Source organism: Pleurodeles waltl, chromosome 5 (assembly GCF_031143425.1).
Source record: "Pleurodeles waltl isolate 20211129_DDA chromosome 5, aPleWal1.hap1.20221129, whole genome shotgun sequence".
NCBI classification, from domain to species: Eukaryota; Metazoa; Chordata; class Amphibia; order Caudata; family Salamandridae; genus Pleurodeles; species Pleurodeles waltl.
In genome coordinates, this window is record NC_090444.1 from 842,108,313 (window position 1) to 842,252,491 (window position 144,179).

Here is a 144,179-nt window from a genome sequence, read left to right on the forward strand (position 1 = left end):
CTGATCAACCCAACATAGTTCGATTTATTACAGAGTTTAATGATGCCTCGCTGATTCTGCAAAAATGCATGAACAAACATTGGAGTTCACTGTCCCAAGACGAATCATTGAAGGATATTTTGCCAAAAAGAATACCAGTAGCATTTCGTAAGGGCAGGAACTTAAAAAGCATATTAAGTCCAAGCTTTACTGTTAATCCTCCTGAGACGACATGGCTCTCCACAAAAATGGTGGGGTTTTTTAGATGCGGTAGCTGCGGAGTATGCCGCTGGGCCTGCCATAATGTAAAAGAGTTCTCCGATGGGAGAACACAATTCAAGATTTGTTCCATGATTAATTGTAACACTACGTTTGTCGTATATATCATACGATGCAAATGCCTGAAGATATATGTAGGTAGTACAATTCGTGCACTGAAGATTAGGATTGGTGAACATGTGAGAGCACTTAACAACGTTGACATGAAATATCCATTAGTGATCCACATAATGAACTGTAACTCACAGACCAACCATAAGAGCTTTGAATTTTTTGGGCTGGAACACATCCCCAAAAATTTCAGGGGAGGTAATAGGGAACTAGCCCTACGTCAAAGTGAGGCACTTTGGATTATGAGACTGAGGGCCGTGGAATCTGGTCTCAACTCGGACAGGGAGTTGGAATTCTTCCTGGTCTAATTTAAGATAACTTGTCCATGTATTTAAGTTATTGCAGGTCAACTTAATTATTTATTACTATTGTTTCCTTTGTTCAAATAGGATGTGATAATTGGTGTATATTATTTTTCCTTTTTGTCAATGGCTTTGCAGCATTTGAGATATTAATCAAAATCCTTCAACTAAGTCGGTGGGGTTTCTTTTATATTACATACTAACACAGTATGCCATATTGTCACGATCGAGCACTGACCCATATAAGTGAGACCACCTCTGTATGAGTCAGTTGGTTCTTTTTATGAACATATTTAAGGTGCCTTATGCGTGGAGACATGGGAATTTGGAAGGTGCCACACAAAGAAACGGGTTTGGGAGGAATAAACTCCATGGTTTTTTCAGTTTATAGCCAGACATGTTTTTTCTGAGATGGGTTTATTGTGCATCTCTTCGTTTTTCATGATGGTCTTTCTAGTTGTTATCCCATTTCAAGATACTACATTTCCAGAATGAGTAATTTATTTTTAAGTATGCAATGTTATTCCAGTTAAGCATTGTTCATTTGGTTTTTTTGATGTTCTGATCTACGTCTGATTATAGGTTGTTTGAGCCAGCGAACACCGGTGCTCTTCATGTACTTATCACAAAGTTACTCCGAAGTTATATACTAGAGGTAGTCTGTTTTTTAGTTTTGTGCTGGTGCTTGCGTTAGTCCGTTTTCTACTCTCATATCATCGGGTGCATTTCGACTTCCGGGTCCCAGACGCCGGGCTCGGGAGTCGCACACTCGCGTTTTCGGCTGCACTGACCGCGTTGGGAGTGGCGCACTCGCTTCTCCCAATACAAGAAAGAGGTGTGTGGAACAGACCGTGCTTGTTTTCAGATACGGCGAGTATTGGTTATTTCGGTTTTGGTTCAAATAGATTTATTCCTTGGGCAGACTCGGCGCTGGTTCCGTAATATAATTGATAGGGATCTCCATGACAACGGGAAACAGGAAGGTTGTCCTAATGCTTTTGATATTTCAGTTTTACATGCGTTTAAACTAGATAATGATTCTAAGAGATATTTGGAGGTCTCTTATTTATTAATTATTAATGGTCTACGAGGTGTGTAGACCACTATAAGGAGAATATTTTGGACTTATATTTATTCTGTTTGTTTTCTTACTAGATCTGAGGCCAAAAATTGGTTATTGCACTAGACTAATATTGCTACCAATACCGAGAAGTGAAACTGTTCACTGGAGCATACAAACCATGTGACAATAGGTAATTTTATATATAGAGTCTCATAAACTTACTGACATTTTGAACATTTCCTGAACAAGGAGATATAAATGAAATTATCTTCTATATTTTTTATTTATTTTTTGTTTTCCAAAGTTCACTATTTACTTACCGATTGACATCGATTGGACATTGATTATTGACGGTTGGAATTGGTTAAATTAGGAGGTATGACTTCTACATTTTTTTGTTGCATGTCAATGAACACTGTGGTGTTTTTACAGTTGAATATTGGAGCTTTCGGCTAGTGCATGTTTGGGCATGTAGTCTGTTCTTGAGCTTTATATTCTCACTTAATGTACTTAATGGTAGTCTTTAATTATTCGCGTTTCTTTGGTTCTCATTCCACCCTTCGTTATTTGGGACATTTGTGCAAGTTATGAGACACTATTGGGGTTATTACTTTAGCTATTTGTTTAAACCACAATTTGAATTTCTACCATTACCTTGTCCTTTTGTAGGCAAATTTGAAGACTTAGTTGTGGTATTTTGGTTATTAACTCAATAATTTATTTACAATTTTAGCCCTGAAGAAGTCATTTGGGATTGGATTGAAGTTTTTCCCAAGACGAAACACGTGTTGGCTTGAATTGTAGTACTATGGATGTGTCATTAATCACAGCTTGATTTGCATCGCTACTGAGAAATGCATATACCTATGAGAATAAGTATTCAAATTGCTGAATAAGAATGGACTCTTCCAAATAGAATGGACTCTTTCAAATATGTATTAAACATTGATGTTGAACTTTGCTCTTTGTTGATGATTTGCATATAAGCTCATAATAAGTTTCTGTTGGGTGTGCCGCACCTTGTATCACTATACAGTGGAACATAGACCTGGGAGTACCCACTCCAATGCAGATGGACTTTCCAGATATTTCCACTTAGACAATGAAGACTCATCTGAGCAAGGTTTGCCTTATTGTCCCTCGTTTGGGGGGGTTGTGTAGGAAAGTACCATCTTGTCTGCCATGTTACCCCCATTTTTACTGTATGTGTGTTTGTTTTTGCCTGTGTCATTGGGATCCTGCTAGCCAGGACCACAGTGCTCATAAAGTATGCCCTGTTTGTAGGAAAGTACAATCTTGCCTGGCATGTTACCCCCATATTTCACTGTATATATGTTGTTTTAGTCTATGTGTCACTAGGACTCTGCCAGGCAGGGCCCCAGTGCTCATAAGTATGTGCCCTGTATGTGCTCCCTGTGTGATGCCTAACTGTCTCACTGAGGCTCTGCTAACCAGAACCTCAGTGGTTATGCTCTCTCTGCTTTCCAAATTTGTCACTAACAGGCTAGTGACTAAATTTACCAATTCACATTAGCATACTGGTACACCCATATAATTCCCTTGTATATGGTACAGAGGTACCCAGGGTATTGGGGTTCCAGGAGATCCCTATGGGCTGCAGCATTTCTTTTGCCACCCATAGGGAGCTCTGACAATTCTTACACAGGCCTGCAACTGCAGCCTGCGTGAAATAACATCCACGTTCTTTCACAGCCATTTACCACTGCACATAACTAACTTATAAGTCACCTATATGTCTAACCTCCACCTGGTGAAGGTTGGGTGCAAAGTTACTTAGTGTGTGGGCACCCAAGCACTAGCCAAGGTGCCCCCACATTGTTCAGGGCAATTTCCCCAGACTTTGTGAGTGCGGGGACACCATTACACGTGTGCACTACACATAGGTCACTACCTATGTATAGCGTCACAATGGTAACTCCGAACATGGCCATGTAACATGTCTAAGATCATGGAATTGTCACCGGGACAATTCCATGATCCCCCAGGTCTCTAGCACAGAACCCGGGTACTGCCAAACTGACTTTCCGGGGTCTCCACTGCAGCTGCTCCTGCCAGCCCCTCAGACAGGTTTCTGCCCTCCTGGGGTCCAGGCAGCCATGGCCCAGGAAGGCAGAACAAAGGATTTCCTCTGAGAGAGGGTGTTACACCCTCTCCCTTTGGAAATAGGTGTGAAGGGCTGGGGAGGAGTAGCCTCCCCCAGCCTCTGGAAATGCTTTGATGGGTACAGATGGTGCCTATCTCTGCATAAGCCGGTCTACACCGGTTCAGGGATCCCCCAGCCCTGCTCTGGCGCGAAACTGGACAAAGGAAAGGGGAGTGACCACTCCTCTGACCAGTACCTCCCAGGGGAGGTGCCCAGAGCTCCTCCAGTGTGTCCCAGACCTCTGCCATCTTGGAAACAGAGGTGTTGGGGGCACACTGGACTGCTCTGAGTGGCCAGTGCCAGCAGGTGACGTCAGAGGCTCCTTCTGATAGGCTCTTACCTCTCTTGGTAGCCAATCCTCCGAACCTGGTAGCCAAACCTCCTTTTCTGGCTATTTAGGGTCTCTGCTTTGGGGAATTCTTCAGATAACGAATGCAAGAGCTCACCAGAGTTCCTCTGCATCTCCCTCTTCACCTTCTACCAGGGTTCGTCCGCTGACTGCTCAGGACGCCTGCAAAACCGCAACAAAGGAGCAAGACGACTACCAGCAACATTGTAGCACCTAATCCTGCCGGATTTCTTGACTGTTTCCTGGTGGTGCATGCTCTGGGGGTAGCCTGCCTCCTCCCTGCACCAGGAGCTCTGAAGAAATCTCCTGTGGGTCGAAGGAATCTTCCCCCTGCTAACACAGGCACCAAAAGAATACAACACTGGTCCTCTGGGTCCCCTCTCATCCCAACGAGCATGATCCCTGGAACACAGCAACTCTGTCCAAGTGACTCCCACAGTCCAGTGACTCTTCAGTCCAAGTTTGGGGGAGGTAAGTCCTTACCTCCCCACGCTAGACTGCATTGCTGGGCACCGCGTGATTTGCAGCTGCTCCGGCTCCTGTGCACTCTTCCAGGATTTCCTTCGTTCACAGCCAAGCCTGGATCCCCGACACTCCTTCCTGCAGTGCACAACCTTCTGAGTTGTCCTCTGGCATCGGGGGACTCCCTTTTGTGACTTCGGGTGGACTCTGGCTCACTTCTCTTCCAAGTGCCAGTTCAGTTACTTCTGCGGGTGCAGCCTGCTTCTGTGAGGGCTCCCTGACTTGCTGGGTGCCCCCTCTGTCTCCTCCTCCAAGTGGCAACATCCTGGTCCCTCCTGGGCCACAGCGGCACCCAAAAACCTCCACCATGACCCTTGCAGCTGGCAAGGTTTGTTTGTGGTCTTTCTGTGTGGTAACACCTCAGCAAGCTTCATCGTGACGTGGGACATCCATCCTCCAAAAGAGAAGTTCCTTGTCATCTTCTTTCTTGCAGAACTCCAAGCTTCTTCCAACAGGTGGCAGCTTCCTTGCACCCTCAGCTGGCATTTCCTGGGCTCCTGCCCACTCTCGACACTGTTGCGACTATTGGACTTGGTCCCATTGTCTTACTGGTACTCAGGTCTGGAAATCCACTGTTGTTGCATTGCTGGTGTTTGTTCTTCCTGCAGAATCCCCCTATCACGACTTCTGTGCTCTCTGGGGGTAGTAGGTGCAGTTACACCTACCTTTCAGGGTCTTGGGGTGGGCTATTTTTCTAACCCTCACTGTTTTCTTACAGTCCCAGTGACCCTCTACAAGCTCACATAGGTTTGGGGTCCATTCGTGGTTCGCATTCCACTTTTGGAGTATATGGTTTGTGTTGCCCCTATACCTATGTGCACCTACTGCAATCTATTGTAATTCTCCACTGTTTGCATTACTTTTCTTGCTATTACTTACATAAGTTTGGTTTGTGTACAAATATCTTGTGTATATAAGTTATCCTCATACTGAGGGTACTCACTGAGATACTTTTGGCATATTGCCATAAAATAAAGTACCTTTATTTTTAGTACTTCTGTGTATTGTGTTTTCTTATGATATTCTGCGTATGACACCAGTGGTATAGTAGGAGCTTTACATGTCTCCTAGTTCAGCCTAAGCTGCTTTGCCATAGCTACCTTCTATCAGCCCAAGCTGCTAGAAACACCTCTTCTACACTAATAAGGTATAACTGGACCTGGCACAAGGTGTAAGTACCTCTGGTACCCACCACAAGCCAGGCCAGCCTCCTACAGGTATCTTGGACACCCTTAGTGTTTTCTTACACTCCCAGCGGCCCTCTACACACTACACTAGGCCTGGGCTCCATTCGTGGTTCGCATTCCACTTTTGGGGTATATGGTTTGTGTTGCCCCTAGGCCTATTTTTCCCTTTTGCATTCTATTGTGTTCCACAGTGTTTGCACTACTTTTCTAACTGTTTACTTACCTGATTTGGTTTGTGTGTGTATATTTTGTGTATATTACTTACCTCCTAAGGGAGTATATCCTCTGAGATACTTTTGGCATATTGTCACTAAAATAAAGTACCTTTATTTTTAGTAACTCTGAGTATTGTGTTTTCCTATGATATATTGCTAATAGATATAAGTGGTATAGTAGGAGCTTTGCATGTCTCCTAGTTCAGCCTAAGCTGCTCTGCTACAGCCTAAGCTGCTAGAACACCTCTAATCTACTAATAAGGGATAACTGGACATGGCACAAGGTGTAAGTACCACAAGGTACCCACTATAAGCCAGGCCAGCCTCCTACAATGTGCCACTGCAGAATTAATATTTTTTGTAAGGAATGGAGCCCATCGAAAGACTTCTGTTAAAAAACATATCAGCTGAAAAGCTATCTGGACTAAGGTCTTTATTTTTAGAAGACAAATTTAAGACCTGTCTGACGTTCTCCACCATGACCTGCAGACACAAAACTGCAGATGTACAGAGGAGCACATGGGTAGATGACCAAAAACTGGGAAGATTATATATTGCCTCAAAAAGACTAATACATTTGTCCATGTTGATGTGAGCACACAGGATGTTTTACTCATTGGGCGTAAAAGGGGTCCATTGACAATTTCCCAGAAAGGGGCTAGGTTATTTGTTAAACTAGCATGCCATAATTGTTCCCAGGCCTCCTTCTGTAACAATCTTTTCCTCTCTTTCACTGCATGTTTGTATGCAGCTCTACAAGTTACCACCTTGTTTTGAACCCTGGGTCATTCTTGCAGAGCACAGATCAGGTCTCTGTGAGCTCTATAGCATAAATGATCAAACCTGTGATGAGGGATAGCTTGAGAGGGCTTTGAAGCAATACTCAAAAACGTCTTACAATTCTCACACAATGACTTAGAGGATTTAGGAATAGGCTGTGGTATTGAGACATACTCCAAAATTAACAAAACAGAGCTGTGCCAGAGAAATATTACAATTCTTGATGACCTATGAAGTGAAGTGTAGAGATATAATTTTGGAAATAGCAGAATTGATTTTTCCACACAGGATACACCCCAATTCCAAAACAAAAGAGGTGGCATCAGGTGGTAAATCCAGTACCCCCGAAAAAGGGAGGTTACTAGATAGCGACTGCAACCCACCATCAGTCACATGGTCAACCTGACTGAAATACGAAGAAAAAGAGGGTCCAATGATGCATTTAGATTTAGACCCCTTCTCACAGTTAGTAACAGAAGTTCTAACGGAGACAAATGAGGACTTGTACAACAGTGAAGATGGTTTCTTAGCCCCAGAGTTTCCTAAGGCAATAGTTTCTGGTACCATTTGAAGGCCCCCTGGCATTCAGAGGCAGGAGGGCAGGCAAGCTGGTACTCAGCACCATGCTGACTACTATTAAATCTTGTCTGATTAGTAATATTGTTTAACGAAACCTATAATTCAAGGTACAAACATTTGATGATGATGACAGCCACTGCAAACAATCTCCAGTGAACTTGATATTAAACATTCACATTTATTAAGAAACCCATCCAACCTAGAATTTAAATGATTAGATAATCATTGGAAAATAGGTTCTGCTTCCCCTCCTGATCCACCTTAGTGAAAAGTAGCCAGTGTCTAGCAGCTTAGGCTGTCTAGAGGTAGCTGTAGCAGAGCAACCAAGGCTGAACTAGGAGACCTGCAAATCTTTTGCAATACCGCTATAGTCACACAGTACCTATACACAAGAAATATAATACTCAGTGTTATCAAAATTAAAGGTACTTTATTTTAGTGACACAAGGCCAAAAATATCTTAGAGGCTATACTCCCTTTGGAGGTAAGTATTATACACAATATATACACTAGAAACCCAAATCAGGTAAGTAAACAGTCATAAAACAGTGCAAACAGTGAAAAACACAATAGATTGCAATGGGCCTAGGGACAACACAAACCATATACTAAAATAGTGGAATGCGAATGTCGGTTTCCACCCTGGGCAAGTATAGTGTGTAGAGGGACACTGGGAGTCTAAGAAAACACCAAAGGTAAGTAAAGTCCCCATCCCAGAGCCCAGGAAAACAGGAGTAAAGTGCAGCAAGTTTCCTCAGAAAACACTAGAAGTCGTGGTAAAGGATTATGCAAAAAACAAGCAAGACTGCAAGACACCAATGATGGATTCCTGGACCTGAAGACCTATGGAGAGGGGAGACCAAGTCCAGAAGTTGATGAAGAGTCCAGAAAGAACAGGACCCCCTGCTAACCTGGATGAAGATGCAAAAGTGGATTCTCCGGTTGGAAGAAAAAGTAAGAAATGCACCAAAGAACACAGCTGCGGGTTCCTGGTTGGTGCAGGAGATGTCTCACGTCGAGTAGAAGAATGCAGGCTGGTTTTTGTCATTGGATTCCGCCAACAAGCCTTGGCTTATGCAAGAAACGCGTTTAGCTAGAATAGGCGATGCCCTGGCCCAAGAAGAATGTGGGGGTCTCAACTAAGGATGAGGAGAGAGAGGGGGCTCCCAGCACTTCAGATAGCCCTCAGAAGACTGGGCAGCACCCACAGGAGTCCCAGAACACAGGGACAAAGGAGTTGCAAATTACGGTCGTTGCAGCACTACACGAAGGGTCCCACGCTGCTGGAGAACAACTGAGGGAGCTGAGCGCCACACAATAGAGTGCTGGGGACCGGGGCCATGCTGTGCACAAAGGATTCTTGGAAAAAGTGCACAGAAGCCCAAGAAACTGCAAAACACGCCTTGCACAGGGGTACTGTCTGGCACAGGGAGGCAAGCTCTTACCAACACCAAATTTGGACATCTGGACCTTTGGACAATCAGGGTCAGTTTGATCCACCACCTGTGTTCCAGGGATTAGGCTCACCAAGAGATGAGAGGGGACCCAGAGTACCGGTCGTCGCTGCGGAGAGGTGCCTGCTGAAGCAGGGAAGTGACTCCATCACTCCACTGGAGATTCCTTTGGTTGTTCTGGTGCAGAATGAAGACCGGCAGTCCTCAGAGCGTGCACAACCTGGAAACTGTTGCAGTTGCTGGCAGGAATTGAAGTTACAGAGTTGCAGTAGCCTTCTTGGATACTTTGTTGCAGTTACAGTGTTCCTGGAGCAGTCTGCGGTTGACCTGACGGTCAGAAGCTGAAGCAGAGGATGCAGAGGAGTCCTGGTGGAGTCTTGCAAAGCGCATCTGAGGAAACACCCAGAGGAGAGATCCTAAATAGCCCTGAGAGGGGGATTGGCTACCTAACCAGGTATGGACCTATCAGGAGTGGTCTGGGACGTCACCTGCTAGCATTGGCCACTCAGATGCTCCCAGATAGTCCCCACGCCTTGGAATCCAAGATGGCTAACGCCAGGGACACTCTGGAGGAGCTCTGGGCACCACCCCTGGGGTGGTGATGGAAAGGGGAGTGGTCACTCCTCTTTCCTTTGTCCAGTTTGCGCCAGAGCAGGCGACAAGGGGTCCCTGAACTGGTGTAGACAGGCTTATGTGGGGGTATCTTTGCTACTGCAAGGGTGACCTCACACTTAGTAACTTTGCACCTAACCTTCAGCAAGTGAAGGTTAGACATATATGTAGGAAAGTACCATCTTGCCTGGCATGTTACCCCCATATTTCACTGTATATATGTTGTTTTAGTTGTATGTGTCAATGGGACCCTGCCAGTCAGGGCCCCAGTGCTCATAAGTGTGCCATGTATGTGTTACCAGTGTTATGACTAACTGTCTCGCTGAGGCTCTGCTATTCAGAACCTCAGTGGTTATGCTCTCTCATTTATTTCCAAATTGTCACTAACAGGCTAGTGACCAATTTCACCAATTTACATTGGCATACTGGAACACCCTTATAATTCCCTAGTATATGGTACTGAGGTACCCAGGGTATTGGGGTTCCAGGAGATCCCTATGGGCTGCAGCATTTCTTGTGCCACCCATAGGGAGATCTGACAATTCTTACACAGGCCTGCCAGTGCAGCCTGAGTGAAATAATGTCCACGTTATTTCACAGCCATTTACCACTGCACTTAAGTAACTTATAAGTCACCTATATGTCTAACCTTTACCTGGTAAAGTTTAGGTGCTAAGTTACTTAGTGTGTGGGCACCCTGGCACTAGCCAAGGTGCTCCCACATTGTTCAGGGCAAATTCCCCGGACTTTGTGAGTGTGGGGACACCATTACACGCGTGCACTATGCATATGTCACGACATATGTATAGCGTCACAATGGTAACTCCGAACATGGCCATGTGACGTGTCTAGGATCATGGAATTGTCACCCCAATGCCATTCTGGCATTGGGGAGACAATTCCATGATCCCCTGGGTCTCTAGCTCAGACCCGGGTACTGACAAACTACCTTTCCCGGGGTTTCACTGCAGCTGCTGCTGCTGCCAACCCCTCAGACAGGTTTCTGCCCTCCTGGGGTCCAGCCAGGCCTGGCCCAGGAAGGCAGAACAAAGGACTTCCTCAGAGAGAGGGTGTTACACCCTCTCCCTTTGGAAAAAGGTGTCAGGGCTGGGGAGGAGTAGCCTCCCCCAGCCTCTGGAAATGCTTTGATGGGCACAGATGGTGCCCATCTCTGCATAAGCCAGTCTGCACCGGTTCAGGGATCCCTCAGCCCTGCTCTGGCGCGAAACTGGACAAAGGAAAGGGGAGTGACCACTCCCCTGACCTGCACCTCCCCTGGGAGGTGCCCAGAGCTCCTCCAGTGTGCTCCAGACCTCTGCCATCTTGGAAACAGAGGTACTGCTGGCACACTGGACTGCTCTGAGTGGCCAGTGCCAGCAGGTGACGTCAGAGACTCTTTCTGATAGGCTCCTTCAGGTGTTGCTAGCCTATCCTCTCTCCTAGGTAGCCAAACCTCCTTTTCTGGCTATTTAGGGTCTCTGCTTTGGGGAATTCCTTAGATAACGAATGCAAGAGCTCATCAGAATTCCTCTGCATCTCTCTCTTCACCTTCTGCCAAGGAATCGACTGCTGACCGCGCTGGAAGCCTGCAAAACTGCAACAAAGTAGCAAAGACGACTACTGTGACCTTGTAACGCTGATCCTGCCGCCTTCTCGACTGTTTTCCTGGTGGTGCATGCTGTGGGGGTAGTCTGCCTCCTCTCTGCACTAGAAGCTCCAAAGAAATCTCCCGTGGGTCGACGGAATCTTCCCCCTGCAACCGCAGGCACCAAAGAACTGCATCATCGGTCCTCTGGGTCTCCTCTCAGCACAACGAGCGAGGTCCCTTGAACTCAGCAACTCCGTCCAAGTGACTCCCACAGTCCAGTGACTCTTCAGTCCAAGTTTGGTGGAGGTAAGTCCTTGCCTCCCCACGCTAGACTGCATTGCTGGGAACCGCATGTTTTGCAGCTACTCCGGCTCCTGTGCACTCTTCCAGGATTTCCTTTGTGCACAGCCAAGCCTGGGTCCCTGGCACTCTAACCTGCATTGCACGACCTCCTGAGTTGTCCTCCGGCTTCGTGGGACCCTCTTGTGCTACTTTGGGTGAGCTCTGGTTCACTCCACTTTGTAGTGCCTGTTCCGGCACTTCTACGGGTGCTGCTTGCTTCTGAGTGTTAGCTCTTTGTCTTGCTGGACACCCCCTCTGTCTCCTCACGCAATTGGCGACATCCTGGTCCCTCCTGGGCCACAGCAGCATCCAACAACCTTAACCGCAACCCTTGCAGGTAGCAAGGCTTGTTTGCAGTCTTTCTGCACGAAAACACTTCTGCACGACTCTTCACGACGTGGGACATCCATCCTCCAATGGGGAAGTTTCTGGCTCTTGTCGTTCTTGCAGAATCCATAGCTTCTACCATCCAGTGGCAGCTTCTTTGCACCCACAGCTGGCATTTTCTGGGCATCTGCCCACTCCCGACTTGATTGTCACTTTTGGACTTGGTCCCCTTGTTCCACAGGTACTCTCATCTGGAAATCCATCGTTGTTGCATTGCTGGTGTTGGTCTTTCCTGCAGAATTCCCCTATCACGACTTCTGTGCTCTTTGGGGAACTTAGGTGCACTTTGCACCCACTTTTCAGGGTCTTGGGGTGGGCTATTTTTCTAACCCTCACTGTTTTCTTACAGTCCCAGCGACCCTCTACAAGGTCACATAGGTTTGGGGTCCATTCGTGGTTCGCATTCCACTTCTAGAGTATATGGTTTGTGTTGCCCCTATCCCTATGTGCCCCCATTGCATTCTATTGTGACTATACATTGTTTGCACTGTTTTCTATTGCTATTACTGCATATTTTGGTATTGTGTACATATATCTTGTGTATATTTGCTATCCTCATACTGAGGGTACTCACTGAGATACTTTGGCATATTGTCATAAAAATAAAGTACCTTTATTTTTAGTATATCTGTGTATTGTGTTCTCTTATGATATTGTGCAAGTGACACTAGTGGTACTGTAGGAGCTTCACTCGTCTCCTTGTTCAGCCTAAGCTGCTCTGCTAAGCTACCTTTTCTATCAGCCTAAGCTGCTAGACACCCCTCTACACTAATAAGGGATACCTGGGCCTGGTGCAAGGTGTAAGTACCCCTTGGTACTCACTACAAGCCAGTCCAGCCTCCTACAATATAGGTGACTTATAAGTTACTTAAGTGCAGTGAAAATGGCTGTGAAATAGTGTTTGCACTATTTCACGCAGGCTGCAGTGACAGTCCTGTGAAAGGGTTTGTCTGAGCTCCTTATGGGTGGCAAAAGAAATGCTGCAGCCCATAAGGATCTCCTGGAACCCCAATGCCCTGGGTACCTAGGTACCATATACTAGGGACTTATAAGGGGGGTCCAGGGTGCCAATTGGATTTGATAAATTAAGTCACTAGCCTATAGTCACAAATTTTAAAGCAGAGAGAGCATAAGCACTGATGTTCTGATTAGCAGAGCATCAGTGACACAGTCATGCAGTATACAGACACACACATTAGGCCATAAACTATGAGCACTGGGGACCTGACCAGCAAGATCCCAGTGAGACAGGCAAACACATACTGACATACAGGTAAAGATGGGGGTAACATGCCAAGGAAGATGGTACTTTCTGAAAATCATGCCTTTGAGAGTTTTATTGAACCTCTCAACCAATCCATTAGATTGTTGATGATAAGGGGTGGTGAACTTGTAGGTAACACCACACTCCTTCCACATTGCTTTGAGGTATGCAGACATGAAGTTACTACCCCTGTCTGACACCACGTTCTTAGGGAAACCCACCCCGTAAAAGAATCCCAGGAGGGCCTTTGCCACTGCAGGTGCTGTAGTGGTCATTAAGAGGATAGTTTCTGGATACCTTGTGGCATGGTCCACCACCACAAGAATGAATCTATTGCCAGAAGCTGTTGGAGGGTCAAGGGGGCCAACAATATCAACCCCTACCCTTTCAAAGGGCACCCAAACCACTGGCAGTGGGATTAATGGGGCCTTTGGGGTGCCACCAGTCTTGCCACTGGCTTGGCAGGTGACACAGGAGCAACAAAACTCCTTTGTGTCTTCTGACATATGTGGCCACTGAAAATGTGGAACAAGTCTGTCGGTTGTTTTACTCGGGCCTATATGTCCATCCAAGGGAATGTCATGAGCAAGAGCTAGGAGAAATTCCCTGTAGTGAAGGGGGATAGCCAGTGTAGGAAAGTACCATCTTGCCGGGCATGTTACCCCCATATTTCACTGTATATATGTTGTTTTAGTCTATGTGTCACTGGGACCCTGCCAGGCAGGGCCCCAGTGCTCATAAGTATGTGCCCTGTGTGTGTTCCCTGTGTGATGCCTAACTGTCTCACTGAGGCTCTGCTAACCAGAACCTCAGTGGTTATGCTCTCTCTTTAAAAATTGTCACTAACAGGCTAGTGACCAATTTTACCAATTTACATTGGCTTACTGGAACACCCTTATAATTCCCTAGTATATGGTACTGAGGTACCCAGGGTATTGGGGTTCCAGGAGATCCCTATGGGCTGCAGCATTTCTTTTGCCACCCATAGGGAGCTCTGACAATTCTTACACAGGCCTGCCACTGCAGCCTGAGTGAAATAACGTCCACGTTATTTCACAGCCATTTACCACTGCACTTAAGTAACTTATAAGTCACCTATATGTCTAACCTTTACCTGGTAAAGGTTAGGTGCAAAGTTACTTAGTGTGAGGGCACCCTGGCACTAGCCAAGGTGCCCCCACATTGATCAGGGCCAATTCCCCGGACTTTGTGAGTGCGGGGACACCATTACACGCGTGCACTACATATAGGTCACTACCTATATATAGCTTCACAATGGTAACTCCGAATATGGCCATGTAACATGTCTATGATCATGGAATTGCCCCCTCTATACCATCCTGGCATAGTTGGCACAATCCCATGATCCCAGTGGTCTGTAGCACAGACCCTGGTACTGCCAAACTGCCCTTCCTGGGGTTTCACTGCAGCTGCTGCTGCTGCCAACCCCTCAGACAGGCAGCTGCCCTCCTGGGGTCCAGCCAGGCCTGGCCCAGGATGGCAGAACAAAGGACTTCCTCTGAGAGAGGGTGTTACACCCTCTCCCTTTGGAAAATGGTGTGAAGGCAGGGGAGGAGTAGCCTCCCCCAGCCTCTGGAAATGCTTTCTTGGGCACAGATGTGCCCAATTCTGCATAAGCCAGTCTACACCGGTTCAGGGGACCCCTTAGCCCTGCTCTGGCGCGAAACTGGACAAAGGAAAGGGGAGTGATCACTCCCCTGACCTGCACCTCCCCTGGGAGGTGTCCAGAGCTCCTCCAGTGTGTCCCAGACCTCTGCCATCTTGGAAACAGAGGTGCTGCTGGCACACTGGACTGCTCTGAGTGGCCAGGGCCAGCAGGTGACGTCAGAGATTCCTTCTGATAGGCTCCTTCAGGTGTTGCTAGCCTATCCTCTCTCCTAGGTAGCCAAACCCTCTTTTCTGGGTATTTAGGGTCTCTGTCTCTGGGGAAACTTTGGATAACGAATGCAAGAGCTCAGCCGAGTTCCTCTGCATCTCTCTCTTCACCTTCTGCCAAAGAATCGACTGCTGACCGCGCTGGAAGCCTGCAAACCTGCAACATAGTAGCAAAGACGACTACTGCAACTCTGTAACGCTGATCTTGCCGCCTTCTCGACTGTTTTCCTGGTGGTGCATGCTGTGGGGGTAGTCTGCCTCCTCTCTGCACTAGAAGCTCCGAAGAAATCTCCCGTGGGTCAACGGAATCTTCCCCCTGCAACCGCAGGCACCAAAAAGCTGCATTACCGGTCCCTTGGGTCCCCTCTCAGCACGACGAGCGAGGTCCCTCGAATCCAGCAACTCTGTCCAAGTGACTCCCACAGTCCAGTGACTCTTCAGTCCAAGTTTGGTGGAGGTAAGTCCTTGCCTCACCTCGCTAGACTGCATTGCTGGGAACCGTGACTTTTGCAGCTACTCCGGCCTCCGTGCACTTCCAGCGGAAATCCTTTGTGCACAGTCCAGCCTGGGTCCACGGCACTCTAACCTGTATTGCACGACCTCCTAAGTTGTTCTCCAGCGACGTGGGACTTCTTTGTGTGACTTCGGGTGAGCACCGTTTCACGCATCCTCGTAGTGCCTGTTTCTGGCACGTCTCCGGGTGCTACCTGCTGCTAAGAGGGCTCCTTGTCTTGCTCGATGTCCCCTCTACCTCCTGGTCCAATTTGCGACCTCCTGGTCCCTCGTGGGCCACAGCAGCATCCAAAAACGCTAACCGCAAGATTTGCAGCTAGCAAGGCTTGTTGGCGTTTTTTCGGCGGGAAAACACTTCTGTACGACTCTACAAGGCGAGAGGGATCCGTCCTCCAAAGGGGAAGTCTCTAGCCCTTTGCGTTCCTGCAGAAACCGCAGCTTCTTCTGTCCAGTAGAAGCTTTTTTGCACCCGCAGCTGGCATTTCCTGGGCATCTGCCCATCTCCGACTTGCTTGTGACTTTTGGACTTGGTCCCCTTGTTCCACAGGTACCCTCGACTGGAAATCCAGCGTTGTTGCATTGTTGGTTTGTGTCTTTCCTGCATTATTCCTCTAACACGACTTCTTTATCCTTAGGGGAACTTTAGTGCACTTTGCACTCACTTTTCAGGGTCTTGGGGAGGGTTATTTTTCTAACTCTCACTATTTTCTAATAGTCCCAGCGACCCTCTACAAGGTCACATAGGTTTGGGGTCCATTCGTGGTTCGCATTCCACTTTTGGAGTATATGGTTTGTGTTGCCCCTATCCCTATGTTTCCCCATTGCATCCTATTGTAACTATACATTGTTTGCACTGTTTTCTAAGACTATACTGCATATTTTTGCTATTGTGTATATATATCTTGTGTATATTTCCTATCCTCTCACTGAGGGTACACTCTAAAATACTTTGGCATATTGTCATAAAAATAAAGTACCTTTATTTTTAGTATAACTTTGTATTGTGTTTTCTTATGATATTGTGCATAAGACACTAAGTGGTACTGTAGTAGCTTCACACGTCTCCTAGTTCAGCCTAAGCTGCTCTGCTAAGCTACCATTATCTATCAGCCTAAGTTGCTAGACACCCTATACAGTAATAAGGGATAACTGGGCCTGGTGCAAGGTGCAAGTACCCCTTGGTACTCACTACAAGCCAGTCCAGCCTCTTACATTGGTTGTGCAGTGGTGGGATAAGTGCTTTGAGACTACTTACCACTCTTGTCATTGTACTTTTCATAAGAGAAAAATATACAAAACAAGGTCAGTGTATATACACATAGCCAAAAGGTTTTGCATTTCCTCTTTTCACTCTTTTCTAAGTGCTGAAAAGTACTTCTAACTTTCAAAAAAGTTCTAAAAAGTTTTAAAAGTTTTTTTCTCTGTCTTTCTAAAAGCTCTGACAAACTTTTTTCTCTTTTTCTATCACTTTAACTCTCTCTAAAAATGTCTGGCACAGGCCAAAATGTTGATCTGTCCAAACTTGCATATGATCACCTTAGCTGGAAAGGAGCAAGGAGTCTCTGCATAGAGAGAGGTTTGAGTGTAGGGAAGAATCCTTCCTTGGAATTGTTACTTAACATGCCTAGAGAACAAGATAAGGCAAGAAGTGCCCCATCTGTTGAAAAAGTAGCTAATGGTTCCCAATCTGATCCAGGGACTCCCCCAGGAAAAGATTCAGGAAAGAAACTTCCTAGCCTGCCCATTACTAGACAGTCTAGCATAGTTGGTAATGATGAAGAGCCACACCATACAAATAGTGTTGTCTCACATCATAGCAAAAGCATTTATTCACACCACAGTGGTACTGATGTTTCTGTTAGCCAAGCTGTTAGGGTGCCCTCTGTAAGGGACAGGTCTCCTTCTGTCCATTCTCACCATACTTCTGTTTCAAGGCATGTCCCTCCCACCCACCCTGATGACAGATTGTTAGAAAGGGAGCTCAATAGATTGAGAGTGGAACAAACCAGACTGAAGCTCAAGAAGCAACAGCTGGATTTGGATAGACAGACTTTAGAAGTAGAGAAGGAGAGACAGAAACTGGGTTTAGAAACCCATGGTGGCAGCAGCAGTATTCCCCATAGTCATCCTGCAAAAGAGCATGATTCCAGGAATCTGCATCAGATAGTTCCCCCTTATAAGGAGGGGGATGACATTAACAAGTGGTTTGCTGCACTTGAGAGGGCCTGTGTTGTACAGGATGTCCCTCAAAGGCAGTGGGCTGCTATCCTATGGCTATCATTTAGTGGAAAAGGTAGGGATAGGCTCCTTACTGTGAAAGAAAGTGATGCCAATAATTTTACAGTTCTTAAGAATGCACTCCTGGATGGTTATGGCTTAACCACTGAACAATACAGGATAAAGTTCAGAGAGACCAAAAAGGAGTCTTCACAAGACTGGGTTGATTTCATTGACCATTCAGTGAAGGCCTTGGAGGGGTGGTTACATGGCAGTAAAGTTACTGATTATGACAGCCTGTATAACTTAATCCTGAGAGAGCATATTCTTAATAATTGTGTGTCTGATTTGTTGCACCAGTACTTGGTGGACTCTGATCTGACCTCTCCCCAAGAATTGGGAAAGAAGGCAGACAAATGGGTCAGAACAAGGGTGAACAGAAAAGTTCATACAGGGGGTGACAAAGAGAACACTAAGAAGAAAGATGGTGAAACATCTCAAGATAAGCATGGGGATAAGGGTAAAACCAAAGATCCCACTTCAAATCTTAAACACTCTTCAGGGGGTGGGGATAAAACAAATTCTTCCTCTTCTTCTCAACCTACACAATTTAAAAAGCCTTGGTGCTTTGTGTGTAAAAATAGAGGCCATAGGCCAGGGGATAAGTCCTGTCCAGGTAAACCCCCTGAGCCTACCACCACTAATACATCAAGCTCTAGTGCCCCTAGCAGTAGTGGTACTAGTGGTGGGACTGCTGGCAACAGTCAAGTTAAGGGTGTAGTTGGGTTCACTTTTGGGTCCATAGTAGAAACTGGGGTAGTCAGTCCCAAGACAGTTTCTGTCACACCTAGTGGCATTGGCCTTGCCACACTGGCTGCTTGTCCCCTTACAATGGATAAGTACAGGCAGACAGTTTCAATAAATGGTGTTGAGGCCTTGGCCTACAGAGACACAGGTGCCAGTATCACTTTGGTGACTGAAAACCTAGTGCATCCAGAACAACACATCATTGGACAACAGTATAAGATTATTGATGTCCATAACTCCACTAAGTTTCTTCCCTTAGCTATAATTCAGTTTAGTTGGGGTGGAGTTACTGGCCCTAAGCAGGTGGTGGTATCACCTAGCTTACCTGTAGACTGTCTCTTAGGTAATGACCTAGAGGCCTCAGGTTGGGCTGATGTAGAGTTTTATGCCCATGCAGCCATGCTGGGCATCCCAGAGGAATTGTTCCCTCTCATTTCTAATGAAATGAAAAAGCAAAGGAGAGAAGGCCTGAAAACTCAGGATCCCTCTCCAACAACAGGTAAAAGGGGTATCACAGTATCCCCTAACCACCCTACCATTCAGGATACCATTCCTGTGGTGGGAGAAACCTCTCCTGCGGTGGCACCTGTTCCAAGGGAATCATCAGTTGGCAAAACTGTACTCCCTGAGGTAGAAGTACCTCTCTGTGGGATAACTAACATTGGTGAGAAAAAGAGCACCATTTTAGTTAACATGGAGCATCCCTCCAACCCTCACAGAGAAACGTTAGTGCAGAAACTCTGCACTGCCTCACAACACTTAGGACAGCATCCCTGCCCTAGTGTGGAGCTCATAGGACAGCATCCCAGCCCTGCTCCAACCCAAGAGAAACAGCATCCTTGTTCTCTCTTCCAGCCATATGGACACAGTTTTTGCCCAGCTATGGCTTTTCTGAGACAGCATCCCTGTCTGGCATTTCCATCCCTACAAATAGGTTCAGTGGACAATTCCCACTGCTCTAAACTAAAACTTACTGATAGAAACTCTGAAAATACATCTTCACATTGTTACTTGGCTAAAAAACTTCAAACAGGGTGGTTTACATCCCCACAGGGAAGTAACCATATAGTGGATAATAAAGGGAGTAACCAGTCTATTGCAGAGCTACTCTCTACTTATCACCACTTAGACAATAAAGTCTCAACTGGCCAAGGTTAGCCTTATTGTCCTTCGTTTGGGGGGGGGGGGTGTGTGAGAAAGTAGCCTCTTTCTAACCTTGTTGCCCCCACTTTGGGCCTGTTTGTGAGTGTATGTCAGGGTGTTTTCACTGTCTCACTGGTATCCTGCTTGCCAGGGCCCAGTGCTCATAGTGAAAACCCTATGTTTTCAGTATGTTTGTTATGTGTCACTGGGACCCTGCTAGTCAGGACCCCAGTGCTCCTAAGTTTGCGACCTAAAGGTATGTGTTCCCTGTGTGATGCCTAACTGTCTCACTGAGGCTCTGCAAACCAGAACCTCAGTGGTTATGCTCTCTCTTTACAAATTGTCACTAACAGGCTAGTGACCAATTTTACCAATTTACATTGGCTTACTGGAACACCCTTATAATTCCCTAGTATATGGTACTGAGGTACCCAGGGTATTGGGGTTCCAGGAGATCCCTATGGGCTGCAGCATTTCTTTTGCCACTCATAGGGAGCTCTGACAATTCTTACACAGGCCTGCCACTGCAGCCTGAGTGAAATAACGTCCACGTTATTTCACAGCCATTTTACACTGCACTTAAGTAACTTATAAGTCACCTGTATGTCTAACCTTTACCTGTTAAAGGTTAGGTGCAAAGTTACTTAGTGTGAGGGCACCCTGGCACTAGCCAAGGTGCCCCCACATTGTTCAGGGCCAATTCCCCGGACTTTGTGAGTGCGGGGACACCATTACACGCGTGCACTACATATAGGTCACTACCTATATGTAGCTTCACAATGGTAACTCCGAATATGGCCATGTAACATGTCTATGATCATGGAATTGCCCCCTCTATACCATCCTGGCATAGTTGGCACAATCCCATGATCCCAGTGGTCTGTAGCACAGACCCTGGTACTGCCAAACAGCCCTTCCTGGGGTTTCACTGCAGCTGCTGCTGCTGCCAACCCCTCAGACAGGCAGCTGCCCTCCTGGGGTCCAGCCAGGCCTGGCCCAGGATGGCAGAACAAAGGACTTCCTCTGAGAGAGGGTGTTACACCCTCTCCCTTTGGAAAATGGTGTGAAGGCAGGGGAGGAGTAGCCTCCCCCAGCCTCTGGAAATGCTTTCATGGGCACAGATGGTGCCCATTTCTGCATAAGCCAATCTACACTGGTTCAGGGACCCCTCAGCCCTGCTGTGGCGCGAAACTGGACAAAGGAAAGGGGAGTGACCACTCCCCTGACCTGCACCTCCCCTGGGAGGTGCCCAGAGCTCCTCCAGTGTGCTCCAGACCTCTGCCATCTTGGAAACAGAGGTGCTGCTGGCACACTGAACTGCTCTGAGTGGCCAGTGCCACCAGGTGACATCAGAGACTCCTTCTGATAGGCTCCTTCAGGTGTTGCTAGCCTATCCTCTCTCCTAGGTAGCCAAACCCTCTTTTCTGGCTATTTAGGGTCTCTGTCTCTGGGGAAACTTTGGATAACGAATGCAAGAGCTCAGCCGAGTTCCTCTGCATCTCTCTCTTCACCTTCTGCCAAGGAATCGACTGCTGACCGCGCTGGAAGCCTGCAAACCTGCAACATAGTAGCAAAGACGACTACTGCAACTCTGTAGCGCTGATCCTGCCGCCTTCTCGACTGTTTTCCTGGTGGTGCATGCTGTGGGGGTAGTCTGCCTCCTCTCTGCACTAGAAGCTCCGAAGAAATCTCCCGTGGGTCGACGGAATCTTCCCCCTGCAACCGCAGGCACCAAAAAGCTGCATTACCGGTCCCTTGGGTCTCCTCTCAGCACGACGAGCGAGGTCCCTCGAATCCAGCAACTCTGTCCAAGTGACTCCCACAGTCCAGTGACTCTTCAGTCCAAGTTTGGTGGAGGTAAGTCCTTGCCTCACCTCGCTAGACTGCATTGCTGGGAACCGCGACTTTTGCAGCTACTCCGGCCTCCGTGCACTTCCGGTGGAAATCCTTTGTGCACAGTCCAGCCTGGGTCCACGGCACTCTAACCTGCATTGCACGACCTCCTAAGTTGTTCTCCGGCGACGTGGGACTTCTTTGTGCGACTTCGGGTGAGCACCATTTCACGCATCCTCGTAGTGCCTGTTTCTGGCACTTCTCCGGGTGTTACCTGCTGCTAAGAGGGCTCCTTGTCTTGCTCGACGTCCCCTCTACCTCCTGGTCCAATTTGCGACCTCCTGGTCCCTCCTGGGCCACAGCACCATCCAAAAACGCTAACCACACGATTTGCAGCTAGTAAGGCTTGTTGGCGTTCTTTCGGCGGGAAAACACTTCTGCACGACTCTACAAGGCGAGAGGGATCCGTCCTCCAAAGGGGATGTCTCTAGCCCTTTGCGTTCCTGCAGAAACCGCAGCTTCTTTTGTCCAGTAGAAGCTTCTTTGCACCCGCAGCTGGCATTTCCTGGGCATCTGCCCATCTCCGACTTGCTTGTGACTTTTGGACTTGGTCCCCTTGTTCCACAGGTACCCCAGATTGGAAATCCAGCATTGTTGCATTGTTGGTTTGTGTCTTTCCTTCATTATTCCTCTAACACGACTTCTTTATCCTTAGGGGAACTTTAGTGCACTTTGCACTCACTTTTCAGGGTCTTGGGGAGGGTTATTTTTCTAACTCTCACTATTTTCTAATAGTCCCAGCGACCCTCTACAAGGTCACATAGGTTTGGGGTCCATTCGTGGTTCGCATTCCACTTTTGGAGTATATGGTTTGTGTTGCCCCTATCCCTATGTTTCCCCATTGCATCCTATTGTAACTATACATTGTTTGCACTGTTTTCTAAGACTATACTGCATATTTTTGCTATTGTGTATATATATCTTGTGTATATTTCCTATCCTCTCACTGAGGGTACACTCTAAGATACTTTGGCATATTGTCATAAAAATAAAGTACCTTTATTTTTAGTATAACTGTGTATTGTGTTTTCTTATGATATTGTGCATATGACACTAAGTGGTACTGTAGTAGCTTCACATGTCTCCTAGTTCAGCCTAAGCTGCTCTGCTAAGCTACCATTATCTATCAGCCTAAGCTGCTAGACAACCCTATACACTAATAAGGGATAACTGGGCCTGGTGCAAGGTGCAAGTACCCCTTGGTACTCACTACAAGACAGTCCAGCCTCCTACAACCCACGGGAGATTTCTTCAGAGCTCCTGGTGCAAGAAGGAGGCAGTCTACCCACAGAGCATGCACCACCTGGAAACAGTCGAGAAAGCCGGCAGGATGAAGCGATACAAGGTTGCTAGTAGTCGTCTGGCTACTTTGTTGTGGTTTTTCAGGCGTCCTGAGCAGTCAGCGGTCGATCCTTTGGCAGAAGGTGAAGAGGGAGATTCAGAGGAACTCTGGTGAGCTCTTGCATTCGTTATCTGAAGAATTCCCCAAAGCAGAGACCCTAAATAGCCAGAAAAGGAGGTTTGGCTACCTAGGAAGGAGGATAGGCTACAAAGAGAGGTAAAAGCCTATCAGAAGGAGTCTCTTACGTCACCTGCTGGCACTGGCCACTCAGAGCAGGCCAGTGTGCCAGCAACACCTCTGTTTCCAAGATGGCAGAGGTCTGGGGCACACTGGAGGAGCTCTGGGCACCTCCCCTGTGAGGTGCAGGTCAGGGAAGTGGTCATTCCCCTTTCCTTTGTCCAGTTTCGCACCAGACCAAGGCTGGGGGATCCCTGAACCGGTGTAGACTGGCTTATGCAGAGATGGGCAGCATCTGTGCCCATCGAAGCATTTCCAGGGTCTGGGGGAGGCTACGCATCCCCAGCCATCACACCTATTTCCAAAGGGAGAGGGTGTTACACCCTCTCTCAGAGAAAATCCTTTCTTCTGCCTTCCTGGGCTAGGGCTGCCTGGACACCAGGAGGGCAGAAACCTGTCTGAGGGGTTGGCAGCAGCTGCAGTGGAGACCCCGGAAAGGCAGTTTGGCAGTACCCGGGTTCTGTGCTAGAGACCCGGGGGATCATGGAATTGTCTCCCCAATGCCATTCTGGCATTGGGGTGACAATTCCATGATCTTAGACATGTTACATGGCCATATTCAGAGTTACCATTGTGACGCTATACATAGGTAGTGATCTATGTATAGTGCACGCGTGTAATGGTGTCCCCGCACTCACAAAGTCCGGGGAATTTGCCCTGAACGATGTGGGGGCATCTTGGCTAGTGCCAGGGTGCCCACACACTAAGTAACTTTGCACCCAACCATCACCAGGTGAAGGTTAGACATATAGGTGACTTATAAGTTACTTAAGTGCAGTGGTAAATGGCTGTGAAATAACGGGGACGTTATTTCACTCAGGCTGCACTGGCAGGCCTGTGTAAGAATTGTCAGATCTCCCTATGGGTGGCAAAAGAAATGCTGCAGCCCATAGGGATCTCCTGGAACCTCAATACCATATACTAGGGAATTATATGGGTGTTCCAGTATGCCAATGTGAATTGGTGAAATTGGTCACTAGCTTGTTAGTGACAATTTGGAAAGCAGAGACAGCATAACCACTGATGTTCTGGTTAGCAGAGCCTCAGTGAGACAGTTAGTCATCACACAGGGAACACATACAGGGCACATAAGTATGAGCACTGAGGCCCTGCCTGACAGGGTCCCAGTGGCACATAGACTAAAGCAACATATATACAGTGAAATCTGGGGGTAACATGCCAGGCAAGATGGTACTTTCCTACACACTGAACTTGTTTTGTATATTATTCTCTTATGAAAAGTACACAATGACAAAGTGGTAAGTAGTTACAAGTACTTATCCCACCGCTGCCACCAATGTAGGAGGCTGGCCTGGCTAGTAGTGGGTACCAGAGGTACTTACACCTTGTGCCAGGTCCAGTTATCCCTTATTAGTGTAGAAGAGGTGTTTCTAGCAGCTTAGGCTGATAGAAGGTAGCTAGGGCAAAGCAGCTTAGGCTGAACTAGGAGACATGTAAAGCTCCTACTATACCACTGGTGTCATATGCACAATATCATAAGAAAACACAATACATAGAATACTAAAAATAAAGGTACTTTATTTTTATGACAATATGCCAAAAGTATCTCAGTGAGTACCATCAGTATGAGGATAAGTTATATACACAAGATAAATGTACACAAACCAAAATTATGCAGGTAATAGCAAGAAAAGTAATGCAAGCAGTGTAGAATCACAGTAGATTGCAATAGGAGCAGATAGGTATAGGGGCAACACAAACCATATACTCCAAACGTGGAATGCAAATCACAAATGGACCCCAGACCTATGGGTGGTTGTAGAGTGTCGATGGGACTGTAAGAAAACAGTAAGGGAGTCCAAGATACCCCACCCCAAGACCCTGAAAAGTAGGAGTAAATTTCCCCTACTACCCCAGAAAGACAGAATAGTCGTGATAGGGGATTCTGCAAGAACCACAAGCACCAGCAAAACACTGAAGACGGATTCCTGGACCTGAGGACCTGTAAAGGAAGGGGACCAAGTCCAAGAGTCACACAAGTGTCCAGGGGGGGCAGGAGCCCACAAAACCCCGGATGAAGGTGCAAAAGCGCTGCCTCCGGGTGGAAGAAGCCGAAGATTCTGCAACAACGGAAGGTGCCAGGAACTTCCCCTTTGGTGAGAAGATGTCCCACGGCGTGCTGGAGGTTGCAGAAGTATTTCCACGCAGAAATACCCCAAACAAGCCTTGCTAGCTGCAAGAGTTGAGGATTTTGGGTGCTGCTGGGGACCAGGAAGGACCAGGATGTCGCCCCTTGGAGGAGGAGACAGAGGGGGCGCTCAGCAACTCAGAGAGCCCCCGCAGAAGCAGGCAGCACCCGCAGAAGAACCGGACGAGGCACTTAGAAGATCTGAGGACAGCGGTCGACTCAGAGTCACAAAGGAGGGTCCCACGACGTCCAAGTCCAACTCAGCGAGTTGGGCAATGCAGGACAGAGTGCTGGGGACCCAGGCTAGGCTCTGCACAAAGGAAGTCCTGGAAAAGTTAACAGAAGCCAGAGCAGCTGCAAATCACGCAGGACACAGGTATGCTGTCTGGCGTGGGGAGGCAAGGACTGCCCTCCACCATATTTGGACAGAAGGGCCACTGGACTGTGGGAGACACTTGGACCTAGCTCCTGTGTGCCAGGGACCACGCTCATCAGGATGAGAGGGGACCCAGAGGACCGGTGATGCAGAAGTTTGGTGCCTGAGTTAGCAGGGGGAAGATTCCGTCGACCCACAGGAGATTTCTTCTTGGCTTCCAGTGCAGGGTGAAGGCAGACAGCTTTCAGAGCATGCACCACCAGGAAACAGTCGGGAAAGCCGGCAGGATGAGGCGCTACAATGTTGCTGGTAGTCGTCTTGCTATTTTGTTGCAGTTTTGCAGGCGTCCTGGAGCAGTCAACAGTCGATCCTTGGCAGAAGTCAAAGAGGGAAGTGCAGAGGAACTCTGGTGAGCTCTTGCATTCGTTATCTGAGGAATAGCCCACAGGAGAGACACAAAATAGCCAGAAAAGGAGGTGTGGCTACTGAGAGAGAAGGCTTGGCTACTGAAAGTGGTAAGCACCTATCAGGAGGGGTCTCTGATGTCACCTACTGGCACTGGCCACTTAGAGATGTCCATTGTGCCCCAACACCTCTGAATCCAAGATGGCAGAGGTATGGGAGACACTGAAGGAGCTCTGGGCACCACCCCAGGGAGGTACTGGTCAGGGGAGTGGTCACTCCCTTTTACTTTGTCCAGTTTCGCCCCAGAGCAGGGCTGGGGGATCCGGGAACCGGTGTAGACTGGCTTATGCAGAGATGGGTAGCATCTGTGCCCATCAAAGCATTTCCGGAGGCTGGGGGAGGCTACTCCCCCCTAGCCCTTCACACCTATTTCCAAAGGGAGTGGGTGTAACACCCTCTCTCAGAGGAAATCCTTTGTTCTTCCTTCCTGGGACCAGGCTGCCCAGGCCCTAGGGGGGCAGAAACCTGTTGAGGGGTTGGCAGCAGCTGCAGTGGAAACCCCGGAAAGGCAGTTTGGCAGTACTCAGGTTCTGTGCTAGAGACCCGGTGATGCATGGAATTGTCCCCCAATACCAGAATGGTATTGGGGTGACAATTCCATGATCCTAGACATGTTACATGGCCATGTTCGGAGTTACCATTGTGACGCTACATATAGGTAGTGACCTATATGCAGTGCACGCGTGTAATGGTGTCCCCGCACTCACAAAGTCTGGGGAATTTGCCCTGAACAATGTGGGGTCACCTTGGCTAGTGCCAGGGTGCCCACACACTAAGTAACTTTGCACCTAACCTTCACCAAGTGAGGGTTAGATATATAGGTGACTCATAAGTTACTTCTGTGCAGTGAAAATGGCTGTGAAATAACGTGGACGTTATTTCACTCAGGCTGCACTGGCAGGCCTGTGTAAGAATTGTCAGATCTCCCAATGGGTGGCACAAGAAATGCTGCAGCCCATAGGGATCTCCTGCAACCCCAATACCCTGGGTACCTAGGTACCATATACAAGGGAATTATAAGGGTGTTTCAGTGTGCCCCTGAGAATTGGTAAAATTGGTCACTAGCCTGCAGTGACAATTTTAAAAAGCAGAGAGAGCATAAACACTGAGGTTCTGGTTAGCGGAGCCTCAGTGACACAGTTAGGCACTACACAGGGAACACATATAGGCCGCAAACGTATGAGCACTGGGGTCCTGGCTAGCAGGATCCCAGTGACACATATCAAACACACTGACAACATTGGGTTTTCACTATGAGCACTGGGCCCTGGCTAGCAGGATTCCAGTGAGACAGTAAAAACACGCTGACATATACTCACAAACAGGCCAAAAGTGGGGGTAACAAGTCTAGAAAGAGGCTACTTCCTACATGGGGCTCTCAGCACTTCAGCGAGCCCTCAGAGCACCAGATAGCACCCACTGGAGTCCCAGGACACGGGGACAAATGAGGTGAAAAATGTCGTTGGTGCAGCACTACAAAGGAAGGCCCCATGCCGCTGGAGAACAGCTCAGCAAGTTGAGCGTCAAAGGATGAATTGCTGGTGACCTGGGCCAGGCTGTGCATGAAGGAATTTTGCAAATAGTGCACAGAGGCTGCAGGAGGTAAAGAAGACGTGGTGCACAGAGCTACTGTTGTTCTAGGGGAAGGCAAGGTCTTACCTCCTCCAAATTGGGACAGCTGGACCACAGGACAGTCTGTGTAAATGGGGTCCACCCTCTGTGTTCCAAGGAGGATGTTCGTCGGCCGGATTGGAGTCCAAGAGAACGGGTCGTTGACTTAGAAGGTGCCTGCACCTCCGTCACCCCACAGGAGATTTCGGTCCTTCTGGTGTAGGGTGAATACAGGGAGTCCTCAGAGCATGCACACCGTGGAAACTGTTGCAGTTGCTGGCTGGAGCTGAAGTTGCAGAGGTAAAGTATCCCTTCTGGATACTTTGTTGCTGTTACAGTGGTTTCTGGAGCAGGCTGCGGTTGATTAGAGGTCAGAGGATGAAGTAGTAGTTGCAGAGGATTCCTGCTGGAAACTTGCAAGTAGAATGAAAAATTTTCTAGCTCACGCGCTAAGAATTTTCAATTCTATTAAGGACACGGAGGCGAGGATTATGCTTTCTCTTTCTTTACTGGAAAATTTACAGCAGCCAATTAAAACACATATAAACAAAAAACAACATTTCCCAAGATGCTGTAGTGTATAAGTCACATGCACCAATCAACCATAGTGACCTTAGTCCATAAAGTCCATAACCTCGAACGTCATATCCTCTTTCTTTGCTTTAACCAAAAACAGTAATTCCTTTCTCACGATCTCAAAGTCTTTAGATGATACCAACTCTCATCTAGGAAAGGACGAAACCAACGAAGGAGACCAGACTGAACATCAAGTCGGTTTTCCAAGAACGTAGACATCTGGATGGAAAGAACTTCAAGAATTCTTCTGATCCGTTCCTAAGAAATAATAATAAAAAACCAGCCGGTAATATCTTCAAACTAATGGTAACAACCATTTAATATCTTTCACATCTTATTAAACAATAAAACGTGGGAGGGTAACAATGAATTAAACAATTTTTTAAGAGCAATAAAATTATCCATATTTATGAAAGGGTGGGATAATCCTCGCCTCCGTGTCCTTAATAGAATTGAAAATTCTTAACGCGTAAGCTAGAAATTTTTTCATTCTATATCAGGACCGGAGGCTCGGATTATGCTAGTTCAAAGCTGACCCATAACAACAGAGGCCACATCCAAAACAGGCTTAAAATAAAACTTACGAAAAGTACTTTCAGACGACCAGTCTGCAGATTTCATAATGTCCGTTAAACTAGAACCTAACATAAAAGACTTAGATGCCATTGCTCCTCTTACTGAATGAGCTCCAAAATGGCTAGTATCAATACCAGCTTCATTCATAAGCCATCTTAACCACCTCGCAAGAGTGGCCGAAGCAACTGGTTTAAAAGGTTTCTGAAGTGCAATTAATACTTGCCCATTCATGTCCTGTCTATGTTCTTCTGTAGATATTTCATGATCTTTAAGACACTGTACCACACATAATTTTGAATTATCTGGAAACCAAGGGTACGTTACTGACCTGCAATTGTTCTTGGTTCTTCTGGAGATAATAAAGGTTACTCCCTCTGGAGGCTAAAGTCTCCCCGATAAATCTAGGGCTCTCACATCTGAGACTCTCTTGCATGAGACTAAACATAGTAACATAGTTAATTTAGCTGACAGTTGTTTCCGGGATAAGTACTTGTTACTGGGCCAAGAATCCAAGAATTTTAACACAATATTCACAACCCAAAGTACAGAGTACTTAGGCTGAGGAGGATTCGAAAATCTGATACCCCTCAACAGTTTACATACTAGCGGATGTTCACCTACCTGCTTGCCTTCAATAGGTGGATGTCCTGAAGAAATTGCTGATCTAAAATTATTGATTTTCCTAAAGGCCCAACCTGAAGAGGCTAACTCAGCCAGAAAATTAATAATCATATCAATACCTGACCCCATGGGATTAAGATCTCTTCCATTGCACCAACTAACCCATTTACGCCATGCCGAAGCATATCTCTTGTGGGTACTCTTTGCCCATGCTCACTTGATAAAGCCTTCAGCCTGTTGCGAAATTCCCGGGGCTTTCCATCTTGTCCTGAAACCCTCCAAGCCATCAGAGTTAGAGTCCCCGATACAATTAAGGGATGTTGATGGCCCTCTGGACTAAGCAAGAGGTCCAGACGAGAAGGAATTAGTAGTGAAGGAGCACATGCTAACTGAAGGGCAATAGGGAACCACGGCTGAGACCTCCACAACGGGGTCACTAAAATCAGTTCTGCCTTCTGCCTCCTCACTTGAGCCAAGACTCTGGGTATCAATAGGAACGGCGGGAATGCATAACACTGGAACGAGTTCCAAATCTGTAGAAAAGCATCCGTTGCCGAGGCCTGAGGATCCGGCCTCCAACTGAAAATTTTTGGAACCTGGTTGTTGAGGCGAGACGCAAAAAGATCTATCTCGCAGAAACCCCAAGCCTGGACAATTTGTTGAAATATCTGTGGATCCAGCTTCCAATCGCTGGGATCCGTCAGATATCTGGAGTTCCAGTCTGCTACTATGTTCTGATCTCCCGGAAGATACTCCGCCAACACCACTAGTCTGTGTCTCAGGCAATAATGCCAAAATTCCTTGGCAATCTCTGCCAGAATTCTGGATCGCGTTCCCCCCAGTTTGTTCACATATCGTACCGCCGATATATTGTCCATTCTCAGAAGAATGCAACAATCTGTCCTGATCGGGGATAAACTCTTTATTGCGAAAGACCCCGCCAAGAGCTCCAAGCAATTTATGTGTAAATCTTTCTCTGTTGATGACCAACGACCCCCTGTCGTCATTGAGCCGCAACGAGCTCCCCAGCCCCACTGGCTGGCGTCCGATTCTATGACAACTTCTGGGTGAGATCCGAAAATGGCTTTGCCATTCCACGCTTCCATGTGGTGAAGCCACCATTGAATCTCTTCCTTGACCTCTGACGTCAGAGGAACTTGGGCTGAGTAACTCAGACCTTGCCTCAAATATTGTATCTTCAATCTCTGGAGGGCCCGATAGTGTAAGGGGGCAGGAAATATTGCTTGAATGGATGAGGCTAACAGACCCACTAATCGAGCACTGCTCCTTAGAGAAATATTCGGGCTGAGTAATGCCGCTCTCAATTCTCTTTTGATATTGCGAATTTTTGCAGCTGGAAGTATCAATAGGGAGAGAACTGAATCTATCCTGAAACCCAAAAACTCTATCGTTTGGGATGGTTTCAACAATGACTTCTGCGCATTGATAAGGAAACCTAATTCCTGTAGTAAAGTGACTGTCCAATTCAGGTGTGTCAATAACGTCGTTGCATCCTGCGCCATCAGTAAGATGTCGTCCAGATATATGATAAGACGAACTCCCTTGGTTCTCAACCATTCCACTACTGGTCTCAAGAGCTTTGTGAAGCACCAGGGGGCAGAGGATAGGCCGAATGGGAGAGCCATGAATTCTAGGCAACGCCCCTTCCACTGGAACTGAAGATACTTCCTGTGGGGGGCAAAAATCGGGATTGAGAGGTCCGCATCTTTTAGATCTAAGCGAACCATCCAATCCCCTTCTAAAAGAATATCTCGCAACATGTGAATCCCTTCCATCTTGAAGTGTCTGTAAACAATCCAAGAATTGAAATCTTTCAGATTTATTACTAACCGGTGACCGCCTCCTTTTTTGTCTACCACAAAAATAGGATTGCAGAATCCGGTAGGGTGTGGAGTTGAAAAAGTTACTGCACCTTTGTCCAACAGTGCTTGTACCTCTAGATCTATAAAATTCTGATTTGATTGGGAAAAACACATGTTTATCGGAGGAGCATGCTGAAACGGAGTGTTGAGGAACTCCAGGCGAAAGCCTGATACTGTCTGAATAACCCAGGGATCTCCTGAAATCTCTCTCCATTTGTGCACAAACAGTCTGACTCTTCCCCCAAGAATAACTTGTGAATGTAGAATAATTCTTACCGGTAAAGGAGGCGTCTTGTATAGCTCCTTGCTGTCCTCTACGGTACCCTCTGCGGAACCTGGATCTTCCTCCACGGGGTCGTGAAGGGTAGAACGTGGTGTCTGCTTGATCTCCAGACCAGTTACCTCTACCCCTCGGGTAGTAATTTTGGAGACTGACAAAGCTACCTCGGCCGGGCATTCGTCTGCCGTAACGCCCGGCCCTGACAAAAAGGCCCCTTCGAAAAACCTTTTTAAGGGACAGTTGAGCCTTGTCCAAAGTCGAAAAAGTAGAGCAAAATTTGGCCAGTTCCTTAATGAAGGATGAGCCAAAGAGAAGACCTTCCGCTGCTGGTCCCGCTTCGGAGGAAGCCAAGTCTACTAGTTTAGGATCCATCCGCATCAGTATGGATTTCCTGCGTTCAGTGGAGATAGCACAGTTTGTATTGCCTAAAAGGCATACTGCTCTCTGGGCCCATCCCAATAAAACATCAGTGTTAACTGGGGTGCCTGATTCTTTGGAAGTGGTAGCCAGATCTAAGATTTTTGTCAATGGGCCTGCCATGTCTAGTAATTTGTCCTGGCAAAGGCGCCAGGATCTGTCTAGACCCTTTTTAGGATCTTTTGCGTATTTCTTCATGAAGGTAATCAATGTGGGGTCAATTTCGGGAGTTTCCGCCACATTATTATCTAGTTCCGGTCTGGGGCATTCCGCCTTGAGTCTGGAATGCACCTCTTTATCGAAACCTTTCCTTAAGTTCGCGTGAACGTTGAGTGCTACCTCAGGAGTTGGAAGCCAACTCGAAGATCTAGGGTGTATAATCTCAGAGGGATTAAAATCTAGAATTTGAGGTGTATTGGAGGTAGTTTTAGCTTTTTTACTAAGGTTTAGGGTGGTAATATCGTCCGAATCTGGATCATCGGAATCTTCCGATGAAGAGGAATTACGATGGGAGCTATAATTGTGCTCCGCGCTTCTTTTCTTGCGTAATTTGTCAAACATGTCGGCATGTAACTCTCCAACAGGAGCCTCCTGTGAGATATTCTTAGATTTTGATTTTGATTTCGTAGAAACAGGTGTAGCAGTGTCTTCGGAGGAGGGGGAGGGGTCCCCGGTCATCCAGCCCTGCGTTTGGGCGTACTCTAATAATTGGCCTGAAAAGGGGCCAAACAGCATTTGCCAGAGCATCATTAACCGACTGTTGCACTCTGGAATCTAGTGCTTCAACCAAATTTAACTCTAGTTGGTTGTCGGTATCATCAGGGTAGAACCCTGCATCCTGGTCGCTCCATTGAGCCATAGTGATAAATATATGACCAGCAGACAAGAACAATAAGAGGGGGAGTGAAAAAAAAACCAGCAGGTGAAATAGCAGGTCAAAAATTATATATATATATATATACTTAAAACCACATCCAGTGAGAGATAAGTACATATATATATACCTAAATGATAAATAATTGAGAGTGATAAGAAAGATGCCTGCAACAAAAAATTATTTCACTCTAGGCCCAGCCTTTGTATAAATTTTACAACCCAGTAAGATTCTTCCTTAACTGGGCGTCAGGGAGGAGGTGATTATTTGCTCCAGGCAAGCTCCGATGCCTCACGTGCTGTCCATAAACGAACCGATCTCATGTAAAGGCAAAGGGGAATGAGATCGGCTCGTAAAGGACACGTGCTTTTGGCAACACCGGTTGCCAGTGAAAACAGACTGCACAATAGCACGCAGTCCTCTCCCGGGTTCCCTTTCAAGGGAAATTCAATCACACGATTAACTCAGCTGGAAGCCGAACAGAAAAGCTCAGAGGCTCTGCATTTCAGAAAAAATCAATAAACAAGAGAATTCCCTCCTCCAGGGAAAAATCAATAAAAGCAATTAACTCCGCATGAAGCCGAAGTGCACAGCTAAATGCTAAAGCTCTTGAAGAAGTAAAAAATCAATAACTACAATTAACTGGGCTGGAAGCCGAAACCTAAGCATTAAAGTGATCTCTAAGGCTCGTGCACTCGCGGCGCCTATAACATTTAAGAAAGAGGATATGACTGACGTTCGAGGTCATGGACTTTATGGACTAAGGTCACTATGGTTGATTGGTGCATGTGACTTATACACTATAGCATCTTGGGAAATGTTATTTTTTGTTTATATGTGTTTTAATTGGCTGCTGTGAATTTTCCAGTAAAGAAAGAGAAAGCATAATCCGAGCCTCCGGTCCTGATATAGAATCTGAAGAGAACCCACAGGAGAGACCCTAAATAGCCCTGATCAGGTATGTCCTTTCCCAGGAAGGCAGAAACCTATCTGTGAGGTGGCTGCAGCTCAGGCTGCAGTGGAAACCTCAAAGAGCTAGTTTGCTAGTACTGGGGGTCCATGGTGGAGCCCCCAGGGTGCATGGAATTGCCCCCCCAATACCAGAATCGGATTGGGGGTACACTTTTTCAATCTTAGACACCTCACATGGCCATATTTGGGGTTACCATTGTGAAGCTACATGTATGTTTTGACTTATGTGTAGTACACGGTTATAATGGTGTCCCCGCACTTACGAAGTCCGGGAAATTGGTTCTGGACAACGTGGGGGCACCTCTGCTGGTGCACACAATAACATTGCACCTAGCCTTCAGGGACTTAAGGTTAGGCATAGAGGTGACTTATAAGTTACCTGGTGCAGTGAAAATGGTGCTTAAACTATTTCACTCAGGCTGCGATGGCAGTCCTGAAGGAGTGTCTGTATGAGCTCCTCATGGGTGACAAAAGAAATGCTGCAGCCCATAAGGATCTCCTAGAACACCAAAGCCCTGGGTAGCTATGTACCATATAATAGGGACTTATAAGGGGAGTCCAGTATGCCAATCTGGTGTGGAAAATGGAGCCACTAGACTATAGTGACTAATTTGGAAAACAGAGAGAGCATGAACACTGGTTTTCTGGTTAGCAGAACTCCAGTGACACAGTCAAGCATACTGACAACACATTAAAACATACTGACATATAGGCCACAAACTATGAGCACTGGGGTCCTGACTAGCAGGATCCCAGTGAGAGAGTAAAAACACACTGACAAACAGGCAGAAATTGGAGGTAACATGCCAAGAAAGATGGTACTTTCCTACAGGGGTGTATAGTATGGGCCCCCATGAACAGGAATAGAAAACTTTATAGCTTTTGCGACAAAACATTTAGATTCAATTAAGAAAACGGAGGCAAGGATTATGCTTCTCAAACTTTACTACTCCAGAAATAGCAAAGACCACAGCACTACATTCCCCGTAAGGCTTTAAACCCTGCCTCTCATCAACTCACCAATAATCAGGCAACATCACATACAAAATAGCGAGGCACTAACTTGACTGCCTCTTTCTTTGCCAACGCAGTCAAAATATCAGAACCATGTCCATGAATTGAACAACTAACAGATCAATTACCCTAAACAGAGTGTAATCCAAAACCAAATTTACATCTCCTTCGAGAAGAAATCCAACAAAACCAAAATGTGATCCAGAGGAAATGCCTTCCACCAGCACTTCTGGCTTATTTCGATTCAGATCCTGAAAGAAGAACTTAAATTGATCTGGACCCTACAAACAATATGATCATCAGGGAGGGCAATAAAAACATACTGTGCAAAACATTCATTGAAACATTCAAGATATCATCCATTTTACCTCTCCCCTCGGGTAGGATAATCCTCGCCTCTGTGTCCTTAATAGAATCTAAAATTCTTGTTGCAAAAGCTAGAATATTTTCCATTCTGTGTCAGCACCGGAGGCTCAGATTATGCTGGTTCAAAGCTGCCCAACCACAACAGAAGATACATGTACAATAGGTTTGTAATAAAATATCTTAAACATTGAATCAAATGACCAATCAGCAGCACAAAAGATATTTTCTAATCTAGAACCTAAAGCAAATGCTTTTGATGCCATAGCTCCTCCGACTGAGTGTGCACCATAATAGGAAATATCAATTCCAGCTTCACTCATCACCCAGCGAACCCAACGAGCCAAGGTCGATGTCGAGACTGGATGGAAAAGGCTTCTGAATGGCGAACAACAGAGGACCCTGGGGGTCCCTCCTATGTGTAAAACTATGTTATTCATAAACTTTGACACTGCATCCCACACAAGTTTTCGTTGTGAGGAAAAGCAGGATAATCTACAGACCTAGGCATAATTTTTGTTAGTGTGGAAATCAAAAAAGAGGCTCCTTCTGGAGAAAATAACCTACCTGCAAGATCCAAGACTCTCATATCAGAAACTTGATGGCAGGAAATCAAACAGCATAATCAACTTAGTGGTCAGTTATTTTAGAGACAAATGAGCATTAGCAGACCATGCTTCAAACAAAGATAGAGCCTGTTTTACATCCCATGAGTGGGAATATTGTGGTCTAGGTTGATTAGCCACCCTTTATGCCTTTTAGCAACTTACATTCCATAAGTTGAACCCCTAACGGTTTACCATCAGTAAGGTTGTGGCCAGCAGATAAAACTAATCCGAAATTATTTACAGACCTGTAATATAAACTGGATTCTGCACATCCAGGAAGGAAATAAAGGATGTCCTTCAAATCGGAGCCTATGGGATTCACTTCCCATTGAAGGCACCAACCCACCCATCTCTTCCATGCTAAAGAGTATAGTTTCTGTGTGGAAGGAGCCCAATCATGGAGTATACATTTGCCAGCTCCAGAAGAAAGACCTGCCAACTGGCCCTGTCTCCCGTAATCTTCCAAACCATGAGGGACAAGACGTTCTGCAGAACCAGAGGGTGTGGGAATCCTACCAGATCCAAGTAAGGTGCAGAAAAACTGGAAGAAGGGAGGGGGGCGCTATTGACATTTCTAAAAGAATCAGAAACCAAGACTGTGTTTTCCACAATGGGGTAACCAGAATTAATGATGCCTTCTGATGTCTGACTTGGGCCGCTACTCGTGGACTTATGGTAAACGGTGGGAAGGCATAGTTCAACGGTCCTGCCCAATTCTGCAGGAAAGCATCTGTCACCATAACCATAAGATCTGGTCTCCAAATGCAAAATTTCTTGAGTTGAGTGCTCAAGCGAGATGCAAAAGATCTATGTGGCATGGTCCCAACGACGGAATAATCTTCTGGAAAACGTTTGGATAACATTTCCAATCACTGTAGTCTCCCAGGAACCTGATTGCCCTTGCCTGGGAGAAACTCTGATAAGACTGTTATTTTCAGGGAGAGACAGAAATGCCAAAAATCCCGAGCAATGTTCGCCAAAGACAGGTGCAATTTGGTCCCCGCCCAACGGTTGATGTAACAAACTGCTGGATATTGTCCATGCGTAAAAGGATGCAGCAGTTGCTCTTGATAGGAGAAAGGGACTTTATGTCAAAGGAGCCGGTCAGAAGTCCCAGACAATTGATATGAAGCCGCAGTTCTTTTGATGACCACCGACCGCCTGTAGAGAAGTCTCTGCGTCTTGCTCCCCAGCACCAACGACTTTTGTCCAATTCGATGACCACATCTGGTGAGGTCCCGAAAATGGCTCTGTCATTCCACACTTCCCTGTGCGGGAGCCACCAACAAAGTTTTTCTCGAGCGCCCTGAGACAAAGGAATCAAATGGTTGTAACTGAAGCCCTGCTGAAGATACTGGATCTTCAAGCGCTGAAGAGCTCTGTAGTGTAATGCACCCAGGAGAGCAGCCTGAATCGAGGAAGCTAAAAAGCCTACTATCTGAGCTAGGAACCTCAAAGACACTCTCTGTTTCGACAGAGTAGACTTCAGCTTCCATTTGATGGATTTTATTTTCAAGGGAGGAAGCCATAACTGGGCTTTCATGGAGTCCACCTGTAGGAAAGTACCATCTTGCCTGGCATGTTACCCCCATATTTCACTGTATATATGTTGTTTTAGTTGTATGTGTCACTGGGACCCTGCCAGCCAGGGCCCCAGTGCTCATAAGTGTGCCCTGTATGTGTTCCCTGTGTGATGATTAACTGTCTCACTGAGGCTCTGCTAACCAGAACCTCAGTGGTTATGCTCTCTCTTTTGCTTTCCAAATTGTCACTAACAGGCTAGTGACCAATTTCACCAATTCACATTGGCATACTGGAACACCCTTATAATTCCCTAGTATGTGGTACTCAGGTCATTGGGGTTCCAGGAGATCCCTATGGGCTGCAGCATTTCTTTTGCCACCCATAGGGAGATCTGACAATTTTTACACAGGCCTGCTAGTGCAGCCTGAGTGAAATAACATCCATGTTATTTCACAGCCATTTACCACTGCACTTAAGTAACTTATAAGTCACCTATATGTCTAACCTTCACCTGGTGAAGGTTGGGTGCAAAGTTACTTAGTGTGAGGGCACCCTGCCACTAGCCAAGGTGCCCCCACATCGTTCAGGGCAAATTCCCCGGACTTTGTGAGTGCGGGGACACCATTACACGTGTGCACTATACATAGGTCACTACCTATGTATAGCGTCACAATGGTAACTCCGAACATGGCCATGTAACATGGCTAAGATCATGGAATTGTCACCCCAATGCCATTCTGGCATTGAGGAGACAATTCCATGATCCCCTGAGTCTTTAGCACAGACCCAGGTACTGCCAAACTACCTTTCCCGGGGTTTCACTGCAGCTGCTGCTGCTGCCAACCCCTCAGACAGGTTTCTGCCCTCCTGGGGTCCAGCCAGGCTTGGCCCCAAAAGGCAGAACAAAGGACTTCCTCAGAGAGAGGTGGTTACACCCTCTCCCTTTGGAGCAGCCTCCCCCAGCCTCTGGAAATGCATAAATGGGCACACATGCTGCCTATCTCTGCATAAGCCAGTCTACACCGGTTCAGGGATCCCCCAGCCCTGCTCTGGCGCGAAACTGGACAAAGGAAAGGGGAGTGACCACTCCCCTGACCTTCACCTCCCCTGGGAGGTGCCCAGAGCTCCTCCTGTGTGCTCCAGACCTCTGCCATCTTGGAAACAGAGGTGCTGCTGGCACACTGGACTGCTCTGAGTGGCCAGTGCCAGCAGGTGACGTCAGAGACTCCTTCTGATAGGCTCTTACCTGTGTTGCTAGCTTATCCTCCTTCCTAAGTAGCCAAACCTCCTTTTCTGGCTATTTAGGGTCTCTGCTTTGGGGAATTCTTTAGATAACTAATGCAAGAGCTCATTAGAGTTCCTCTGCATCTCTCTCTTCACCTTCTGCCAAGGAATCGACCGCTGACTGCTCTGGACGCCTGCAAAACCGCAACAAAGTAGCAAAGACGACTACTGCAACCTTGTATCGCTGATCCGTCCGCCTTCTCGACTGTTTTCCTGGTGGTGCATGCTGTGGGGGTAGTCTGCCTCCTCTCTGCACTAGAAGCTCTGAAGAAATCTCCTGTGGGTCGACGGAATCTTCCCCCTGCAACCGCAGGCACCAAAAGACTGCATCACCGGTCCTCCGGGTCCCCTCTCAGCACGACGAGCGTGGTCCCTGGAACTCAGCAACTCTGTCCAAGTGACTCCCACAGTCCAGTGACTCTTCAGTCAAAGTTTGGTGGAGGTAAGTCCTTGCCTCCCCACGCTAGACTGCATTGCTGGGTACCGTGTGATTTGCAGCTGCTCCGGCTCCTGTGCACTCTTCCAGGATTTCCTTTGTGCACAGCCAAGCCTGGGTCCCCGACACTCTAACCTGCAGTGCACGACCTCCTGAGTTGTCCTCCGGCGTCGTGGGACCTTCTTTTGTGACTTCGGGTGAGCTCTGGTTCACTCTTCTTCGTAGTGCCTGTTCCGGCACTTCTGCGGGTGCTGCTTGCTTCTGAGTGGGCTCCTTGTCTTGCTGGGCGCCCAATCTGTCTCCTCACGTAATTGGCGACATCCTGGTCCCTCCTGGGCCACAGCAGCATCCAAAAACCCTAACCGCGACCCTTGCAGCTAGCAAGGCTTGTTTGTGGTCTTTCTGCCAGCTGAGGGTGCAAGGAAGCTGCCACCTGTTGGAAGAAGCTTTGAATTCTGCAAGAAAGAAGAGGACTAGGATCTTCCCCTTTGGAGGATAGATGTCCCACGTCGTGGAGAAGCTTGCAGAGGTGTTCCCACGCAGAAAGACCGCAAACAAGCCTTGCTAGCTGCAATGGTCACAGTTAGGGTCTTTGGATTCTGCTGTGGCCCAGGAAGGACCAGGATGTCACCACTTGGATGAGGAGACAGAGGGGTCGCCCAGCAACGTAGGGAGCCCTCACAGAGGCAGGCAGCTTCTGCAGACGTACCTGAACAGGCACTTAGAAGAAAAGTGAACCGGAGTCCACCCGAAGTCACAAAAGGGAGTCCCACGACGCCGGAGGACAACTCAGAAGGTTTTGCACTGCAGGTTAGAGTGTCGGGACCCAGGCTTGGCTGTGCACAAAGGAAATCCTGGAAGAGTGCACAGGAGCCGGAGCAGCTGCAAATCGCGCGGTACCCAGCAATGCAGTCTAGCGTGGGGAGGCAAGGACTTACCTCCACCAAACTTGGACTGAAGAGTTACTGGACTGTGGGAGTCACTTGGACAGAGTTGCTGAGTTCCAGGTACCATGCTCGTCGTGCTGAGAGGGGGCCCAAAGGACCAGTGATGCAGTCTTTTGTTGCCTGCGGTTGCAGTGGGAAGATTCCGTCGACCCACAGGAGATTTCTTCAGAGCTCCTGGTGCAGAAAGGAGGCAGGCTACCCCCAGAGCATGCACCACCTGGAAACAGTCGAGAAAGCCGGCAGGATGAAGCGATACAAGGTTGCTAGTAGTCGTCTTGCTACTTTGTTGCAGTTTTGCAGGCGTCCTGAGCAGTCAGCGGTCGATCCTTTGGCGGAAGGTGAAGAGGGAGATACACAGGAACTCTGGTGAGCTCTTGCATTCGTTATCTGGTGAGATCCCCAAAGCAGAGACCCTAAATAACCAGAAAAGGAGGTTTGGCTACCTAGGAAGGAGGATTGGCTACCAAGAGAGGTAAGAGCCTATCAGAAGGAGCCTCTGACGTCACCGGCTGGCACTGGCCACTCAGAGCAGTCCAGTGTGCCACAGACACCTCTGTTTCCAAGATGGCAGAGCTCTGGGACACCCTGGAGGAGCTCTGGGCACCTCCCCTGGGAGGTGCAGGTCAGGGGAGTGGTCACTCCCCTTTAGTTTGTCCAGTTTCGCGCCAGGGCAGGGCTGGGGGATCCCTAAACCGGTGTAGACTGGCTTATGCAGAGATGGGCACCATCTGTGCCCATCAAAGCATTTCCAGAGGCTGGGGCAGGCTACTCCTCCCCAGCCTTCACACCTATTTCCAAAGGGAGAGAGTGTTACACCCTCTCTCAGAGGAAATCCTTTATTCTGCCTTCCTGGGCCAAGGCTGCCTGGACCCCAGGAGGGCAGAAACCTGTCTGAGGGGTTGGAAGCAGCTGCAGTGGAGACCCCGGAAAGGCAGTACCTGGGTTTTGTGCTAGAGACCCGGGGGATCATGGAATTGTCCCCCCAATGCCAGAATGGCATTGGGGTGACAATTCCATGATCTTAGACATGTGACATGGCCATGTTCGGAGTTACCATTGTGAAGCTGTACATAGGTACTGACCTATGTACAGTGCACATGTGTAATTGTGTCCCCGCACTCACAAAGTCCGGGGAATTTGCCCTGAACAATGTGGGGGCACCTTGGCTAGTGCCAGGGTGCCCACACACTAAGTAACTTTGCACCCAACCTTCACCAGGTGAAGGTTGTTAGTGACAAATTTGGAAAGCAGAGAGAGCATAACCACTGAGGTTCTGGTTAGCAGAGCCTCAGTGAGACAGTTAGGCATCACACAGGGAACACATACAGGGCACATACTTATGAGCACTGAGGCCCTGCCTGGCAGGGTCCCAGTGACACGTAGACTAAAACAACATATATACAGTGAAATATGGGGGTAACATGCCAGGCAAGATGGTACTTTCCTACAGTCATCATGGACATCTTTGAGTTGATCACAAACCCCAACTCCTGGAGAAGAGACACCGACGATGAAAGGTGTAACAACTGATTCTTGTCTTGTGCTAGGAGAAGCATGTCTTTCAGGTTGATGATCATGCAGACCCCCATCTCCCTCAAGCGGACCACCACCGGTTTCAGAAGCTTGGTAAACACCAAAAGGGCTGAAGAAAGACCAAAAGGGAGAGACCGGTACTCGTACCTTCAACCCTTCCAGCGAAATTGAAGATACCGTCTGTGGGATGGACAGATGGGAACCGAAAGATAGGCATCTTTCAAGTCAAGTCGAACCATCTAATCTTGCTCTTACATCAATTCTCTCAAAAGATGGATCGAAAAGTTGATATATCACATAAGGATTGAACTGCTGTAGGTTTAGAACCAGTCTCTGACCTCCACCTTTCTTCTGAACTAAGAACACATTGCTGCAAAAACCAAGTGGATGCTAAGCAGTTGACGGAATAGCCTGTTTTTTAAAAAGTTATAGGATTTCTGATTCTAAAAAAGCTTCATCTTGTTGGCAAAAAATGAGAGGGGGAGGCAGAGAGGATTGAACAGGCACTTGTGACATCTCTATACGGTAGCCCTGAACAGTTTCCATCACACAGGAGCCTGACGTAATTTTGGCCCAGTTGTGAACAAAATGTTCTAGCCTTCCTCCCCAGTGGAAAAGAAGAAAGAGGATTGAAAAGCCTTACCTCCAGATTGGTTATCTGAGGCACGGAAACCTCTATTGACCCCTGTGTTAAATCGTCCTCTGTAACCTCTGGACCTGGTTGGCTAGAAACTCGCTTGTGTTGGCTCTTGAACGAACCCCTATGTCTGGGGTTTGTCCCTCTTGGAGGACCTAGTTGATAAAATCGGTCAGTCGCTCGTCCTTTGCCGTGACTGGCCTGGCCAAAAAGCACGTTAAACATGCGTTTCAAGAAGGTCTATCCAGCAATGTGAACGTGTTAACAATTTTTGTGATGTCTTTGACAAAGCGGTTGCTGAATAATTGTCTGTCTGCTAGGGGACCCAGTTCAGCAGAAGCCAATTCCACTAGTGCTTGAGAGCTCGCCCACTGCCCATTTAAGCTGCTTCCTGGTAGCAAGGCAGTCTGGGGAGTGTAGTTTGGGCCACCTAAGAACTTCAGTTATGGCATCCTTTGCTGAAGGGAAGTGTGCTTTATTTAAGCTGCCTCCTGGTCGCATGGCAGTTTGGGGTGTGTAGTCCAGCCCCCCACAACAGCAACTATGGAGTCCCACACTACGGTGACATTTGTCTGTATCTAAGCTGCCTCCTGACAGCAAGGAATCTGGTTCATGTTGCCCATACCCCCACAAACAGCAGTTATTATTTCCCACGCTGCAATGAACTGTGGCTTTATGTAAGATGCCTCCTGGCAGCAAGGATATCTGGAACATGTAGTCCAGGCTCCCACAAACAGCAATTATGGCATCACACGCTGCAGGGAAGTGTGGCTGTATTTAAACTTCCTCCTGGAAGCAAGACACTCTGGGGCATGTAGTACGGGCCCCCATGAACAGCAATTATGGGATTCTGTGATGCAGGAAAGTGTGGCTGTATTTAGCAAGATAGTCTGGTGTGTATAGTCTAGGCCTCTTGACTACACAGGAGTCAAACAATAATTGATAAAAATGAAAATCCAATACACAATGCTATACCCAGCTTAACTCTGCATCACCCATAAGGGAAACCAACACATTTTCCAAAGTCCACTGCACGTGGCAGACTATATCAAGACCCACTGCAATGCACACACCACAAAAACTGATCAAAATGCCATGTTGTCGGAATGGTCAGCCCTCAGTGACTCAGACTGATAAACATCTTTAGACTGGTACAGGTGGGAAATATATGGACCTTCCTGCCCTTACCACCCTACTGAGAAATACTAGCCCCAGTCTGAACACCAATGCCGGTGAGCAGAAGAGGCTCGTGTAAGCCTACTCACCGCACCTAGACACACTACTGAGTTAGGCTACTACACACATACCTCTAATCCCCTTTATTATTAAAGAGAGAGGATGCATGAGCCAGCCTATTCACCGCCCCCCAGGGAAACACCCCACATGACTCAATCACTTATGGTCTATATGGCCTCCTATAGTGGTAGTAGTTCAAGACGTCGGAAGCTTGGATAGGAATTGAACTGGTGTCTTTCTTTTCTGTTTAAGGTAGGGAGTTAGGAACAAGTTCTAAAACGCAATGCATGACCTCACATCAATACAGTTGATGACTACACCATTCATGCTTGCCTACCACCACTGGCAAAGGGGATAGTCTATCATATTGCAAGACTGACAATTACACTATACATACTAACAAACATACATAAGTAGGACCACAATAAATTGCTTTACATTAAATGTGAGAGGCCTCAATAATCCTTGAAAGGCTTGCCTAATACTGGCATTTCTTGACTGACACCACATATCGGTAGCCCTACTGCAAAAGACACACCTAGACCCAAAGACATCTCTTTGCTTTGCCAACTGCTGGGCTGAACATAGAATTGCCTCATCATACTCCACATGTGCTCTTACAGTTCTTATCCTAAAAGAACATGGCAATGGGTTCAATCTGCAGGGCTCAAGTGACACTCAGGGCAGGTATGCCCTGCTATGGGGACATTTGGACTCCACACAGATCACCATAGTGTGCTGTTATGGTCCAATACAGAAGACCCAAACTTCTACCCAGCCCTCTGGGGGAATCATTGCTAGCATCAAGTGGCAATAACTATTATGGGATGTGGGATTTTAATTGTATAATGCAATGAGACACAGACAGATAGCCATTGACCCACAGGCTTAGACTGCAAATGGAACGCAGACTGACAATCATAATGCTGGATTAGAGGGTGCTAGATAACTGAAGGCACAAGCACACAGCAATCAGAGAAGGCACATTTTACTCCTACAAACACAATATGTGGTCCTGACTGGATTTCTGATTAGTTACTCCGTATGTGAGAAGCTGGGTGCTAGGGGTGAGACACCTAGCCCATACACGCACTGATCATTTCTCAGGTTTTTTGCATCTGTGCATACCACACACATTACCTTTTGGGGGCAATGGTGATTAAACCCAGAGATGCTTTTAGGCCAGGTGCTCTATAAAAACGTGGGGGAGGGGATATTGGAGAGGATGTTGGAATATTTCAACCACAACTCAGATACTATGGAAGACTATTTCACCATCTGGGATGCATTTAAGCTCACAGTATGAAAGCTGGGTATAGCTATGCCTCGTAATACCCGAGCTCCCCACCTCTAGTCGCCGAATATCTTGATGATACAGCTATTGCATGGTTCGAGGATGGCGAAAGAGAATTTCTGCTTCAAGCATTTGGACTAGATGAATTGCACATAGCCATTATGAGTCCCCAAAATAAAAGAATGTTATAAAGATACATTCACATCCTAGGCCCACATCTCCTAGAGGTATATGACAAGTCCATTGAAGTGTTTGAATCATTAGATTGGGCTTTCCTATTTATGGTCCTGGTATGGATAGGGTTACCAACCACCTTCACTACATGGATCAAACTGCTGTACAATGCCCGAGTGGCCCATCTTCACATCAACATCGTCTGTTCCTGTCTCTTTTCAGCTACCTAAGAGACCCACCAGGGCTGCTCCCCATCTTCTGTCCTCTTCACTCTGGCTCTGGAGGCACTGGAAGCTGAACTCAGACAGAATTACAGGGAATTACAGGAAATTACAGGGAATATGCACTGTGCTACCGTGACAGACTCATATCTCTCTATGCAGATAACATGACACTAAGGCCCATAATTGTGGAAGCTTTTGCGCCGTTTTAGCTTCATTTTCTTTTTTACACTAAAATGGCGCAAACTGAACTCCATATTTATATTTTGATGCTAGACCCGTCTAGCATAAAAATATTGGAGTTGATGCCATTTTTAGGATGCGCGAACCCACCTTGCAGCAATGAGGTGCAAGGTAGGCGTTCTCGTCCTAAAAACAACACTAACCCCCTAATGCCATATTTATCTCCCAGCGCAGAAACGCTCCACGGGTGGGAGGCAGACCTCAATAATGGCTCTAAGCCCACTTAGTGCCATTATTTAACGCCTGGATCAGACCCGGCGTTAAGGTCCAGGTAGGCCCATTTCTATGGTGAAACACCATGGAATGGGCACAAAGATTCCCATCCCAACCCCCAGTAACATGACCACCCACACCACAGGGAAACTACAGGAGGAGGAGGAGGGAGACCATCCCAGGTAAGTAGCAGGTAAGTATTTTTTTAAGTCCATGGTGTGCCACTGAGGGCCCCTTACATGTGGCCCCCTGCCTGGCACTGGGTATATTGGGCTTGCCCAGGGGACACTGGTCCCTTGTGGTAGCCATTGGATTGGTGAAGAAGGTCAGGAGTCATTTTTTGGCTACTTTGGCTGCTTATGCGTCAAAAAATGATGCTAGGCTGATTAGCGGCAGAAATGTTGCTGCTAACTAGCCTAACGTAATTTCTGACCCACTAGTGCCATTTTCCCTAACGCCATTCCTGACCGGCAAGCGTATTTTTTTTTTTATGCTAGCCAGTCCTTAGCGCCATCCTGTGTCATGTGTTAAGTATGGCGCACGGATGGCGCTATAGAATGGCATTAGCTTGCGCAGTTGTGCGTCATTTTTCTTAAATATTGGCCTAAATTTACAAAACCCAGAAATGAATTTTAATTCAATGATGAGAGAATATATTAAATTTGGAAAATCAGCACACATAAAAATCTAAATGTGGGTGTGGCGAGTGAGCCGCAATCCTGGATAATGATACAACATGGCCCAACCCTAGCAACAGGAGAGCTACAAGAACCCGAGACCACAGTGAACCAAACTTGATTGGAGGTTTCCCGTGGCAATGAGCTTCGGATAATTGGTTGGCAAGAGCATGGACACTAAGGCCCAGATTTATGAAGTTGTGGTGCAGGACAGCTCAGCATGCGATATGGCACATTTCTGTCCCTTCCAACTGCAATGACACAGTTTGTGCTGCCTAGCGCCAACATAGGCACTCTTGATCCATGGTGAAAGAGTGTCTGCGTTGTCTGCACAATAGTTTTTTGGGAGGAAGGGTCGCCTTTTTGTACAAAAACAATCCCTTGAGGCATTTTCCTCTTTCTAGGTGTGCTAAAAAATGAGGCAAAATAAAGATATTTGTCCTCATTGCCACCCCCCCCCCCCGGGGAGGAATAAGGTTTTGGCGCATCCCCAGGTTTACAGGCTCTCATAAATCTGGGGATTGTTTGGGAACTCCAACCACCATGCCCATGGAACACCTCCATAAAGCAGAGTAAGGGCGTGATTTGTGCTGCCTTGCCTTACTCTCCCTATATGAGACAATTCAAAGCTATTGAAAGTGGCTTTGTGTGGCCTCATGTATATGGCTAAGATATAATTGAGAGGTTTGCACCGTCTCTGCATCACTAAAAGTGATGCAACAGTGACTCAAGCCTCTCATAAATATGCCCCTAAAATGTTTCATAAATATCCTGTAGAGTCTGATGGTGTGATGTCACCAAGAATTGTCTCCGAGAATCAATGAATGAGTCTGTATGTGTTGATTGTTTATTGAATTGTTATAACTTGAAAATTAATAAATAAAGAATAAAAAATAGAAATGCCAGTGTTTTGTTAATTTAAAATTGTATGTTTTACTGACATTTTCACCTAACTACAAAGTCCTTTTAACCTAAGCAGGAGCTGGCCATGGGAAGTGGCGGTCTCCAGGGCCATCTGTGGCTCCACGCGGGTGGCCGCGAGCCCCCCCTCCAATGAAAATAGCCCGGGGGGTTGGTGGTCCTCAGGGTGCGGGGGTCCAAAACAGACCCCCTCACAATTTTCTACTGTTTGCCCCAGGGGGCCCATGGCCCTTGCATGTATCCATATAGAAGCCCCAGGGGCTCTTGGTCCATTACATTTGTATAATATAATCATCTATATCTATGTATAAGCACATAAAACATAATATTTACATGAAAACAAATTTGAAATGCTTCACAAAAACTCCTAATTCTTTTTTGAAATGTGAAGAATATAATCTTGAAACTTGTCCGGAAGCCTTTTTTTCCTTGAAGATATCCTTTGTTTAGAACACTTGTCATTCACACTTACACTTTCTTTTTCCAATAACGTTGAAGTTGTCACCATTTCTTGCTCTTCTCATGAGCTACGGACAACTTATCTTTATTCCACCACCTGCCATCCTCCATCTTGACTACATTCCCCCGAACCTCCAACACTTTCTTAGGCCCCGAGAATTTTGATTCTCCTTTTGGAACAATGCGAGTAGCTTTGATTCTCACATAGTCCCCCACTTTCATTCATACTTTTTTGCCGTATATACATATTTATTTTGTGCTTGTATTCTTTTGTTGCAGTCCTCATCTGTCTTGTGTTTTTTAATGGAAAATTCTCCCATCCACTACTTTGTCAACTTGGATGCTGGGACTCCCTCAACAGCACAAAAGGGGATACATCAGTATCCGCATTAGGTGTGGTATGTAAAGACTACAACAAAGTTTTAAGGTCCAGTTTACAGTTCAATCCTTTACTTCTGGCTAATTGCACATTTTCCTTAATGACCCTGTTAACATTTTGTACAAGACGTACTTCTGGGATGAAATAGTGAGATTTTAATATGTTTCATTCCCAGAAATTTCAGACAATCAGAAAACTAGGTAGAAGTAAACTGGCTCCCATTGTCAGTTAGGAATTCATTCCTTGTCGAAAATGGATTCCAAGAATTCGATGACTTTTGTAGTATTGGGTGCTTTTACAAATTTGACTTCAGACCAGTAGCTGTAAAAATCTATTACAACAATGCCATACTCTAAAACACATCTCGATAGTTCCATCAGGCCAATGATGTCTATAGCAAATTTACCCTAGGCTTTATTGGATGCCTTTACTGCTTCTACAGGGCTAGGTAATGTTACTTGTGATTTGTCACTAATGGTGCATGCCATACACTCCCTTACATAGTGTTCAACACTCCTATCCAAACCAGGCAACCAAACGTTTTCTCAAATCATCCTCTTCACTGCACGCATTCTTAAGTGCCCTTCATGAGCTAAAGATAGCACCTTGCTCCTCATTCTTTAGGCACTACTAACACATTTGACCGCATTCGAATACCATTGACTATAGATAATTCAACAAAGACATGTTTACACGCCTCACTTAGCTTCCATTGAAATCTCCATTCTGTCCACCCCTGAGAACACCTTGTTTAACTTTCTTTATTTGTTCATCTATGTTTATTGAAGTCAGCAGGACACCGCAATACACATTGTTTCTTATCACAGCGCTCATCTAACTGAAGACCCTAACTGCCATCTCTATTTTCTTCTCTTCCAAGGTTCTATATTCTTCTAGAGAATGTAACATCCCCTACATTCTTATTCACTCCTAAGATACTGATAAACATAAGACCCAACAATTTACTTGTACAAAACCATAGAAGTGAAGCAGAGTTAAATAAAGTAACTATAACTCACGCCCTGAGGTAACTATTACTTGCACCCCCGCCATGCACAGTTTTTCTTTCAATAATAATGTCTTCATTTGCATTATAAAAGTTGACATGAGTGCTGTAATATCTGGGGTAGTTAGCACTACATGGTGAGGGTGCAAGTTATAGATACCTTAGGGCACGAAATATAGTTACTTGAAATAACTCTCAGTATAACTGCTGAATTCCTATGGTTTTGTACAAGTAAATTCAGACTCTAACTATAACATCCCTATAACCTTTATCTTTTAAGTGAACTTCTATGTTTTTTTAATTCTATTTCCTATCTATAACTTCCGTGTAACTTTTGTTTTTTTACATTGAATTTCTACGTTTTTTTAACGCAAAGTAATTTTATTTACAATACATTAATCCAACCACTGCCACACAGGGCTGTGGGCCGTGCACGGTGGGGGTTGGCTGCCACCCTGCGGCCAACCCCCATAACCACCCAACCCCTGGCTCCAGGGTCTGTCTCTCTGGGTGTGAGATTAGGTGCAAGAGGGTGTCTCTGGTTGTGAGAGTGTCTGTCCGGGTGTGAGAATGGGTGCATGAGGGTCTGAGTGAGTCTGTGAGTGGGTGAATCAGGGTCTGAATAGATCTGTGAGTGGGTGCATGAGTGTCTAAGTGGGTCTTTGAGTGGGTGTGTGAGTGCCTGAGTGGGTCTGAAAGTGGGTGTATTACTCTCTGGGTGGGTCTGTGAGTGGGTGCATGAGTGGCTAAGTTCTTCTATGATTGAATGTTTAGTGTATGAATGAGTCTGTGACTGTTTTTTTAAAAAGATTTCACAGATATTTGCAAATTCGTTGAGATGTTACACGGGGGACTGCGTTAAGTGTTGCAACATATTTGCGTATGTCATGCGTAGTGAAAAAAGTAATTTTGAAGTCATAGGCCTTCATTAGGAACATGGCCAGCGGCGGTGGTAAAAACCGCCAACAAAAGTGCGGTCCGAACCGCCAAATAATGAACCACCTGAAACACAGACATCCTGAAAACCACTCACCTCCAGCAGAGGAGTGCCAACAATGACGGCAGAGCCCACCCACAGGCCGACGGAAAGGCCCTACCCTCCCATCAAATAATGAAGCTCTAGAACGCAGTCAGTTCCGGGGCGGGAACCACTGCCACGCAAAACCAGGCGGAAACAAACCAAATATAAAGAAACATTCACCCGAGGGTCACACAACACGCCAAAGCAGACATGGATAGAGAGTTGCAGATCATGCCAGCCCTGCTCCTTGCCATATACTTCCGAGATCGTCGACGAAGACGATGACGGTAAGTACCGCAACCTACGAAACAAGGCACAAAAGGGCACAGTTACATACCTACCCACTACACCCACCCTGCAACACTCCCACAAGCCTTCACAGCAACACAAGCCATACACCCCACAGCAAGAGGTACTTACCCGTCACAAGGCCAATCCAACCTGTCCAAAGTACATACATGTGCCCCACACCCACAAACAATGAAACGAGAGACCACGGATCCAGAGTGTGCCTCCAACAACACAGGCCACACATTAACCTTTATTATGCTCACTGAGCAACCGAAGTTCATATAAGGCCAATGGCTAGTCCTTCATAAGACAAGTCCAATGGGCCATAATGGCCCCAACCTGACTCCCACAAGTGCTACCCTACTCTACCTCATAGGGGCAACAATGGGGCATCCAGACACCTCAGGGAACAGGGGCAGGGGTGGTGGGGGTGGGGATTTATGACACGGGTGGGGCTTAGATTTTCGTTCGGAAGGTGGAGGGGGTTTGGGTTTGGCCTTGGAAGGTGGGGGAGTGTGCTTGGACTGGGTGGAGGTAGATGGAACAGGCTCAGCAGGGGGCTTTTTCCTCTCTTGTGAAGGGGCAAGGGAATGTGAAGGGCTTACAGGGGTGGGCTGTGACGTGGAAGGAGTGGACAGGGCAAGGAGATGTGCACGTTTAGGGATGAGACGGGGTGGGCCAGTGGGTTGGAAGAGGTCAGCACGGGAAAGGAAAAGTTTCTTTGGTGCAATTGGGTTGGACCTGGAGGAGGGCGTGGGAGTGGAGGTAGAGGGAGTGGTCATAAGTGGAGGTAGAGGGAGTGGTCATAAGTGGTGTAGGTGTGCGTGATGTGGGTGCAGGTGACTGGACGGTATGCTAAGGTGTGGTGGATGTGTGATGGGTGGGTTTTTTGGAGGGTTTGAGTGTTTTGGGAGGAGGGGGGTGGACACAGTGGGAAATGACAGGTTGCCAGTATGAATGTAGGTTGCCTGGGTGTCTGCAAGTCTGGTGAGTGTGCTGCATGTGTCAACTAAAGTAGTTGTGATGAGCGCAGGTGTGGTGTCTGGGGTGAATGTATGGATGTATGCTATTGTGGTGACTGCAGGAATAGGCTCAGCTACAGTGAATGAAGGTGCAGTGCCTGGGGCTGTGCACGTAGAGGGGACAGACAGGGAAGCGGAAGAGGTGGGCACACTGGGGGAAGTGGATGTTGTTGTGTGTGCATGTATATGTTGGCTGTGTGTATGCTTGTTTTGGGACGTTTGGTGCTTGTGTTTTGAAGTGTGCTTCTTGTGTGTTGAGGTGTGTGCCTGCGTGTCAGAATGTGTGCTGTGGACGGGTGAAGGGAGTGGGGTGCTGGAAGGGGTAGAGGAGGTTGGAGGGGGGAAAGAATGACCAGGGACACTGGCTGCTGTCCAAGAGGAGGCCAGAGCCTGAAAAGATCTCTGTAGGCGAGACACAACACCGTGAATGCCATCCAGATAGGCATTGGTCTGCTGCATCTCTGATGCTAGCCCCTGGATGGCATTGATGATGGTTGTCTGCCCTACAGAGAAGGTTCTCAGGAAGTCAATAGCCTCCTCCGTGAGGGCAGCAGGGCTGACTGGGGCAGGCAAAGAGGTGCCTTGGGCGAAGGAGACGCCCACCCTTCTGGATGAGTGGGCACGGGCAACTCGGTGGGGAGCAAATGGGACGGTAGTGATGGTATGGGGGTGGCAGAAGATGATACAGTAGGTGTGGGCCCACTAGGGTCCGCCACTTCCAAGGGGGCTCCCATCAGAGGAGGTATCGGAGTCACTACCTCCAGTGGTAGTTGCCTCCCCTGTGGTACTCCCCTCGCCCTCCAACCCACTGGTCCCCTTGGTGTCGGACAACTCTGCCTCCGAGGATCCGTGGGCTGCTGCATCCCCACTCGCCGGTGCCTCAGCTCCCTCGCCAGGTGATGCTGATGTACACAGACAACACAAGAGAACAGGGATGGGGAGACAAAACAGGAGAGACACTTGTAAATAGCTGAATGGAGATACAATAGTGGTTTACACATACACCCATACAGAAGACCCTCCAACAGGCAGCACCTACCACTATACCCATGGCTATGCCCCTGACTAGTGCCCAGAACCCTGCTCTACAGCCATTCCTCAAATAACTTAAGGACCTGACATGTAGTAGACCTGACCAAAACACCCCTACTCCCCACGGGGGCCATAATGTAGATGGACATCAGTCATAGTCCCTGCAACTAGGCAGCATAAATCCAAATGCACATACACACATGCATCAAGGGACAAAAATATGGTATGTGTACGCACCTCCTTGTGACTGCTGTGCAGCCGTCAAGCGCCCATCCAGGGCCGGGTACGCCACCGCCAGGATGCGTTGTAAAAGGGGGGGGTCAGTGCCTGACGGGCACCCCTTCCCGTTGGGAGGACTTCCCCAGCTGGGCCTCGCAGATCTTTTGCGCCCAGCGCCGCAGGTCCTACCACCTCTTCCTGCAGTGGGTGCACCGCCGGTTGTAGACCCCCAGGGTCCACACCTCCTTGGCGATGGCATGCCAAAGTCCCCTCTTCTGGTGGGCGCTTACCTAAAAGGGACACACAGAAATGTAACACAGAGGTCAGGCACTGGCCAATCATATACAGCTGGCTGTACACCCACTATAGGACGGACAGTAAAAACTGACTAACAGCACATACACATGCAGCATTTCAGGAACCCTAGGCCATCCAGTGTCAGAGGTGCACACATGTATGCAGCCAACACCAACCACTACACACATCCATGGCCCCCAATCCTCCTACTCACCCGTACCTCTGGCCGTCCGTATAGCTTGGCGTACAGGGGCAGGACCCCGTCCACGAGCCTCTCCAATTCCTCTTGGGTGAAGTCCGGGGCCCTTTCCCCTGCAACACGTGCCACTTCCATAGCCAGAGGCAGGACACAGCAGTACACTCAGTGGAGTACCTGCTTGCATGAGATCAGGGAGTCAAGTGAAGTTGGGGTGCCGAGTTCGCGTACGCACCGCAGCGGTGTGCACCGTCATCACCGGCGGGTTCATGATACACTAGGATTTCCCATTGACATCCATATTAACTAATGAATTTGCGCACGGCGGTAAACACCGCCTTACGCTGTTATGTCAACCGCTAGTGGTATTATTTCACTTCCACAACGACAGTTCAGGATTTCATGAGGCAGACATTTTGGCTAAAACTACACATTTGTAAAACTCCCATCTGCACAATGCAGGCCCTATTATTCCCCAAACACCCATAGGCATGTGACAATTAACATTACCTCACCTGACCAGCCCTGATCTATCATTGTGGTCAAGTTGCTGTTATGTCACTGTGAGAAGGTAGCCTCTTTCTAGCCTTGTTACCCCCACTTTTGGCCTGTTTGTGAGTGTATGTCAGGGTGTTTGTCACTGTTTTCACTGTCTCACTGGGATCCTGATAGCCAGGCCTCAGTGCTCACAGTGAAAACACTATGTTTTCAGTATGTTTGTTATGTGTCACTGGGATCCTGCTGGTCAGGACCCCAGTGCTCATAGGTTTGTGGCCTATATGTATGTGTCACTGGGACCCTGTCACACAGGGCCCCAGTGCTCATAGGTGTGCATGTATATGTTCCCTGTGTGGTGCCTAACTGTCTCACTGAGGCTCTGCTAACCAGAACCTCAGTGGTTATGCTCTCTCATTACTTTCAAATTGTCACTGACAGGCTAGTGACCATTTTTACCAATTCACATTGGCTTACTGGAACACCCTTATAATTCCCTAGTATATGGTACTGAGGTACCCAGGGTATTGGGGTTCCAGGAGATCCCTATGGGCTGCAGCATTTCTTTTGCCACCCATAGGGAGCTCTGACAATTCTTACACAGGCCTGCCACTGCAGCCTGAGTGAAATAACGTCCACGTTATTTCACAGCCATTTTACACTGCACTTAAGTAACTTATAAGTCACCTATATGTCTAACCTTTACCTGGTAAAGGTTAGGTGCAAAGTTACTTAGTGTGAGGGCACCCTGGCACTAGCCAAGGTGCCCCCACATTGTTCAGAGCCAATTCACTGAACTTTGTGAGTGCGGGGACACCATTACACGCGTGCACTACATATAGGTCACTACCTATATGTAGCTTCACCATGGTAACTCCGAATATGGCCATGTAACATGTCTATGATCATGGAATTGCCCCCTCTATACCATCCTGGCATTGTTGGTACAATTCCATGATCCCAGTGGTCTGTAGCACAGACCCTGGTACTGCCAGACTGCCCTTCCTGGGGTTTCACTGCAGCTGCTGCTGCTGCCAACCCCTCAGACAGGCAGCTGCCCTCCTGGGGTCCAGCCAGGCCTGGCCCAGGATGGCAGAACAAAGAACTTCCTCTGAGAGAGGGTGTGACACCCTCTCCCTTTGGAAAATGGTGTGAAGGCAGGGGAGGAGTAGCCTCCCCCAGCCTCTGGAAATGCTTTGTTGGGCACAGAGGTGCCCAATTCTGCATAAGCCAGTCTACACCGGTTCAGGGACCCCTTAGCCCCTGCTCTGGCGCGAAACTGGACAAAGGAAAGGGGAGTGACCACTCCCCTGACCTGCACCTCCCCTGGGAGGTGTCCAGAGCTCCTCCAGTGTGCTCCAGACCTCTGCCATCTTGGAAACAGAGGTGCTGCTGGCACACTGGACTGCTCTGAGTGGTCAGTGCCACCAGGTGACGTCAGAGACTCCTGCTGATAGGCTCCTTCAGGTGTTAGTAGCCTTTCCTCTCTCCTAGGTAGCCAAACCCTCTTTTCTGGCTATTTAGGGTCTCTGTCTCTGGGGAAACTTTAGATAACGAATGCATGAGCTCAGCCGAGTTCCTCTGCATCTCCCTCTTCACCTTCTGATAAGGAAACGACCGCTGACCGCGCTGGAAGCCTGCAAACCTGCAACATAGTAGCAAAGACGACTACTGCAACTCTGTAACGCTGATCCTGCCGCCTTCTCGACTGTTTTCCTGCTTGTGCATGCTGTGGGGGTAGCCTGCCTCCTCTCTGCACCAGAAGCTCCGAAGAAATCTCCCGTGGGTCGACGGAATCTTCCCCCTGCAACCGCAGGCACCAAAAAGCTGCATTACCGGTCCCTTGGGTCTCCTCTCAGCACGACGAGCGAGGTCCCTCGAATCCAGCGATGCTGTCCAAGTGACCCCCACAGTCCAGTGACTCTTCAGCCCAAGTTTGGTGGAGGTAAGTCCTTGCCTCACCTCGCTGGGCTGCATTGCTGGGAACCGCAACTTTGCAGCTACTCCGGCCCCTGTGCACTTCCGGCGGAAATCCTTTGTGCACAGCCAAGCCTGGGTCCACAGCACTCTAACCTGCATTGCACGACTTTCTAAGTTGGTCTCCGGCGACGTGGGACTCCTTTGTGCAACTTCGGCAAGCACCGTTTCACGCATTCTTGTAGTGCCTGTTTCTGGCACTTCTCTGGGGGCTACCTGCTTTAGTGAGGGTTCTTTGTCTTGCTCGACGTCCCCTCTCTCTGCAGGTCCAATTTGCGACCTCCTGGTCCCTCCTGGGCCCCAGCAGCGTCCAAAAACGCCAAACCCACGATTTGCGTGTAGCAAGGCTAGTTGGCGTCCTTCCGGCGGGAAAACACTTCTGCACGACTTTCCAAGGCGAGAGAGATCCGTCCACCAAAGGGGAAGTCTCTAGCCGATTCCGTTCCTGCAGAAACCTCAGCTTCTTCTGTCCAGTCGAAGCTTCTTTGCACCCGCAGCTGGCATTTCCTGGGCATCTGCCCATCTCCGACTTGCTTGTGACTTTTGGACTTGGTCCCCTTGTTCCACAGGTACCCCAGATTGGAAATCCACAGTTGTTGCATTGCTGGTTTGTGTCTTTCCTGCATTATTCCTCTAACACGACTCTTTTGTCCTTAGGGGAACTTTAGTGCACTTTGCACTCACTTTTCAGGGTCTTGGGGAGGGTTATTTTTCTAACTCTCCCTATTTTCTAATAGTCCCAGCGACCCTCTACAAGGTCACATAGGTTTGGGGTCCATTCGTGGTTCGCATTCCACTTTTGGAGTATATGGTTTGTGTTGCCCCTATCCCTATGTTTCCCCATTGCATCCTATTGTAACTATACATTGTTTGCACTGTTTTCTAAGACTATACTGCATATTTTTGCTATGGTGTATATATATCTTGTGTATATTTCCTATCCTCTCACTGAGGGTACACTCTAAGATACTTTGGCATATTGTCATAAAAATAAAGTACCTTTATTTTTAGTATAACTGTGTATTGTGTTTTCTTATGATATTGTGCATATGACACTAAGTGGTACTGTAGTAGCTTCACACGTCTCCTAGTTCAGCCTAAGCTGCTCTGCTAAGCTACCATTATCTATCAGCCTAAGCTGCTAGACACCCTATACACTAATAAGGGATAACTGGGCCTGGTGCAAGGTGCAAGTACCCCTTGGTACTCACTACAAGCCAGTCCAGCCTCCTACATTGGTTGTGCAGTGGTGGGATAAGTGCTTGAGACTACTTACCACTCTTGTCATTGTACTTTTCATAAGAGAAAAATATACAAAACAAGGTCAGTGTATATACACATAGCCAAAAAGTTTTGCATTTCCTCTTTTCACTCTTTTCTCAGTGCTGAAAAGTACTCCTAAACTTTCAAAAAAGTTCTTAAAAGTTTAAAAAGTTTTTTTTCTGTCTTTCCAAAAAGTTCTGAAAACTTTTTTCTCTTTTTCTATCACTTTAACTCTCTCTAAAAAATGTCTGGCACAGGCAAAAATGTTGAACTGTTCAAACTTGCATATGATCACCTTAGCTGGAAAGGAGCAAGGAGTCTCTGCATAGAGAGAGGTTTGAGTGTAGGGAAGAATCCTTCCTTAGAACTGTTAATTAATATGCTTAGAGTACAGGATAAGGCCATAAGTGCCAAATCTGGTGAAAAAGTAGCTAATGGTTCTCAATCTGATCCAGGGACTCCCCCAGGAAAAGGTTCAGGAAAGAAACTTCTCAGCCTGCCCATTACTAGACAGTCTAGCATAGTTGGTACAGAGGTTGAATCACACCATACTGATGGTGTGCTCTCACATTATACTGGTAGCCAAGCTGTTAGGGTGCCCTCTGTAAGGGACAGGTCTCCTTCTGTTCATTCCCATCATACCTCTGTATCTAGAAATGTCCCTCCCACCCACCCTGATGACAGATTGTTAGAAAGGGAGCTCAATAGATTGAGAGTGGAACAAACCAGACTGAAGCTCAAGAAGCAACAGCTGGATTTGGATAGACAGTCTTTAGAATTAGAGAAGGAAAGACAGAAGTTGGGTTTAGATACCCATGGTGGCAGCAGCAGTATTCCCCATTGTCATCCTGCAAAAGAGCATGATTCCAGGAATCTGCACAAGATAGTTCCCCCTTATAAGGAGGGGGATGACATTAACAAGTGGTTTGCTGCACTTGAGAGGGCCTGTGTTGTACAGGATGTCCCTCAAAGGCAGTGGGCTGCTATCCTATGGCTATCATTTAGTGGAAAAGGTAGGGATAGGCTCCTTACTGTGAAAGAAAATGATGCCAATAATTTTACAGTTCTTAAGAATGCACTCCTGGATGGTTATGGCTTAACCACTGAACAGTACAGGATAAAGTTCAGAGAGACCAAAAAGGAGTCTTCACAAGACTGGGTTGATTTCATTGACCATTCAGTGAAGGCCTTGGAGGGGTGGTTACATGGCAGTAAAGTTACTGATTATGAAAGCCGGTATAACACAATCCTGAGAGAGCATATACTTAATAATTGTGTGTCTGATTTGTTGCACCAGTACCTGGTAGACTCTGATCTGACCTCTCCCCAAGAATTGGGAAAGAAGGCAGACAAATGGGTCAGAACAAGGGTGAACAGAAAAGTTCATACAGGGGGTGACAAAGATGGCAATAAGAAGAAAGATGGTGAAAAATCTCAAGATAAGCATGGGGATAAGGGTAAAACCAAAGATCCCACTTCAAATCTTAAACACTCTTCAGAGGGTGGGGATAAAACAAATTCTTCCTCTTCTTCCCAACCTGCACACATTAAAAAGCCTTGGTGCTTTGTGTGTAAAAACAGAGGCCATAGGCCAGGGGATAAGTCCTGTCCAGGTAAACCCCCTGAGCCTACCACCACTAATACATCAAGCTCTAGTGCCCCTAGCAGTAGTGGTACTAGTGGTGGGACTGCTGGCAACAGTCAAGCAAAGGGTGTAGTTGGGTTCACTTATGGGTCCATAGTGGAAACTGATGTAATCAGTCCCAAGACAGTTTCTGTCACACCTAGTGGCACTGGCCTTGCCACACTGGCTGCTTGTCCCCTTACAATGGATAAGTACAGGCAGACAGTTTCAATAAATGGTGTTGAGGCCTTGGCCTACAGGGACACAGGTGCCAGTTTCACTTTGGTGACTGAAAACCTAGTGCCTCCTGAACAACACATCATTGGACAACAGTATAAGATTATTGATGTCCATAACTCCACTAAGTTTCTTCCCTTAGCTATAATTCAGTTTAGTTGGGGTGGAGTTACTGGCCCTAAGCAGGTGGTGGTATCACCTAGCTTACCTGTAGACTGTCTCTTAGGTAATGACCTAGAGGCCTCAGGTTGGGCTGATGTAGAGTTTTATGCCCATGCAGCCATGCTGGGCATCCCTGAGGAATTGTTCCCTCTCATTTCAAGTGAAATGAAAAAGCAAAGGAGAGAAGGCCTGAAAACTCAGGAACCCTCTCCATCAACAGGTAAAAAGGGTATCACTGTATCCCCTAACCACCCTACCATTCAGGATACCATTCCTGTGGTGGGAGAAACCTCTCCTGGGGTGGCACCTGTTCCAAGGGAATCATCAGTTGGCAAAACTGTACTCCCTGAGGTGGAAGTACCTCTCTGTGGGATAACTAACATTGGTGAGAAAAAGAGCACCATTTTAGTTAACATGGAGCATCCCTCCAACCCGCCCAGAGAAACTTTAGTGCAGAAACTCTGCACTGCCTCACAACACTTAGGACAGCATCCCTGCCCTAGTGTGGAGCTGATAGGACAGCATCCCTGCCCTGCTCCAACTCAAGAGAAACAGCATCCCTGTTCTCTCTTCCAGCCATATGGACAAAGTTTTTGCCCAGCTATGGCTTTACTGAGACAGCATCCCTGTCTGGCATTTCCATCACTACAAATAGGTTCAGTGGACAATTCCCACTGCTCTAAACTAAAACTTACTGATAGAAACTCTGAAAATACATCTTCACATTGTTGCTTAGCTAAAAAACTTCAAACAGGGTGGTTTACATCCCCACAGGGAAGTAACCATATAGTGGATGATAAAGGGAGTAACCGGTCTATTGCAGAGCTACTCTCTACTTATCACCACTTAGACAATAAAGTCTCAACTGGCCAAGGTTAGCCTTATTGTCCTTCGTTTGGGGGGGGGTTGTGTGAGAAGGTAGCCTCTTTCTAGCCTTGTTACCCCCACTTTTGGCCTGTTTGTGAGTGTATGTCAGGGTGTTTGTCACTGTTTTCACTGTCTCACTGGGATCCTGATAGCCAGGCCTCAGTGCTCATAGTGAAAACACTATGTTTTCAGTATGTTTGTTATGTGTCACTGGGATCCTGCTGGTCAGGACCCCAGTGCTCATAGGTTTGTGGCCTATATGTATGTGTCACTGGGACCCTGTCACACAGGGCCCCAGTGCTCATAGGTGTGCATGTATATGTTCCCTGTGTGGTGCCTAACTGTCTCACTGAGGCTCTGCTAACCAGAACCTCAGTGGTTATGCTCTCTCATTACTTTCGAATTGTCACTGACAGGCTAGTGACCATTTTTACCAATTCACATTGGCTTACTGGAACACCCTTATAATTCCCTAGTATATGGTACTGAGGTACCCAGGGTATTGGGGTTCCAGGAGATCCCTATGGGCTGCAGCATTTCTTTTGCCACCCATAGGGAGCTCTGACAATTCTTACACAGGCCTGCCACTGCAGCCTGAGTGAAATAACGTCCACGTTATTTCACAGCCATTTTACACTGCACTTAAGTAACTTATAAGTCACCTATATGTCTAACCTTTACCTGGTAAAGGTTAGGTGCAAAGTTACTTAGTGTGAGGGCACCCTGGCACTAGCCAAGGTGCCCCCACATTGTTCAGAGCCAATTCACTGAACTTTGTGAGTGCGGGGACACCATTACACGCGTGCACTACATATAGGTCACTACCTATATGTAGCTTCACCATGGTAACTCCGAATATGGCCATGTAACATGTCTATGATCATGGAATTGCCCCCTCTATACCATCCTGGCATTGTTGGTACAATTCCATGATCCCAGTGGTCTGTAGCACAGACCCTGGTACTGCCAGACTGCCCTTCCTGAGGTTTCACTGCAGCTGCTGCTGCTGCCAACCCCTCAGACAGGCAGCTGCCCTCCTGGGGTCCAGCCAGGCCTGGCCCAGGATGGCAGAACAAAGAACTTCCTCTGAGAGAGGGTGTGACACCCTCTCCCTTTGGAAAATGGTGTGAAGGCAGGGGAGGAGTAGCCTCCCCCAGCCTCTGGAAATGCTTTGTTGGGCACAGAGGTGCCCAATTCTGCATAAGCCAGTCTACACCGGTTCAGGGACCCCTTAGCCCCTGCTCTGGCGCGAAACTGGACAAAGGAAAGGGGAGTGACCACTCCCCTGACCTGCACCTCCCCTGGGAGGTGTCCAGAGCTCCTCCAGTGTGCTCCAGACCTCTGCCATCTTGGAAACAGAGGTGCTGCTGGCACACTGGACTGCTCTGAGTGGCCAGTGCCACCAGGTGACGTCAGAGACTCCTGCTGATAGGCTCCTTCAGGTGTTAGTAGCCTTTCCTCTCTCCTAGGTAGCCAAACCCTCTTTTCTGGCTATTTAGGGTCTCTGTCTCTGGGGAAACTTTAGATAACGAATGCATGAGCTCAGCCGAGTTCCTCTGCATCTCCCTCTTCACCTTCTGATAAGGAAACGACCGCTGACCGCGCTGGAAGCCTGCAAACCTGCAACATAGTAGCAAAGACGACTACTGCAACTCTGTAACGCTGATCCTGCCGCCTTCTCGACTGTTTTCCTGCTTGTGCATGCTGTGGGGGTAGCCTGCCTCCTCTCTGCACCAGAAGCTCCGAAGAAATCTCCCGTGGGTCGACGGAATCTTCCCCCTGCAACCGCAGGCACCAAAAAGCTGCATTACCGGTCCCTTGGGTCTCCTCTCAGCACGACGAGCGAGGTCCCTCGAATCCAGCGATGCTGTCCAAGTGACCCCCACAGTCCAGTGACTCTTCAGCCCAAGTTTGGTGGAGGTAAGTCCTTGCCTCACCTCGCTGGGCTGCATTGCTGGGAACCGCGACTTTGCAGCTACTCCGGCCCCTGTGCACTTCCGGCGGAAATCCTTCATGCACAGCCAAGCCAGGGTCCACCGCACTCTAACCTGCATTGCACGACTTTCTAAGTTGGTCTCCGGCGACGTGGGACTCCTTTGTGCAACTTCGGCGAGCACCGTTTCACGCATCCTCGTAGTGCCTGTTTCTGGCACTTCTCCGGGTGCTACCTGCTTCCGTGAGGGCTCTTTGTCTTGCTCGACGTCCCCTCTCTCTGCAGGTCCAATTTGCGACCTCCTGGTCCCTCCTGGGCCCCAGCAGCGTCCAAAAACGCCAAACGCACGATTTGCGTGTAGCAAGGCTTGTTGGCGTCCTTCCGGCGGGAAAACACTTCTGCACAACTCTCCAAGGCAAGAGGGATCCGTCCACCAAAGAGGAAGTCTCTATCCTTTTTCGTTCCTGCAGAAACCTCAGCTTCTTCTGTCCAGTCGAAGCTTCTTTGCACCCGCAGCTGGCATTTCCTGGGCATCTGCCCATCTCCGACTTGCTTGTGACTTTTGGACTTGGTCCCCTTGTTCCACAGGTACCCCAGATTGGAAATCCACAGTTGTTGCATTGCTGGTTTGTGTCTTTCCTGCATTATTCCTCTAACACGACTCTTTTGTCCTTAGGGGAACTTTAGTGCACTTTGCACTCACTTTTCAGGGTCTTGGGGAGGGTTATTTTTCTAACTCTCACTATTTTCTAATAGTCCCAGCGACCCTCTACAAGGTCACATAGGTTTGGGGTCCATTCGTGGTTCGCATTCCACTTTTGGAGTATATGGTTTGTGTTGCCCCTATCCCTATGTTTCCCCATTGCATCCTATTGTAACTATACATTGTTTGCACTGTTTTCTAAGACTATACTGCATATTTTTGCTATGGTGTATATATATCTTATGTATATTTCCTATCCTCTCACTGAGGGTACACTCTAAGATACTTTGGCATATTGTCATAAAAAGAAAGTACCTTTATTTTTAGTATAACTGTGTATTGTGTTTTCTTATGATATTGTGCATATGACACTAAGTGGTACTGTAGTAGCTTCACACGTCTCCTAGTTCAGCCTAAGCTGCTCTGCTAAGCTACCATTATCTATCAGCCTAAGCTGCTAGACACCCTATACACTAATAAGGGATAACTGGGCCTGGTGCAAGGTGCAAGTACCCCTTGGTACTCACTACAAGCCAGTCCAGCCTCCTACAGTCACTCACACTATGCATTAGTGTCGGCGACAGTCATGCCAGCAGTGCTGAATGACTAGCAATGTTTGCCGATGTATGTGTGTTCCTCACACGTGTTTTCTACTCTTCCTAGGTACAGACTCTTGTGGCGAGGAAGGGCCCCATCGGTGTACAGACCACTTGTGGATTTGCGGGTCATGGTGGAGCATCACATAATTATCAATTATAGACTCACTCATGCAACTATTCTTGAAATTTGTGCATTACTGGATCCTGCACTAACTCTGGCAAATCGTAATCAGCATGCCATCCCTATTGAAGTGCAGGTGCTCTCTGCACTCCATTTCCTGGCCACGGGCTCATTTCAAGTGACAGTGGGCATGGGTGCAGGTTTTTCACAGCCAGTGTTTACCATTATACTGTCAAGATTACTGAATGCATTTGTACGACATCTGCAGTCCTATGTGGGGTTTCCCCAAAGTGCTGACTTCCCTGCCATCAAGTCGGACTTCTATGCCTTTGCCAACATACCCCATGTGATAGGTGCCATCAATGGCACCCACATAGCTATCATCTCCCCAAGAGTCAGTGAATAGGTGTACAGAGACAGAAAGAACTTTCATTCCATGAACATTCAATTGGTGTGTACTGCAGACCAGTACATCACACATGTGAATGCCATGTTCCCTGGTTCAGTCTATGATTCATTTGTGCTGAGGAACAGTAGTGTGCCACACAAGATGGAACAACTACAAGAGGACAGAGGGTGAATCATAGTTAGGTGTTTCTGTCACTTATTGCCACCTAGAAGACAACCAAGCTGTCTGCCTCTGAGGCATGTCATTTAAACTTGCGTTGTGCACCTTTTTCTAGGTGATTCTGGCTATCCCAACTTGCGTTGGCTCCTGACACCAGTGAGGAATCCTAGAACAGATGCAGAGAGGAATTACAGTGAGGCCCATAGACGTACTAGGAGGGCGATAGAGCCTCCTGAAGGCTAGATTTTGTTCTCTACATAGTTCTGGCGGTTCCCTGGCCTATGGGCCTGAAAAGGTGTGTAAAATAGTGGTGGCCTGCTGCATGCTGCCCAACGTGGCTGTGAGAAATTCTATCCCCCTCTTGTAGGAAGAGGGTGCTGTATATCAAGACCAGCTTCCTCAGAGAGGGGACGAGAGTGATGGTGATGATGAGGAAGGGGAAGGTGTAAATTCCAGGACCCAACTGATACAACTCTACTTCCAGTAACTATGTGGGACAATTGGATGAGATTGGTGTCTGTGCATCATACTGCCAGTGTGCCTTGTCATCTAGGGGGGTGTTGAGTCAATACTAATTGCCACTGTGACCAGGTCTGCATAGGACAGATTACAATTTAGTTTATTATTTCAACACATATTTAGGCACAACAACATGTAAGGCTTGTGGTGCTTTTCATGCTACTCAGATACAAATAAAGGAGTTATCAACCAGTTGCATCCAGACTTCGCTTTGTTCAAACTTAATGACAGGGGACAATGTAACAGGTGAAAATGTGTTTTATTTGGTGCAGGGATAAAATCGTGCAGATTACACTGATGGGAGTGGGCTAATGGTGGTTATCCAAAATGGCAACATGGTGGCAGCATTGTTGGCAGTATTGGTAGGTTCATCCATGCTTACATGAGTTAGTATTATTTCTGGCACTGTTTGGTGGTTGATTGAGTAGGACACTTGGTAGACAGTATTTTGCAGAGTCACTTCTTACAGGGAGCCTTGTTCTTGGCAGGTGTTCCTGTGCCATATCTTGGCCTGAGGGTTTGGTTGGGTGCCTGTTGTTGGCCTGTAGGGGTTGAGATGGATGTCCCTTGTGTGTCCTCAGAGGGTAGTAGATGTGAAGTTGATGCTGATGCTCTTGTTGTCCGGTCTCTATCCTGTGCTATAGTGGGGGCTTCCTGTTCTGTGTGGGCCTCAGGCTGTGTTTGGAAAATCTGCAGCAGCGCACCTGCTATGCTAGCCACTGCGGCATTGTGCAGTTTCCACTGCTCCATGGCCTCTTAGTGGTGTACTTGCTGCATCCTCTGACTCTTCCCCAGGGTGGATACTATCTGGGACAATCTGTCCTGGGTATGGTAGTAGGCTCCCAGGACCTCAGAAATCACATCCTGGGCTGCAGCATCTATCCTGTGGTCTCCCCCCTGGGCCACTGATGCCCTCCCACTTGGCCTAGCCACCTGTGGCTGTGTCCCCTGCACACGTCTGGCGGTACCACTAGTACTGGGGCTATCATCTTCCTGCCTGTTGATAGGGGGTGACTGTGGCCTCTGTACTTACGTTCCAAAAGTCTGTGGCCTGGATATACAGTTGTGAGGATAGTTGCCATGGGCTGATGTTATTGGCTGGGTCGTAGGAGTGTCAGTGGTATCCTGGGTGGGGGTGCTGGATGGTGACAGTCCAGGACTGTGTGAGGGGCGAGCCTGATCGTCAGTGTCCAGGGTTCCATACCCAGTGTCCTGTGAGGTGCCTCTGTCTCCCTGTGGGGCACTGCCACTCCTTGTCCTGTCCGTCAGGGTGGCATGGGTGGTGGTGCCTGTTGGGGGAAATGGACATCTGTTACATTAGTATGGTCGGATGGGGTGCAGAGTCCTGGGTGGGTTTGTACAGCTTACACACTTTGGGGCCATGCAGGATGCTTTGGTGAGGTTAACATTGCTTTTAGCTTAGGATGTGGAGGTGCATTGTGGGTGTTATAGGCCATTGTGTTTCCTTGCAGGGTTGGGTGGCTGTGCACAGGGGGAGTGATGTGGCCCTGTTAGTGGGTTTGTGGGCATGCAGGGGGAGTGGATTAAGTGATTGTGGGCTGGGTGGGGTAGTGGTCCTGGTGGATGTTGGAGGGGTGGTGTGGTGCATGCATTACAGGTGTGATGGATATGGGGTAATTGTAGACGACTTACCCAAGTCCAGTCCTCCAGTGAGTCCAGTGAGGCCCTCAGGGTGCAGGATGGCCAGTACCTTTTCCTCCCAGTCAGTGTAGTTGGGTGGTGTTGCTGGTGGTACTCCCCCAGTCTTCTGGACTGCAATGTGGTGCCTAGATGCCATGACCCTGACCTTCCCCCGCAGGTCGTTCCATCTCTTGCGGATGTCGTCCCTGGTGCATGGATGGTGTCCCACTGCATTGACCCTGTTGACTATTGTCTGCCATAGCTCCATCTTACTGGCGATGGGTGTGTGCTGCACCTGTGCCTTGAATAGTTGTGGCTCGACCTTCAGGATCTCGTCCACCATGGTCCTTAGCTCCCTTTCTGTGAAGCGTGGGTTTTTGGGGGGTGCCATGGTGAGTGTCATGAATGGTGTCTTGTGTGGATCTAGGTGAGGGTGCTCTTGTGTGGTTGGGTGCTACTATTGTGGATTGTGGCATTCGGTGTCTGCTTCTGGTGTTCTCTGACTTTGTTGGCCTACTTTTGTTGCAAAGGATTGTGGGGTGTGTCTGTGAGTGTTTTATAGTGTTGTGGATGTGTGTCAGGTGTGTGGGTTTCTAACTTATCCAATGTGTGCACTTCTTACTGTTGGGTCCACTAGCCGCTTGTGGCGGTCTGCACAGCCAAAGGTCGTTCGCCTTCCACTGACCGCCGCTATGAATTGTGCATCATGATTTGGAGGGCGGGGTGTTGGTGTGCATGGTGGTGGCAGGGTAGGAGGTCCAGCATTTCCACCGACAAGGTCCTGGAGGTAACTGGTGGAAGGGTGATTTTTGTCAGATTCAGATTTTTGTTTCATTATATGGCGAGTTTCTGTTCACTGCCAATGGCAGTCGTCCAGTGGTTCGGGCTGTAGTCGTGTTAAAAATTTGAAAAGGAATTAACATGGGAAATGCACTTTTTTGTAGCCCCCTTTTTTTTGGCCCCTGCTTGATAGATCACCATGAAACATTCCTGTGCCCAACAAGAATCACAGTCACAAATTTTTCTATGGAAACATGGTCCTAACTATATAGAAAAAGTGTTTTTGTTTTGCTAACAACTTTGGCGCAGTTTGATGAATGGTCACAAAATTATGACACTCACTTCACCATCTGTTTGGAAAGTTTCGGGATGATCCGTCAAGCGGGGGTCGAGAAAAAGGGTGGGCTCAAAATGCCTTTTCCCTATGTATTTTTCCAGAGAGATTTTGAACAGGAATAGGTCCCAAACTACTGGATGAAATTACACCAAATTTGGCAGAAAGGTAGCTCTTCGTCCAGAAAGCACCCGTTCCGTTACTTGGTGTAAATACTTTCAGTCGTTTTTGAGTAATTAAACACAAAGCAAATTTGTGTAAATAGGTACGTAACGGCTTCTCAAACCTTCCACATTTAGACTCGGCTTCAGCCAAGTTCTTGAAAAAAAGATCTGAAAAAAGGAAAGGTGCCAGGGTAGGGCCCCACCAAGCAAGAGCAAATAAAGTCCACTTTCGGATAGCGGGAGCTGTCAAACAGCCCCCACTTGCAGAAAGCTGAGTGGTCATCTGTTTCCCTGCATGCAAATATGCGTGCAAGGAACCAGATGAACGTATTGCTCAGACAAGCAGGGAGATGCTATTTAAAACAGCTCCCTGCTTGTGAAAGCAATGCCGACTCCTTCAGGACATGGGGAGCCGGCTAGGACCTTGGAGTCACAGACCCTCACACTGAAAGCTGATGGTTCTACTTCAGGTGTGTCCGTGGTCATTTTACTTCTTTAATTTATTTTAAACTTCAAAAGTTTAACGTTCATACTGAAAGGTGATCTCACTCTTTTTAATTGACAAATATATTTTTCGTTTCAATTTGTCCAGAAATATATCATTCTAACTATATCATTCATCAAAGCCTAAAAAAACTCTCTCTTTCCCTCTCTTTCTCTCTCGCAATTTCTCTCTTTTAGTCTCTTTCTCCCACTCACACACCCACTCAGACCATTACGCACACACTCACAGACCGACTCAGACCCTCGTGTACCGAGTCAGTGCCCCACTCAGACCCACCTGTACCTACTCACAGAACCACTGAGACACTTATACACCCACTCACAGACCCACTCACACACTCACACACCCACTCACAGACCTACTGAAACCCTCACGCACCCACTCCCAGACGCACACTGACACACCCAATCACAGGCCCACTAAGACAATAATGCACCCACTCTCACACCCAGACAGACACTCCCACGGCAACTCTCACACCCAGATATACCCTCTGTAGGAAAGTACCATCTTGCCTGGCATGTTACCCCCATATTTCACTGTATATATGTTGTTTTAGTTGAATGTGTCACTTGGACCCTGCCAGCCAGGGCCCCAGTGCTCATAAGTGTGCCCTGTATGTGTTACCTGTGTTATGACTAACTGTGTCACTGAGGCTCTGCTATCCAGAACCTCAGTGGTTATGCTCTCTCATTTCTTTCCAAATTGTCACTAACAGGCTAGTGACTGTAGGAAAGTACCATCTTGCCTGGCATGTTACCCCCATTTTTCACTGTATATGTTGTTTTAGTTGTATGTGTCACTGGGACCCTGCCAGCCAGGGCCCCAGTGCTCATAAGTGTGCCTGAATGTGTTACCTGTGTTATGACTAACTGTCTCACTGAGGCTCTGCTATCCAGGACCTCAGTGGTTATGCTCTCTCATTTCTTTCCAAATTGTCACTAACAGGCTAGTGACCAATTTTACCAATTCACATTGGCATACTGGAACACCCTTATAATTCCCTAGTATATGGTACTGAGGTACCCAGGGTATTAGGGTTCCAGGAGACCCCTATGGGCTGCAGCATTTCTTTTGCCACCCATAGAGAGCTCTGACAATTCTTACACAGGCCTGCTACTGCAGCCTGAGTGAAATAACATCCACGTTATTTCACAGCCATTTACCACTGCACTTAAGTAACTTATAAGTCACCTATATGTCTAACCTTTACCTGGTAAAGGTTAGGTGCAAAGTTACATAGTGTGTGGGCACCCTGGCACTAGCCAAGGTGCCCCCACCTTGTTCAGGGCAAATTCCCCGGACTTTGTGAGTGCGGGGACAGCATTACACGTGTGCACTACACATAGGTCACTACCTATGTGTAGCTTCACAATGGTAACTCTGAATATGGCCATGTAACATGTCTAAGATCATGGAATTGCCCCCTCTATGCCATCCTGGCATTGTTGGCACAATCCCATGATCCCACGGGTCTGTAGCACAGACCCTGGTACTGCCAAACTGTCTTTTCAGGGGTTTCACTGCAGCTGCTGCCAACCCCTCAGACAGGTTTCTGCCCTCCTGGGGTCCAGCCAGGCTTGGCCCAGGATGGCAGAACAAAGGACTTCCTCAGAGAGAGGGTGTTACACCCTCTCCGTTTGGAAAAAGGGGTTAAGCCTCTGGAAATGCTTTCATGGGCACAGATGGTGCCCATTTCTGCATAAGCCAGTCTACACCGGTTCAGGGACCCCTCAGCCCTGCTCTGGTGTGAAACTGGACAAAGGAAAGGGGAGTGACCACTCCCCTGACCTGCACCTCCCCTGGGAGGTGCCCAGAGCTCCTCCAGTGTGCTCCAGACCTCTGCCATCTTGGAAACAGAGGTGCTGCTGGCACACTGGACTGCTCTGAGTGGCCAGGGCCAGCAGGTGACGTCAGAGATTCCTTCTGATAGGCTCCTTCAGGTGTTGCTAGCCTATCCTCTCTCTAAGAAGCCAAACCCTCTTTTCTGGCTATTTAGGCTCTCTGCTTTGGGGAATTCCTTAGATAACGAATGCAAGAGCTCATCAGAGTTCCTCTGCATCTCTCTCTTCACCTTCTGCCAAGGAATCGACTGCTGACCGCGCTGGAAGCCTGCAAAACTGCAACAAAGTAGCAAAGACGATTACTGCAACTCTGTAACGCTGATCCTGCCGCCTTCTCGACTGTTTTCCTGGTGGTGCATGCTGTGGGGGTAGTCTGCTTCCTCTCTGCACTAGAAGCTCCGAAGAAATCTCCCGTGGGTCGACGGAATCTTCCCCCTGCTACTGCAGGCACCAAAGAACTGCATCACCAGTCCCCTGGGTCTCCTCTCAGCAGGCCGAGCGAGGTCCCTTGAATCCAGCAACTGTGTCCAAGTGACTCCCACAGTCCAGTGACTCTTCAGTCCAAGTTTGGTGGAGGTAAGTCCTTGCCTCCCCACGCCAGACTGCATTGCTGGGAACCGCGACTTTTGCAGCTACTCCGGCCTCTGTGCACTTCCGGCGGAAATCCTTTGTGCACAGCCAAGCCTGGGTCCACGGCACTCTAAGCTGCATTGCACGACTTTCTAAGTTGTCCTCCGGCGGCGTGGGACTCCTTTGTGCAACTTCGGGTGAGCACCGTTTCACTCCTCTTTGTAGTGCCTGTTCCGGCCCTTCTGTGGGTGCTGCCTGCTTTTGAGAGGGCTCCTTGTCTTGCTCGATGCCCCATCTGTCCCCAGACGCAATTGGCGACATCCTGGTCCCTCCTGGGCCACAGCAGCATCCAAAAACCCTAACTGCACAATTTGCAGCTAGCAAGGCTTTTTGGCGGTCTTTTGGCAGGAAAACACTTCTGCACAACTCTACAGAGCGTGGGGGATCCATACTCCAAAGGGAAAGTTTCTAGCCCTTGTCGTTCCTGCAGAATCCTCAGCTTCTACTGTCCAGTAGCAGCTTCTTTGAACCCACAGCTGGCATTTCCTGGGCATCTGCCCATCTCCGACTTGCTTGTGACTTTTGGACTCGGTCCCCTTGTTCCACAGGTACCCTCGACTGGAAATCCATCGTTGTTGCATTGCTGGTTTGTGTCTTTCCTGCAGAATTCCCCTATCAGAACTTCTATGTCCTTTGGGGAACTTTAGTGCACTTTGCACTCACTTTTCAGGGTCTTGGGGTGGGCTATTTTTCTAACCCTCACTGTTTTCTTACAGTCCCAGCGACCCTCTACAAGGTCACATAGGTTTGGGGTCCATTCGTGGTTCGCATTCCACTTTTGGAGTACATGGTTTGTGTTGCCCCTATCCCTATGTGTCCCCTTTGCATCCTATTGTAACTATACATTGTTTGCACTGTTTTCTAAGACTATACTGCATATTTTTGGTATTGTGTACATATATCTTGTGTATATTTGCTATCCTCATACTGAGGGTACTCACTGAGATACTTTGGCATATTGTCATAAAAATAAAGTACCTTTATTTTTAGTATATCTGTGTATTGTGTTTTCTTATGATATTGTGCAAGTGACACTAGTGATACTGTAGGAGCTTCACTCGTCTCCTAGTTCAGCCTAAGCTGCTCTGCTAAGCTACCATTATCTATCAGCCTAAGCTGCTAGACACCCTATACACTAATAAGGGATACCTGGGCCTGGTGCAAGGTGTAAGTACCCCTTGGTACTCACTACAAGCCAGTCCAGCCTCCTACATTGGTTGTGCAGCGGTGGGATAAGTACTTTGCAACTACTTACCACTTTTGTCACTGTACTTTTCATAAGAGAAAAATATACAAAACAAGTTCAGTGTATGTACACCTAACCAAAAAGTTTTGCATTTCCTCTTTTCACTCTTTTTCTAAGTGCTGAAAAGTACCTCTAAACTTTCTAAAAAGTTCTTAAAAAGTTTTAAAAGTTTTTTTCTGTCTTTCCAAAAGTTCTGAAAAACTTTTTCTTCACTTTTTCTATCACTTAAACTCTTTCTAAAATGTCTGGCACAGGCCAAACTGTTGATCTGTCCAAACTTGCTTATGATAACCTCAGCTGGAAAGAAGCAAGGAGTCTCTGCATAGATAGAGGTTTAAGTGTAAGGAAGGATCCTTCTAGAGAACTGTTGGTTAACATGCTTAAAGACCAAGATGAGGCCAGAGGTGCCCCATCTGTTGAAAAAGTAGCTAATGGTTCACAATCTGATCCAGGGACTCCCCTAGCAAAAGATTCAGGGAAGAAACTTCCTAGCCTGCCCAATACTAGACAACCTAGCATAGTTGGCACTGATGTAGAGTCACACCATACTGATAGTGTGGTCTCACATCATAGCAAAAGTATTTCTTCACATCATAGTAGAAGTGATGTTTCTGTTAACCAAGCTGTTAGGATGCCTTCTGTTAGGGCCAGGTCTCCTTCTGTCCATTCTCATCATACTTCTGTTTCTAGGCATGTCCCTCCCACCCACCCTGATGAGTGTTAGAAAGGGAGCTCAATAGATTGAGAGTGGAGGAATCCAGGCTGAAGCTCAAGAAGCAACAGCTGGATTTAGATAGGCAGTCCTTAGAAATTGAAAGAGAAAGAGAGAAAATTGGGTTTGAAACCCATGGTGGCAGCAGCAGTATTCCCCATAGGCATCCTGCAAGAGAGCATGATTCCAGGAATCTGCATCAGATAGTTCCCCCTTATAAGGAGGGGGATGACATTAACAAGTGGTTTGCTGCACTTGAGAGGGCCTGTGTTGTACAGGATGTCCCTCAAAGGCAGTGGGCTGCTATCCTATGGCTATCATTTAGTGGAAAGGGTAGGTATAGGCTCCTTACTGTGAAAGAAAGTGATGCCAATAATTTTACAGTTCTTAAGAATGCACTCCTGGATGGTTATGGCTTAACCACTGAACAGTACAGGATGAAGTTCAGAGAGACCAAAAAGGAGTCTTCACAAGACTGGGTTGATTTTGTTGACCATTCAGTGAAGGCATTGGAGGGGTGGTTACATGGCAGTAAAGTTACTGATTATGAAAGCCTGTATAACTTAATCCTGAGAGAGCATATTCTTAATAATTGTGTGTCTGATTTGTTGCACCAGTACTTGGTGGACTCTGATCTGACCTCTCCCCAAGAATTGGGAAAGAAGGCAGACAAATGGGTCAGAACAAGGGTGAACAGAAAGGTTCATACAGGGGGTGACAAATATGGCAATAAGAAGAAGGATGGTAAGTCTTCTGACAAGGGTGGGGACAAATCTAAAAATGAATCTTCATCAGGCCCACAAAAACACTCTGGTGGGGGTGGTGGGCCCAAATCCTCTTCTAATCAAAACAAAGAAAAGAAACCATGGTGCTATTTATGTAAAATAAAAGGCCATTGGACAACAGATCCCAGTTGTCCAAAGAAAAGCACCAAGCCTCCTACCACTACAAACCCTACTGCTACACCTAGTATCCCTACTAATAGCAGTGGTGGTGGGAGCAAACCTACTAATAGCCAATCCAAGGGAGTAGCTGGGCTCATTATTGGTAACTTAGTTGGGGTTGGTCTGATTAGGGAGACCACAGAGGCTGTGTTAGTCTCTGAGGGGGCTATTGATTTAGCCACCTTGGTTGTGTGTCCCCTTAACATGGATAAGTACAAGCAACTACCCCTAATAAATGGTGTTGAGGTTCAGGAACACTGGTGCGAGTGTTACAATGGTAATAGAGAAACTGGTCCACCCTGAACAACACCTACTTGGTCACCAGTACCAAGTAACCGATGCTCACAACAACACACTCAGCCACCCCATGGCTGTCGTAAATCTCAACTGGGGGGGGGTTACTGGTCCAAAGAAAGTTGTGGTAGCCTCAGATTTACCTGTAGACTGTCTATTAGGAAATGATTTGGAGACATCAGCTTGGTCAGATGTGGAGTTGGAGGCCCATGCAGCAATGATGGGCATCCCAGGGCATATTTTTGCTTTAACCAGGGCTCAGGCCAAAAAGCAAAAAGGACAGGGTGACTTGGATCCTGGAACAATGGACCAAGTGCTCCCTAAAGCTAGGGCTAGTAGAAGTAAAGCACTACCTACTATCCCTCCCTCTACAGTGGATTCTACTTCTGAGGAAGAAGAATTTCCACCCTGTGCAGAACCTACACCAGAGGAGCTGGAAGCAGACACTGCTGAGCTTTTGGGTGAAGGGGGGCCTGCCAGGGAGGAGCTGAGTGTGGCACAGCAGACCTGTCCCACACTAGAGGGTCTAAGACAGCAAGCTGTCAAACAAGCAAATGGGGATGTCAGTGACTCTCACAAAGTTTACTGGGAGGGCAACCTCTTGTACACTGAAGCAAGGGATCCTAAACCTGGAACTGCCAGGAGGTTAGTGATTCCTCAGGAGTACAGAAAGTTCCTCCTAACTCTTGCTCACGACATTCCCTTAGCTGGACATTTGGGGCAAAGGAAAACTTGGGACAGGCTTGTTCCCTTGTTTCATTGGCCTAGAATGTCTGAGGACACAAAGGAATTTTGTAAGTCCTGTGAAACCTGTCAAGCCAGTGGCAAGACAGGTGGCACTCCAAAGGCACCCCTTATTCCACTGCCTGTGGTTGGGGTTCCCTTTGAAAGGGTAGGGGTTGACATAGTTGGCCCCCTTGACCCTCCTACTGCTTCAGGCAATAGGTTTATCTTGGTAGTAGTGGACCATGCCACCAGATATCCTGAAGCAATTCCTCTAAGGACCACTACAGCTCCTTCAGTGGCAAAGGCCCTCCTGGGAATCTTTTCCAGGGCGGGGTTCCCAAAAGAGGTGGTATCAGACAGGGGAAGCAATTTCATGTCTGCTTACTTAAAGGCCATGTGGAAGGAGTGTGGTGTGACATACAAGTTCACTACACCCTATCATCCACAAACAAATGGACTGGTAGAGAGATTTAACAAAACTCTCAAAGGCATGATTATGGGACTCCCTGAAAAACTCCGCAGGAGATGGGATATCCTTTTACCATGCCTCTTTTTTGCTTACAGGGAGGTACCCCAGAAAGTAGTGGGCATCAGCCCCTTTGAACTTCTTTTTGGACACCCTGTGAGTGGTCCTCTTACACTTGTTAAGGAGGGTTTGGAACAACCTTTAAAAGCTCCAAAGCAAGACATAGTGGACTATGTACTTGGCCTCAGATCAAGGATGGCTGAGTACATGAAAAAGGCCAGTAAAAACATTCAGGCCAGCCAAGAGCCCCACAATCCAGTGACTCTTCAGTCCAAGTTTGGTGGAGGTAAGTCCTTGCCTCCCCACGCCAGACTGCATTACTGGGAACCATGACTTTTGCAGCTACTCCGGCCTCTGTGCACTTCCGGTGGAAATCCTTTGTGCACAGCCAAGCCTGGGTCCACGGCACTCTAACCTGCATTGCACGACTTTCTAAGTTGTCCTCCGGCGGCGTGGGACTCCTTTGTGCGACTTCGGGTGAGCACCATTTCACTCCTCTTTGTAGTGCCTGTTCCGGCCCTTCTGTGGGTGCTGCCTGCTTTTGAGAGAGCTCCTTGTCTTGCTGCACGCCCCCTCTGTTCCCAGACGCAATTGGCGACATCCTGGTCCCTCCTGGGCCACAGCAGTATCCAAAAACCCTAACTGCACAATTTGCAGCTAGCAAGGCTTGTTGGCGGTCATTCGGCGGGAAAACACTTCTGTACGACTCTCCACAGCATGGGGGATCCATCCTCCAAAGGGGAAGTTTCTAGCCCTTGTCGTTCCTGCAGAATTCTCAGCTTCTACTGTCCAGTAGCAGCTTCTTTGCACCCACAGCTGGCATTTCCTGGGCATCTGCCCATCTCCGACTTGATTGTCACTTTTGGACTCGGTCCCCTTGTTCCACAGGTACCCTCGACTAGAAATCCATCGTTGTTGCATTGCTGGTTTGTGTCTTTCCTGCAGAATTCCCCTATCACGAGTTCTATGTCCTTTGGGGAACTTTAGTGCACTTTGCACTCACTTTTCAGGGTCTTGGGGTGGGCTATTTTTCTAACACTCACTGTTTTCTTACAGTCCCAGCGACCCTCTACAAGGTCACATAGGTTTGGGGTCCATTCGTGGTTCGCATTCCACTTTTGGAGTATATGGTTTGTGTTGCCCCTATCCCTATGTGTCCCCTTTGCATCCTATTGTAAATATACATTGTTTGCACTGTTTTCTAAGACTATACTGCATATTTTTGGTATTGTGTACATATATCTTGTGTATATTTGCTATCCTCATACTGAGGGTACTCACTGATATACTTTGGCATATTGTCATAAAAATAAAGTACCTTTATTTTTAGTATATCTGTGTATTGTGTTTTCTTATGATATTGTGCATGTGACACTAGTGGTACTGTAGGAGCTTCACTCGTCTCCTAGTTCAGCCTAAGCTGCCCTGCTAAGCTACCATTATCTACCAGCCTAAGCTGCTAGACACCCTATACACTAATAAGGGATATCTGGGCCTGGTGCAAGGTGTACGTACCCCTTGGTACTCACTACAAGCCAGTCCAGCCTCCTACAGTGACCAATTTCACCAATTTACATTGGCATACTGGAACACCCTTATAATTCCCTAGTATATGGTACTGAGGTACCCAGGGTATTGGGGTTCCAGGAGATCCCTATGAGCTGCAGCATTTCTTTTGCCACCCATAGGGAGCTCTGACAATTCTTACACAGGCCTGCCACTGCAGCCTGAGTGAAATAACGTCCACGTTATTTCACAGCCATTTACCACTGCACGTAAGTAACTTATAAGTCACCTATATGTCTAACCTTTACCTGGTAAAGGTTGGGTCCTATGTTACTTAGTGTGTGGGCACCCTGGCACTAGCCAAGGTGCCCCCACATTGTTCAGGGCAAATTCCCCGGACTTTTTGAGTGCGGGGACACCATTACACGCGTGCACTATACATATGTCACGACATATGTATAGCGTCACAATGGTAACTCCGAACATGGCCATGTAACATGTCTAAGATCATGGAATTGTCACCCCGATGCCATTCTGGCATTGGGGAGACAATTCCATGATCCCCCGAGTCTCTAGCTCAGACCCGGTTACTGCCAAACTACCTTTCCTGGGGTTTCACTGCAGCTGCTGCTGCTGCCAACCCCTCAGACAGGTTTCTGCCCTCCTGGGGTCCAGCCAGGCTTGGCCCAGGAAGGCAGAACAAAGGACTTCCTCAGGGAGAGGGTGTTACACCCTCTCCCTTTGGAAAAAGGTGTTAGGGCAGGGGAGGAGTAGCCTCCCCCAGCCTCTGGAAATGCTTTCATGGGCACAGATGGTGCCCATTTCTGCATAAGCCAGTCTACACCGGTTCAGGAATCCCCCAGCCCTGCTCTGGCGCGAAACTGGACAAAGGAAAGGGGAGTGACCACTCCTCTGACCTGCACCTCCCCTGTGCTCCAGACCTCTGCCATCTTGGAAACAGAGGGGCTGCTGGCACACTGGACTGCTCTGAGTGGCCAGTGCCAGCAGGTGACGTCAGAGACTCCTTCTGATAGGCTCCTCCAGGTGTTGCTAGCCTATCCTCTCTCCGAAGTAGCCAAACGTCCTTTTCTGGCTATTTAGGGTCTCTGCTTTGGGGAATTCCTTAGATAACGAATGCAAGAGCTCATCAGAGTTCCTCTGCATCTCTCTCTTCACCTTCTGCCAAGGAATCAACCGCTGACTGCTCTGGAAGCCTGCAAAACTGCAACAAAGTAGCAAAGACGACTACTGCGACCTTGTAACGCTGATCCGGCCGCCTTCTCGACTGTTTTCCTGGTGGTGCATGCTGTGGGGGTAGTCTGCCTCCTCTCTGCACTAGAAGCTCCGAAGAAATCTACCGTGGGTCGACGGAATCTTCCCCCTGCAACCGCAGGCAGCAAAGAACTGCATCACTGGTCCTCTGGATCTCCTCTCAGCACAACGAGCGAGGTCCCTTGAACTCAGCAACTCTGTCCAAGTGACTCCCACAGTCCAGTGACTCTTCAGTCCAAGTTTGGTGGAGGTAAGTCCTTGCCTCCCCACACTAGACTGCATTGCTGGGAACCGCGTGTTTTGCAGCTGCTCCGGCTCCTGTGCACTCTTCCAGGATTTCCTTTGTGCACAGCCAAGCCTGAGTCCCCGGCACTCTAACCTGCAGTGCACGACCTCCTGAGTTGTCCTCTGGCGTCGTGGGACCTTCCTTTGTGACTTCGGGTGAGCTCTGGTTCACTCTACTTCGTAGTGCCTGTTCTGGCACTTCTGCGGGTGCTGCTTGCTTCTGAGTGGGCTCTTTGTCTTGCTGGATGCCCCCTCTGTCTCCCCACACAATTGGCAACATCCTGGTCCCTCCTGGGCCACAGCAGTATCCAAAAACCCTAACCGCAACCCTTGCAGCTAGCAAGGCTTGTTTGCAGTCTTTCTGCACGGAAACACCTCTGCAAGTCTCTTCACGTTTTGGGACATCCATCCTCCAAAGGGAAAGTTTCTAGCCCTTGTCGTTCTTGCAGAATCCACAGCTTCTACCATCCGGTGGTAGCTTCTTTGCACCCACAGCTGGCATTTCCTTGGCATCTGCCCACTCCCGACTTGATTGTGACTCTTGGACTTGGTCCCCTTGTTCCACAGGTACTCTCGTCTGGAAATCCATTGTTGTTGCTTTGCTGGTGTTTGTCTTCCTGGCAGAATTCCCATATCACGACTTCTGTGTTCTTTGGGGAACTTAGGTGCACTTTGCACCCACTTTTCAGGGTCTTGGGGTGGGCTATTTTTCTAACCCTCACTGTTTTCTTACAGTCCCAGCGACCCTCTACAAGGTCACATAGGTTTGGGGTCCATTCGTGGTTCGCATTCCACTTCTAGAGTATATGGTTTGTGTTGCCCCTATCCCTATGTGCCCCCATTGCATTCTATTGTGACTATACATTGTTTGCACTGTTTTCTATTGCTATTACTGCATATTTTGGTATTGTGTACATATATCTTGTGTATATTTGCTATCCTCATACTGAGGGTACTCACTGAGATACTTTGGCATATTGTCATAAAAATAAAATACCTTTATTTTTAGTATATCTGTGTATTGTTTTTTCTTATGATATTGTGCAAGTGACACTAGTGGTACTGTAGGAGCTTCACTCGTCTCCTAGTTCAGCCTAAGCTGCTCTGCTAAGCTACCATTATCTATCAGACTAAGCTGCTAGACACCCTATACACTAATAAGGGGTAACTGGGCCTGGTGCAAGGTGTAAGTACCCCTTGGTACTCACTACAAGCCAGTCCAGCCTCCTACATTGGTTGTGCAGCGGTGGGATAAGTACTTTGCAACTACTTACCACTTTTGTCACTGTACTTTTCATAAGAGAAAAATATACAAAACAAGTTTAGTGTATGTACACCTAACCAAAAAAGTTTTGCATTTTCTCTTTTTCACTCTTTTCTAAGTGCTGAAAAGTACCTCTAAACTTTCTAAAAGTTCTTAAAAACTTTTAAAAGTTTTTTTTCTGTCTTTCTAAAAGTTCTGAAAAACTTTTCCTCTCTTTTTCTGTCACTTAACTCTTTCTAAAAATGTCTGGCACAGGCCAAACTGTTGATCTGTCCAAACTTGCATATGATCACCTTAGCTGGAAAGGAGCAAGGAGTCTCTGCATAGAGAGAGGTTTGAGTGTAGGGAAGAATCCCCCCAGAGAACTATTGGTTAACATGCTTATAGAACAGGATAAGGCCAAAGGGGCCCACTCTGTTGAAAAAGAAGCTAATGGTTCACAATCTGATCCAGGGACTCCCCTAGAAAAAGATTCAGAAAAGAAACTTCCTAGCCTGCCCATTACTAGACAGCCTAGCATAGTTGGGACTGATGTAGAGTCACACCATACTGATAGTGTTGTCTCACATCATAGCAAGAGTATTCCTTCTCACCACAGTAGAAGTGATGTTTCTGTTAACCAAGCTGTTAGGATGCCTTCTGTAAGGGATGGGTCTCCTTCTGTTAATTCTCACCATACCTCTGTTTCAAGGCATGTCCCTCCCACCCACCCTGATGACAGTTTGTTAGAAAGGGAGCTCAATAGATTGAGAGTGGAACAAACCAGACTGAAGCTCAAGAAGCAACAGCTGGATTTGGATAGACAGTGCTTAGAAGTGGAGAAAGAAAGACAGAAATTGGGTTTAGAAACCCATGGTGGCAGCAGCAGTATTCCCCATAGTCATCCTGCAAAAGAGCATGATTCCAGGAATCTGCACAAGATAGTTCCCCCTTATAAGGAGGGGGATGACATTAACAAGTGGTTTGCTGCACTTGAGAGGGCCTGTGTTGTACAGGATGTCCCTCAAAGGCAGTGGGCTGCTATCCTATGGCTATCATTTAGTGGAAAGGGTAGGGATAGACTCCTTACTGTGAAAGAAAGTGATGCCAATAATTTTACAGTTCTTAAGAATGCACTCCTGGATGGTTATGGCTTAACCACTGAACAGTACAGGATGAAGTTCAGAGAGACCAAAAAGGAGTCTTCACAAGACTGGGTTGATTTTGTTGACCATTCAGTGAAGGCCTTGGAGGGGTGGTTACATGACAGTAAAGTTACTGATTATGAAAGCCTGTATAACTTGATCCTGAGAGAGCATATTCTTAATAATTGTGTGTCTGATTTGTTGCACCAGTACTTGGTGGACTCTGATCTGACCTCTCCCCAAGAATTGGGAAAGAAGGCAGATAAATGGGTCAGAACAAGGGTGAACAGAAAAGTTCATACAGGGGGTGACAAAGATGGCAATAGGAAGAAGGATGGTAAGTCTTCAGACAAGGGTGGGGACAAATCTAAAAATGAGTCTTCATCAGCCCCACAAAAACACTCTGGTGGGGGTGGTGGGCCCAAATCCTCTTCCAATCAAAACAAAGAAAAGAAACCATGGTGCTATTTATGTAAAATAAAAGGCCATTGGACAACAGATCCCAGTTGTCCAAAGAAAAGCACCAAGCCTCCTACCACTACAACCCCTACTGCTACACCTAGTGTCCCTACTAATAGCAGTGGTGGTGGGAGCAAACCTACTAATAGCCAATCTAAGGGAGTAACTGGGCTCACCTTTGGTAACTTAGTTGGGGTTGGTCTGATTAGGGAGACCACAGAGGCTGTGTTAGTCTCTGAGGGGGCTATTGATTTAGCCACCTTGGTTGCTTGTCCCCTTAACATGGATAAGTACAAGCAACTACCCATAATAAATGGTGTTGAGGTTCAGGCCTACAGAGACACTGGTGCCAGTGTCACAATGGTGATAGAGAAACTGGTCCACCCTGAACAACACCTACTTGGTCACCAGTACCAAGTGACCAATGTGCACAACAACACACTTAGCCACCCCATGGCTGTTGTAAATCTCAACTGGGGGGGGGTTACTGGTCCAAACAAAGTTGTGGTAGCCTCAGATTTACCTGTAGACTGTCTACTAGGAAATGATTTGGAGACATCAGCTTGGTCAGATATGGAGTTGGAGGCCCAAGCAGCAATGCTGGGCATCCCAGGGCATATTTTTGCTTTAACCAGAGCTCAGGCCAAAAAGCAAAAAAGGACAGGGAAACTTGGATCCTGGAACAATGGACCAAGTGCTCCCTAAAGCTAGGGCTAGTCGAAGTAAAGCACTACCTACTATCCCTCCCTCAACAGTGGATTCTACTTCTGAGGAAGAAGAATTTCCACCCTGTGCAGAACCTACACCAGAGGAGCTTCAAGCAGACACTGCTGAGCTTTTGGGTGAAGGGGGGCCTGCCAGGGAGGAGCTTAGTGTGGCACAGCAGACCTGTCCCACACTAGAGGGTCTAAGGCAGCAAGCTCTCAAACAAGCTAATGGGGATGTCAGTGACTCTCACAGAGTTTACTGGGAGGACAACCTCTTGTACACTGAAGCAAGGGATCCAAAACCTGGAGCTGCCAGGAGATTGGTGATTCCTCAGGAGTACAGAAAGTTCCTCCTAACTCTTGCTCACGACATTCCCTTAGCTGGACATTTGGGGCAAATGAAAACTTGGGACAGGCTTGTTCCCTTGTTTCATTGGCCTAGAATGTCTGAGGACACAAACGATTTTTGTAAGTCCTGTGAAACCTGTCAAGCCAGTGGCAAGACAGGTGGCACTCCAAAGGAACCCCTTATTCCACTGCCTGTGGTTGGGGTTCCCTTTGAAAGGGTAGGGGTTGACATAGTTGGCCCCCTTGACCCTCCTACTGCTTCAGGCAATAGGTTTATCTTGGTGGTAGTGGACCATGCCACCAGATATCCTGAAGCAATTCCTCTAAGGACCACTACAGCTCCTGCAGTGGCAAAGGCCCTCCTGGAAATATTTTCCAGGGTGGGCTTCCCAAAAGAGGTGGTATCAGACAGGGGAAGCAATTTCATGTCTGCTTACTTAAAGGCCATGTGGAAGGAGTGTGGGGTGACATACAAGTTCACCACACCCTATCATCCACAAACAAATGGACTGGTGGAGAGATTTAACAAAACTCTCAAAGGCATGATTATGGGACTCCCTGAAAAACTCCGCAGGAGATGGGATATCCTTTTACCATGCCTCCTTTTTGCTTACAGGGAGGTACCCCAGAAAGGAGTGGGCTTCAGCCCCTTTGAACTTCTTTTTGGTCACCCTGTGAGAGGTCCTCTTACACTTGTTAAGGAGGGTTGGGAACAACCCCTAAAAGCTCCAAAGCAAGACATAGTGGACTATGTACTTGGCCTCAGATCAAGGATGGCTAAGTACATGAAAAAGGCCAGTAAAAACCTTCAGGCCAGCCAAGAGCTCCAAAAGCAATGGCATGACCAGAAGGCTGTTTTGGTTCAGTACCAACCAGGGCAGAAAGTGTGGGTCTTGGAGCCTGTGGCCCCAAGAGCACTCCAAGATAAATGGAGTGGACCCCACACAATTGTTGAAAAGAAGGGTGAAGTCACCTATTTAGTTGACTTAGGCACTGCCAGGAGTCCCCTTAGGGTGCTCCATGTCAACCGCCTGAAACCCTACTATGACAGGGCTGATCTCACCCTGCTCATGGCAACTGATGAGGGACAGGAAGAAGACAGTGATCCTCTACCTGATCTCTTCTCTTCCACAGAACAAGATGCTCTAGTGGAAGGTGTTGTACTGGCAGATTGTCTTACTGCTGAGCAGAAAGACCACTGCATAAATCTCCTGGGTCAGTTTTCTGAACTCTTCTCTACTGTGCCAGGTACCACTTCTTGGTGTGAGCACACTATAGATACTGGAGACAGCTTGCCTATCAAAAGTAAGATCTATAGGCTGCCTGACCATGTCAGAGACTGCATAAAGCAAGAGGTGCAGAAAATGTTAGAACTGGGAGTGGTTGAGCACTCTGAAAGTCCATGGGCCTCTCCTGTGGTACTTGTACCAAAACCTCATTCCAAGGATGGAAAGAAGGAAATGCGGTTTTGTGTAGACTACAGAGGTCTCAACCAGGTAAGCAAAACTGATGCTCACCCTATACCCATGACAGATGAGCTCATAGATACACTGGCATCTGCCAAGTATCTAAGCACTTTTGACTTGACTGCAGGGTATTGGCAGATCAAATTATCAGAAGATGCTAAAGCTAAAACTGCATTTTCAACCATTGGAGGCCATTACCAATTCACAGTAATGCCTTTTGGATTGAAAAATGCACCTGCCACTTTTCAAAGGTTGGTGAACACAGTCCTGCAAGGGCTGGAAGCTTTCAGTGCAGCATATCTGGACGATATAGCTGTCTTTAGCTCCAGCTGGGGTGATCACCTGGTCCACCTATGGAAAGTTTTGGAGGCCCTGCAAAAGGCAGGCCTCACTATCAAGGCTTCAAAGTGCCAGATAGGGCAGGGGAAGGTGGTTTATATGGGACACCTTGTTGGTGGGGAACAGATTGCACCACTTCAGGGGAAAATCCAAACTATTATAGATTGGGTTCCCCCTACTACTCAGACTCAGGTGAGAGCCTTCCTAGGCCTCACTGGGTATTACAGGAGGTTCATTAAGAACTATGGCTCCATTGCAGCCCCTCTTAATGACCTCACATCCAAGAAAATGCCTAAAAAGGTATTATGGACAGCAAACTGTCAGAAAGCTTTTGAGGAGCTGAAGCAGGCCATGTGCTCTGCACCTGTCCTGAAAAGCCCTTGTTACTCTAAAAAATTCTATGTCCAAACTGATGCATCTGAATTAGGAGTAGGGGCAGTCCTATCACAACTTAATTCTGAGGGCCAGGATCAACCTGTTGCTTTTATTAGAAGGAGGTTTACCCCTAGAGAAAAGCGTTGGTCTGCCATTGAGAGGGAGGCCTTTGCTGTGTCTGGGCACTGAAAAAGTTGAGGCCATACCTGTTTGGCATTCACTTCATTGTTCAGACAGACCACAAACCTCTACTTTGGCTAAAACAAATGAAAGGTGAAAATCCTAAATTGTTAAGGTGGTCCATATCCCTACAGGGAATGGACTATACAGTGGAACATAGACCTGGGAGTACCCACTCCAATGCAGATGGACTCTCCAGATATTTCCACTTAGACAATGAAGACCCATCAGGTAATGACTAGTCTTATTGTCCTTCGTTTGGGGGGGGGGGGGTTGTGTAGGAAAGTACCATCTTGCCTGGCATGTTACCCCCATTTTTCACTGTATATATGTTGTTTTAGTTGTATGTGTCACTGGGACCCTGCCAGCCAGGGCCCCAGTGCTCATAAGTGTGCCTGTATGTGTTACCTGTGTTATGACTGTCTCACTGAGGCTCTGCTAATCAGAACCTCAGTGGTTATGCTCTCTCATTTCTTTCAAATTGTCACTAACAGGCTAGTGACCAATTTTACCAGTTTACATTGGCATACTGGAACACCCTTATAATTCCCTAGTATATGGTACTGAGGTACCCAGGGTATTGGGGTTCCAGGAGATCCCTATGGGCTGCAGCATTTCTTTTGCCACCCATAGGGAGCTCTGACAATTTTTACACAGGCCTGCCACTGCAGCCTGAGTGAAATAACGTCCACGTTATTTCACAGCCATTTTACACTGCACTTAAGTAACTTATAAGTCACCTATATGTCTAACCTTTACCTGGTAAAGGTTGGGTGCTAAGTTACTTAGTGTGTGGGCACCCTGGCACTAGCCAAGGTGCCCCCACATTGTTCAGGGCCAATTCCCTGGACTTTTTGAGTGCGGGGATACCATTACACGCGTGCACTACACATAGGTCACTACCTATGTGTAGTTTCACAATGGTAACTCCGAATATGGCCATGTAACATGTCTAAGATCATGGAATTGCCCCCTCTATGCCATCCTGGCATTGTTGGTGCAATCCCATGATCCCACGGGTCTGTAGCACAGACCCTGGTACTGCCAAACTGCCTTTTCAGGGGTTTCACTGCAGCTGCTGCCAACCCCTCAGACAGGTTTCTGCCCTCCTGGGGTCCAGCCAGGCTTGGCCCAGGATGGCAGAACAAAGGACTTCCTCAGAGAGAGGGTGTTACACCCTCTCCCTTTGGAAAAAGGTGTTAAGGCAGGGGAGGAGTAGCCTCCCCCAGCCCCTGGAAATGGTTTCATGGGCACAGATGGTGCCCATTTCTGTATAAGCCAGTCTACACCGGTTCAGGGACCCCTCAGCCCTGCTCTGGCGCGAAACTGGACAAAGGAAAGGGGAGTGACCACTCCCCTGACCTGCACCTCCCCTGGGAGGTGCCCAGAGCTCCTCCAGTGTGCTCCAGACCTCTGCCATCTTGAAAACAGAGGTGCTGCTGGCACACTGGACTGCTCTGAGTGGCCAGGGCCAGCAGGTGACGTCAGAGACTCCTTCTGATAGGCTCCTTCAGGTGTTGCTAGCCTATCCTCTCTCCTAAGTAGCCAAACCCTCTTTTCTGGCTATTTAGGGTCTCTGCTTTGAGTAATTCCTTAGATAACGAATGCAAGAGCTCATCAGAGTTCCTCTGCATCTCGCTCTTCACCTTCTGCCAAGGAATCGACTGCTGACCGCGCTGGAAGCCTGCAAAACTGCAACAAAGTAGCAAAGACGACTACTGCAACTCTGTAACACTGATCCTGCCGCCTTCTCGACTGTTTTCCTGGTGGTGCATGCTGTGGGGGTAGTCTGCGTCCTCTCTGCACTAGAAGCTCTGAAGAAATCTCCTGTGGGTCGACGGAATCGCCCCCCTGCAACCGCAGGCACCAAAGAACTGCATCACAGGTCCCCTGGGTCTCCTCTCAGCACGACGAGCGAGGTCCCTTGAATCCAGCAACTGTGTCCAAGTGACTCCCACAGTCCAGTGACTCTTCAGTCCATGTTTGGTGGAGGTAAGTCCTTGCCTCCTCACGCCAGACTGCATTGCTGGGAATTGCGACTTTTGCAGCTACTCCGGCCTCTGTGCACTTCCGGTGGAAAACTTTTGTGCACAGCCAAGCCTGGTTCCACGGCACTCTAACCTGCATTGCACGACTTTCTAAGTAGGTCTCCGGCGACGTGGGACTCCTTTGTGCAACTTTAGGGAGCACCATTTCACTCCTCTTTGTAGTGCCTTTTCTGGCACTTTTGCGGGTGCTGCCTGCTTCTGAGAGGGCTCCTTGTCTTGCTCGATGCCCCCTCTGTCCCCAGATGCAATTGGCGACATCCTGGTTCCTCCTGGGCCACAGCAGCATCCAAAAACCCTAACTGCATGATTTGCAGCTAGCAAGGCTTGTTGGTGGTCTTTCAGCGGGAAAACACATTTGCACGACTCTCCACGGCGTGGGGGATTCATCCTCCAAAGGGGAAGTCTCTAGCCCTTGTTGTTCCTGCAGAATCCTCAGCTTCTACTGTCCAGTAGCAGCTTCTTTGCACCCACAGCTGGCATTTCCTGGGCATCTGCCATCTCTGACTTGCTTGTGACTTTTGGACTTGGTCCCCTTGTTCCACAGGTACCCTCGACCGGAAATCCATCGTTGTTGCATTGCTGGTTTGTGTCTTTCCTGCAGAATTCCCCTATCACGACTTCTATGTCCTTTGGGGAACTTTAGTGCACTTTACACTCACTTTTCAGGGTCTTGGGGTGGGCTATTTTTCTAACCCTTACTATTTTCTAATAGTCCCAGCGACCCTCTACAAGGTCACATAGGTTTGGGGTCCATTCGTGGTTCGCATTCCACTTTTGGAGTATATGGTTTGTGTTGCCCCTATCCCTATGTGTCCCCATTGCATCCTATTGTAGCTATACATTGTTTGCACTGTTTTCTAAGACTATACTGCATATTTTTGGTATTGTGTACATATATCTTGTGTATATTTGCTATCCTCATACTGAGGGTACACTCTGAGATACTTTGGCATATTGTCATAAAAATAAAGTACCTTTATTTTTAGTATATCTGTGTATTGTGTTTTCTTATGATATTGTGCAAGTGACACTAGTGGTACTGTAGGAGCTTCACTCGTCTCCTAGTTCAGCCTAAGCTGCTCTGCTAAGCTACCATTATCTATCAGCCTAAGCTGCTAGACACCCTATACACTAATAAGGGATAACTGGGCCTGGTGCAAGGTGTAAGTACCCCTTGGTACTCACTATAAGCCAGTCAAGCCTCCTACACAGGTCAACTATGTACCCAAAGGAGATGGGCACATAGTTGGTGTAGCCACCCTAAGGTAGGTAGCCTATTGGCTACTACCAGGTACTCCCCCTAAAGGCTCCTAAATACAGTATTTAGGTTGCATTCCCTGACCAGAACGTGAGATTCCTGATGACCTAAGAAGAGCGCGACACCACAGAAGTCACAACAGCAGAGAAGACTGAAGACAACAACTGACTTAGCCCCAGCCCTATCAATCTATCTGCAACCCTCAAAGAACCTGCACCCAAAAGACAACTTGCCCTGCAGCCCAGCGACCTCCAAAGCCTTGGGAGGACAGTCTGCCTTCCATTAAGACCAAGACCTTCCACTGACAGTGGACCTGTCCAAAAGAAACCAACTTCAAAGAAGAAGTCTGCCTGAGGAACTGCAAAACCGCCCCTGGACCCACCTCTGCACCCGCTGCCCGAGTACAAGTGGCCCACCGGTCCTGAGAAGATTCCCAGAGCTTCTGGGCAGGAGTGCACTGTTGGCTGACCCCTATCGGACTCAACAGAGAATCCTGTAGCCTCAATCCAAAGTCTCCCCCTGACCAACAACATGCCCGGTAAGCTGTTTCCAATGCCAAAAGACACCCCTGTACCCGAGCCTCAGGGCCTTGGGGAGCTAGACCATCAGTGTCCCTATGACCCCTAACATCTCAACTTACCTGGACAGCTGTGGGTTGTCTTGGCTTGGCCTCCTGGCTAGGGTCTGCGGCCTGTTTCTGAAGCTGATCTCCTCCATTGGATAACATTGGGAGCCTGACAACTGTGTCGGCACACTACACCAGTCACCCCTCTATTGCTTAGGATGTAGGTTTGGTGCTGCCTTGTGGCCCCCCTGGTCCTTCCCTCAACTCCAGGAGATCGACCCCTGACCCCACTCCAATCACCTGGGAGAAGCACATCTTCGGTTACTCCCTGCCTCCATTGGTTAACATTGGGCGCTTGACGCTGTGTTGGCACTCTGCACCAGTGCTGTTGAGGGTGTAAGGTCTGTGCTGCCTTGTGGCCCCCTCCTGGTGCTTTCCTCAAACCCCACAGACCAACCTCTGACACTGTTTGTACTCACCTGTGAGCAGTGCATCTTCACTCCCGCCCCCCAGGCTGTATTGGTTGATATTGGGCATCTGACTCCAAATTCGACCTCTGCACCCGGCTGCTCCTGTGCCGCTGGGGGCGCACTCTTGGTGCTGATTTGAACCTTGCCTGGTGTTGACCTAAAACCCCAATGACTGGATCTGTAACTCGTGTACTTACCCACAAAACTGCATTCTCGTTTTCCTCTCACAGGGCACCATTGAATACTCTGAAAATTGAACTGAGATGATTTTTGAAACTGAAAAGTATTTTTAATTTAAAAACTGGTTACCTTGTAACGAAGTTCTTGGTCGGAAAACTTGTGTAAAAATCCATGTTATTTTTGTAAATTGGACTTGAGTTATTCTTTTGAGTGTGTGTCCTCATTTAGTGATACTGTCAGTACAACAAAAGCTTAGCACGACTCCTAGATAAGCCTAACTGCTCACCCACATTACCACAAAAATAGAGAACTGGGTTGTCTATTTTTGTCTCTGGATACCAAGGTGGGGTTGCCTGGACTCTCTGGACAGTGCACATCATTTTTGTTCACTATGTAGAGAGCTAGCCTCCTACACACGCTCCACAGTAAGTCCTTTCACCTGCACCCACTGTCACTTCACCTGCCACAGCACACACAATAGCCCACCAACCAGCCCCACCCTGAACATACCACAGGCAACACCTGAACAAAAACACCAACTCACATGGGGCCTTCTCAACACACGTTCACTATGCAAACACACCACTGAGTTTTGAGACCTCATCTCCGCTTTCACACCTGATGTCTTTTTACTTGCTGACTCAACCCCACTTCTGCACCGACATTGCCACCGCAATACCCAAAGTATACAAGATCACCCACCACTACCACATCAAGAAGCCTGGGGGAGGAATCCTCATTATACATAAGGAATCCATCTAATGCACTACCACAAATGACATCACCCCAGCCATAGAACACCTCCACTTTCTGGTCCAGACAGCAAAACCTCCCTCAGGGGCACCCTGGCCTTCTGTCCTCCTGGACCACATCCCGCCTTCTGAAACTTCAACACTGACTTGTACGAAAGTACCATCTTGCCTGGCATGTTACCCCCATTTTTACTTATATGTCAGTTTGTTTTTGCCTGTCTCACTGGGATCCTGCTAGCCAGGACCCCAGTACTCAAAGTTTGTGGCCTGAATGTGTGTCCCTGTGTAGTGACTAACTGTGTCACTGAGGCTCTGCTAATCAGAACCTCAGTGCTTATGCTCTCTCTGCCTTTAAAATTGTCACTGTAGGCTAGTGACCATTTCCACCAATGCTAATTGGCACACTGCATCACCCTTATAATTCCCTAGTATGTGGTACCTAGGTACCCAGGGTATTGGGGTTCCAGGAGATCCCTATGGGCTGCAGCATTTCTTTTGCCACCCATAGGGATCTCAGACAATTCTTACACGGGACTGCCACTGCAGCCTGAGTAAAATAACATCCACGTTATTTCACAGCCATTTTACACTGCACTTAAGTAACTTATAAGTCACCTATATGTCTAACCCTCACTTGGTGAAGGTTAGGTGCAAAGTTACTAAGTGTGAGGGCACCCTGGCACTAGCCAAGGAGCCCCCACATAGTTCAGGGCAATTTCCCCGGACTTTGTGAGTGCGGGGACACCATTACACGTGTGCACTCCATATAGGTCAATATCTATATGTAGCTTCAAAATGGTAACGCCGCATATTGCTATGTAACATGTCTAACATCATGGAATTGTTCCCCCATGCCAAATGTGGTATTGGGGTGCCAATCCCATGCATCCCCGGGGCTCCACCATGGACCCCGGGTACTGCCAAACCAGCTCTCTGCGGTTTTCTCTGCAGCTACCACTGCTGCCAACCCACAGACAGGCTTCTGCCCTCCTGGGACCTGGGCAGCCCAGTCCCAGGAAGGCAGAATAAAGGATTTCCTCTGAGAGAGGGTGTCACACCCTCTCCCTTTGGAAATAGGTGTTAAGGGCCTGAGAGGAGGAACCTCTCCAGGCCTCTGGAAATGCTTTGAAGGGCACAGATGGTGCCATCCTTGCATAAACCAGTCTACACCGGTTCAGGGAACCCTCAGCCCCTGCTCTGGCGCAAAACTGGACGAAGGAAAGGGGAGTGACCACTCCCCTGTCCTTCACCACCCCAGGGGTGGTGCCCAGAGCTCCTCCAGTGTGTCCCAGACCTCTGCCATCTTGAACGCAGAGGTGTGAGGGCACAATGGAGGCCTCTGAGTGGCCAGTGCTAGCAGGTGACGTCAGAGACCCCTCCTGACAGGTGCTTGCCTCACTAGGTGGCCAGTCCTCCTCTGAGGGCTATTTAGGGTCTCTCCAGTGGGCTTTTCCTCAGATATCAACTTGCAAGAATTCACCAGAGTTCCTCTGCATCTCCCTCTTCGACTTCTGCCAAGGAGCGACCGCTGACTGCTCCAGGATGCCTGCAAAACTTCAACAAAGTAGCAAGAAGACTACCAGCGACATTGTAGCGCCTAATCCAGGTGGCTTTCTCGACTGTTTCCTGGTGGTGCATGCTCTGGGGGCTGTCTGCCTTCACCCTGCACTGGAAGCCCAGAAGAAATCTCCCGTGGGTTGACAGAGTCTTCCCCATGCTAATGCTGGCACCAAACTTGAGCTTCACCGGTCCTCTGGGTCCCCTCTCATCGTGACGAGCGTGGTCCCTGGAACACAGGTGGTGGATCCATGTGACCCCGACAGTCCAGTGGTCCATCTGTCCAAATTTGGAGGAGGTAAGTCCTTGCCTCCCCTCGCCAGACAGTAATCCTGTGTACTGCGTGAACTGCAGCTGCTAGGGCTTTTGTGCACCTTTGCAAGAAATCCTTCATGCACAGCCTAGCCCAGGTGCCCAGCACTCCGTCCGCATTGCTCAACTCGCTGAGTTGACCACTGGCTTTGTGGGACCCTCCTTTGTAGTGTTCAGATGACCACCATGCTCAGTTTGCTTGAACCTGTGTTCAAGTACTTCTGCGGGTGCTGCCTTCTTCTGCATGGGCTTTCTGTGTTGCTGAGGGCACCCTCTGTCTCCTCTTCCGAGTGGTGATCTCCTGGTCCTTTCTGGGCCCGGGCAGCACCCTTTTTCTTCAACCGTGACCTTTGCAGCTAGCAAGGCTTGTTTGTGGTCTTTTTTCAAAGAAACAACTCTGCATCCTCCAGCATTCTGTGGGACATCTGTGCAAAGGAGAAGTTCCTGGCACCTTCTGTTGTTGCAGAATCTTCAGCTTCTTCCTCCCGGAGGCAGCCATTTTGCTCCTTCATCCGGGGTTTAGTGGGCTCCTGCCCCCCTGGACACTTTCATGACTCTTGGACTTGGTCAACTTCCTTTACAGGTCGTTAGGTCCAGGAATCTGTCTTCAGTGCTTTGCAGTCAGTTGTGGTATTTGCAGAATCTCCTATCACAACTTTAGTGTGTTTCTGGTGAAGTAGAGTCACTTTACTCCTACTTTTCAGGGTCTTGGGGTGGGGTATCTTGGACATCCATAGTGTTTTCTCACACTCCCAGCGACCCTCTACATACTACACTAGGCCTGGGGTCCGTAAGTGGTTCGCATTCCACTTTCTTAGTATATGGTTTTTGTTGCCCCTAGGCCTATTGCATCTTGTTGTATTCTACAGTGTTTGCACTACTTTTCTAACTGTTTACTTACCTGATTTTGTTTGTGTGTGTATTTTGTGTATTTTACTTACCACCTAAGGGAGTATATCCTCTGAGCTATTTTTGGCACATTGTTACTAAAATAAAGTACCTTTTTTTTTAGTAACTCTGAGTATTGTGATTCTTGTGATATAGTGCTATATGATAAAAGTGGTGTAGTAGGAGCATTTCATGTCTCCTAGTTCAGCGTAAGCTGCTCTGCTATAGCTACCTCTAAGCCTAAGCTGCTAGAACACTACTAATCTATTAATAAGGGATATCTGGACCTGGCAAGAGGTGTAAGTACCATCAGGTACCCACTATAAGCCAGGCCAGCCTCCTACATTGGTGGTGCAGCGGTGGGATAAGTACTTGTAACTGCTTTACCACTTTGTCATTAGTGCTTTTCATAAGAAAAACATATTCCAAATACTTAAAAATATACACAGTTAACCTAAACAGTTTAATACTCTTTCTAAAAACTTACTAAAAAGTTTCTAAAAAGTTTTCAAACGTTTTGAAAAGTTTGAAAAGTTTTCCTCTTTTCTTTAAAAGTTCAAAAAACCTTTTTTCTCTCTATCTTAAACTCTTTCTTACAACTATGTCTGCAGTAGAGCTCACTCCCACAGTTGTTCAGGCAACCTATGGTAGTTTAAACTTTAAAAGTTTGAGGGGTCTCTGCATAGAAAGAGGTTTAAGCATTGGTAAGAACCCTACCAAAGATCTTCTCCTTAGCCTTCTCCTAGAAAGTGACAGGAACCAGTCTGGCCGATCTCAGGATCCAGAGGTAGAGGAGGAGGGTACCCAGCAAGATTCAGGGGAGGGCCCTGAGGACTCTGGGGAAGGTTCCTCCAAAGACCTGTCAGCTGACAAACCACCTAGTGACACTGGTAGTGGGAGGGGGTCACACACTAGTAGGGCACCTTTCACTCCAAAAGGCCAGGTAACTAGGGTTCAGGTAGTCAGGGACAGGTCCACTTCCGCACATTTCCATGTTTCCTCTGTGTCTCAGAATTCCCAAGCCTCCCACCCTGAGGATAATACCCTAGACAGGGAACTCAGAAAGCTGAGGATGGAAGAGGCCAGACTGAAGCTAAGACAGCAGCAGTTGGCCTTAGACAGGGAGTCTCTAGATGTAGAGAGGGAAAGACAGAAGTTGGGGTTAGTTCCCCATGCTGGCAGCAGCAGTGTTCTTGATAGTAATCCTGTAAGACAATAAGATTCTAGAAATCTGCATAAGATAGCCCCCACTTACAAAGAGGGGGATGACATCAACAAGTGGTTTGCTGCACTTGAGAGAACCTGTATGGTACAGTTGGTCCCTCAAAGGCAGTGGGCTGCTATCTTGTGGCTATCTTTCACTGGTAAGTGTAGAGATCGGCTCCTTACCATCAGAGAAAGTCATGCCAGCAACTACAAAGTTTTGAAAGATGCACTCTTAGATGGATTTGGCTTAACCACTGACCAATACAGGATAAAGTTCAGAGATTCCTGAAAAGAGTCCTCTCAAGACTGGACAGACTTTGTAGACTGTTCAGTGAAGGCTTTGGAGGGATGGTTACATGGCAGTAAGGTGACTGACTATGAAAGCCTATATAATCTAATCCTGAGAGAGCATATTTTGATTAATTGTGTGTCTGACTTGTTGCATCGGTACTTGGTAGACTCAGATCTGACCTCTCCCCAAGAATTGGGAAAGAAAGCAGACAAATGGGTCAGAACAAGAGTGAACAGAAAAGTTCATACAGGTGGTGACAAGTATGGCAAGAAGAAGGATGGTAAGTCTTTTGACAAGGGTGGGGACAAAGATAAAAAGCATTCTGAGTCTTCATGAGGCTCACAAAAATCCTCTGGGGGAGGTGGGTCCAAATCCTCTTCTAACAATCCAAAGAAGCCATGGTGTTATTTATGTAAGAGTAAAGGCCATTGGGCAAGTGATTCCACCTGCCCAAATAAAAATACAAAGGCTCCCACTACCACAACCCCAACTGCGTTCTCTAGTGCCCCTAGTAATAGCAGTGGTGGTGGGAAGTCTACTACAAATAGCCAATCAAAGGGTGTAGCTGGGCTCACCATTGGTAATGTAGTTGGGGTTGGTCTTGTTAGGGAGACCACAGAGGCTACTTTAGTCTCTGATGGTGGTATTGACTTTGCCACCTTGGTTGCTTGTCCCTTTAATATGTATAAGTACAAGCAACTTCCCATAATAAATGGTGTTTAGGTTGAGGCCTACAGGGATACAGGAGCCAGTGTCACTATGGTGATTGAGAAACTGGTTAATCCTGATCAACACCTACTTGGTCAGCAGTACCAAGTGACTGATGCTCATAACAGCACTCCTAGCCAACCCATGGCTGTTTTGAATCTCAACTGGGGGGGTGTTACTGGTCCAAAGAAAGTTGTGGTAGCCACTGAGTTACCTGTAGACTGCTTACTAGGCAATTATTTGGAGACATCAGCTTGGGCCGAAGTAGAGTTGGAGGCTCGTGCAGCAATGGTGGGTATTCCAGGGCATATCTTTGCTCTCACAAGGGCTCAGGCCCAGAAGCAAAGAGGACAGGGAAGCTTGGATCCTGGAACAATGGACCAAGTGCTCCCAAAAGCTAGAGGTAGAAAAGGTAAATCTTTGCCCACTATCCCTCCCTCTCCAGAAGATTCCCCTTTTGAGGAAGAGGAATCCTCTCCCTGTGCAGAACCTACACCAGATGAGCTGGCAGCAGACACTGCTGAGCTTTTGGGTGCTGGGGGGCCTGCTAGGGAAGAATGAGTGTGGCACAGCAGACCTGTCCCACACTAGAGGGTTTAAGACAGCAAGCTGTCCACCAGCAGAATGGGGATATCACTGATAGCCATAAGGCCTATTGGGAAGATAACCTCCTTTATACTGAGTCATGGGGCCCTAAACCTGGAGCTGCCAGGAGATTGGTCATCCCTTTGCAGTATAGGGAGTTTCTTTTGACCTTGGCACATGATATTCCTTTGGCTGGGCATTTGGGTCAGAGTAAAACTTGGGACAGACTTGTTCCATTGTTTCACTGGCCTCACATGTCAGAGGACATAAAGGAGTTTTGTTGTTCCTGTATGACCTGCCAAGCCAGTGGCAAAACTGGTGGCACACCTAAGGCCCCCTTAATTGGTTGGTGTGCCCTTTGGAAGGGTAGTGGTTGACATAGTTGGCCCCCTTGACCCTCCAACAGCTTCAGGCAATAGGTTTATCCTTGTGGTAGTGGACCATACCACTAGGTATCCTAAAGCCATACCCTTAAGGACCACTACAGCTCCTGCAGTGGCAAAAGCCCTCCTAGGAATCTTTTCCAGAGTGGGTTTCCCTAAGGAAGTGGTGTCAGACAGAGGTAGTAACTTCATGTCTGCATACCTCAAAGCTATGTGGAAGGAGTGTGGTGTAACTTATAAGTTAACTACTCCTTATCATCCACAGACAAGTGGTCTGGTTGAGAGGTTTTATAACATTCTCATAGGTATGATTATGATACTCCCTGAAAAATTCAGAAGGAGACGGGATGTCCTGTTTCCATGCCTCCTTTTTGCTTACAGGGAGGTCCCCCAAAAAGGAGTGGCCTTTAACCCATTTGAACTCCTCTTTGGACACCCTTTGAGAGGTCCCCTTGCTCTTGTGAAGGAGGGTTGGGAACAACCTTTAAAAGCTCCCAAGCAAGACATTGTGGACTATGTATTTGGTCTAAGATCCAGAATGGCTGAGTACATGAAAAAGGCCAGTAAACACCTTTAGGCCAGCCAAGAGCTCCAAAAGCAATGGCATGACCAGAAGGCTGTCGTGACCCAGTACCACCCAGGACAGAAGGTGTGGGTATTGGAGCCTGTGGCCCCAAGAGCACTCCAGGACAAATGGAGCGGACCCCATCTCATTGTTGAAAAGAAAGGTAAGGTCACCTACTTGGTAGACCTGGGCACTGCCAGGGGTCCCCTTAAGGTGTTCCATGTCAATTACCTGAAACCTTACTATGACAGGGCTGACTTAACCCTGCTCATGGCAACTGATGAGCGGTAGGAAGAAGAGAGTGACCCTCTCCCTGACCTCTTCTCCACCACTGAAGCTGATGGCTTAGTGGAGGGAGTGGTGCTTGCAGATTACCTTACTGCTGAGCAGAAGGACAATTGTATAAATCTCCTAGGCCAATTCTCTGACCTCTTCTCACTGATCCCAGGTACAACTACCTGGTGTGAGCACACAGTCAACACTGGAGACAGTTTACCTGTCAAAAGTAAGATTTACAGGCAACCTGAACATGTCAGGGATTGCATAAAACAAGAAGTACAGAAAATGTTGGATCTGGGAGTGATTGAACCTTCTGAGAGCCCTTGGGCTAAACCAGTGGTGCTTGTCCCAAACCCTCACACTAAAGATGGTAAAAAGGAAATTAGGTTTTGTGTTGACTGTAGGTGTAGGAGGCTGGACTGGCTTGTAGTGGGTACCAAGAGGTACTTACACCTTGCACCAGGCCCAGGTATCCCTTATTAGTGTAGAGGGGTGTCTAGCAGCTTACGCTGATAGAAAAGGTAGTTTAGCAGAGCAGCTTAGGCTGAACTAGGAGACGAGTGAAGCTCCTACAGTACCACTAGTGTCACTTGCACAATATCATAGGAAAACATAATACACAGATATACTAAAAATAAAGGTACTTTATTTTTATGACAATATGCCAAAAGTATCTCAGTGAGTACCCTCAGTATGAGGATAGCAAATATACACAAGATATGTGTACACAATACCAAAATATGCAGTAATAGCAATAGAAAACAGGGCAAACAATGTATAGTCACAATAGAATGCAATGGGGGCACATAGGGAGAGGGGCAACACAAACCATATATTCTAGAAGTGAAATGCGAACCACGAATGGACCCCAAACCTATGTGACCTTGTAGAGGGTCGCTGGGACTGCAAGAAAACAGTGAGGGTTAGAAAAATAGCCCACCCCAAGACCCTGAAAAGTGGGTGCAAAGTGCACCTAAGTTCCCCAAAGAGCACAGAAGTCGTGATAGGGGAATTCTGCAAGGAAGACCAACACCAGCAATGCAACAACGATGGATTTCCTGACGAGAGTACCTGTGGAACAAGGGGACCAAGTCCAAGAGTCACGATCAATTCCGGAGTGGGCAGATGCTCAGGAATTGCCAGCTGTGGGTGCAAAGAAGCTGCCACCGGATGGTAGAAGCTGTGGATTCTGAAAGAACAACAAGGGCTAGAAACTTCCCCTTTGGAGGATGGATGTCCCACATCGTGAAGAGTCGTGCAGAGGTGTTTCCGTGCAGAAAGACCGCAAACAAGCCTTGCTAGCTGCAAGGGTCACGGTTAGGGTTTTTGGATGCTGCTGTGGCCCAGGAGGGACCAGGATGTCACCAATTGCGTGAGGAGACAGAGGGGGCGTCCAGCAAGACAAAGAGCCCACTCAAAAGCAAGCAGCACCCGCAGAAGTGCCAGAACTGGCACTACAAAGTGGAGTGAACCGGAGCTCACCCGAAGTCACAAAAGAGGGTCCCACGATGCCGGAGGACAACTCAGGAGGTCATGCACTGCAGGTTAGAGTGCCGGAGACTCAGGCTTGGTTGTGCATAAAGGAAATCCTGGAAGAGTGCACAGGAGCCGGAGTAGCTGCAAAACACGCGGTTCCCAGCAATGCAGTCTAGTGTGGGGAGGCAAGGACTTACCTCCACCAAACTTGGACTAAAGAATCACTGGACTGTGGGAGTCACTTGGACAGAGTTGCTGAGTTCAAGGGACCTCGCTCATTGTGCTGAGAGGAGACCCAGAGGACTGGTGATACAGTTCTTTGGTGCCTGCGGTTGCAGGGAGAAGATTCTGTCGACCCACGGGAGATTTCTTTGGAGCTTCTAGTGCAGAGAGGAGGCAGACTACCCCCACAGCATGCACCACCAGGAAAACAGTCGAGAAGGCGGCCGGATCAGTGTTACAAGGTCGCAGTAGTCGTCTTTGCTACTTTGTTGCAGTTTTGCAGGCTTCCAAAGCAGTCAGCGGTCGATTCCTTGGCAGAAGGTGAAGAGAGAGATGCAGAGAAACTCTGATGAGCTCTTGCATTCGTTATCTAAGGAATTACCCAAAGCAGAGACCCTAAATAGCCAGAAAAGGAGGTTTGGCTACCTAGGAGAGAGGATAGGCTAGCAACACCTGAAGGAGCCTATCAGAAGGAGTCTCTGACGTCACCTGCGGGCACTGGCCACTCAGAGCAGTCCAGTGTGCCAGCAGCACCTCTGTTTCCAAGATGGCAGAGGTCTGAACACACTGGAGGAGCTCTGGGCACCTCCCAGGGGAGGTGCAGGTCAGGGGAGTGGTTACTCCCCTTTCCTTTGTCCAGTTTCGCGCCAGAGCAGGGTTGAGGGATCCCTGAACCGGTGTACACTGGCTTATGCAGAGATGGGCACCATCTGTGCCCATCAAAGCATTTCCAGAGGCTGGGGGAGGCTACTCCTCCCCAGCCCTGACACCTTTTTCCAAAGGGAGATGGTGTAACACCCTCTCTCTGAGAAAGTCCTTTGTTCTGCCTTCCTGGGCCAAGCCTGGCTGGACCCCAGGAGGGCAGAAACCTGTCTGAGGGGTTGGCAGCAGCAGCAGCTGCAGTGAAACCCTGGGAAAGGTAGTTTGGCAGTACCCGGGTCTGAGTTAGAGACTCAGGGGATCATGGAATTGTCCCCCCAATGCCAGAATGGCATTGGGGTGACAATTCCATGATCTTAGACATGTTACATGGCCATGTTCGGAGTTACCATTGTGACGCTATACATATGTCGTGACATATGTATAGTGCACACGCGTAATGGTGTCCCCGCACTCACAAAGTCTGGGGAATTTGCCCTGAACAATGTGGGAGCACCTTGGCTAGTGCCAGGGTGCCCACACACTAAGTAACTTAGCACCCAACCTTTACCAGGTAAAGGTTAGACATATAGGTGACTTATAAGTTACTTAAGTGCAGTGGTAAATGGCTGTGAAATAACGTGGACGTTATTTCACTCAGGCTGCACTGGCAGGCCTGTGTAAGAATTGTCAGATCTCCCTATGGGTGGCACAAGAAATGCTGCAGCCCATAGGGATCTCCTGGAACCCCAATACCCTGGGTACCTCAGTACCATATACTAGGGAATTATAAGGGTGTTTCAGTATGCCAATGTAAATTGGTGAAATTGGTCACTAGCCTGTTAGTGACAATTTGGAAAGAAATGAGAGAGCATAACCACTGAGGTTCTGAATAGCAGAGCCTCAGTGAGAGAGTTAGTCATAACACAGGTAACACATACAGGGCACACTAATGAGCACTGGGACCCTGGCTGGCAGGGTCCCAGTGACACATACAACTAAAACAACATATATACAGTGAAATATGGGGGTAACATGCCAGGCAAGATGGTACTTTCCTACAATAGGGGTCTCAGTCAAGTAACCAAAACTGATGCTCACCGTATACCCAGGGCAGATGAGCTAAAAAAAATACACTGGTTCTGCCAAATCTAAGCACCTTTGACTTAACTGCAGGCTATTGGCAGATTAAGTTGTCAGAAGATGCTAAACCTAAAACAGCATTTTTCACCATTGGCGTACACTATCAGTTCACTATTATGCCCTTTGGTTTGAAAAATGCACCTGCCACTTTTAAGAGGTTGGTGAACACAGTCCTGCAAGGTTTGGAGGCTTTTAGTGCAGCATATTTAGATGATGTAGCTGTCTTTAGCTCCACCTGGGGTGAGCACCTGGTCCACCTATGGAAAGTTTTGGAGGCCCAGCAAAAGGCAGGCCTCACTATCAAGGCTTCAAAGTGGCAGATAGGGCAGGGGAAAGTGGTTTATCTGGGCCACCTGGTAGGTGGCCAACAGATTACACCACTGCAGGGGAAGATCCAGACTATTATGGAATGGTCTCCCCCTACAACTCAAACCCAGGTGAGAACCTTCCTAGGCCTCACAGGTACTATAGGAGGTTCATTAAAAACTATGGCTCCATTGCAACTCCTCCTAATGACCTCACTAGTAAAAAGATGCCTAAAAAGGTATTGTGGACAGCTAGCTGTCAAAAGGCTTTTGATGAGCTAAAACAGGCCATGTGTTCTGCAACTGTCCTAAAAAGCTCTTGTTACTCCAAGAAATGTATAGTCCAGACTGATGCTTTTGAAGTAGGGGTAGGGGCAGTTCTATCTCAGCTTAACACTGAGGGCCAGGATCAACCTGTTGCTTTTATCAGCAGGAGGTTGACCCCTAGAGAAAAGCGTTGGTCTGCCATAGAGAGGGAGGCCTTTGCTGTGGTCTGGGCCCTGAAAAAGTTGAGAACATACCTGTTGGGTACTCACTTTATTGTTCAGACAGACCACAAACCTCTATTATGGCTTAAACAAATGAAAGGTGAAAACCCTAAATTGTTGAGGTGGTCCATCTCCCTACAGGGAATGGACTATACAGTGGATCATAGACCTGGAGTACCCACTCCAATGCAGATGGAATCTCCAGATATTTTGACTTAGACAAGGAAGACTCATCTGGGCAAGGTTAGCCTCATTGTCCCTCGTTTGGGGGGGGGGGTGTTACCCCCAATTTGTACTTGTATGTCAGTTTGTTTTTGCCTGTCTCACTGGGATCCTGCTAGCCAGGACCCCAGTGCTCAAAGTTTGTGGCCTGAATGTGTGTCCCTGTGTAGTGACTGAGGGCCATATGTACGAAAGCTTTTTCCCATAGTGTAGGAGGCTGGACTGGCTTGTAGTGAGTACCAAGGGGTACTTACACCTTGCACCAGGCCCAGGTATCCCTTATTAGTGTATAGGGTGTCTAGCAGCTTAGGCTGATAGATAATGGTAGCTTAGCAGAGCAGCTTAGGCTGAACTAGGAGACGAGTGAAGCTCCTACAGTACCACTAGTGTCACTTGCACAATATCATAAGAAAACACAATACACAGATATACTAAAAATAAAGGTACTTTATTTTTATGACAATATGCCAAAAGTATCTCAGTGAGTACCCTCAGTATGAGGATAGGAAATATACACAAGATATATATACACAGGGGCATATTTATACTCCGTTTGCGTCGAATTTGCGTCGTTTTTTTCGACGCAAATTCGACGCAAAACTAACTCCATATTTATACTTTGGCGTTAGACGCGTCTAGCGCCAAAGTTCATGGAGTTAGCGTCATTTTTTGGCGTGAACACCTTCCTTGCGTTAATGAGATGCAAGGTAGGCGTTCCCGTCTTAAAAAATGACTTCGATGCATATGCATCGTATTTATACTCCTGGGCAAAAATGACGCCCGGGAGTGGGCGGGACTAAAAAACCCGCATTTGCGCCGGATTTTAGCGCCTGAGTCAGGGCAGGCGTTAAGGGACCTGTGGGCTCAGAATGAGCCCAGAGGTGCCCTCCCAAGCCCCCAGGGACACCCCCTGCCACCCTTGCCCACCCCAGGAGGACACCCAAGGATGGAGGGACCCATCCCAGGGAAGAAAAGGTAAGTTGTGGTAAGTATTTTTTTTAATTTTTTTTGGTGGCATAGGGGGGCCTGATTTGTGCCCCCCTACATGCCACTATGCCCAGGGGACAGAAGTCCCCTGGGCATGGCCATTGGGCAAGGGGGCATGACTCCTGTCTTTGCTAAGACAGGAGTCATGTTAATGGCGTCTGGGCGCCAAAAAAAAATGGCGCAAATCGGGTTAAGACGATTTTTTTGCCTAAGCCTGACTTGCCCCATTTTTGGACGCCCAAACGCCATTTTTCCCTACGCCGGCGCCGCCTGGTGTTCGTGTTTTTTTTTCACGCACACCAGGCAGCGCCGGTCGGCTAACGCCGGCTAACGCCATTCAATAAATACGGCGCCCACATGGCGCTTCAGAATGGCGTTAGCCGGCGCTAATTGTTTTGGCGCAAAACTGCGTTAGCGCAGTTTTGCGTCAAAAAGTATAAATATGGCCCACAATACCAAAAATATGCGGTATAGTCTTAGAAAACAGTGCAAACAATGTATAGTTACAATAGGATGCAATGGGGACACATAGGGATAGGGGCAACACAAACCATATACTCCAAAAGTGGAATGCGAACCACGAATGGACCCCAAACCTATGTGACCTTGTAGAGGGTCGCTGGGACTGTAAGAACACAGTGAAGGTTAGAAAAATAGCCCACCCCAAGACCCTGAAAAGTGAGTGCAAAGTGCACTAAAGTTCCCCAAAGGACATAGAAGTCGCGATAGGGGAATTCTGCAGGAAAGACACAAACCAGCAATGCAACAACGATGGATTTCCAGTCAAGGGTACCTGTGGAACAAGGGGACCAAGTCCAAAAGTCACAAGCAAGTCGGAGATGGCCAGATGCCCAGGAAATGCCAGCTGTGGGTGCAAAGAAGCTGCTACTGGACAATAGATGCTGAGGATTCTGCAAGAACGACAAGGGCTAGAAACTTCCCCTTTGGAGGACAGATGCCCTACGCCGTGGAGAGTTGTGCAGAAGTATTTTCCTGAAGAAAGACCGCCAACAAGCCTTGCTAGCTGCAAATCGTGAGGTTAGGGTTTTTGGATGCTGCTGTGGCCCTGGAGGGACCAGGATGTCGCCAATTGCGTCTGGGGACTTAGGGGGCGTCAAGCAAGACAAGGAGCCCTCTCAGAAGCAGGCAGCACCCGCAGAAGTGCCAGAACAGGCACTACAAAGAGGAGTGAAACAGTGCTCACCCGAAGTTGCACAAAGGAGTCCCACGCCGCTGGAGGACAGCTTAGAAAGTCGTGCAATGCAGGTTAGAGTGCCGTGGACCCAGGCTTGGCTGGGCACAAAGGATTTCCGCCGGAAGTGCACAGAGGCCGGAGTAGCTGCAAAAGACGCAGTTCCCAGCAATGCAGTCTGGCGTGGGGAGGCAAGGACTTACCTCCACCAAACTTGGACTGAAGAGTCACTGGACTGTGGGAGTCACTTGGACACAGTTGCTGGATTCAAGGGACCTCGCTCGTCGTGCTGAGAGGAGACTCAGGGGACCGGTGATGCAGTTCTTTGGTGCCTGCGGTAGCAGGGGGAAGATTCCGTCGACCCACTGGAGATTTCTTCGGAGCTTCTAGTGCAGAGAGGAGGCAGACTACCCCCACAGCATGCACCACCAGGAAAACAGTCGAGAAGGTGGCAGGATCAGCGTTACAGAGTTGCAGTAGTTGTCTTCGCTAATTTGTTGCAGTTTTGCAGGCTTCCAGCGCGGTCAGCAGTCGATTCCTTGGCAGAAGGTGAAGAGAGAGATGCAAAGGAACTCTGATGAGCTCTTGCATTCGTTATCTAAGGAATTCCCCAAAGCAGAGACCCTAAATAGCCAGAAAAGAGGGTTTGGCTACTTCGGAGAGAGGATAGGCTAGCAAGACCTGAAGGAGCCTATCAGAAGGAGTCTCTGACGTCACCTGCTGGCCCTGGCCACTCAGAGCAGTCCAGTGTGCCAGCAGCACCTCTGTTTCCAAGATGGCAGAGGTCTGGAGCACACTGGAGGAGCTCTGGGCACCTCCCAGGGGAGGTGCAGGTCAGGGGAGTGGTCACTCCCCTTTCCTTTGTCCAGTTTCGCACCAGAGCAGGGCTGAGGGGTCCCTGAACCGGTGTAGACTGGCTTATGCAGAAATGGGCACCATCTGTGCCCATGAAAGCATTTCCAGAGGCTGGGGGAGGCTACTCCTCCCCTGCCTTAACAACTTTTTCCAAAGGGAGAGGGTGTAACACCCTCTCTCTGAGGAAGTCCTTTGTTCTGCCATCCTGGGCCAAGCCTGGCTGGATCCCAGGAGGGCAGAAACCTGTCTGAGGGGTTGGCAGCAGCTGCAGTGAAACCCCTGAAAAGGCAGTTTGGTAGTACCAGGGTCTGTGCTACAGACCCGTGGGATCATGGGATTGTGTCAACTATGCCAGGATGGCATAGAGGGGTCAATTCCATGATCATAGACATGTTACATGGCCATATTCGGAGTTACCATTGTGAAGCTACACATAGGTAGTGACCTATGTGTAGTGCACGCGTGTAATGGTGTCCCCGCACTCACAAAGTCCGGGGAATTTGCCCTGAACAATGTGGGGGCACCTTGGCTAGTGCTAGGGTGCCCACACACTAAGTAACTTTGCACCGAACCTTTACCAGGTAAAGGTTAGACATATAGGTGACTTATAAGTTACTTAAGTGCAGTGGTATATGGCTGTGAAATAACGTGGACGTTATTTCACTCAGGCTGCAGTGGCAGGCCTGTGTAAGAATTGTCAGAGCTCCCTCTGGGTGGCAAAAGAAATGCTGCAGCCCATAGGGATCTCCTGGAACCCCAAAACCCTGGGTACCTCAGTACCATATACTAGGGAATTATAAGGGTGTTCCAGTATGCCAATGTGAATTGGTGAAATTGGTCACTAGCCTGTTAGTGACAATTTGGAAAGAAATGAGAGAGCATAACCACTGAGGTTCTGGATAGCAGAGCCTCAGTGAGACAGTTAGTCATAACACAGGTAACACATTCAGGCACACTTATGAGCACTGGGGCCTGGCTGCAGGGTCCTAGTGACACATACAACTAAAACAACATATATACAGTGAAAAATGGGGGTAACATGCCAGGCAAGATGGTACTTTCCTACATGGATGTCCCACGTCGTGAAGAAGCTTGCAGAGGTGTTTCCGTGCAGAAAGACTGCGAACAAGCCTTGCTAGCTGCAAGGGTTGCGGTTAGGGTTTTTGGATGCTGCTGTGGCCGAGGAGGGACCAGGATGTCGCCAATTGCGTGAGGAGACAGAGGGGGCGACCAGTAAGACAAAGAGCCCACTCAGAAGCAAGCAGCACCCGCAGAAGTGCCAGAACAGGCACTACAAAGTGAAGTGAACCAGAGCTCACCCGAAGTCACAAAAGAAGGTCCCACGACGCCGGAGGACAAGTCAGGAGGTCGTGCACTGCAGGTTAGAGTGTCGGGGACCCAGGCTTGGCTGTGCACAAAGGAAATCCTGGAAGAGTGCACAGGAGCCGGAGCAGCTGCAAATCACGTGGTACCCAGCAATGCAGTCTAGTGTGGGGAGGAAAGGACTGACCTCCAGCAAACTTGGACTGAAGAGTCACTGGACTGTGGGAGTCTCTTGGACAGAGTTGCTGAGTTCAAGGGACCTCGCTCGTCGTGCTGAGAGGAGACCCAGAGGACCGGTGATGCAGTCTTTTGGTGCCTGCGGTTGCAGGGGGAAGATTCCGTCGACCCACAGGAGATTTCTTCGGAGCTTCTAGTGCAGAGAGGAGGCAGACTACCCCCACAGCATGCGCCACCAGGAAAACAGTCGAGAAGGCGGCCGGATCAGCGTTACATGGTCGCAGTAGTCGTCTTTGCTACTTTGTTGCAGTTTTGCTGGCTTCCAGGGGAGTCAGCGGTCGATTCCTTGGCAGAAGGTGAAGAGAGAGATGCAGAGGAACTCTGATAAGCTCTTGCATTCGTTATGTGAGGAATACCCCAAAGTAGAGACCCTAAATAGCCAGAAAAGAGGGTTTGGCTACTTAGGAGAGAGGATAGGCTAGCAACACCTGAAGGAGCCTATCAGAAGGAGTCTCTGACGTCACCTGCTGGCACTGGCCACTCAGAGCAGTCCAGTGTGCCAGCAGCACCTCTGTTTCCAAGATGGCAGAGGTCTGGAGCACACTGGAGGAGCTATGGGCAGAGTGGTCACTCCCCTTTCCTTTGTCCAGTTTGCGCCAGAGCAGGGCTAAGGGGTCCCTGAACCGGTGTAGACTGGCTTATGCAGAAATGGGCACCATCTGTGCCCATGAAAGCATTTCCAGAGGCTGGGGGAGGCTACTCCTCCCCTGCCTGAACACCTTTTTCCAAAGGGAGAGGGTGTAACACCCTCTCTCTGAGGAAGTCCTTTGTTCTACCATCCTGGGCCTTGCGTGGCTGGACCCCAGGAGGGCAGAAACCTGTCTGAGGAGTTGGCAGCAGCTGCAGTGAAATCCCTGAAAAGGCAGTTTGGCAGTACCAGGGTCTGTGCTACATACCCGTGGGATCATGGGATTGTGCCAACAATGCCAGGATGGCATAGAGGGGGCAATTCCATGATCATAGACATGTTACATGGCCATATTCGGAGTTACCATTGTGAAGCTACACATAGGTAGTGACCTATGTGTAGTGCACGCGTGTAATGGTGTCCCCGCACTCACAAAGTCCGGGGAATTTGTCCTGAACAATGTGGGGGCACCTTGGCTAGTGCCAGGGTGCCCACACACTAAGTAACTTTGCACCGAACCTTTACCAGGTAAAGGTTAGACATATAGGTGACTTATAAGTTACTTAAGTGCAGTGGTAAATGGCTGTGAAATAACGTGGACGTTATTTCACTCAGGCTGCAGTGGCAGGCCTGTGTAAGAATTGTCAGAGCTCCCTATGGGTGGCAAAAGAAATGCTGCAGCCCATAGGGATCTCCTGGAACCCCAATACCCTGGGTACCTCAGTACCATATACTAGGCAATTATAAGGGTGTTCCAGTATGCCAATGTGAATTGGTGAAATTGGTCACTAGCCTGTTAGTGACAATTAGGAAAGAAATGAGAGAGCATAACCACTGAGGTTCTGGTTAGCAGAGCCTCAGTGAGACAGTTAGGCATCACACAGGGAACACATATAGGTCACAAACCTATGAGCACTGGGTTCCTGGCTAGCAGGGTCCCAGTGACACATAACAAACATACTGAAAACATAGGGTTTTCACTATGAGCACTGGGCCCTGGCTAGCAGGATCCCAGTGAGACAGTGAAAATACCCTGACATACACTCACAAACAGGCCAAAAGTGGGGGTAACAAGGCTAGAAAGAGGCTACTTTCTCACACAACCCCCCCCCCAAACGAAGGACAATAAGGCTAACCTTGGCCAGTTGAGACTTTATTGTCTAAGTGGTGATAAGTAGAGAGTAGCTCTGCAATAGACTGGTTACTCCCTTTATCATCCACTATATGGTTACTTCCCTGTGGGGATGTAAACCACCCTGTTTGAAGTTTTTTAGCTAAACAACAATGTGAAGATGTATTTTCAGAGTTTCTATCAGTAAGTTTTAGTTTAGAGCAGTGGGTATTGTCCACTGAACCTATTTGTAGTGATGGAAATGCCAGACAGGTATGCTGTCTCAATAAAGCTATAGCTGGGCAAAAACTTTGTCCATATGGCTGGAAGAGAGAACAGGAATCCTGTTTCTCTTGAGTTGGGGCAGGGCAGGGATGCTGTCCTATGAGCTCCACACTAGGGCAGGGATGCTGTCCTAAGTGTTGAGAGGCAGTGCAGGGTTTCTGCACTAAAGTTTCTCTGGGAGGGTTGGAGGGATGCTCCATGTTAACTAAAATGGTGCCCTTTTTCTCACCAATGTTAGTTATCCCACAGAGAGGTACTTCTACCTCAGGGAGTACAGCTTTGCCAGCTGATGATTCCCTTGGAACAGGTGCCACCCCAGGAGAGGTTTCTCCCACCACAGGAATGATATCCTGATTGGCAGGGTGGTTAGGGGATCCTGTGATACCCTTTTTACCTGTTGTTGGAGAGGGATCCTGAGTTTTCAGGCCTTCCCTCCTTTGCTTTTTCATTTCAGTAGAAATGAGAGGGAACAATTCCTCTGGGATGCCCAGCATGGCTGCATGGGCATAAAACTCTACATCAGCCCAACCTGAGGCTTCTAGGTCATTACCTAAGAGACAGTCTACAGGTAAGCTAGGTGATACTACCACCTGCTTAGGGCCAGTAACTCCACCCCAACTAAACTGAATTATAGCTAAGGGAAGAAACTTAGTGGAGTTATGGACATCAATAATCTTATACTGTTGTCCAATGATGTGTTGTTCAGGATGCACTAGGTTTTCAGTCACCAAAGTGATACTGGCACCTGTGTCCCTGTAGGCCAAGGCCTCAACACCATTTATTGAAACTGTCTGCCTGTACTTATCCATTGTAAGGGGACAAGCAGCCAGTGTGGCAAGGCCAATGCCACTAGGTGTGACAGAAACTGTCTTGGGACTGACTACCCCAGTTTCTATGATGGACCCATAAGTGAACCCAACTACACCCTTAGTTTGACTGTTGCCAGCAGTCCCACCACTATTACCACTACTACTAGGGGCACTAGAGCTTGATGTATCAGTGGTGGTAGGCTCAGGGGGTTTACCTGGACAGGACTTATCCCCTGGCCTATGGCCTTTGTTTTTACACACAAAGCACCAAGGCTTTTTAATGTGTGTGGGTTGAGAAGAAGAGGAAGAATGTGTTTTATCCCCACCCCCTGAAGAGTGTTTAGGATTTGAAGAAGGATCTTTGGTTTTACCCTTGTCCCCATGCTTATCTTGAGATTTTTCACCATCTTTCTTCTTGCCATCCTTGTCACCACCTGTATGAACTTTTCTGTTCACCCTTGTTCTGACCCATTTGTCTGCCTTCTTTCCCAATTCTTGGGGAGAGGTCAGATCAGAGTCCACCAGGTACTGGTGCAACAAATCAGACACACAATTATTAAGAATATGCTCTCTCAGGATCAAGTTATACAGGCTTTCATAATCAGTAACTTTACTGCCATGTAACCACCCCTCCAAGGCCTTCACTGAATGGTCAACAAAATCAACCCAGTCTTGTGAAGACTCCTTTTTGGTCTCTCTGAACTTCATCCTGTACTGTTCAGTGGTTAAGCCATAACCATCCAGGAGTGCATTCTTAAGAACTGTAAAATTATTGGCATCACTTTCTTTCACATTAAGTAGCCTATCCCTACCCTTTCCACTAAATGATAGCCATAGGATAGCAGCCCACTGCCTTTGAGGGACATCCTGTACAACATAGGCCCTCTCAAGTGCAGCAAACCACTTGTTAATGTCATCCCCCTCCTTATAAGGGGGAACTATCTTGTGCAGATTCCTAGAATCATGCTCTCTTGCAGGATGACTATTGGGAATACTGCTGCTGCCACCATGGGTTTCTAAACCCAATTTCTGTCTTTCTCTTTCAATTTCTAAGGACTGCCTATCTAAATCCAGCTGTTGCTTCTTGAGCTTCAGCCTGGATTCCTCCACTCTCAATCTATTGAGCTCCCTTTCTAACACTCTGTCATCAGGGTGGGTGGGAGGGATATGCCTTGAAACAGAAGTATGGTGAGAATGAACAGAAGGAGACCTGTCCCTAACAGAAGGCATCCTAACAGCTTGGTTAACAGAAACATCACTTCTACTATGATGTGAAGGAATACTTTTGCTATGATGTGAGACAACACTATCAGTATGGTGTGACTCTACATCAGTACCAACTATGCTAGGTTGTCTGATAATGGGCAGGCTAGGAAGTTTCTTTCCTGAATCTTTTTCTTGGGGTGTCCAAGGATCAGATTGGGAACCATTAGCTACTTTTTCAACAGATGGGGCACCTTTGGCCTTATCTTGTTCTTTAAGCATGTTAACCAACAGTTCTCTAGAAGGATTCTTCCTTACACTTAAACCTCTATCTATGCAGAGACTCCTTGTTTCTTTCCAGCTGAGGTCATCATAAGCAAGTTTGGACAGATCAACAGTTTGGCCTGTGCCAGACATTTTAGAAAGAGTTTAAGTGATAGAAAAAGTGAAGAAAAAGTTTTTCAGAACTTTTGGAAAGACAGAAAAAAACTTTTAAAACTTTTTAAGAACTTTTTAGAAAGTTTAGAGGTACTTTTCAGCACTTAGAAAAGAGTGAAAAGAGGAAATGCAAAACTTTTTGGTTAAGTATACATACACTGAACTTGTTTTGTATATTTTTCTCTTATGAAAAGTACAGTGACAAAAGTGGTAAGTAGTTGCAAAGTACTTATCCCACCGCTGCACAACCAATGTAGGAGGCTGGACTGGCTTGTAGTGAGTACCAAGAGGTACTTACACCTTGCACCAGGCCCAGGTATCCCTTATTAGTGTATAGGGTGTCTAGCAGCTTAGGCTGATAGATAATGGTAGCTTAGCAGAGCAGCTTAGGCTGAACTAGGAGACGAGTGAAGCTCCTACAGTACCACTAGTGTCACTTGCACAATATCATAAGAAAACACAATACACAGATATACTAAAAATAAAGGTACTTTATTTTTATGACAATATGCCAAAGTATCTCAGTGAGTACCCTCAGTATGAGGATAGCAAATATACACAAGATGTATGTACACAATACCAAAAATATGCAGTATAGTCTTAGAAAACAGTGCAAACAATGTATAGTTACAATAGGATGCAATGGGGACACATAGGGATAGGGGCAACACAAACCATATACTCCAAAAGTGGAATGCGAACCACGAATGGACCCCAAACCTATGTGACCTTGTAGAGGGTCGCTGGGACTGTAAGAAAACAGTGAGGGTTAGAAAAATAGCCCACCCCAAGACCCTGAAAAGTGAGTGCAAAGTACACTAAAGTTCCCCAAAGGACATAGAAGTCGTGATAGGGGAATTCTGCAGGAAAGACACAAACTAGCAATGCAACAATGATGGATTTCCAGTCGAGGGTACCTGTGGAACAAGGGGACCAAGTCCAAAAGTCACAAGCAAGTCGGAGATGGGCAGATGCCCAGGAAATGCCAGCTGTGAATGCAAAGAAGCTGCTACTGGACAGTAGAAGCTGAGGATTCTGTAGGAACAACAAGGGCTAGAAACGTCCCCTTTGGAGGACAGATGCCCCAAACCGTGGAGAGTCGTGCAGAAGTGTTTTCCTGAAGAAAGACCACCAACAAGCCTTGCTGTCTGCAAATCGTGCAGTTAGGGTTTTTGGATGCTGCTGTGGCCCAGGAGGGACCAGGATGTCGCCAATTGCGTCTGGGGACAGAGGGGGCGTCAAGCAAGACAAGGAGCCTTCTCAGAAGCAGGCAGTACCCGCAGAAGTGCTGGAACAGACACTACAAAGAGGAGTGAAACAGTGCTCACCCGAAGTTGCACAAAGGAGTCCCACGCCGCCGGAGGACAACTTAGAAAGTCGTGCAATGCAGATTAGAGTGCCATGGACCCAGGCTTGGCTGTGCACAAAGGATTTCCGCCGGAAGTGCACAGATGCCGGAGTAGCTGCAAAAGACGCGGTTCCCAGCAATGCAGTCTGGCGTGGGGAGGCAAGGACTTACCTCCACCAAACTTGGACTGAAGAGTCACTACACTGTGGGAGTCACTTGGACAGAGTTGCTGGATTCAAGGGACCTCGCTCGTCGTGCTGAGAGGAGACCCAGGGGACCAGTGATGCAGTTCTTTGGTGCCTGCGGTAGCAGGGGGAAGATTCCGTCGACCCACGGGAGATTTCTTCGGAGCTTCTAGTGCAGAGAGGAGGCAGACTACCCCCACAGCATGCACCACCAGGAAAACAGTCGAGAAGGCGGCAGGATCAGCGTTACAGAGTTGCAGTAGTCGTCTTTGCTACTTTGTTGCAGTTTTGCAGGCTTCAAGCGCGGTCAGCAGTCGATTCCTTGGCAGAAGGTGAAGAGAGAGATGCAGAGGAACTCTGATGAGCTCTTGCATTCGTTATCTAAGGAAATCCCCAAAGCAGAGACCCTAAATAGCCAGAAAAGAGGGTTTGGCTACTTAGGAGAGAGGATAGGCTAGCAACACCTGAAGGAGAATATCAGCAGGAGTCTCTGACGTCACCTGCTGGCCCTGGCCACTCAGAGCAGTCCAGTGTGCCAGCAGCACCTCTGTTTCCAAGATGGCAGAGGTCTGGAGCACACCAGAGGAGCTCTGGGCACCTCCCAGGGGAGGTGCAGGTCAGGGGAGTGGTCACTCCCCTTTCCTTTGTCCAGTTTTGCGCCAGAGCAGGGCTAAGGGGTCCCTGAACCGGTGTAGACTGGCTTATGCAGAAATGGGCACCATCTGTGCCCATGAAAGCATTTCCAGAGGCTGGGGGAGGCTACTCCTCCCCTGCCTGAACACCTTTTTCCAAAGGGAGAGGGTGTAACACCCTCTCTCTGAGGAAGTCCTTTGTTCTGCCATCCTGGGCCAAGCCTGGCTGGACCCCAGGAGGGCAGAAACCTGTCTGAGGGGTTGGCAGCAGCAGTAGCTGCAGTGAAACCCTTGAAAAGGCAGTTTGGCAGTACCAGGGTCTGTGCTACATACCCGTGGGATCATGGGATTGTGCCAACAATGCCAGGATGGCATAGAGGGGGCAATTCCATGATCTTAGACATGTTACATGGCCATATTCGGAGTTACCATTGTGAAGCTACACATAGGTAGTGACCTATGTGTAGTGCACGCGTGCAATGGTGTCCCCGCACTCACAAAGTCCGGGAAATTTGTCCTGAACAATGTGGGGGCACCTTGGCTAGTGCCAGGGTGCCCACACACTAAGTAACTTTGCACCTAACCTTTACCAGGTAAAGGTTAGACATATAGGTGACTTATAAGTTACTTAAGTGCAGTGGTAAATGGCTGTGAAATAACGTGGACGTTATTTCACTCAGGCTGCAGTGGCAGGCCTGTGTAAGAATTGTCAGAGCTCCCTACGGGTGTCAAAAGAAATGCTGCAGCCCATATGGATCTCCTGGAACCCCAATACCCTGGGTACCTCAGTACCATATACTAGGGAATTATAAGGGTGTTCCAGTATGCCAATGTGAATTGGTGAAATTGGTCACTAGCCTGTTAGTGACAATTTGGAAAGAAATGAGAGAGCATAACCACTGAGGTTCTGGTTAGCAGAGCCTCAGTGAGACAGTTAGGCATCACACAGGGAACACATACATATAGGTCACAAACCTATGAGCACTGGGGTCCTGGCTAGCAGGGTCCCAGTGACACATAACAAACATACTGAAAACATAAGGTTTTCACTATGAGCACTGGGCCCTGGCTAGCAGGATCCCAGTGAGACAGTGAAAACACCCTGACATACACTCACAAACAGGCCAAAAGTGGGGGTAACAAGGCTAGAAAGAGGCTACTTTCTCACACATAGACACAGAATGGGTAAAATCCTTTCGTACATCTGGCCCTAACTGTGTCACTGAGGCTCTGCTAATCAGAACCTCAGTGCTTATGCTCTCTCTGCCTTTAAAACTGTCACTGTAGGCTAGTGACCAATTTCACCAATTTACATTGGCATACTGGAACACCATTATAAGTCCCTAGTATATGGTACCTAGGTACCCAGGGTAGTGGGGTTCCAATAGATCCCTATGGGCTGCAGCATTTCTTTTGCCACCCATAGGGAGCTCAGACAATTCTTACACAGGACTGCCACTGCAGCCTGAGTGAAATAACGTCCATGTTATTTCACAGCCATTTTACACTGCACTTAAGTAACTTATAAGTCACCTACATGTTTAACCCTCACTTGGTGAAGGTTAGGTGCAAGGTTACTAAGTGTGAGGGCACCCTGGCACTAGCCAAGGTGCAATCACATAGTTCAGGGCAATTTCTCCAGACTTTGTGAGTACGGGGACAACATTACACGTGGGCACTACATATAGGTCAATACCTATATGTAGCTTCACAATGGTAACTCCGAATATGGCCATGTAACATATCTAAGATCATGGAATTGTCCCCCCATGCCAAATCTGGTATTGGGGTGCCAATCCCATGCATCCCCTGGGCTCCATCATGTACCCCGGTACTGCCAAACCAGCTCTCTGGGGTTTTCTCTGCAGCTACCGCTGCTGCCAACCCACAGACAGGCTTCTGCCCTCCTGGGGCCTAAGCAGCCAAACCCAGGAAGACAGAACAAAGGATTTCCTCTGAGAGAGGGTGTCACACCCTCTCCATTTGGAAATAGATGTTAAGGGCCTGAGAGGAGTAGCCTCTCCAGGCCTGTGGAAATGCTTTGAAGGGCACAGATGGTGCCCTTCTCGCATAAACCATCCTACACTGGTTCAGGGAACCCCCAGTCCCTGCTCTGGCGCAAAACTGGACAAAGGAAAGGGGAGTGACCACTCCCCTGTCCATCACCACCCCAGGGGTGGTGCCCAGAGCTCCTCCAGTGTGTCCCAGCCCTCTGCCATCTTGAATGCAGAGGTGTGAGGGCACAATGGAGGCCTCTGAGTGGCCAGTGCCACCAGGTGACGTCAGAGACCCCTCCTGACAGGTGGTTGCCTCACTAGGTGGCCAGTCCTCCTCTGAGGGCTATTTAGGGTCTCTCCTGTGGGCTTTTCCTCAGATATCGACTTGCAAGAATTCACCAGAGTTCCTCTGCATCTCCCTCTTCGACTTCTGCCAAGGATCGACCGCTGACTGCTCCAGGACACCTGCAAAACTGCAACAAAGTAGCATGAAGACTACCAGTGACATTGTAGCGCCTAATCCTGCCGGCTTTCTCGACTGTTTCCTGGTGGTGCATGCTCTGGGGGCTGTCTGCCTTCACCCTGCACTGGAAGCCAAGAAGAAATCTTCTGTGGGTTGACAGAGTCTTCCCCCTGCTAACGCAGGCAACAAACTTCAGGTTCGCCGGTCCTCTGGGTCCCCTCTCATCGTGACGAGCGTGGTCCCTGGAACACAGGTGGTGGATCCAAGTGACCCGACAGTCCAGTGGTCCTTCTGTCCAATTTGGTGGAGGTAAGTCCTTGCCTCCCCTCGCCAGACAGTAATCCTGTGTACTGCATGAACTACAGCTGCTAGGGCTTCTGTGCATCTTTGCAAGGAATCCTTCGTGCACAGCCTAGCCCAGGTCCCCAGCACTCCGTCCTGCATTGCTCAACTCGCTGAGTTGACCACCAGCTTCGTGCGACCCTCCTTTGTAGTGTTGAGACAACTGCCATGCTCAATTTTCTTGAACCCGTGTTCAAGTACTTCTGTGGATGCTGCCTTCTTGTTCGTGGGTTCTCTGTGTTGCTGAGGGCACCCTCTGTCTCCTCTTCCAAGTGGAGATCTCCTGGTCCTTCCTGGGGCTGGGCACCATCCTTTTTCTTCAACCGTGACCTTTGCAGCTAGGAAGGCTTGTTTGTGGTCTTTCTTCAAAGAAACAACTCTGCATCCTCCAGCATTCCGTGGGACATCTTGTGTGCAAAGGAGAAGTTCCTTGCACTTTCTGTTGTTGCAGAATCTTCAGCTTCTTCCACCCAGAGGCAGCCATTTTGCACCTTCATCCGGGGTTTAGTAGGCTCCTGCACCACCGGACACATTCGTGACTCTTGGACTTGGTCCCCTTCCTTTACAGGTGCTCAGGTCCAGGAATCCATCTTCAGTGCTTTGCAGTCAGTTGTGGTCTTTGCAGAATCTCCTATCACGACTTTAGTGTGTTTGTGGGGAAGTAGGGTCACTTTACTCTTACTTTTCAGGGTCTTGGGGTGGGGTATCTTGGACACCCTTTGTGTTTTCTTATACTCCCAGCAACCCACTGAACACTACACTAGGCCTGGGGTCCCTAAGTGGTTTGCATTCCACTTTCTTAGTATATGGTTTGTGTTGCCCCTAGGCCTATTGCATCCTATTGTATTCTACAGTGTTTGCACTACTTTTCTAATTTACCTGATTTTGGTTTGTGTGTACATTTAGTGTATTTTATTTACCTCCTAGGGGGGTATATCCTCTGAGATATGTTTGGCACATTGTCACTAAAATAAAATAACTTTATTGTTAGTAACTCTGAGTATTGTGTTTCTTATGATATAGTACCTATATAAGTGGTATAGTAGGAGCTTTGCATTTCTCCTAGTTCAGCCTTAGCTGCTCTGCTATAGGTACCTATAGCTGCTAGAACACTACTAATCTACTAATAAGGGATAACTGGATCTGGTACAAGGTGTAAGTACCATTAGGTACCCACTATAAGCCAAGTCAGGCTCCTCCATGACTCCATTGCCTCCCTCACCATAGACTCTAATAACAACATTTTCCTCAGCTACTTTAACTTCTATCTCAACAACTACAATGACATCAACATTGTAAAACTCCTCGACAACATGAACAACATGGAACTCACCCAACTCATCCACAACCCCACGCACATTGCGGGCCACACTCTAGACACCATCTTCACCTCCAGCGAGCGCATCATGTACAGCCACACCACAGAACTCACCTGGACTGACTACTCCATCTTCCATTTCAACATCACTAGCTCACTTCCCCCCTCCCAGTCTGCCTAACGCCCCCCACTGCAAATGGAGCAGTGTTAAAGGACACATGGATCAACATTCTCAACACCACCCACACCATCCCCTCCACCAACCTAGACCAGAACATAAAAAATTTCAACATTGGATCACAAACTGCATTGACTGCATTGCTCCTATCAGCAACAGCACCCACAGAAGGTAAAACATGCAAGCTAGCCGGTACACTGAAGACCTCAGAATTGCAAAGCAACACTGTTAACAACTAGAAAGAAGAAGGTACACCAGCAAGGGCATGACCGATAATACCGCCTTTAAGACATCCCTCAACCTCTACCACAGACAGTTGAAAGCGAAGAAGGTCTTAGCCTCATGCATTGGATCAAGCACCAATTACAGCCAAGAACTCTTCAACATCATCAAAGAATTCTCCAACGGCAACAAACAATATTACCCCCTCACAGGAACTCTGCTACTGTTCCAAACTTTTTTAACAACAAGATCGCCAACATCTACAGAAAATGGAAGCCCCTGCCTAAGGCCACCAAGTTCTCCAATCAACACAACAACCGAACTACCACCAATGGCATCAGGTTAACTGAATGGAGCGAGCTCGCCCCATGGGACATTGCCTCCATCACGAACTTGGTCCACTCAGGGGCCCAAACTGACCCATGCCCTCACCACATCTTCAAAAGTAAAGCTAAAATCAGCCACTTACTCATGACCTTGTTCAATACCTCAATTGCCATGGCCACCTTTCCTGAGGATTGGAAACTTGCAGGTGTTGATGCCTTACTGAAGAAACCATTGGCAAATGCCAGCAAACTCTGCAACTACTGGCTGATCTTCCTGCTCTCGTTCCCAGCCAAAAACCATCAACCAACTACTCTTGACACATTTGGAAGAGAACCTCCTACTAGACTCCACCCAATCTGGATTCTGCAACAGCCACAGCACTGAGACAACCCTCATTGCAGCTACTGACAAGAACGGAGCCCTACTCGACTGGAGAGGAGAGATTGCAGCTCAAATCCTTTTAGACCTCTCGGCAGTCTTCAATATAGTCTCCCACATCACACTCATCACAAGGCAGTACAACATAGGCATCCAAGGAGCTGATATCAGGTGGATCATCTCTTTCCTCACTAGAAGAATGCAAAAAGTCTGTTTTCCCCTTCACCTCCAAACCCAAGGAAATCTTCTGGGGAGTACCCCAAGGATGCACACTCAGCCCCACCCTCTTCAACACTTATATGACACCTCTGGCCAGCATTGTCATAACCCACGGACTCAATATCATATCCTGTGCTGACAACACACAACTCATCTTCTCTCTTTTCTGAAGATCAACTTCCACAACTGCATGACAGATGTTGCCAACTGGATAAAGGACAACTTCCTGAACCTCAGCGTGACAAAACAGAGGTACTGATCTACTGACCTTCAGAAACAAAAGTTTCCTTTTGGACGCATCCTGGTGGCTCATAGAAATCAGGCTTACTCCTATCCACACTGAGCACGCTAGAATCCTAGGCATCATTTGGGACAAACAGCTAACCATGACTACCCAGGTCAGCTCCCTCTCCTCCTCCTGCTTCTTCATCCTCCACATACTTCATAAGATATTCAAATGGCTATCCCAAAACTGAAGACGCACCATCACCCAGGACCTCATCTCCATCAGACTGGACTACATCAATGCTCGCTACGTTGAGAGCGCAGCTCATCTCCAATGACTACAGATCATACAGAATGCCACAGCCAGACTCATCCTGGACCTCCCTAGATGAACCCACATCACCGCCTATCTCAGGGAGCTCCACTGACTCCTGTACAGAAAAGATATCGGTTCAAGCTCTTGACTCACTCATACAAGGCCCTACAAAGCTGCAGACCTTCCTACTTGAACCACCACCTGAACGTCCATCCGCTCACCAGACACCTCTGCTCCCCTTCCTTTTCTCTTACCTTCACCCCCTGCATATGTCATAACAAATTCATTGTCACTCCTTCTCCTACCTAGCATAGAAGTAATAGAACAAGCTATCTTTTCATCTCCGGATCACCCTTTTGCTTCCAGAGTTCAGAAAGTTCCTGAAGACCTGGCTACTCTGCCAATCATGGACCCTTCCAGTGCCTGGATATTTTCATGGGTGACAAGAAATACTTTACAAATCTACTGATTGATTGAATGATTAAAATCCTTAATTTGAAAACTAAAATACTCTTTACACTCCCAGCCTTCGTCCTTCAATGGACTTTCCTATGAAACTAAAAAGTTGAAATTTAAGGTTGACCTATATGCTTATAGTGGCTTCACCATGAAAACTAAAGAGTTAAGAAATGTCCAAGTTAAGGTGCTTCCCTTTACCTTATGTTCCAGTGCACCACAAGTTAAACTTAATTCTGTCCTCTGCTATTACTTAATAAAACTTGTAAAAATGTGTGTTTTAGAGATGGGTTGATTATGTTTAAAGGTGTGTGAAATGTTCGCTGAAGCCATGATAAAGTGTTTAAAGTGCCACAGTTCAAATGCATGCTGTGTTGGCGCATTATGTTTGGTATATTGGTATGTAATGGTAATTCTACCTTTATATCTAGATAGATTTGTAAGAAATTGTGCTTTTGTTTTTATGACAGTAGTTGTATTCTTATATAGTTGTGAATTAGTAGGTATATGATAGTGGTTGTGTCACTTCTGTTATTACTCGACAAAGGTTGTATGACAGAACCATGCATGCCTGAACCACGCATGGTTTAACAACGCAGTGGGAACCATGACCAAGTCTTTACCACACCTGCCTATACCACACATACCTTTACAATGAATTTTGTTGTGAAAGTATGCTTAGTAAAGGTATATAGGACAAATAAATGCATAGTTCTGTTATACAACTCCCCTTAAAAAACTAACTAACCTGACTCCCCCACCCACCCTGAGGCCTAAAACTACCCTCACCCTAAAGACTTCCACCCCAAAACCTGGCCCCAGACCCTCCCCACCCTGAGCCCTAAAACCTTCCCCACCCCTAAAAACTAAATTAGACCGACACCCTGTAGGAGGCTGGACTGGCTTGTAATGAGTACCAAGGGATACTCACACCTTGCACCAGGCCCAGGTATCCCTTATTAGTGTATAGGGTGTCTAGCAGCTTAGGCTGCTAGATAATGGTAGCTTAGCAGAGCAGCTTAGGCTGAACTAGGAGACGAGTGAAGCTCCTACAGTACCACTAGTGTCACTTGCACAATATCATAAGAAAACACAATACACAGATATACTAAAAATAAAGGTACTTTATTTTTATGACAATATGCCAAAGTATCTCAGTGAGTACCCTCAGTATGAGGATAGCAAATATACACAAGATATATGTACACAATACCAAAAATATGCAGTATAGTCTTAGAAAACAGTGCAAACAATGTATAGTTACAATAGGATGCAATGGGGACACATAGGGATAGTGTCAAAGCCCAGCTCACCTGAGTTCTTGTTCAGTTCTGATGGAGGTTGAAGACAATCCGACCCCACCCTGAAACTGCTTGTTCCAGCACACTAGTTTTTAAAACAGTGCACTAAGAACAGAAGCTCAAGGGAAGGGGGGAAGTAGATAAAATAAAAAAGAGAGACAACACCGTTCTTGCGTTTCCACTGTTGAAGTGCTGCACAAATCTGCGGCCCTTTCTGACTTCTGTAGAAACTGGTGCCTAATGAAACATAAACAAAGAACAGATAAGTGCAACCTATTCCTAAATGGGTTCCTGACTATCCCTTTATTTATTAGAAATTCTCTTCTAAAAGTACCTCTTGGATCCTGGTCTCTAGTTTCCAGGTTTGGAATGTGTTACTGCTCTGGGATGTGTTTTCTATTACTGTAAAGCTTCTAAAACATTAAACAAATACCGTTATCAGAATTACCAATATCAAACATTCATCATAATATAACTAAAGCCTAAATTCCCAATAGCAGACTCACTTTTCCCATATTTCCAGAATCTTTTATAAAACAAATACTGTACTTTTGCATCAAAATACAGCATGTAATTTGTGCAAGTCCTTGATTTACTGTTTGCCTTGCTGTTAATGGTTTCCACTGTTCAATTCTTAAAAGTTCCATGAGAAAAAACAATGTTTGCTTCACAAAGTTCTGCAAAATATTCTTGTAACAAAGAGTTTGAATCACAATGTTCGTGGAAGGTATTTCGTTTCAAATTGTCTATACAGGAATCCAGAAATTGTTGTCAAAGTTCTTTCAGGTAATAAAAGGTTTTGCACTTACTTGTTGCTGGCAAGAAATACTGATCAGTCTAACCTTGTCTTCTTTCTCTTTTGCAGGTTACTCATAGGAGAGAGGCTGAAGCAAGGAGGAACCGGAAACCGGAAGAAGGAAGAGCCAGAAGCTGCGCCCATTGAAGTCAATGAAAGTCTGTAAAGAGCAGGAGTGCCAGCGCCGAGGGATCTGTTCTCAGGTAAGCGGGAGGTAGACGAGCACAAGCACTGGGTGAGGCTCGGGGGATGCCTTTTATAGACAGGGCTGGGTGTGGTTTGAAGGGCTGGGTGTGGTCCTCACATGCTGCACATGTTCTTGGAAGGTGTGCAGAGCTGGGTGTGGTTTGAAGAGCTGGGTGTGGTCCTCACATGCTGCACATGTTCTTGAAAGGTGTGCAGAGTTTCAGTTATTATGCAAATGAGTTGGATTAACACATGGCCTAGGGAGGAGTATTTTAAAGAAGCCTTGGTAAAAGCAAGGCCCAATGTGTAAACAAAACAGCACATTAACCACTTCGCTGCCAGGCCTTTTCCCCCTCCTGTGCCAGGCCTTTTTTTGCCTATTTGGGGCAGTTCGCGCTTAGGCCCGCATAACTTTTTGTCCACATAAGCTAACCAAGCCAAATTTGCGTCCTTTTTTTCCAACATCCTAGGGATTCTGGAGGTACCCAGACTTTGTGGGTTCCCCTGAAAGAGGCCAAGAAATTGGCCAAAATACAGGGAAAATTTTGTTTTTTTCAAAAAAATTGGAAAAAGTGGCTGCAGAAGAAGGCTTGTGGTTTTTCCCCTGAAAATGGCATCAACAAAGGGTTTGCGGTGCTAAACTCAGCAGCTTCCCAGCTTTCAGGAACAGGCAGACTTGAATCAGAAAACCCAATTTTTCAACACAATTTTGGCATTTTTCTGGGACATACCCCATTTTTGCAATTTTTTGTGCTTTCAGCCTTCTTCCAGTCAGTGACAGAAATGGGCATGAAACCAATGCTGGATCCCAGAAACCTAAACATTTCTGAAACCTAGACAAAATTCTGAATTCAGCAAGGGGTCATTTGTGTAGATCCTACAAGGGTTTCCTACAGAAAATAACAACTGAAAAAGAAAAATATTGAAATTTAGGTGAAAAAAACATAAATATTTCTCTACGTTTTACTCTGTAACTTTTCCCTGCAATGTCAGATTATCGAAAGCAATATACCGTTACGTCTGCTGGACTCCTCTGGTTGCGGGGATATATAGGGCTTGTAGGTTCATCAAGAACCCGAGGAACCCAGAGCCAATAAATGAGCTGCACCCTGACGTGCGTTTTCATTCTATAACGGGTATACAGCCATTCATTTGCTGAAATATAAAGAGTAAAAAATTGCTATCAAGAAAACCTTTGTATTTCCAAAAAGGGCACAAGATAAGGTGTTGAGGAGCAGTGGTTATTTGCACATCTCTGAATTCCGGGGTGACCATACTAGCATGTGAATTACAGGGCTTTTCTCAAATAGATGTCTTTTTTACACACTCTCCTATATTTGGAAGGAAAAAATGTAGAGAAAGACAAGGGGCAATAACACTTGTTTTGCTAATCTATGTTCCCCCAAGTCTCCCGATAAAAATGATACCTCACTTGTGTGGGTAGGCCTAGCGCCCGCGACAGGAAACGCCCCAAAGCGCAACGTGGACACATCCAAATTTTTGGAAGACAACAGAGTTGTTTTTTGCGAAGTGCCTACCTGTAGATTTTGGCCTCTAGCTCAGCCGGCACCTAGGGAAACCTACCAAACCTGTGCATTTCTGAAAACTAGAGACCTAGGGGAATCCAAGGAGGGGTGACTTGCGGGGCTCGGACCAGGTTCTGTTACCCAGAATCGTTTGCAAACCTCAAAAGTTGGCTAAAAAAAACACATGTTCCTCACATTTCTGTGGCAGAAAGATCTGGAATCTGAGAGGAGCCACAAATTTCCTTTCACCCAGCGTTCCCCCAAGTCTCCCGATAAAAATGATACCTCACTTGTGTGGGTAGGCCTAGCGCCCGCAACAGGAAATGCCCCAAAGCGCAACGTGGACACATCCAAATTTTTGGAAGACAACAGAGGTGATTTTTGCGAAGTGCCTACCTGTAGATTTTGGCCTCTAGCTCAGCCGGCACCTAGGGAAACCTACCAAACCTGTGCATTTCTGAAAACTAGAGACCTAGGGGAATCCAAGGAGGGGTGACTTGCGGGGCTCGGACCAGGTTCTGTTACCCAGAATCCTTTGCAAACCTCAAAATTTGGCTAAAAAAAAACACATGTTCCTCACATTTCTGTGTCTGAAAGTTCTGGAATCTGAGAGGAGCCACAAATTTCCTTCCACCCAGCGTTGCCCCAAGTCTCCCGATAAAAATGATACCTCACTTGTGTGGGTAGGCCTAGTGCCGGCGACAGGAAACACCCCAAAGCGCAACGTGGACACATCCTAAATTTTGGAAAAAAACAGAGGTGTTTTTTGTGAAGTGCCTACCTGTAGATTTTGGCCTCTAGCTCAGCCGGCACCTAGGGAAACCTACCAAACCTGTGCATTTCTGAAAACTAGAGACCTAGGGGAATCCAAGGAGGGGTGACTTGTGGGGCTCAGACCAGGTTCTGTTACCCAGAATCCTTTGCAAACCTCAAAATTTGGCTAAAAAAACACATGTTCCTCACATTTCTGTGGCAGAAAGTTCTGGAATCTGAGAGGAGCTACAAATTTCCTTCCACCCAGCGTTCCCCCAAGTCTCCCGATAAAAATGATACCTCACTTGCGTGGGTAGGCCTAGCGCCGGCGACAGGAAACACCCCGAAGCGCAACGTGGACACATCCTAAATTTTGGAAAAAAACAGAGGTGTTTTTTGCGAAGTGCCTACCTGTAGATTTTGGCCTCTAGCTCAGCCGGCACCTAGGGAAACCTACCAAACCTGTGCATTTCTGAAAACTAGAGACCTAGGGGAATCCAAGGAGGGGTGACTTGTGGGGCTCAGACCAGGTTCTGTTACCCAGAATCCTTTGCAAACCTCAAAATTTGGCTAAAAAAACACATGTTCCTCACATTTCTGTGGCAGAAAGTTCTGGAATCTGAGAGGAGCTACAAATTTCCTTCCACCCAGCGTTCCCCCAAGTCTCCCGATAAAAATGATACCTCACTTGCGTGGGTAGGCCTAGCGCCGGCGACAGGAAACACCCCGAAGCGCAACGTGGACACATCCTAAATTTTGGAAAAAAACAGAGGTGTTTTTTGCGAAGTGCCTACCTGTAGATTTTGGCCTCTAGCTCAGCCGGCACCTAGGGAAACCTACCAAACCTGTGCATTTCTGAAAACTAGAGACCTAGGGGAATCCAAGGAGGGGTGACTTGCGGGGCTCGGACCAGGTTCTGTTACCCAGAATCCTTTGCAAACCTCAAAATTTGGCTAAAAAAACACATGTTCCTCACATTTCTGTGGCAGAAAGTTCTGGAATCTGAGAGGAGCTACAAATTTCCTTCCACCCAGCGTTCCCCCAAGTCTCCCGATAAAAATGATACCTCACTTGCGTGGGTAGGCCTAGCGCCGGCGACAGGAAACACCCCATAGCGCAACGTGGACACATCCTAAATTTTGGAAAAAAACAGAGGTGTTTTTTGCGAAGTGCCTACCTGTAGATTTTGGCCTCTAGCTCAGCCGGCACCTAGGGAAACCTACCAAACCTGTGCATTTCTGAAAACTAGAGACCTAGGGGAATCCAAGGAGGGGTGACTTGCGGGGCTCGGACCAGGTTCTGTTACCCAGAATCCTTTGCAAACCTCAAAATTTGGCTAAAAAAACACATGTTCCTCACATTTCTGTGGCAGAAAGTTCTGGAATCTGAGAGGAGCTACACATTTCCTTCCACCCAGCGTTCCCCCAAGTCTCCCGATAAAAATGATACCTCACTTGCGTGGGTAGGCCTAGCGCCGGCGACAGGAAACACCCCAAAGCGCAACGTGGACACATCCTAAATTTTGGAAAAAAACAGAGGTGTTTTTTGTGAAGTGCCTACCTGTAGATTTTGGCCTCTAGCTCAGCCGGCACCTAGGGAAACCTACCAAACCTGTGCATTTCTGAAAACTAGAGACCTAGGGGAATCCAAGGAGGGGTGACTTGTGGGGCTCAGACCAGGTTCTGTTACCCAGAATCCTTTGCAAACCTCAAAATTTGGCTAAAAAAACACATGTTCCTCACATTTCTGTGGTAGAAAGTTCTGGAATCTGAGAGGAGCTACAAATTTCCTTCCACCCAGCGTTCCCCCAAGTCTCCCGATAAAAATGATACCTCACTTGCGTGGGTAGGCCTAGCGCCGGCGACAGGAAACACCCCGAAGCGCAACGTGGACACATCCTAAATTTTGGAAAAAAACAGAGGTGTTTTTTGCGAAGTGCCTACCTGTAGATTTTGGCCTCTAGCTCAGCCGGCACCTAGGGAAACCTACCAAACCTGTGCATTTCTGAAAACTAGAGACCTAGGGGAATCCAAGGAGGGGTGACTTGCGGGGCTCGGACCAGGTTCTGTTACCCAGAATCCTTTGCAAACCTCAAAATTTGGCTAAAAAAACACATGTTCCTCACATTTCTGTGGCAGAAAGTTCTGGAATCTGAGAGGAGCTACAAATTTCCTTCCACCCAGCGTTCCCCCAAGTCTCCCGATAAAAATGATACCTCACTTGCGTGGGTAGGCCTAGCGCCGGCGACAGGAAACACCCCATAGCGCAACGTGGACACATCCTAAATTTTGGAAAAAAACAGAGGTGTTTTTTGCGAAGTGCCTACCTGTAGATTTTGGCCTCTAGCTCAGCCGGCACCTAGGGAAACCTACCAAACCTGTGCATTTCTGAAAACTAGAGACCTAGGGGAATCCAAGGAGGGGTGACTTGCGGGGCTCGGACCAGGTTCTGTTACCCAGAATCCTTTGCAAACCTCAAAATTTGGCTAAAAAAACACATGTTCCTCACATTTCTGTGGCAGAAAGTTCTGGAATCTGAGAGGAGCTACACATTTCCTTCCACCCAGCGTTCCCCCAAGTCTCCCGATAAAAATGATACCTCACTTGCGTGGGTAGGCCTAGCGCCGGCGACAGGAAACACCCCAAAGCGCAACGTGGACACATCCTAAATTTTGGAAAAAAACAGAGGTGTTTTTTGTGAAGTGCCTACCTGTAGATTTTGGCCTCTAGCTCAGCCGGCACCTAGGGAAACCTACCAAACCTGTGCATTTCTGAAAACTAGAGACCTAGGGGAATCCAAGGAGGGGTGACTTGTGGGGCTCAGACCAGGTTCTGTTACCCAGAATCCTTTGCAAACCTCAAAATTTGGCTAAAAAAACACATGTTCCTCACATTTCTGTGGTAGAAAGTTCTGGAATCTGAGAGGAGCTACAAATTTCCTTCCACCCAGCGTTCCCCCAAGTCTCCCGATAAAAATGATACCTCACTTGCGTGGGTAGGCCTAGCGCCGGCGACAGGAAACACCCCGAAGCGCAACGTGGACACATCCTAAATTTTGGAAAAAAACAGAGGTGTTTTTTGCGAAGTGCCTACCTGTAGATTTTGGCCTCTAGCTCAGCCGGCACCTAGGGAAACCTACCAAACCTGTGCATTTCTGAAAACTAGAGACCTAGGGGAATCCAAGGAGGGGTGACTTGCGGGGCTCGGACCAGGTTCTGTTACCCAGAATCCTTTGCAAACCTCAAAATTTGGCTAAAAAAACACATGTTCCTCACATTTCTGTGGCAGAAAGTTCTGGAATCTGAGAGGAGCTACAAATTTCCTTCCACCCAGCGTTCCCCCAAGTCTCCCGATAAAAATGATACCTCACTTGCGTGGGTAGGCCTAGCGCCGGCGACAGGAAACACCCCATAGCGCAACGTGGACACATCCTAAATTTTGGAAAAAAACAGAGGTGTTTTTTGCGAAGTGCCTACCTGTAGATTTTGGCCTCTAGCTCAGCCGGCACCTAGGGAAACCTACCAAACCTGTGCATTTCTGAAAACTAGAGACCTAGGGGAATCCAAGGAGGGGTGACTTGCGGGGCTCGGACCAGGTTCTGTTACCCAGAATCCTTTGCAAACCTCAAAATTTGGCTAAAAAAACACATGTTCCTCACATTTCTGTGGCAGAAAGTTCTGGAATCTGAGAGGAGCTACAAATTTCCTTCCACCCAGCGTTCCCCCAAGTCTCCCGATAAAAATGATACCTCACTTGCGTGGGTAGGCCTAGCGCCGGCGACAGGAAACACCCCATAGCGCAACGTGGACACATCCTAAATTTTGGAAAAAAACAGAGGTGTTTTTTGCGAAGTGCCTACCTGTAGATTTTGGCCTCTAGCTCAGCCGGCACCTAGGGAAACCTACCAAACCTGTGCATTTCTGAAAACTAGAGACCTAGGGGAATCCAAGGAGGGGTGACTTGCGGGGCTCGGACCAGGTTCTGTTACCCAGAATCCTTTGCAAACCTCAAAATTTGGCTAAAAAAACACATGTTCCTCACATTTCTGTGGCAGAAAGTTCTGGAATCTGAGAGGAGCTACACATTTCCTTCCACCCAGCGTTCCCCCAAGTCTCCCGATAAAAATGATACCTCACTTGCGTGGGTAGGCCTAGCGCCGGCGACAGGAAACACCCCAAAGCGCAACGTGGACACATCCTAAATTTTGGAAAAAAACAGAGGTGTTTTTTGCGAAGTGCCTACCTGTAGATTTTGGCCTCTAGCTCAGCCGGCACCTAGGGAAACCTACCAAACCTGTGCATTTCTGAAAACTAGAGACCTAGGGGAATCCAAGGAGGGGTGACTTGCGGGGCTCGGACCAGGTTCTGTTACCCAGAATCCTTTGCAAACCTCAAAATTTGGCTAATAAAACACATGTTCCTCACATTTCGGTGACAGAAAGTTCTGGAATCTAAGAGGAGCCACAAATTTCCTTCCACCCAGCGTTCCCCCAAGTCTCCAGATAAAAATGATACCTCACTTGTGTGGGTAGGCCTAGCGCCCGCGACAGGAAATGGCCCAAAACACAACCTGGACACATCACATTTTTTCATAGAAAACAGGGCCTACCTGTGGATTTTGGCCTCTAGCTCAGCCGGCACCTGGGGAAACCTAGCAAACCAGCGCATTTTTGAAAACTAGAAACCCAGGGGAATCCAAGATGGGGTGAATTGTGGGGCTCTGACCAGGTTCTGTTACCCAGAATCCTTTGCAAACCTCAAATTTTGGCTAAAAAAACATGTTTTCCTCACATTTCAGTGACAGAAAGTTCTGGAATCTGAGAGGAGCCACAAATTTCCTTCCACCTAGCGTTCCCCCAAGTCTCCCGATAAAAATGATACCTCACTGGTGTGGGTAGGCCTAGCGCCCGCGACAGGAAATGGCCCAAAACACAACGTGGACACATCACATTTTTTCATAGAAAACAGTGCCTACCTGTGGATTTTGGCCTCTAGCTCAGCCGGGCCCAGGGGGGGCAGAAATGGCCTAAAATAAATTTGTCCCCCACCCCCCAACCCCCCTGCCCCCCCGGGAGCGACCCTTGCCTATGGGGTCGCCCCCCCCTTGCGTGACATTGGTGCCAAAAAAAAAATCCCCGGTGCCTAGTGGTTTCTGCCCCCCTTGGGGGTAGATTGACCTACAATCGGCCAATCTGCCCCCAAGGGGGGCAGAAATGGTCTAAATACAATTTGCCCCCCAGGGGAGCGACCCTTGCCTAATGGGTCGCTCCCCATCTCTACAAAAACAAACAAACAAACAAAAAAAAACCACAAAAAAAACAATTTGCCCTGGCGCCTAGAGGTTTCTGCCCCCCCCGGGGGCAGATCGGCCTAATACCAATAGGCCGATCTGCCCCCAGGGGGGGCAGAAATGGCCTAAAATAAATTTGTCCCCCCAACCCCCCCGGGGAGCGACCCTTGCCTGCAAGGTCGCTCCCCTTGCGTGACGGCGCAAAAAAAAGATCCCTGGTGCCTAGTGGTTTCTGCCCCCCTTGGGGGCAGATTGACCTACAATCGGCCAATCTGCCTCCAAGGGGGGCAGAAATGGTCTAAATACAATTTTCCCCCCAGGGGAGCGACCCTTGCCTAATGCGTCGCTCCCCATCTCTAAAAAAACAAACAAACAAAAACAAAACCCACACAAAAAAAAAATTGCCCTGGCGCCTAAAGGTTTCTGCCCCCCCCCGGGGGCAGATCGGCCTAATACCAATAGGCCGATCTGCCCCCAGGGGGGCAGAAATGGCCTAAAATAAATTTGCCTCCCCACCCCCCCGGGGAGCGACCCTTGCCTGCAAGGTCGCTCCCCTTGCGTGACGGCGCAAAAAAAAGATCACTGGTGCCTAGTGGTTTCTGCCCCCATTGGGGGCAGATTGACCTACAATCGGCCAATCTGCCCCCAAAGGGGGCAGAAATGGTCTAAATACAATTTGCCCCCCAGGGGAGCGACCCTTGCCTAATGCGTCGCTCCCCATCTCTAAAAAAACAAACAAACAAAAACAAAACCCACACAAAAAAAAAAATTGCCCTGGCGCCTAAAGGTTTCTGCCCCCCCCCGGGGGCAGATCGGCCTAATACCAATAGGCCGATCTGCCCCCAGGGGGGCAGAAATGGCCTAAAATAAACTTGCCCCCCCACCCCTCCCGGGGAGCGACCCTTGCCTGCAAGGTCGCTCCCCTTGCGTGACGGCGCAAAAAAAAGATCCCTGGTGCCTAGTGGTTTCTGCCCCCATTGGGGGCAGATTGACCTACAATCGGCCAATCTGCCCCCAAAGGGGGCAGAAATGGTCTAAATACAATTTGCCCCCCAGGGGAGCGACCCTTGCCTAATGCGTCGCTCCCCATCTCTAAAAAAACAAACAAACAAAAACAAAACCACAAAAAAACTATTTGCCCAGGCGCCTAGAGGTTTCTGCCCCCCCTGTGGGCAGATCGGCCTAATACCAATAGGCCGATCTGCCCCCAGGGGGGGCAGAAATGGCCTAAAATAAATTTGCCCCCCTCACCCCCCCCCCCCCGGCGAGCGACCCTTGCCTACAAGGTCGCTCCCCTTGCGTGACGGCGCAAAAAAAAGATCCCTGGTGCCTAGTGGTTTCTGCCCCCCTTGGGGGCAGATTGACCTACAATCGGCCAATCTGCCCCCAAGGGGGCAGAAATGGTCTAAATACAATTTGCCCCCCAGGGGAGCGACCCTTGCCTAATGCGTCACTCCCCATCTCTAAAAAAACAAACAAACAAAAAAAAACACAAGAAAACTATTTGCCCAGGCGCCTAGAGGTTTCTGCCCCCCCTATGGGCAGATCGGCCTAATACCAATAGGCCGATCTGCCCCCAGGGGGGGCAGAAATGGCCTAAAATAAATTTGCCCCCCTCACCCCCCCCCCCCGGGGAGCGACCCTTGCCTACAAGGTCGCTCCCCTTGCGTGACGGCGCAAAAAAAAGATCCCTGGTGCCTAGTGGTTTCTGCCCCCCTTGGGGGCAGATTGACCGAAAATCGGCCGATCTGCCCCCAAAGCGGGCAGAAATGGCCTAAATACAATTTGCCCCTCCAGGGGAGCGACCCTTGCCTAAGGGGACGCTCCCCATCTGTAAAACACAACAACAACAAAAATCCCTGGTGCCTAGTGGTTTCTGCCCCCCGTGGGGGCAGATCGGCCTAATAAAAATAGGCTGATCTGCCCCCATGGGGAGCAGAAATGGCCTAAAATAAATTTGCCCCCCATGGGAACGACCCTTGCCTAAGGGGTCGCTCCCCTTACGTGAAAAACAAACAAACAAAAAAAACTCCCTGGTGTCTAGTGGTTTCTGCCCCCCTTGGGGGCAGATTGGCCTCATAAAAATAAGCCAATCTGCCCCCAAAGGGGGCAGAAATGGCCTAAATATAATTTCCCCCCTATGGGAGCGACCCTTGCCTAAGGGGTCGCATCCCACACCTAAAACACAAAAGAAAACAAATAAAAAAAAAAAAAAAAAAAAGTATCCCTGGTGTCTAGAGGTTTCTGCCTCCCCTGGGGGCAGATCGGCCTATTATTAGGCCGATCTGCCCCCAGGGGGGGCAGAAAAGGCCTTAAAAAAAAATGACCCCCTGGGAGCGACCCTTGCCCAAGGGGTCGCTCCCTTCTGTCAATTTCATCTAAAAAAAAAAAAATCCCTGGTGTCTAGTGGGGTTTCAAAAGCCGGATTGCAAGCAATCCGGCTTTTGAAACCCTCGGAGAGACTTCAAAGGGAAGGAAATACATTTCCTTCCCTTTGAAGCCCCTCCGGGCCTCCCCCACGTGATCGAAAGAGAAATGCTGAGCATTTCTCTTTCGATCGCGATGGGGGAGGTTGTGTGATTGTCAGCGCGCGCTCGCGCGCTGACGTCACAGGGGTGGTGGGGGGGGGTCGGGGGTTGAAGGGGAAGGGATTCCCCGGTCAGCCCTGACCTAGGGGGGTGGGGGGGCGGCCCTCGGGAGGAGCGCTAGCGCTTCTCCCGAGGGCAGCATTGCGGACGTAATGGTTACGTCCATGGCGCCACACGGGCGCTGCCATGGACGTAACCATTACGTCCGTGGCGGGGAAGGGGTTAAACAACATACACAGAAGCCTGGGGGGGGGGAAGGTGAGATAACAAGAAAGGCTTACAATAGTAAGTTTAAAAGGGAGCTATTACAGAACCCACTAGTGCAGTGAGAGGGGACATGCTCTTTGCTGTGTACAAACCCTAACAGTTGCCCCCCTCAAAGGCCCTCCTACAGGACGGGGTTTTCCTGGATTCTTTAAATAAAACCGTCTAATCAGCTGTGGGGCATGTACATATGATGCTGGTTCCCATGAATTCTCAGATTCATCATATCCTTTCCATTCTACTAAATAAAACAGACGTCCACTAATTCTTTTTGAGTCTTTTATGCTTTTCACTTCATATTCCAGATTTCCCTTAATTGGTATGGGTGGAGGTGGTGGTTCAGGTCGGGTTTTTGAGTTGTATGGCTTAAGCAAGAACACATGGAATGTAGTATGTACTGGATATTCTTTTGGTAAATCTAATTTTACTGTTACCGGATTTACTATGGCAGTTATACTAAAGGGTCCAATGAACCGTGGTTGCAGCTTTCGGGATCCCTCTATGTTTAGGTTCTTTGTGGAGAGCCATACCTTGTCACCAATTTTATACATTGGGGCCTTAGACCTGTGTTTGTCTGCTTGTCTTTTCATGCTTTCCTTGTACTTTAATAAATGTTTCCTGGCTTTGTCTTGTATGTCACCTAACCTCGTTAGTCTATCCGTTACTGTAGGCAACAGGGAATCTTCTAACAAAATGGGTATAGCTCTTGGATGATACCCCTGCAAGAAATAGAATGGTGAGCAAAGTAGAGCTGAATGCTCAGTATTATTATAAACAAACTCTGCTACAGGGAGAGCTTCCAACCATTCACTAGAATAATCAGCCAATAAACAACGTAGCGTTTGAAGTAAGGTTTGGTTCAGTCGTTCAGTCTGTCCATCTGTCTCTGGGTGGAAAGCAGTGGATAAGGCCACATCTATTTTCAGTTTTTTCACATAATTTTTTCCAAAATCTGGAGTTGAACTGGCTCCCTCGGTCTGACACCACTTTGCTTGGCAAACCATGTAAACGCACAATTTCCCTTATAAAAATATCGGCAAATTCTGCCGCCGTGGGTAATTTCCGTAATGGTACAAAATGTGCCATTTTAGATAAAAAATCCACTATAACAAACACTGTTGTGAAGGATTTTACAGGTTGTAAACCTACAATAAAGTCTACGCTCACAGTGTGCAAAGGTTGTTTGGGTGTTGGCATTGGTATTAACAAGCCGTCAGGAGCCTTATGAGAAGATTTATGTCTTGCACAAATTGGACAGGTAGTGACAAATTGCTTAATGTCCTTTCTTATAGTGTCCCACCAAAAGTGTTTTTGCTCATTTTCCAGGGTTTTTACCCAACCAGGATGACCTGCCAACGGTGAGGCGTGATGCCAAATTATCACCTGTGTTTGTAATTCAGAGGTGGGCACTAACAGCATGTTGTCGTGATACAATAAACCTCGTTGTATTGTGTTATGGGAATCCTTTAACCAATCCTGAGGTGCTATTTGCATGTGTGCATTATATAGATCTGTGATGAAATCCTTCTGTTGTACTGGTGCCAACAACTTTTGGGGAGGAATAATGGGTTCTCCTATTTTATCTTGTTTCATGTCTGAGGTATGTCCGTATCTAGATAACACATCAGATTGAATTTGTTGTGCACCTGGTCTATAGGTTATAACAAAGTCAAATGTGCTAAAAAAAATTAACCAGCGCATCTGACGTGGTGTTAGTGCTTTAAGTGATCCAAAAAACTGTAGGTTCTTATGGTCAGAAAAGATTGTAACTGGGTACTTGGCTCCCATTAAATGGTGCCTCCATTCTGAAAAGGCTACTTTGATAGCTAGTAGTTCCCTTTCAGCCACAGTGTAATTTTGTTCAGCTGGGAATGACTTTTTGGAATAGAAGGCTATAGGATGTAACTGGCCATCTACTGCATCTCGTTGAGAGAGAACTCCTCCTAAAGCTACTTGTGAAGCATCCGCTTCAACAAAAAAGGGCAAGTCAGGATCAGGATGTTTCAGAATTGGGGCTGAAGTGAACTTTTGTTTTAGGAGTTGAAAGGTGTGTGCCGCCTCATCAGTCCAAAGAAATCGTTGCCCTTTCCGCAACAAGGTAGTTATTGGGGCCGCAATGTCTGCAAAATGTGCAATAAACCTCCTATAAAAATTGGCGAAACCCAGAAATTTCTGAATATCTTTTACAGAGGATGGTTCTGGCCAATCAGCAATAGCACTGATTTTCTTTACATCCATAGTTATTCCTTGAGGTGACAGGCAGTATCCTAAAAAGTCCACCTTGTTGACATTAAAAGTACACTTTTCTAACTTAGCAAAAAGATGATTTTCTTTTAACTTTGATAATACTGCACGAACATGTTGGGTATGTTCTTCTGAGTTCTTAGAGTAAATGAGGATGTCGTCTATGTATACTATGACACAAACGTCCAGGAATTCGTGTAGGACCTCATTTATAAAGAACTGAAAGGCCGCAGGGGCATTACATAACCCAAAGGGCATTACTGTGTACTCAAATAAACCAAACTTTGTCTTGAAAGCTGTCTTCCACTCATCCCCCTCTTTTACTCGGACCAGGTGGTAAGCTCCCCGCAGATCTAGTTTAGTGTATACAGTAGAATGTCTTAATTGATCCAACAACACAGGTATTAGAGGAAGAGGATATTTATTCTTTATTGTAGCCTTATTTAGTCCTCTATAATCGATACACGCGCGCAGGGATTTATCCGGCTTCGGGATAAAAAAGAGTGGAGATGACACCGGAGATGTGGAATGACGGATGAACCCAGACTGTAGTAGGTCATCTAGGTAGGTTCTTAAGTATTTGGTTTCTTCGTCAGTCAAAGCATATACTCTGTTATTAGGTAAAGGGGCCCCTGGGATAAGATCTATACGGCAGTCATAAGACCGATGTGGGGGCAGCACACTAGCCTTTACTGGATCAAAGACGTCTTTAAAGTCAGAATATTCAGGAGGGAGACTTGATTCATCTTGTGTAACACTAGCACAGTGTAATACTGTGCTCTGTTCTGTACCTGCTTCTTGATAGCAATTGGTTCTACAGAAAGAGGAAACCAAAGTAACAGTTCTATTCACCCAATCAATTTTTGGGTTATGAGTTGTTAACCAGGGTACCCCGAGAATCAAACCAAAATTAGGAGTATCTATCAGATCAAAGCTAATCACCTCTGTGTGCCCGTTCTGACAGACCATAACAAGTGGACTTGTTTGTTTTGTGATTAATCCAGAGGTCAATTCTGACCCATCCACTGCACATACTGCTTCTGGACAAGGCTTTAGGCACATAGGAAGTCCTAAGATTTCAGCTAACTTATTATCTACAAAATTTCCTGTCGCGCCTGAGTCCAGTAGGACAGGGAGAGAATGCCTCACTTGGGTAGTAACAATTAAAACGACCTGAATTATGAAATGTCTAGGTATGTGCGGTACCCTGAAGGCTGCAGCATTAGAGGTTTGATTAAGATGTTTTCTTGAACAAGTAACCTCTCCACTTGTCGATCTTAATCGTTTCCCGATTCAGTTGAGGAGGTGGAGGAAACAGCACCCTTTCGTGGAGTTTTAGGCTTTACTGGACATTCTCTGGCAAAGTGACCTGCCCTGCCACAATATAAACATAATTGAAATTTTCTCCTTCTTTCTTTTTCCTCTGATGTGAGTGGACCTCTGAGTGTCCCTATTTGCATAGGCTCTGGTTCAGGGAGTTTATTATCTGTGTCTTTCTTCTCGTGTCTAATAAAAGTTAACCGTGATTCCAGTTTGTATTTATCTCCCTTTCTTTCTCCTAGTTTATGTTCTAATTTCACAACTAAATCTACAAAGTCCGAATAGTCTTTTGGCAAATCAACGATATGAGCCAGCGCGTCTTTTAACTCGTCTCTCAAACCTTTATAAAAAAGGGAGACACGCTTTTCTTCTGGCCACTGTGTCTCGGTGAGTAAACGATTAAAACTAGTGAGATAGGTCAATAAATCCTTGTTACCTTGTTTAAGATTTAAAAGCTCATTATCACTTGCCTGCATGAAAGTGTGTTTTGCAAAAAGGCTGGTCATGGTACGTTTAAATTGATTCCAATTATGGAGGATGGGATCATCTCTATCCACGAAAGGAATTGACCAATTGGCTGCTGTGCCACCCAAATAAGACAAGACGAATGCCACTTTCGTATCATCAGTAGGGAACTGTTGTGGCTTACAAATGAAGTGTAATTGACATTGATTGATAAAAACGTGGAATTTGTTACTATCTCCATGAAAACGTTCAGGTGCTGCTAAGGGCACAACATTAGGAACATTAACAGTAACCTCAACTGGGGAAGGCAAAGTTGTATGTTTTGATGGCGCCCCTGTCTCTGAGGAGGTTTTAAACAAAGGCGTAGAAGCTGTGTTCCACTGAGATCCCCTAAATTTATACCTGCTTAAATCCTGTTTTAAAGAGGTATTCTCCATCTTTAATCTCTCTATTTCCTCTTGCATATGTTGCAAGATGCCAGACACTGATTCATTATGAGCCAAGTCCTCATTTAGGGCCTGCGCCATATCCGTGACGTCAATGCCCTCTATTTCTTCCCCGGTATTCATCGTCCACCAGAACTGAAATTTTTTAAGGCTTGTGCTTCTGTCAAAGCCCAGCTCACCTGAGTTCTTGTTCAGTTCTGATGGAGGTTGAAGACAATCCGACCCCACCCTGAACCTGCTTGTTCCAGCACACTAGTTTTTAAAACAGTGCACTAAGAACAGAAGCTCATGGGAAGGGGGGAAGTGGATAAAATAAAAAAGAGAGACAACACCGTTCTTGCGTTTTCACTGTTGAAGTGCTGCACAAATCTGCGGCCCTTTCTGACTTCTGTAGAAACTGGTGCCTAATGAAACATAAACAAAGAACAGATAAGTGCAACCTATTCCTAAATGGGTTCCTGACTATCCCTTTATTTATTAGAAATTCTCTTCTAAAAGTACCTCTTGGATCCTGGTCTCTAGTTTCCAGGTTTGGAATGTGTTACTGCTCTGGGATGTGTTTTCTATTACTGTAAAGCTTCTAAAACATTAAACAAATACTGTTATCAGAATTACCAATATCAAACATTCATCATAATATAACTAAAGCCTAAATTCCCAATAGCAGACTCACTTTTCCCATATTTCCAGAATCTTTTATAAAACAAATACTGTACTTTTACATCAAAATACAGCATGTAATTTGTGCAAGTCCTTGATTTACTGTTTGCCTTGCTGTTAATGGTTTCCACTGTTCGATTCTTAAAAGTTCCATGAGAAAAAACAATGTTTGCTTCACAAAGTTCTGCAAAATATTCTTGTAACAAAGAGTTTGAATCACAATGTTCGTGGAAGGTATTTCGTTTCAAATTGTCTATACAGGAATCCAGAAATTGTTGTCAAAGTTCTTTCAGGTAATAAAAGGTTTTGCACTTACTTGTTGCTGGCAAGAGATACTGATCAGTCTAACCTTGTCTTCTTTCTCTTTTGCAGGTTACTCATAGGAGAGAGGCTGAAGCAAGGAGGAACCGGAAACCGGAAGAAGGAAGAGCCAGAAGCTGCGCCCATTGAAGTCAATGAAAGTCTGTAAAGAGCAGGAGTGCCAGCGCCGAGGGATCTGTTCTCAGGTAAGCGGCAGGTAGACGAGCACAAGCACTGGGTGAGGCTCGGGGATGCCTTTTATAGACAGGGCTGGGTGTGGTTTGAAGGGCTGGGTGTGGTCCTCACATGCTGCACATGTTCTTGGAAGGTGTGCAGAGCTGGGTGTGGTTTGAAGAGCTGGGTGTGGTCCTCACATGCTGCACATGTTCTTGAAAGGTGTGCAGAGTTTCATTTGTTATGCAAATGAGTTGGATTAACACATGGCCTAGGGAGGAGTATTTTAAAGAAGCCTTGGTAAAAGCAAGGCCCAATGTGTAAACAAAACAGCACATTAAACAACATACACAGAAGCCTAGGGGGGGGGGAAGGTGAGATAACAAGAAAGGCTTTCAATAGTAAGTTTAAAAGGGAGCTATTACAGAACCCACTAGTGCAGTGAGAGGGGACATGCTCTTTGCTGTGTACAAACCCTAACAGATAGGGGCAACACAAACCATATACTCCAAAAGTAGAATGCAAACCACGAATGGACCCCAAACCTATGTGACCTTGTAGAGGGTCGCTGGGACTGTAAGAAAACAGTGAGGGTTAGAAAAATAGCGCACCCCAAGACCCTGAAAAGTGAGTGCAAAGTGCACTAAAGTTCCCCAAAGAGCACAGAAGTCGTGATAGGGGAATTCTGCAGGAAAGACACAAACCAGCAATGCAACAACGATGGATTTCCAAATGAGGGTACCTGTGGAACAAGGGGACCAAGTCCAAAAGTCACAAGCAAGTCGGAGATGGGCAGATGCCCAGGAAATGCCAGCTGTGGGGGCAAAGAAGCTGCTACTAGGCAGTAGAAGCTGAGGATTCTGCAGGAACGACAAGGGCTGGAAACTTTCTCTTTGGAGGATGGATGTCCCACATCGTGAAGAGTCATGCAGAAGTGTTTTCCCGCTGAAAGACTGCCAACAAGCCTTGCTAGCTGCAAATCATGCGGTTAGGGTTTTTGGATGCTGCTGTGGCCCAGGAGGGACCAGGATGTCGCCAATTGCGTCAGGGGACAGAGGGGGCACCCAGTAAGACAAAGAGCCCTCTCAGAAGCAGGCAGCACCCGCAGAAGTGCTGGAACAGGCACTAAAAAGAGGACTGAAATGGTGCTCACCCGAAGTTACACAAAGGAGTCCCACGCCACCGGAGAACAACTTAGAAAGTCGTGCAATACAGGTTAGAGTGCCATGGACCCAGGCTTGGCTGTGCACAATGGATTTCTGCTGGAAGTGCACAGAGGCCGGAGTAGCTGCAAAAGATGCAGTTCCCAGCAATACAGTCTGGCGTGGGGAGGCAAGGACTTACCTCCACCAAACTTGGACTGAAGAGTCACTGGATGGTGGGAGTGACTTGGACAGAGTTGCTGGATTCAAGGGACCTCGCTCGTCGTGCTGAGAGGAGACCCAGGGGACAGGTGATGCAGTTCTTCGGTGCCTGCTGTTGCAGGGGGACGATTCCGTCGACCCACGGGAGATTTCTTCGGAGCTTCTAGTGCAGAGAGGAGGCAGACTACCCCCACAGCATGCACCACCAGGAAAACAGTCGAGAAGGCGGCAGGATCAGCGTTACAGAGTTGCAGTAGTCGTCTTTGCTACTTTGTTGCAGTTTTGCAGGCTTCCAGCGCGGTCAGCAGTCGATTCCTTGGCAGAAGGTGAAGAGAGAGATGCAGAGGAACTCTGATGAGCTCTTGCATTCGTTATCTAAGGAATTCCCCAAAGCAGAGACCCTAAATAGCCAGAAAAGGAGGTTTGGCTACCTAGGAGAGAGGATAGGCTAGCAACACCTGAAGGAGCCTATCAGAAAGAGTCTCTGACGTCACCTGCTGGCACTGGCCACTCACAGCAGTCCAGTGTGCCAGCATTACCTCTGTTTCCAAGATGGCAGAGGTCTGGAGCACACTGGAGGAGCTCTGGACACCTCCTAGGGGAGGTGCAGGTCAGGGGAGTGGTCACTCCCCTTTCCTTTGTCCAGTTTCGCGCCAGAGCAGGGCTGAGGGATCCCTGAACCGGTGCAGACTGGCTTATGCAGAGATGGGCACCATCTGTGCCCATGAAACCATTTCCAGAGGCTGGGGGAGGCTACTCCTCCCCTGCCTTAACACCTTTTTCCAAAGGGAGAGGGTGTAACACCCTCTCTCTGAGGAAGTCCTTTATTCTGCCATGCTGGGCCAAGCCTGGCTGGACCCCAGGAGGGCAGAAACCTGTCTGAGGGGTTGGCAGCAGCAGCAGCAGCTGCAGTGAAACCCCTGAAAAGGCAGTTTGGCAGTACCAGGGTCTGTGCTACAGACCCGTGGGATCATGGGATTGTGCCAACAATGCCAGGATGGCATGGAGGGGGCAATTCCATGATCTTAGACATGTTACATGGCCATATTTGGAGTTACCATTGTGAAGCTACACATAAGTAGTGACCTATGTGTAGTGCACGCGTGTAATGGTGTCCCCGCACTCACAAAGTCCGGGGAATTTGCCCTGAACAATGTGGGGGCACCTTGGCTAGTGCCAGGGTGCCCACACACTAAGTAACTTTGCACCTAACCTTTACCAGGTAAAGGATACACATATAGGTGACTTATAAGTTACTTAAGTGCAGTGGTAAATGGCTGTGAAATAACGTGGACGTTATTTCACTCAGGCTGCAGTGGCAGGCCTGTGTAAGAATTGTCAGAGCTCCCTATGGGTGGCAAAAGAAATGCTGCAGCCCATAGGGATCTCCTGGAACCCCAATACCCTGGGTACCTCAGTACCATATACTAGGGAATTATAAGGGTGTTCCAGTATGCCAATGTGAATTGGTAAAATTGGTCACTAGCCTGTTAGTGACAATTTGGAAAGAAATGAGAGAGCATAACCACTGAGGTTCTGGATAGCAGAGCCTCAGTGAGACAGTTAGTCATAACACAGGTGACACATTCAGGCACACTTATGAGCACTGGGGCCCTGGCTGGCAGGGTCCCAGTGACACATACAACTAAAACAACATATATACAGTGAAAAATGGGGGTATCATGCCAGGCAAGATGGTACTTTCCTACACACACCCCCACCCTGAGCCCTAAAGCTGTCCCCCCCACCCTCAGCCATCTAACCCCACCCTGTCCTAAAAGGCTACGCTGGCCTCCCCCCAACGTGAGCCCTAAAACCAACCCCCCAAAAAAATGCCTATTTCCACCGAGCCCTTTGACCCCACCCTGTCCTTAAAAAAAGAAAACCCTACCCCCCAACTTGCCCCATTCCCACTTACATAGCCATTGCGTTCCTCTCCCCGCTGATCCTGCTGTGTGCTTGAACCACCCTTCGTCATGGTGCCTTAACCACGCATTTGTGTGGTTCAGGCACGTGTTGGTTCAGGCAAGCTTGGAAACGCTTGCTTGGTTACGCTATGTGGGGCTCCGTCCACGTAGTAAAAGACGTTCCCCCTCGCCTAATAATGTAATGTAATGTACTTGGTTGAATATTTTATTATGTTTGTACGTTTGTAAAAGGATGTATGAGTGTGTGACTAAAAGCAAGATTTACTAACACTTTGAGCCGGGTTGGTAGCACAAAAGAGATACAAATCCAGCGCAAAAGTTTATGGTAAGAGTTGCTTTCCAATGCAAATCATGATTTGCATTGGAAAGTTGTGTAAACTAATGCAAATTAGCTCTATGTGCTAAATTGCGCAAAGGCAGCGACCCATGGGTAGTATATGGGCGTTCTTTTGCAACTACCCATGGGTTTTGATGTAAATCCCTATCAACTAGCTTTTGTCAGTCGATTGAGATTTGCACTAAAAAATATGCCTCTTCAAATCAGGTGTAGGTAGAGCAAGTCTTAAAACTCTCCACATTTTTCCAACTATGCATGTGTGCTGCCCTGTATAGCACAAACACAAACCGGGAAAGTAGTAAATCATAGTTTTCCAAATTATGTTTGATGGAACACACTCACCCTTGCACTAGGGTGCAGGGCTGTCTACGTTGGTGCATGGTAGCCTTAAGTGCAGGACCTCAGTGAGAGAAGCACATTGTGGTGTATCTTAGTTGATAAGGCTGTGTTCTGCTCTTTCCCTTGTATGTAATATGTGATAAGTTGGTACATTTACGTTTTTGCAGTCCCACTGTGGAACATTGGTAAATGGTACTCTGTGGGTGTGTGATGAGTATTGAGTTGGCATATTTTGGTGAGAATGTTGATGTGTTATAGTTGTTAGTGTATGCTATTCTTAGTGTTTCAATGTATGAAGGTAGGTATATTGGCATCTAAAGCTGTATGTGTGTGATGGTGGCTGTGTGGTCATTTGATGTTGGGAATGTAGGTCTATGTTGCTGGGTGTGAGTGGATGAATAAAACAATGTAGTTGTGCGAAACAGGTGTGTGGTAGGATATTGGTGGTTGGGTACATACATAATAGAGCTTGTGGAGTCATATATAATGTTGGGTGGATGGAGGTGCGATTGTGGTTGTTCTCACGTGCCGTGGTATGGATGGAGGTGTAAAGGATGGTTGTGTGAGTGTCTGAAGTAATTCATGATGTTGGCATATTAGATACCTAATGATTTTGTATATTGTGTAGTGTCTTAGGGCCTAATTTAGAGTTTGATGGTTGAATACTGCCCATCAGAAGCCATCTGTTTGCCTATATGTTGCCTTGTAGGTCTGTCTGCCTGAGTTGAAGTATGGCGGGTTGCCAGACAAAAGTCTGTCAACCATCCGCCAACTCTGCTACATTTTTCTCACTCTATCAACAAGGTTATAGTCCAGACATGACAGATGGAATGCCAGAAAGCCAATACTATATCCACGTTATTTAGGGAATACCTTCTCCTGATGGAAACATAGAGGTTCATCCTCCACATACGTGTTCAAGGAAAAAGAGCATAGATGCCAAATTCTGCCCACAACTACACCAAAATATACTAACAAAACATGACTCTGCTACTTGAAGACCTGAACTTCTATCTGGGTGTGCTGGATGAAAAACACCACAATCCTCCACAAAACTGAAGGTAAGCAAAACATTTTAAAAACTTTTTAAAGGCACAATGTTGAGTGTCAATACAAGTAAATAACACTTTATGAATTCCAAGACATTTCTAACCCCAAATTAGCTAATTTCTCCGTAGGCCCGTACTATGCACCCATATAACATACCCATCTAATACAATTTTTCTTTAAGCCCCTATGTGGCTGCACATTTTTTTCTGAATGTATGTGTCCATACTTAAATATAATTTTAACACCCAATAGCAAAACTAATTTTAAATAAAAATGCTAATACTAATTCATATTTGAAGTGTTTATCAAACAATCTTCTTTTTTGTTGAGGAAAACGTTCCAAACTAAAACAAGTGACTTGCCATCATTACATACATATAGAATAAGCTTTTAAACCCCAAATTGCCATTTAATCAATTAATTAGCACCCTACTTCCTCTAAAAGCCCAGAACAAAATCAAGAAAGACCACAAGAGGGTGAGCCAAGTCATATGATCTGTTCATCAGCTACCTTGAAGCAACCAGTTGTAGAACCGTGCTTTCTACTAATCCAAAGAACATTGTCCAATAGACACGGATCACCCAAGCATAGATTGCAGTTAGATAGAAATGCATTGTTCCTAACCAGTTAGCCACAAGCTACCATACCACGATTCCCCTCATACTTGCCCCCTGCCTTTACATTGATACAGACTTCCTATAAGAGAATACATTCACAGTAATCTAGATAACCATTGATATTAGGAAGGAAGTTCTGGGTTCAGCCATGCTGCTACAATACAAATGTGAACTACTACTATGGTGACAATAATAGGATATAGGTAATGCTCATCCTTGATAAAATGTGTGTCCCCCCCCCAACCAAAAGCATTAACTGAGGTGTGGTACAGATCTGAATATTTAAGATCATACTCAAACACAGACTAATTTTGCTCCTGAATGATGTTAGCTTTATACAGGAGAAAAACATGTGGACTATGTCAGGCTTGCTGACTTCTCATCGTGGTCAGTTGGAGTCAGTTCTTTTTCCCCAGCTAGACATTTTCTGAGGGTATAATTTAAATTATATAACATCTTCCAGTGTTTTCTTTTAACCTAGCACATAACATTGCCCACCATAGTTCCAAAGATTGTTGAAAAAAATATTTTCAAGAGGAATACCTAGTCTTCTACCCTAAATTATATCACTGCAAATTTAAATCATCCGTATTAAGGTCAATGAGCACCTTGAATATTGTCTTAATTATATCCCCACCCCAGAGTTTCAATGACTGGACAACCACTTTTGGCTCTAGCAAGGTGTTGGACATTGGGTTGTTGGTTGACTGAGGTGGGAACCTTGGTCAAATAGAAACCACAATCCTAGTTAGTGTAAGTGTCAGGCAAACCTTACATTCATCTTTGCTCACCCTCGGTAGCTTTGGACAGGGCAGTCAGGCTTAGCTTAGAGGCAGCTTGCAAAGTATTTGAGCAAAACTTCAAACAATAAAAAAAAAGTCAAAACACCACATAAGAAGATACCTAGTTAGGCAATAGGCCTGACCTTTATAAATAAAACAAGACCTAAATGACAAAAATCGATCAGTATAGCCGGAGATATTAAATTTCAAAGTTTTAAATAAAAATAGTGCAAGAAGCACACTGTGCTATTGGGGATATCTGGTCACGCCAGACCGGATCAAAGTCACAAGTTCAGGCCAACCACGATGGGTGGATGGAGTTATGATTGTGGTTGTTCTCTAACGACGTGGTATGGATGGAGGTGTAAAGGATGGTCGTGTATGTGTCTGAAGTAGTGGGCTGGCTACAGGGACCTAGAAAGGCCGGCTGAACAAAGTACCTTAAATCCTTGTTAAGGAGCTTTGCGTGGATCCAGGCCAATGGTGCAGCAAGCAGCCAAGGCGATGCATTAGTTTGAAAATGCGGTGAGGCTGTGATGAGGGGTCTTGAGCACCAAGAGCGAGGATCCTGGCGATGGGGCTTGCGATGTGAAGGCCAGTGTTAAGGATAAATTACACAGTTGAGGGGATGCATCCGTTTCCATCAACGGGAGGTGAGAGGAGCTTGTGCTGGGAGAAACATTGTGCAGTGGTGGTTTCAAAGTTGATGTATTGAACCCAAGATGCACTATGCAGGCATAAATGGAAGTCTTTTGTGATGGGAACAATCCATGCAATAGAAGCGATGCATCAGTTCTGCCCAAAGATGTGCCGCTGAACTGAGGAGATGCTTTTTTTCTGTTGGGGATGCATCGCTCAGCTGAGAGGATGTATCATTTGCACTGGTAAGCACCTTAGGCCCAGTTTGAAGGGTCCAGGACTTGGGTGCTAGGATAGACTCACAGATGGCAGAATCCAGGTGCAGTAGCAGGGTGGTTGGAAGTCTTTTATGTCCTTGAGACTCCAGATCAAGAGGCCAGCCCATTAATCCTTGAAGTCACGCTGGGTTCTGGGTTCAAGTGATGCAGATCTAGTCCTTCTCACCCAGGCAGAGGGCAGCAGGTCAGCACAGCAAAGCAGGAGTCCAGCAGAGTGGGGGTCTTTCGGCAGCACAGCAGTTGTTCCTGGCAGAGTTTCCACAGGTCCAGAAGTGTACTGAAGTGGTTGTGTCTGAGGGCCAGTT